The 134,096-nt window shown below is 27.7% G+C and overlaps 35 protein-coding genes across 36 annotated transcripts; 18 read left to right on the top strand and 17 right to left on the bottom strand.

The window, feature by feature from the left end:
* Positions 1 to 1,943: 1,943 nt before the first annotated feature.
* OCT59_029783 (uncharacterized protein) lies at positions 1,944 to 2,724 on the bottom strand (the record flags this gene model as incomplete). Its single annotated transcript, XM_066146203.1, has 6 exons — positions 1,944 to 2,041; positions 2,113 to 2,181; positions 2,255 to 2,317; positions 2,389 to 2,448; positions 2,524 to 2,555; positions 2,633 to 2,724. 6 exons carry the CDS (start codon positions 2,722 to 2,724, stop codon positions 1,944 to 1,946), a joined length of 414 nt encoding a protein of 137 aa, XP_065994873.1.
* A 1,974-nt stretch (positions 2,725 to 4,698) lies between these two features.
* On the bottom strand, positions 4,699 to 5,476 carry OCT59_029782 (uncharacterized protein). Its single transcript, XM_025332120.2, has 3 exons — positions 5,404 to 5,476; positions 5,215 to 5,326; positions 4,699 to 5,115 (listed from the first exon to the last, which is right to left on the bottom strand). The coding sequence occupies exons 1-3, from the start codon at positions 5,460 to 5,462 to the stop codon at positions 4,729 to 4,731; spliced, it is 558 nt and encodes a 185-aa protein (XP_025176849.1). The 5' UTR covers positions 5,463 to 5,476; the 3' UTR covers positions 4,699 to 4,728.
* Positions 5,477 to 5,748: 272 nt separating this feature from the next.
* OCT59_029781 (uncharacterized protein) lies at positions 5,749 to 7,098 on the top strand (the record flags this gene model as incomplete). Its single annotated transcript, XM_025318142.2, has 4 exons — positions 5,749 to 6,040; positions 6,101 to 6,259; positions 6,346 to 6,848; positions 6,946 to 7,098. The coding sequence occupies exons 1-4, from the start codon at positions 5,947 to 5,949 to the stop codon at positions 7,096 to 7,098; spliced, it is 909 nt and encodes a 302-aa protein (XP_025176850.1). The 5' UTR covers positions 5,749 to 5,946.
* Positions 7,099 to 9,063: 1,965 nt separating this feature from the next.
* OCT59_029780 (uncharacterized protein) lies at positions 9,064 to 10,221 on the top strand (the record flags this gene model as incomplete). Its single annotated transcript, XM_066146202.1, has 8 exons — positions 9,064 to 9,118; positions 9,437 to 9,448; positions 9,520 to 9,561; positions 9,637 to 9,705; positions 9,776 to 9,835; positions 9,924 to 9,992; positions 10,065 to 10,133; positions 10,211 to 10,221. The coding sequence occupies 8 exons, from the start codon at positions 9,064 to 9,066 to the stop codon at positions 10,219 to 10,221; spliced, it is 387 nt and encodes a 128-aa protein (XP_065994872.1).
* A 4,303-nt stretch (positions 10,222 to 14,524) lies between these two features.
* OCT59_029779 (uncharacterized protein) lies at positions 14,525 to 15,845 on the top strand (the record flags this gene model as incomplete). Its single annotated transcript, XM_066146201.1, has 9 exons — positions 14,525 to 14,604; positions 14,671 to 14,810; positions 14,900 to 14,911; positions 14,979 to 15,020; positions 15,102 to 15,170; positions 15,241 to 15,300; positions 15,373 to 15,441; positions 15,514 to 15,582; positions 15,661 to 15,845. 9 exons carry the CDS (start codon positions 14,525 to 14,527, stop codon positions 15,669 to 15,671), a joined length of 552 nt encoding a protein of 183 aa, XP_065994871.1. The 3' UTR covers positions 15,672 to 15,845.
* A 7,515-nt stretch (positions 15,846 to 23,360) lies between these two features.
* OCT59_029778 (uncharacterized protein) lies at positions 23,361 to 23,765 on the top strand (the record flags this gene model as incomplete). The annotated part of the gene is made up of 1 exon (XM_066146200.1): positions 23,361 to 23,765. One exon carries the CDS (start codon positions 23,361 to 23,363, stop codon positions 23,763 to 23,765), a length of 405 nt encoding a protein of 134 aa, XP_065994870.1.
* An 11,534-nt stretch (positions 23,766 to 35,299) lies between these two features.
* On the top strand, positions 35,300 to 35,659 carry OCT59_029777 (uncharacterized protein; the record flags this gene model as incomplete). The annotated part of the gene is made up of 1 exon (XM_066146199.1): positions 35,300 to 35,659. One exon carries the CDS (start codon positions 35,300 to 35,302, stop codon positions 35,657 to 35,659), a length of 360 nt encoding a protein of 119 aa, XP_065994869.1.
* A 632-nt stretch (positions 35,660 to 36,291) lies between these two features.
* On the bottom strand, positions 36,292 to 36,959 carry OCT59_029776 (uncharacterized protein; the record flags this gene model as incomplete). Its single annotated transcript, XM_066146198.1, has 3 exons — positions 36,292 to 36,533; positions 36,595 to 36,738; positions 36,917 to 36,959. 3 exons carry the CDS (start codon positions 36,957 to 36,959, stop codon positions 36,292 to 36,294), a joined length of 429 nt encoding a protein of 142 aa, XP_065994868.1.
* A 1,034-nt stretch (positions 36,960 to 37,993) lies between these two features.
* Positions 37,994 to 38,309, bottom strand: OCT59_029775 (uncharacterized protein; the record flags this gene model as incomplete). Its single annotated transcript, XM_025326283.1, has 2 exons — positions 37,994 to 38,036; positions 38,104 to 38,309. 2 exons carry the CDS (start codon positions 38,307 to 38,309, stop codon positions 37,994 to 37,996), a joined length of 249 nt encoding a protein of 82 aa, XP_025176856.1.
* A 3,225-nt stretch (positions 38,310 to 41,534) lies between these two features.
* On the top strand, positions 41,535 to 42,356 carry OCT59_029774 (uncharacterized protein; the record flags this gene model as incomplete). The annotated part of the gene is made up of 6 exons (XM_066146196.1): positions 41,535 to 41,775; positions 41,859 to 41,870; positions 41,941 to 41,994; positions 42,078 to 42,110; positions 42,195 to 42,248; positions 42,322 to 42,356. The coding sequence occupies 6 exons, from the start codon at positions 41,535 to 41,537 to the stop codon at positions 42,354 to 42,356; spliced, it is 429 nt and encodes a 142-aa protein (XP_065994867.1).
* Positions 42,357 to 42,927: 571 nt separating this feature from the next.
* Positions 42,928 to 44,345, bottom strand: OCT59_029773 (uncharacterized protein; the record flags this gene model as incomplete). The annotated part of the gene is made up of 3 exons (XM_025318144.2): positions 42,928 to 43,782; positions 43,870 to 44,184; positions 44,289 to 44,345. The coding sequence occupies 3 exons, from the start codon at positions 44,343 to 44,345 to the stop codon at positions 43,117 to 43,119; spliced, it is 1,038 nt and encodes a 345-aa protein (XP_025176857.1). The 3' UTR covers positions 42,928 to 43,116.
* Positions 44,346 to 47,602: 3,257 nt separating this feature from the next.
* Positions 47,603 to 50,204, top strand: OCT59_029772 (translation termination factor eRF1; the record flags this gene model as incomplete). The annotated part of the gene is made up of 10 exons (XM_025308895.2): positions 47,603 to 47,697; positions 47,780 to 47,811; positions 47,913 to 48,056; positions 48,138 to 48,416; positions 48,537 to 48,649; positions 48,720 to 48,863; positions 48,935 to 49,151; positions 49,223 to 49,504; positions 49,580 to 49,690; positions 49,769 to 50,204. The coding sequence occupies 9 exons, from the start codon at positions 47,603 to 47,605 to the stop codon at positions 49,582 to 49,584; spliced, it is 1,311 nt and encodes a 436-aa protein (XP_025176858.1). The 3' UTR covers positions 49,585 to 49,690; positions 49,769 to 50,204.
* A 2,790-nt stretch (positions 50,205 to 52,994) lies between these two features.
* Positions 52,995 to 57,699, top strand: OCT59_029771 (uncharacterized protein; the record flags this gene model as incomplete). The annotated part of the gene is made up of 6 exons (XM_025318145.2): positions 52,995 to 53,735; positions 53,821 to 54,023; positions 54,191 to 54,509; positions 54,596 to 54,724; positions 54,813 to 56,503; positions 56,601 to 57,699. 6 exons carry the CDS (start codon positions 52,995 to 52,997, stop codon positions 57,178 to 57,180), a joined length of 3,663 nt encoding a protein of 1,220 aa, XP_025176859.2. The 3' UTR covers positions 57,181 to 57,699.
* A 114-nt stretch (positions 57,700 to 57,813) lies between these two features.
* Positions 57,814 to 59,613, top strand: OCT59_029770 (uncharacterized protein). Of its 2 annotated transcripts, none has more exons than XM_025326284.2 (7): positions 57,814 to 58,131; positions 58,227 to 58,332; positions 58,415 to 58,478; positions 58,561 to 58,787; positions 58,868 to 58,926; positions 59,044 to 59,244; positions 59,454 to 59,613. In XM_025326284.2, the coding sequence occupies exons 1-6, from the start codon at positions 58,025 to 58,027 to the stop codon at positions 59,159 to 59,161; spliced, it is 681 nt and encodes a 226-aa protein (XP_025176860.1). In that variant the 5' UTR covers positions 57,814 to 58,024; the 3' UTR covers positions 59,162 to 59,244; positions 59,454 to 59,613. The 2 variants fall into 2 exon arrangements, with proteins under 2 accessions (XP_025176860.1, XP_065994866.1); XM_066146176.1 differs by having other exon boundaries at positions 58,229 to 58,332; positions 59,454 to 59,512.
* Positions 59,375 to 61,809, bottom strand: OCT59_029769 (uncharacterized protein). Its single transcript, XM_025318146.2, has 6 exons — positions 61,446 to 61,809; positions 60,824 to 61,005; positions 60,674 to 60,754; positions 60,533 to 60,606; positions 60,021 to 60,454; positions 59,375 to 59,945 (listed from the first exon to the last, which is right to left on the bottom strand). Exons 1-6 carry the CDS (start codon positions 61,724 to 61,726, stop codon positions 59,705 to 59,707), a joined length of 1,293 nt encoding a protein of 430 aa, XP_025176861.1. The 5' UTR covers positions 61,727 to 61,809; the 3' UTR covers positions 59,375 to 59,704.
* A 280-nt stretch (positions 61,810 to 62,089) lies between these two features.
* On the bottom strand, positions 62,090 to 63,197 carry OCT59_029768 (uncharacterized protein). Its single transcript, XM_025318147.2, has 7 exons — positions 63,116 to 63,197; positions 63,010 to 63,050; positions 62,872 to 62,929; positions 62,748 to 62,785; positions 62,619 to 62,672; positions 62,470 to 62,542; positions 62,090 to 62,392 (listed from the first exon to the last, which is right to left on the bottom strand). The coding sequence occupies exons 1-7, from the start codon at positions 63,158 to 63,160 to the stop codon at positions 62,201 to 62,203; spliced, it is 501 nt and encodes a 166-aa protein (XP_025176862.1). The 5' UTR covers positions 63,161 to 63,197; the 3' UTR covers positions 62,090 to 62,200.
* Positions 63,198 to 63,412: 215 nt separating this feature from the next.
* On the top strand, positions 63,413 to 65,765 carry OCT59_029767 (uncharacterized protein). Its single transcript, XM_025318148.2, has 2 exons — positions 63,413 to 63,427; positions 63,517 to 65,765. The coding sequence occupies exons 1-2, from the start codon at positions 63,425 to 63,427 to the stop codon at positions 65,428 to 65,430; spliced, it is 1,917 nt and encodes a 638-aa protein (XP_025176863.2). The 5' UTR covers positions 63,413 to 63,424; the 3' UTR covers positions 65,431 to 65,765.
* On the bottom strand, positions 65,723 to 67,254 carry OCT59_029766 (uncharacterized protein). The gene is made up of 3 exons (XM_066146149.1): positions 67,082 to 67,254; positions 66,552 to 67,004; positions 65,723 to 66,479 (listed from the first exon to the last, which is right to left on the bottom strand). Exons 1-3 carry the CDS (start codon positions 67,113 to 67,115, stop codon positions 65,947 to 65,949), a joined length of 1,020 nt encoding a protein of 339 aa, XP_065994865.1. The 5' UTR covers positions 67,116 to 67,254; the 3' UTR covers positions 65,723 to 65,946.
* Positions 67,255 to 67,908: 654 nt separating this feature from the next.
* Positions 67,909 to 68,465, top strand: OCT59_029765 (uncharacterized protein). Its single transcript, XM_066146142.1, has 3 exons — positions 67,909 to 67,983; positions 68,059 to 68,157; positions 68,257 to 68,465. The coding sequence occupies exons 1-3, from the start codon at positions 67,944 to 67,946 to the stop codon at positions 68,382 to 68,384; spliced, it is 267 nt and encodes an 88-aa protein (XP_065994864.1). The 5' UTR covers positions 67,909 to 67,943; the 3' UTR covers positions 68,385 to 68,465.
* A 2,543-nt stretch (positions 68,466 to 71,008) lies between these two features.
* On the top strand, positions 71,009 to 73,362 carry OCT59_029764 (uncharacterized protein; the record flags this gene model as incomplete). The annotated part of the gene is made up of 4 exons (XM_025309340.2): positions 71,009 to 71,387; positions 71,473 to 71,719; positions 71,800 to 72,545; positions 72,635 to 73,362. The coding sequence occupies 4 exons, from the start codon at positions 71,009 to 71,011 to the stop codon at positions 72,898 to 72,900; spliced, it is 1,638 nt and encodes a 545-aa protein (XP_025176866.1). The 3' UTR covers positions 72,901 to 73,362.
* Positions 73,075 to 76,933, bottom strand: OCT59_029763 (uncharacterized protein; the record flags this gene model as incomplete). Its single annotated transcript, XM_066146127.1, has 14 exons — positions 73,075 to 73,706; positions 73,792 to 74,199; positions 74,276 to 74,317; positions 74,401 to 74,522; positions 74,584 to 74,628; positions 74,704 to 74,748; positions 74,820 to 75,001; positions 75,075 to 75,194; positions 75,269 to 75,387; positions 75,464 to 75,532; positions 75,606 to 75,671; positions 75,942 to 76,046; positions 76,208 to 76,326; positions 76,696 to 76,933. 14 exons carry the CDS (start codon positions 76,931 to 76,933, stop codon positions 73,374 to 73,376), a joined length of 2,013 nt encoding a protein of 670 aa, XP_065994863.1. The 3' UTR covers positions 73,075 to 73,373.
* A 426-nt stretch (positions 76,934 to 77,359) lies between these two features.
* OCT59_029762 (uncharacterized protein) lies at positions 77,360 to 78,770 on the bottom strand. Its single transcript, XM_025318152.2, has 2 exons — positions 78,261 to 78,770; positions 77,360 to 78,178 (listed from the first exon to the last, which is right to left on the bottom strand). Exons 1-2 carry the CDS (start codon positions 78,729 to 78,731, stop codon positions 78,077 to 78,079), a joined length of 573 nt encoding a protein of 190 aa, XP_025176868.1. The 5' UTR covers positions 78,732 to 78,770; the 3' UTR covers positions 77,360 to 78,076.
* A 100-nt stretch (positions 78,771 to 78,870) lies between these two features.
* On the top strand, positions 78,871 to 80,721 carry OCT59_029761 (uncharacterized protein; the record flags this gene model as incomplete). The annotated part of the gene is made up of 10 exons (XM_025318153.2): positions 78,871 to 79,228; positions 79,304 to 79,349; positions 79,418 to 79,512; positions 79,586 to 79,653; positions 79,733 to 79,873; positions 79,949 to 79,980; positions 80,049 to 80,112; positions 80,241 to 80,278; positions 80,346 to 80,422; positions 80,495 to 80,721. 10 exons carry the CDS (start codon positions 78,871 to 78,873, stop codon positions 80,557 to 80,559), a joined length of 984 nt encoding a protein of 327 aa, XP_025176869.2. The 3' UTR covers positions 80,560 to 80,721.
* OCT59_029760 (uncharacterized protein) lies at positions 80,576 to 82,380 on the bottom strand. Its single transcript, XM_066146113.1, has 2 exons — positions 81,302 to 82,380; positions 80,576 to 81,218 (listed from the first exon to the last, which is right to left on the bottom strand). Exons 1-2 carry the CDS (start codon positions 81,908 to 81,910, stop codon positions 80,712 to 80,714), a joined length of 1,116 nt encoding a protein of 371 aa, XP_065994862.1. The 5' UTR covers positions 81,911 to 82,380; the 3' UTR covers positions 80,576 to 80,711.
* A 127-nt stretch (positions 82,381 to 82,507) lies between these two features.
* Positions 82,508 to 84,373, top strand: OCT59_029759 (uncharacterized protein). The gene is made up of 9 exons (XM_025318155.2): positions 82,508 to 82,678; positions 82,746 to 82,811; positions 82,917 to 83,011; positions 83,111 to 83,261; positions 83,321 to 83,737; positions 83,803 to 83,838; positions 83,910 to 83,943; positions 84,039 to 84,106; positions 84,184 to 84,373. Exons 1-9 carry the CDS (start codon positions 82,517 to 82,519, stop codon positions 84,199 to 84,201), a joined length of 1,047 nt encoding a protein of 348 aa, XP_025176871.1. The 5' UTR covers positions 82,508 to 82,516; the 3' UTR covers positions 84,202 to 84,373.
* On the bottom strand, positions 84,330 to 85,816 carry OCT59_029758 (uncharacterized protein). The gene is made up of 3 exons (XM_066146099.1): positions 85,622 to 85,816; positions 84,816 to 85,539; positions 84,330 to 84,738 (listed from the first exon to the last, which is right to left on the bottom strand). The coding sequence occupies exons 1-3, from the start codon at positions 85,706 to 85,708 to the stop codon at positions 84,581 to 84,583; spliced, it is 969 nt and encodes a 322-aa protein (XP_065994861.1). The 5' UTR covers positions 85,709 to 85,816; the 3' UTR covers positions 84,330 to 84,580.
* Positions 85,817 to 87,415: 1,599 nt separating this feature from the next.
* OCT59_029757 (uncharacterized protein) lies at positions 87,416 to 88,291 on the bottom strand. Its single transcript, XM_025318157.2, has 4 exons — positions 88,153 to 88,291; positions 88,019 to 88,088; positions 87,802 to 87,943; positions 87,416 to 87,737 (listed from the first exon to the last, which is right to left on the bottom strand). Exons 1-4 carry the CDS (start codon positions 88,221 to 88,223, stop codon positions 87,565 to 87,567), a joined length of 456 nt encoding a protein of 151 aa, XP_025176873.1. The 5' UTR covers positions 88,224 to 88,291; the 3' UTR covers positions 87,416 to 87,564.
* Positions 88,292 to 90,798: 2,507 nt separating this feature from the next.
* Positions 90,799 to 93,029, top strand: OCT59_029756 (uncharacterized protein). Its single transcript, XM_025318159.2, has 9 exons — positions 90,799 to 90,902; positions 90,981 to 91,059; positions 91,155 to 91,213; positions 91,293 to 91,684; positions 91,766 to 91,885; positions 91,955 to 92,483; positions 92,562 to 92,596; positions 92,692 to 92,772; positions 92,862 to 93,029. Exons 1-9 carry the CDS (start codon positions 90,866 to 90,868, stop codon positions 92,895 to 92,897), a joined length of 1,368 nt encoding a protein of 455 aa, XP_025176875.1. The 5' UTR covers positions 90,799 to 90,865; the 3' UTR covers positions 92,898 to 93,029.
* A 98-nt stretch (positions 93,030 to 93,127) lies between these two features.
* On the bottom strand, positions 93,128 to 94,473 carry OCT59_029755 (uncharacterized protein). The gene is made up of 4 exons (XM_066146076.1): positions 94,285 to 94,473; positions 93,999 to 94,205; positions 93,331 to 93,916; positions 93,128 to 93,132 (listed from the first exon to the last, which is right to left on the bottom strand). The coding sequence occupies exons 1-3, from the start codon at positions 94,400 to 94,402 to the stop codon at positions 93,417 to 93,419; spliced, it is 825 nt and encodes a 274-aa protein (XP_065994860.1). The 5' UTR covers positions 94,403 to 94,473; the 3' UTR covers positions 93,128 to 93,132; positions 93,331 to 93,416.
* Positions 94,474 to 98,084: 3,611 nt separating this feature from the next.
* On the top strand, positions 98,085 to 99,976 carry OCT59_029754 (uncharacterized protein). Its single transcript, XM_025318161.2, has 4 exons — positions 98,085 to 98,318; positions 98,482 to 98,793; positions 98,862 to 99,285; positions 99,379 to 99,976. The coding sequence occupies exons 1-4, from the start codon at positions 98,169 to 98,171 to the stop codon at positions 99,735 to 99,737; spliced, it is 1,245 nt and encodes a 414-aa protein (XP_025176877.1). The 5' UTR covers positions 98,085 to 98,168; the 3' UTR covers positions 99,738 to 99,976.
* Positions 99,977 to 103,298: 3,322 nt separating this feature from the next.
* Positions 103,299 to 103,864, top strand: OCT59_029753 (uncharacterized protein). The gene is made up of 3 exons (XM_025318162.2): positions 103,299 to 103,420; positions 103,495 to 103,625; positions 103,695 to 103,864. Exons 1-3 carry the CDS (start codon positions 103,333 to 103,335, stop codon positions 103,740 to 103,742), a joined length of 267 nt encoding a protein of 88 aa, XP_025176878.1. The 5' UTR covers positions 103,299 to 103,332; the 3' UTR covers positions 103,743 to 103,864.
* Positions 103,643 to 104,552, bottom strand: OCT59_029752 (uncharacterized protein). Its single transcript, XM_025326285.2, has 5 exons — positions 104,478 to 104,552; positions 104,337 to 104,395; positions 104,122 to 104,277; positions 103,873 to 104,057; positions 103,643 to 103,808 (listed from the first exon to the last, which is right to left on the bottom strand). Exons 1-5 carry the CDS (start codon positions 104,538 to 104,540, stop codon positions 103,777 to 103,779), a joined length of 495 nt encoding a protein of 164 aa, XP_025176879.1. The 5' UTR covers positions 104,541 to 104,552; the 3' UTR covers positions 103,643 to 103,776.
* A 64-nt stretch (positions 104,553 to 104,616) lies between these two features.
* Positions 104,617 to 105,560, top strand: OCT59_029751 (uncharacterized protein). Its single transcript, XM_025318163.2, has 4 exons — positions 104,617 to 104,781; positions 104,846 to 104,911; positions 104,977 to 105,079; positions 105,154 to 105,560. Exons 1-4 carry the CDS (start codon positions 104,683 to 104,685, stop codon positions 105,213 to 105,215), a joined length of 330 nt encoding a protein of 109 aa, XP_025176880.1. The 5' UTR covers positions 104,617 to 104,682; the 3' UTR covers positions 105,216 to 105,560.
* Positions 105,131 to 108,811, bottom strand: OCT59_029750 (uncharacterized protein). Its single transcript, XM_066146045.1, has 18 exons — positions 108,326 to 108,811; positions 107,968 to 108,250; positions 107,866 to 107,879; positions 107,657 to 107,798; positions 107,414 to 107,553; positions 107,254 to 107,354; positions 106,992 to 107,178; positions 106,886 to 106,921; positions 106,701 to 106,812; positions 106,589 to 106,636; positions 106,491 to 106,502; positions 106,375 to 106,426; positions 106,221 to 106,301; positions 106,072 to 106,139; positions 105,925 to 106,004; positions 105,750 to 105,853; positions 105,602 to 105,686; positions 105,131 to 105,521 (listed from the first exon to the last, which is right to left on the bottom strand). Exons 1-18 carry the CDS (start codon positions 108,693 to 108,695, stop codon positions 105,397 to 105,399), a joined length of 2,040 nt encoding a protein of 679 aa, XP_065994859.1. The 5' UTR covers positions 108,696 to 108,811; the 3' UTR covers positions 105,131 to 105,396.
* A 17,598-nt stretch (positions 108,812 to 126,409) lies between these two features.
* On the bottom strand, positions 126,410 to 126,703 carry OCT59_029749 (uncharacterized protein; the record flags this gene model as incomplete). The annotated part of the gene is made up of 1 exon (XM_025310929.2): positions 126,410 to 126,703. One exon carries the CDS (start codon positions 126,701 to 126,703, stop codon positions 126,410 to 126,412), a length of 294 nt encoding a protein of 97 aa, XP_025176882.2.
* Between the last annotated feature and the right edge of the window lie 7,393 nt (positions 126,704 to 134,096).

Below are 134,096 nucleotides of genomic sequence, written 5' to 3'. Positions count from 1 at the left end.
GTATGAATTCGGTAGATAAGTTTTTAACTCATGTTAATGTTAAAAATGTTCATTTTTATGCACTAAATAATTAAAATAAATACTATACAAAAAAAAAATTATTAGAATATAAGATTATTTAAAGTGCAAAAATTACCAATAGTTTTATCCGAAAAAAAATCATCATTTAATTGAAACGTTGAACGTCAAAGTCGGCTTTAAAAGAACTTTTTTCAAGTATTTCAAGTATATACGAATATTTTTATCTACAATTATTTCTTGGTAGGGCGTAATCATTACGTAAATTTACTGATTCAATTGAAAAATTGAAAATAAGAATAATAAGGAATCACTGATCGGATTGCATCATCTTAATCAAATTTTATTTCTCACATAGAAAGAAAGGTTACAAAATCTTTTTTCTCGAAAAAGAAAACAATACCAATTTATTATTAATACTAGTTTCTTGTGATAATATATTTTATTACAAAATATTTCATTAATTTAAAGCATTACATTAGATTTATTTTAAGCAGATATTAATTTTATACTCTAATTTATTAGAAGACGGATAATCTTTGATAATTTTTTTTTGGGGAGTAACAAATTTATCAAATCTGGCTGAGAAAATTGAACTATGGATCAGTTTCAATTTTTCGAAATCACGATCTTAATTTTCTTGACGTCAGCATATGTATTGCTCATATTTGATTACATGATGACTTAATGTATCCAATTAAAATTCTTTGATTATAGATCTTTATTTTTTTGATAGTTTTCTCTTTTAATCTTTTGGTTGTCAATTAAATTGAACATGATAAATTATAAATTGAAATCCGGAGAGTTGTAGTCGTCTCACTTGAGACTTTAAGTTAATTCACGATTAAATTATTCAAATTATTTGAAAATATGCAAATAAATTCAAATAATAATATATAATGTTGATGAATCGATAGTATAATTTATTAATTTATCCAATATGCAACTATCATGAAAAGGTAAATTTGGTTAGAGAAAAAAATAATAACGAAGAAAATTTCACAAGGATGAACAAATATAAGTAAAGAACTAATTCGTTCTAGGTTCGCGTGAAAAAAAGAATTTTACCATTCATATAATCGAAGAATTGTTATGTATAACATAATATTGTTCAATCAATTAATTAGTAAAATTGTATTTACTTGTTTATAAACTAGTACTGACGATGAAGTTTAATTTGTTTAATTTGTTTTTATTTGTTCTACTGTAAAAAAAGAAAAATTTAATATATCCGCCTATTTAAATAAAATAATTCTGAACAGGTTTATTTTTTTCACGTTTGACCAAAGCTGCTAATATCAAAATAATATTTAAGTGATAGACATAATTAGACATTTAACATGATTGAACATTATTTATTTCACAAACTTAAAATTCAGTGATATTATAGAATAACGTTATAGACTTAATAAATTATTGGAAGCCTAATTCAATTATTAGTATTTACCAAATTCGATAATGTGAATAAACTAATGATTTGACGTGATTTTTTATGAATAAAATTAAAGTACTAAACAAACAATGAATTATACTGAATCAATATTAATAATTTGTTAGTCTTATACGAATAAAATTCTTCTAAATTAAACAGATTATTCCCGCTTATTATGTGTTTTACGTATTATATGGCCTGATTCCCAAATCAACTTTAATATTGATCTTTAACACTTTTCAGATTATAATCATCAGATGTAACGTAACACATTTTTTACAAATAATAACATGATGATACTTCTTATTCATAAATGAATTATTCAAATTACAAACTAAGAGATTTATTGTTACTCTATTCTTAGTGTTTAAATAAATAATTCAGAATATACTATAAATAATAAATAGAATCTTGAGATTTAATAAAATAATTTAGAATCCATCTGTATTGAAAAAACAGTTACTGTATTATAAGTAATTCTAAATAATAAATTTTAAACATAATTATTTAAATTATAATTACCATCAGGAATTACTAATTCATCCTGTTCTTCCGAATGAAGATTTGGATTATTATAGATTTCATTTTCGTCTATAAAAAATAAAATAAAATAATTAGAAACTGATTATAAAAAATATTATTATTAAATAATAATCATATACCATCAATATAATCAAAATTATGCTTCTTTACTTGTTGTATGATTTCTTTTTTATAATCATTTTGAACATCTATAAAATATTTATCATTCAAAAAAAAAGACTCGATTTTATAATTAATCATAATTGGAATGATTTTACTTACTATTACTATTTGAATAATTTATCTGTATAATTTCAGTCACTTCAGATAATTCTTTGTTATCGTCTGATTTTTAAAAAATAATAAATTCTTTCAAAAAAGTAAAACTTTAAAATTCATAATTAAAAATTATTTACCTTCAATTATGTTAATTGATTTTGATGCGTTATCATTATTTTTGTTAATAAAATTATCAACTATATGAAATAATTAGTTGAATTATTATTAAAGTTATTTTATTTTTTAAAAAAAAAATATTTTATAATACTTACTATTATAAGGAATGTTATAATTATAGGTTTTACTGTGAAATGCTTTATAATTATATTAGTTGAATACTTAAATTAAATTAAATATAAATAATAATAATAGATAATGTACCTTCTTGTTCTTCTGTTTAATTTAAACAAATGGTAATTTAAAAACAATGTTAGTATCTTTGAAAATATAATACAAGATATATGTCTATTCATACCTTCAGTTGCATTTTTTGGTTCGGGTAGATTTTTAAATTGATAAACTTTACTTGTAAATAATCTGCTACTTGTATTGTTGTTTTCAAAATTACTTATTTCATTTATTTTTGGAGCAGTATTTGCTTTTGATTTAGATAATACGATTTTTTCAAATAATTTTTTAACTATACTCTTATTTTTTTTTAATTCATTTTGATAATTTAATCTATTCATTTCTCCTATTTTGTCATCAAGAGTATCAATATCGGGCCTTTTTGTTGGATCAGCATCCCAACATTGTTCCATTAATTCTTTATATTCTAAAGGAGTTCCTAGTACTATTTTTGGTCTCATTCCATTTATTATTTTTAGCGCAAGTTCACAATCATTTTCAAAATTAATAAAAGGTGATTGTCCTGATGAAATTTCCCACATAAGCATGCCAATACTATAAATATCAGATGCAAAAGTAGTTTGTTTCCCACAAATAACTTCTGGTGCAATATAAGGAAGATTTCCATATATACTATTTAATGGTTTATCGGCTGGTCCACAAAATCCAAAATCACTAATTTCGAATATCTGAGATATAGTAGCAAATAATATATTTCCAGAATGCAAATCTCTATGAATTGCATTTTCTTGATGAACGGAAAAAAGTGCAAAAGTAATAATATGAATTATTTGAATTCTTTCCTTCCATATAAGTTTATTATGATTTTGTTGTAAATATTCTCTTAAATTTATATCCATATGTTGCATTACAAGCATATAGTTTCCATCCGATGGGTTTTTTGTTATACCATAGCATTGAACAACTTGACCACATTTGCTACTTATAGATAAATGAGATTTACACTATAAAAAATAATGGATATTATCATATAGATTATTTTATTTTCAAATAATTTTAAATTACATACCTCTTCAAACCAACTTCTATTAGCTCTTTCAACATTTTCTAACTTTTTGAGTATTACTCTTTTCCTTCCAAATCTTTCTAATTGTTTTGCTTTTGAATCCCATTCATCATAACGTCCATCAGTCCAAACTGCCGTATAAATTTCAGAGCATCCACCTCTAGTTAAATAATTGATATTTTGTAAATTATTATATGGGATCCATTCTACTATCCTATCTGGGTTAATTGTTTCCATTTGACATTGTTGTATTAAATTATCAATATCATTATTTCCAGATGTCCAATTTGAAAAATTTGATTTTAAATAATTTCGAACACAATGTTCACAGTATAACGTAGCTAAACATTCATCATGACAGTTTTCACAAATTCTTTTTGTTCCTTCATTATAAAGAAGTTTATAATAATCAGAATCTTTATTTAACCTTTTTATTGCATATGATTTTTCATTTTTTGTAAGAGATTTATCAGCAAGAACAGTTTTTTTTTTAAATTCGTATTGTTTATCTAGGGTATTTTGAATATTATAATCTGTTAATGAATATGCTTTATTCATTACATTACTGACTAATTCTTTTCGAATTTCAGTCATGATGAACTTTAAAAAAATTTAATTAAAAAAAAAATTATAATGATTTAAAAAGAATGGGTGGAGTAAATCATTTCGTTATTGTATTGTATAGACAAATATGTCGTGTAACATCAAAAATGTTCGTTCATTGAACAAATATTATTTATTGATTGTACTGTACCACAAAAGTGCTAATTTATTTTTTTTGAAATAGAAGTTGATAGAATAATTTTATATTATCCACGCCTTAAAACATATTTTATAATTTTTCATACGTGAAACACTCAAATGTTCAAATTTAAAACGTCATCTATAACCAAATGAGTTTTATAATCCATATCATTGTCAAAATTAATCATAATTTAATTGCTAAATTTTTACTTCAAAATCAAACAATTCAAAATATCACTTTAGAAAATAATTGTTGGAAACGCTTGTTTTACCTTCAAAATTGTAGGTTTAGAGTTTTATAATTAATTGAACGAAATCAAAAAATTTTCTCATCACATTAAAAAAGTTTATCAAAAGTTTAATTTATTATTAAATCACAATTTAATATTTTAGATAACAAATTTCCATGAACAAGAATTCCTTCAATAAAAATTTTCTCATCTTCTAAATTAATATTTTTTAAATCATTATTTATATCATAATTCTTAATATTTATACATATACAATGATTTATTCCAGTAAATTCATCATCAATTATTTTATCTATAAATACTAATTTACCAGTATATAAATTATATAAAAAAATACTTGAACTAAGTAAATCATGTTTTAATATATTCGGTAATTTACGATTTTTGTTGTTGAATTTTAAAAGGAAAGTTTGTGTTAAAGGATTATATGATGAAAAATTTATTGTATATGATGATTGTACGAAGAATGGAATTCCATTATATATTGATATGATCTAAAAAATAAAAAAGAAAATTATTCATTTTTTTTTAAAAAAAAAATTATTTCATAAAAAAAGATTGTAATTGTAAGATATTAAAAAAAAATTACATACACGACATTTTAATTTATTTTCGTAAAAAGATTTAATTTCATCAATGAAAACGATTGGAATAATTTGATTCCATCGCTTACATATTATTCTTAAATTTAAAAATTGCTTTATGCTTTTTAAATAAAAATTAATTTTCGATAAATACCATAAGTAAAATATAAGAAGAAAAAAAAAATTTGAATTAATTACCTGGATTCATAAAACAATTTAGTAAATATGCCAATTAAAAGTTCATTTGGTAATGACATTGTGACATAAAATCGAAAGTTTAAAAGAAAATCAAAAAAAAAAAAAATCAATTTTGATTGAGGCGTTTAGACGTCATCATTACCACCTTCTTATATCACAGATCGACATAACACAGTTATTTATTCCATTTATTTACATTATCTGTTATTGTATGACCCTAAATGATTGGTCACACGTTTATGATACTAAATAAATAAGCCCCTTGTAATTATTTAAACCAAAATTATATTAAGTATGGTCAGCGGATCCTTTATAAACCTTTTATAAAAAATTGACCTTTTTTTATCGTAAATTTACTTTGTAATCTTAATAATTCATTAGATTTCGTTACGAATTTTATTATAAAAAACAAAAAAATATTTTATAACGTTAATTCTTTGAGGTAAAATTTTTCTTTTTTCGAAATTTTTTTCATGTTGATTTTTTTATATTTTTCATAATTTTCACGTTTTTAAGCGTTGGATTATCAAGGGGTGGTTGATCATGATATTACCACAAAATAAAAATTTATATCCTACATGTCGTATTTGTCGCAGTGATGAACCAAATTCTTTTATTGCCCCTTGTAAATGTAAAGGTAAATAACGATTATTTTTTTTTTAAAAAAAAAAAATTTAATATATTTTATTTATTGAAGGTACGGTAAAGTATGTTCATAGAACTTGTTTGATGCAGTGGAGAAAAAGATTAGTGTCGAATGGGTCAAATAGAAGGGAATTAGATACATGCACTCTTTGTAATTTCCGTTATATCGTTAAACAAAATTCAAAATTCGGAAATGTTATGACTCGACTAGGTAATTGTTCAAAAATATTATCTCTATTATCATGTATTTTTTTTTAAAAAAAAAATATTTATATTTATTTTATTCCATTTAATTAGATATTCGATTTATTATAACTTGTATAATAATTTTAATTATGTTATTACCGAGTGGATATATAATGAAATTAATTATTTCGTTAACGTCAAAATTATATTTGCGTGATGTTGAAATAAATAATGTTCTGGTTTGTTCTACATTAACTAAATCATCAACAATAATATTAAAAGATTTTTATAATTCATTAATTACAACTATATCGGATAAAGATTTTTGGATCAAAGTTATGTGTAATGATACAATACAGCATCTTTGTTTAGGTTTATTTTTTCTTGGGTCTGTTAGTAATATTGTTACCGCTTATTTTGTTATAGATGAATTATTAGATTTATTTCATCAACAACAATTACAGCAACAACAACATCAACAACAACAACAACAATTCTTACATGATAATTTTGAATATCTAAATAAGAAATTTATTTTATGGGGTTGTTGTGCAGTGGTAACTTCACTTTGGTTTCATTATAGTTTATCGTCACTCAAAGTGACTACAAATCAGGTATTATATATATATATACATATATGTATATTTTTTTTTATATATTTCTTTAAAAAATAATAAAATTTAATATTACTTTTTTATCTTTTTATTTTAGGAAGAATTTCCATTATTGATATTAAGATGGGTTACAATAAGTATGGCTGTACTTGATTTTGGTTTAAGAAGAATTTTTTGGCAATTAAGCAAAATTAATTTTGATGATGGCGAAGTTTTATCTATACAAAAAATTGATTTTAATGAATTATAATAATTTATATTGATTATAGGTGGTAATGATTATTTTAAAATTTTGAACGTTTTTTTTTTTTTTTGATTTAAAAAAAAAGTTGTATTAGTATGTAAAGTATTAGTATGTAAATTTTAAAGCGTGAAAAAAAAAACACTTTATGTGATTTCTATGAACAATTTTATTTTTAAAACGTGAATAGACTTAAATTATATAGTTTTTTTTATTTCTACATTAAAAATAAATAGAAATAAATTTCTTACCAAATTATAAATCGAATTTTCTTATAAAAAACGTTATTAATCACTTTTTTTTTTATTTTGTGAGCGATTCAGTCAGTCAATGAGCAATAACTGAATATTAGTATAAATAAAAATATACGCTATAATTTTATTGCAAAAAAAATTCTACGATACGTTGAGAAATTGTTATCGAACGGTTTACATTCTTGTACTGATTTCGTTCACACGCTACCTAAAATAACGACACAAATTAATTAGAATTATGTTGGCCGCTCCAGCGAAGAAATTTTGATTTTTTTAGACTAATTTACCTCCGTGAAACATTAAAATGAATATTATTTATATTTTTTGACACCCATTAAATCTTTTCCTACCGGGTAGTAAATGACGATCCATCCTCATGTGAGTTACATAACATATTTGTTTTTATAAATAATGGAATGTTTGAATTATAAAATTTCCGCCGCTCTTTTTCCTCATTAAATTTTACAAGCTAACGTTATTATTTTTAAAAAAAAAATTGTTCATCATGACTTCTATTCGAAACGACATAGTTTTTACTGCGTACAATAGAGCATATGCATTAACAGATTATAATATTCAAAATACTATAGATAAACAATGCGAATTTAGGAAAAAAACTGTTCTTGCTGACAAATCTCTTACAAAAAATGAAAAATCATATGCAATAAAACAGTTAAATAAAGATTCTGATTATTATAAACTTCTTTATAATGAAGGAACAAAAAGAATTTGTGAAAATTGTCATGATGAATGTTTAGCTACGTTATTTTGTGAACATTGTGTTCGAAATTATTTAAAATCGAATTTTTCAAATTGGACATCTGGAAATAATGATATTGATAATTTAATACAACAATGTCAAATGGAAACAATTGAACCAGATAGGATAGTAGAATGGATTCCATATAATAATTTACAAAATATTAATTATTTAACTAAAGGTGGATGCTCTGAAATTTATACGGCAAGTTGGATTGATGGAAGTTATGATGAATGGGATTCAAAAGAAAAACAACTAAAAAGATTTGGAAGGCAAAAAGTAATACTCAAAAAGTTAGAAAATGTTGAAAGTGCTAATAGAAGTTGGTTTGAAGAGGTATGTAATTTAAAATTATTTGAAAATGATGATTCAAAATTCTTTTATATTAATATGCATTAATTTTAATAGGGTAAATCTCATTTATCTATAAGTAACAAATATGCTCAAGTTGTTGAATGTTATGGTTTAACAAAAAATCCATCGAATGAAAATTATATGCTTGTAATTAGTCGTTTGGATATAAATTTAAGAGAATATTTACAACAAAATCATAATAAACTTAAATGGAAAGAAAGAATTCAAATAATTAATGTTATTGTTGATGCACTTCATCAAATCCATCGAGAAAATGCAATTCATAGAGATTTACATTCCGGAAACATATTATTTAGTCAATTGATTCAACAGTTCCGAATCAGTGATTTTGGATTTTGTGGACCAGCTGATAAACCATTAAATAGTATATATGGAAATCTTCCTTATATAGCTCCCGAAGTTATTGTAAAAATGGAGTATTCTTTTGCGTCTGATGTCTATAGTATTGGTATGCTTATGTGGGAAATCTCATCCGGACAACCACCTTTTATTAATTTTGAAAATGATTATTATCTTGCAATGAATATAATAAATGGAATGAGGCCAAAAATAGTACCGGGAACTCCTTTAGAATATGAAGAATTAATGGAACAATGTTGGGATGCTGATCCAACAAAAAGACCTGATATTGATACTCTAGGTGATAAAATAGATGAAATGAATAGATTAAATTTTCAAAATGAATTAAAAAAAAATAAAAGCATAATTAAAAAATTAATTGAAAAAACTAGATTATCTAAACCAAAAACAAATACTATTTCAAAAATAAGTGAAATAAATAATTTTGAAAATAACAATACAAGTAGCAGATTATTTACAAGTAAAGTTTATCAATTTAAAAATCTACCTGAACCAAAAAATGCAACTGAAGGTATGAGAAGACACAAATATACATTATGTTTTGCATATTACTAACAATCTAACATTAATTTTAAATATCTTTTAAACTAATAAACAGAAGAACAAGAAGGTATCTATTATAATTATTTTAGTTATACTGAGTTAAATTTAAAGTATTTGACTAACATAATAATTATAAAGCATTTCATAGTAAACCTTATAGCTATAATATCCCTTATAATAGTAAGTATTTTATTGAAATATTTTTAAATTCGATAATACTAATAACTGTTTTGGTTTATTAATTAATCCATTTAGTTGATGATTTTAATGACAAGGATGTTAGTAAAACATCTAGTACATCAAAATCAAGTAATATAATTAAAGGTGAACAATTACTATTAATTTTAAAGTTATATTCTTTGAAAAAAATTGTTAACTTTTTATTAATGATTAGATGACGATAAAAAATTATCTGAAGTATTTGAAAATATGCAAATAAATTCAAATAATAATTGTAAGTAAAATCATACTAATTACGATTAAATATACAAATTGTAATTTTAATAATATTGTAATTTTAATAATAACAATAATTTTTATAGATATTCAAAATGATAATAAAATAGAAATTATACAGCAAGTAAATAAGCACAACATTGATTATATTGATGGTATATGATTTATAAAATAATAAAATCTTGTAATCAATTTAATCAATTTCTAATTATTTTATTTTTTTATAGATGAAGATGCAATATATAATAATCCAAATCTTCATTCAGAAGAACAAGATGAATTGGAAATTCCTGATGGTAATTATAATATGTTTTATATTTAAAGAGTTAATGTTTAGACTCTTTTACAATTAATGAACTAATTTTTTTTTTAGATGGATTCTAAATTACTTTACAAATTTTTTTCAACGATTATATTTTACAATTATTATTCATATTTTTCTTATTCAGAATTATTTAAACACTAAGAATAGAGTAATAACTAGTAAGTCTCTTAGTTTGTAATTTGAATAATTCATTTTTTAACACTGAATAAATTATATTATTATTATTATTGAAATTTGTTTATTATGAATTAAAAATCAAATTTAATGTTATTTAATCAGTTCATATAAATATTACTGTATGTTAGAATACTATATAAATTCCTGGATATACAGTTATAATTTTGCCGACTTATTAATACAGAAAAATTATGTTATTACCGAGTGGATATATAATGAAATTAATTATTTCGTTAACGTCAAAATTATATTTGCGTGATGTTGAAATAAATAATGTTCTGGTTTGTTCTACATTAACTAAATCATCAACAATAATATTAATAGAGGTTGGAACCGACCAAAAAAACCTTAATCGATTAATAATCGATTAATATTAAAATATTAAAAAATTTTTTTTTTTGACCGCAGATTGCACCAAATTGTTTTTGATCATACATTTAGTTATAGGAAAGTCTTGTTTATTATTATTATCATTAAAAAATTAATACAAATTCTTCCAAGTTCGGAGAACACGTGACCAAAAATTCACAGCTCTGGGCCGCATTAGATAATTTGACCAGAATTATGGGTTGATAATTTTAATCGATTAACCGTCTTAGTCGATTAATTAATCGATTAACCTTAATCGATTCCAAACTCTAAATATTAAAAGATTTTTATAATTCATCAATTACAATTGTATCGGACAAAGATTTTATGAATTATTAGATTTATTTCATCAATAACAATTACAGCAACAACAGAAACAACAACAATTCTTACATGATAATAATTTTGAAATTCTAAATAAGAAATTTATTTATGGGGTGTTCAGTGGTAAAGGGATGGCGTTACCACCGATTTGTGCGGGTCGAAAGGAAATTTGTGAGGGTTAATTTACAGGATTCGGTCAACAATAGACGACAATCAGAGTAAATCGTAAGAAATTGGCAGGGTTCGGCAACAATTAGCAATAAAACTATAAACAGTGTATTTTTTATCGAATGTGTAACAATCGAAAATAAATTGACAATAAAAACAATAACGAAATTTATAAAAATTGGAGTGATCAGCGGGTTCTTTATTAACAAATACAAAAGAATTCACAATATTACTGCCTCTGCCGGCACTCTGTAATATTCCCAAGGTACTATCTAAGTGTTAATAACCGAAAAATCACTGCCCCTGAAACCCCTGCGAAAACTCTTCCCTTAAATATTGCTCGAAATTTGGGACGATTAGTTCTTTGGCCAACTCGCCCATTGTCCGACTCGTCCAAAGTACGACTCGTCTTCCGGTCAAATCGTACGAATCGCCCATCACAGCCATAATTGGTTCTCGCTAAGCCATACGCCACATTATACTATTTTTTTTTTATTCTTAATTTATTTATTGCGCAGTACAATTTATAAGCTTTCGAAGCAAATCATAGTATAAAATACTACCTACTAACTCCATATCAATTATGGATGTATTAACAAAAGCTAATACTAAAAACTAATCTAAGCACTAAAAACAAATAAACTATTTAAAAAACAATAATATTACAAATTATACAGATCTGGTCTATGAGTATACCTCACGTTTCATTATATGGCATATTAATAACTAAGCTATGATTACTAACTATATTTTCTATTATAATTTCTTTTTCTTTTTTTGATTTTTTTAACATTTTGTTGATTTTTTTTATTATTGTTATTTACGCCACATTATACTATAAACTACATTATAAATAATAGACTATACTAATATGATATAAACTATATAAAATAATATATTTCCCGGCTAGAAATGACGTAATTTAAATTTTAGGATTTATGTCATCATCCATTTTAGGAAATGCAAAATTCCGGCCAGAATTATATTAACTATAAGTGTCTAAAAATGGAAATGTGTAACATCATGGTCTTAACCCCTCTCCCCCTTTGAAAATGACGTCTTTCTGGCCATCCCCTAACTACACTTTGTTTCATTATAGTTTATCGTCACTCAAAATGACTACAAATCAGGTTATTTTATATAAATATAAATTTTTTATACATATATTTCTTTAAAAATAATAAAATTTAATATTACTTTTTATCTTTTTATTTAGGAAGAATTTCCATTATTGATATTAAGATGGGTTACAATAAGTATGGCTGTACTTGATTTTGGTTTAAGAAGAATTTTTTGGCAATTAAGCAAAATTAATTTTGATGATGGCGAAGTTTTATCTATACAAAAAATTGATTTTAATGAATTATAATAATTTATTATTGATTATAGGTGGTAATGATTATTTTAAAATTTTGAACGTTTTTTTTTTTTTGATTTTAAAAAAAAGTTGTATTAGTATGTAAAGTATTAGTATGTAAATTTTAAAGCGTGAAAAAAAAACACTTTATGTGATTTCTATGAACAATTTTATTTTTAAAACGTGAATAGACTTAAATTATATAGTTTTTTTATTTCTACATTAAAAAATAAATAGAAATAAATTTCTTACCAAATTATAAATCGAATTTTCTTATAAAAAACGTTATTAATCACTTTTTTTTTTTGATTTTGTGAGCGATTCAGTCAGTCAATGATCAATAATTTGTATGAATAAAAATATACGCTATAATTTTATTGCATAAAAAATTCTACGATACGTTGAGAAATTGTTATCGAACGGTTTACATTCTTGTACTGATTTCGTTCACACGCTACCTAAAATAAAGACACAAATTAATTAGAATTATGTTGGCCGTTCCAGCGAAGAAATTTTGATTTTTTTAGACTAATTTACCTCCGTGAAACATTAAAATGAATATTATTTATATTTTTTGACACCCATTAAATCTTTTCCTACCGGGTAGTAAATGACGATCCATCCTCATGTGAGTTACATAACATATTTGTTTTTATAAATAATGGAATGTTTGAATTATAAAATTTCCGCCGCTCTTTTTCCTCATTAAATTTTACAAGCTAACGTTATTATTTTCTAAAAAATTGTTCATCATGACTTCTATTCGAAACGACATAGTTTTTACTGCGTACAATAGAGCATATTCATTAATAGATTATAATATCCAAAATACCTTAGACAAACAATTTGAATTTACGAAAAAAACTATTCTTGCTGATAAATCTCTTACAAAAAATGAAAAATCATATGCAATAAAAGAGTTAAATAAAGATTTTGATTATTATAAACTTTTTGAAAATGAAGGAACAAAAAGAATTTGTGAAAATTGTCATGATGAATGTTTAGCTACGTTATACTGTGAACATTGTGTTCGAAATTATTTAAAATCGAATTTTTCAAATTGGACATCTGGAAATAATGATATTGATAATTTAATACAGCAATGTCAAATAGAAACACTTAATCTAAATAAAATAGTAGAATGGATTCCATATAATAATTTACAAAATATTAATTATTTAACTAAAGGTGGATGCTCTGAAATTTATACGGCAGATTGGATTGATGGAAGTTATGATGAATGGGATTCAAAAGAAAAACAACTAAAAAGATTTGGAAGGCAAAAAGTAATACTCAAAAAGTTAGAAAATGTTGAAAGTGCTAATAGAAGTTGGTTTGAAGAGGTATGTAATTTAAAATTATTTGAAAATGATGATTCAAAATTCTTTTATATTAATATGCATTAACTTTCATAGGGTAAATCTCATTTATCTATAAGTAACAAATATTCACAAGTTGTTGAATGTTATGGTTTAACAAAAAATCCATCAAATGAAAATTATATGCTTGTAATGTGTCGTTTTGGTATAAATTTAAGAGAATATTTACAACAAAATCATAATAAACTTACATGGAAAGAAAGAATTCAAATAATTAAATCTATTACTAATGCACTTTGTCAAATCCGTCGAGAAAATGCAATTCATAGAGATTTACATTCCGGAAACATATTATTTGGTCAATTTGTTCAACAGTTCCGAATCAGTGATTTTGGATTTTGTGGACCAGCTGATAAACCATTAAATAGTATATATGGAAATCTTCCTTATATAGCTCCCGAAGTTATTGTAAAAATGGAGTATTCTTTTGCGTCTGATGTCTATAGTATTGGTATGCTTATGTGGGAAATCTCATCCGGACAACCACCTTTTATTAATTTTGAAAATGATTATTATCTTGCAATGAATATAATAAATGGAATGAGGCCAAAAATAGTACCAGGAACTCCTTTAGAATATAAAAAATTAATGGAACAATGTTGGGATGCTGATTCAACAAAAAGGCCTGATATTAATACTCTTGTTAATAAAATAGTTGAAATGAATAGGTTAAATTATCAAAATGAATTAAAAAAAAATAAAAGCATAATTGAAAAATTAATTGAAAAAACTAGATTATCTAAACCAAAAGCAAATACTATTTCAAAAGTAAATGAAATAGATAATTTTGAAAATAGCAATACAAGTAGCAGATTATTTACAAGTAAAGTTTATCAATTTAAAAATCTACCTGAACCAAAAAATGCAACTGAAGGTATGAGAAGACACAAATATACATTATGTTTTGCATATTACAAACAATCTAACATTAATTTTAAATATCTCATTTGAACTAATAAACAGAAGAACAAGAGGGTATATATTATTATTATTTTATACTGAGTTAAATTTAAAGTATTTGGCTAACATAATGATTATAAAGCATTTCATAGTAAACCTTATAGCTATAATATCCCTTATAATAGTAAGTATTTTATTGAAATATTTTTAAATTCGATAACGATAATACTAATAACCGTTTTGGTTTATTAATTAATCCATTTAGTTGATGATTTTAATGACAAGGATGTTAGTAAAACATCTAATACATCAAAATCAAGTAATATAATTAAAGGTGAACAATTACTATTAATTTTAAAGTTATATTCTTTGAAAAAAATTGTTAACTTTTTATTAATGATTAGATGACGATAAAAAATTATCTGAAGTATTTGAAGATATGCAAATAAATTCAAATAATAATTGTAAGTAAAATCATACTAATTACGATTAAATATACAAATTGTAATTTTAATAATAATAATTAATTTTTATAGATATTCAAAATGATAATAAAATAAAAATTATACAGCAAGTAAATAAGCATAACATTGATTATATTGATGGTATATGATTTATAAAATAATAAAATCTTGTAATCAATTTAATCAATTTCTAATTATTTTATTTTTTTATAGATGAAGATGCAATATATAATAATCCAAATCTTCATTCAGAAGAACAAGATGAATTGGAAATTCTTGATGGTAATTATAATATGTTTTATATTTAAAGAGTTTAGACTCTTTTACGAATAATGAACTAATTTTTTTTTTTTTAAATAGATGGATTCTAAATTACTTTACAAATTTTTTTCAACAATTATATTTTACAATTATTATTCATATTTTTCTTATCCAGAATTATTTAAACACTAAGAATAGAGTAGATTATTAGTTTGTAATTTGAATAATTCATTTTTTAACACTGAATAAATTATATTATTATTTTATTATTATTGATATCTGTTTATTATGAATTAATGTTATTTAATTGGTTCGTATAAATATTACATTAAAATATATAAAATTCCTGGATATACAGTTATAATTTTGTCGATTTATTAATACAGGTTCCAGAAGTTCTTATTGTGATATTGTCGTTCCTGTAATCCTGTAATGACCATCCGTAAGTTTGCATGAAAAGTCATGGAGGACATGGACACATATAATGAAGGATTAGAGAATAGAACCGCCAAGTGGGCTGTTAATAAATATAAACTGCTTTAATTATTATAGTATGAGATATACACTTTCCCAATATATACTTCTGTTAATCTTTTGCATTAAAAAGAATGTACAGTATATTCTCCCCAACAAGAAATTTTTAATACTTATTCATTGCTAAAAATAATAAAAATATCAGTAATTTTATATTGATTCATTATCCTCATTATTCGCAGAATAACACGTAAAAAGACTTTTAATTGTAAATATACAATGTAAAATTTAAGTTTCTCTCTAACTTGGCAATTTCAGTTATTATTATTATTATTATTTGCTAATTACTTTTTTTATTCATAGAATTGTGCCAAAGATTTTTATTAGTTTGTTATATTATTGAATTTGATAAATATTAACAGTACATTTTATTTTAAATTATTATTAAATTAATAATTGCTATGTTATTTTTAAACTTATTAAATTTGTAATAATATTCTCTAATGTCACAGATAACATATTTAAATTTTACATTACAATTCAATATTAATAAATTATATTCGCATTGCGTAATTATGATATTATATTCATTTATATATTATGATAATAAGATTTAGCATATCATCACTCAAAGTAACAACAAGATATTTTTTTTATTATACATTTTTGATTTCCATTATGAAAATAAAGATGGCCTACAATAAATACAGAAATATTTTTGGCGGTTAAACAAGATTTGCGTGGCTTAAATTTGAAAATTTTTATTTAAAAGTTCATGAATTCATTTGCGAATTTTTTTTTTCAGATCAGGTTAAGTCAGGTTATATCGGCAAATTATCTGTTTGGTTGACCAAAAAAAAAAATATGGTTTATTTCATATATTTTTATTAAATATAAAAAACATCGTAAAACATTTTTTTTTTAATATAAAAACATTTTTACAACATTTTTATTAAAATATTGAAAAAACGTTACAAAACGTTTGTTTTTTTAATATAATATTTGGAAAAAAATGTTTTTGCAGTATTTTTGTTAAAGCATTAATGTGAAACATTTTTTAATATAATATTATGAAAAAAATGTTTCGTTGAGTTTGAAATAACTGGTCATTTGTGTCTGAGTCATTTGAATCAAATTTAGTCGACATTATGTATATTGATTACAAATAAACCTGTTAATGCAATACTCAACTTTCTCTAGAATTCTACTTTCTTAAACGCAAAATTCGGCTTTAATTGCTCTATGCAAAATAAATTTACAGAAGAAATGAATGAAAATATGGATAAGAATAATCTGGAACCGTGTAGAAAAATTTAGAAAGAATGATTGATGAAGCAGTTGATATGATTGAACAAGAAATTTTAATAGTTTCATTTATTTTATTTTCTTGTTTGTTCTTGAAGTAGAAAAAAAATTGGGTTGTGATAGAGTGCTATTGGTAGGAAGAAGAAGTTTTAAAAAATAAGTTCAAGAAAGATGAAATGGAATTTATTTCGCAATTGGAAATGTTCTTGTAATATGTCAATATGACTTTGAAGATTTGAATTGTTGCTAGAATTAAAAGCAATGAGTAATTGTAAATTCACAAAGGCGAAAGGACAAGGTGCATAAGTTGCAAGGCAACAACTTAATACCATCCCCAAATATCGAAAGCTAAAAGAGCTTTCTACTGAGTAATTCTTTGATCATATGAAATTTCAAGTAAAAATTGTTGAAACTAATTTAATCAAATTGAAAAATCATTATTTATCCCTATCTCTACCTTAATAAACCCACACTTGAAGCTCGGTTTAGTCTTGCCAAGTATTTATTTTCCTTAGATCCCACAAGATGGTATTTAATAATATGACTGTATTAACGAGTTATGATTAATAATTAATGACTTGGTCTCTTTATTTACTCCAAATATTCCACTATGTGAATTCTTATTCAAGGAGGACCTGTAATAGTTTATTGCTTACAATGCTTAACGCCTAGCTTTAATTGATTTTAATACTAAAATTTGATACTTTATTTTCCTCGATAGCTAAAATAAATAAGGTTTTTAATTCGTTATTTTGTAAATACCCATAATAACATGAAGATTTAAATAAGACAGGAAATCAAAGTATATAGTATTTTTTTTTACTGTTTAAATTATATTCTTTATCTATTTTTAGAATAAATATTTTAGTAAACCAAATATTTGCCTGACTCTCATGGCTACATCATTAACTCACAGGTTGGAGATTTATTGTAGTTTAAAAATAGTCAGTAAAAATTTATACGAATAAGAATTAAGAAATTCATTTTATACTCTCAATAATTTAAGTTCTAAATTATTTATCATTTTAAATATAAAAAAATATTTTTCCCTTTATTGCTTTAACAGAAAACCTTTTATTTAATGGAATAATTAATAAATCGACATAAAACTTGTTAAATAGGAATAATCTCGTACAGAAGCTTCTTGATATGTTTGCTATAACGATCACCCTATAAAAAATTTTATCCGTTATTTCTGTAAAAACTGAGCCTTTCACAGATCCATTTATGGAAAATGTAAATAATTCGATAAATTCCGTGATATAAGGTTATTAATTCCAGAAATATGAGCCTTTTACGAAAAAAAGATGGAATGGATTGGCTTTTTTTACAGGGTCAAACCGTAATTAAAAATGTTTCGTATTCCTATTAAAATAGCTAACGTTGCTCAACATTATAAAAATACTTTCACATTAAGATTATTGGTTTATTTCTCATAATAATTAATAACATGATGTTAAACGGTTTCACAAAATGTTTTAAAAAAATGTTTAATTGATATAAATTATATCAATTTTTTAATATTACGATTATTTTATTATTTTGTATGTATTGATTTTTTTTTACTCATTAAAACTTACATTGTTCGATTGTAAATTTTAGAAAAAAATAATAGAAGAACTTTAATTATCTTTCCAAGTGGAGCGAAGGGCGAACATAAATTTAATCTTGCATATATGAGTGATTTATATTTTGAATTAATTATTAATGTAACATTCATTCCACTTTGAAGCAAAATTTTTCTTTTAATTTTTTTACCATAAACTAAATTATTCTGACCGACATTCTGATATGTCATTATCGAAGGGCAAATTAAATAGATAGATAAAATCTAATGATTATTTATTATTTTTTTTATCTGCCGATCTATGGTACAAATATGAGACAAAAAAAACTAAAATTTTATTTTTTAAGAAAAATTTGTTCAACTCCCATAAGCATTATTTTCCATAATGTACAAGTATATTATAAAAAACCATATTCCAAAAACTGTAAAATGTGTTATATTGCTCAATCTATATAAAAATTATTAAAATTATATACCCTTTATTACTGATGAGATAATTAATTTTATTTGTATATAAATGGATCAAATAAATAATCAAGTCTCGCGAATCTCTGACGGAAAATAAAAGAGAATGAATGGTCAAAATTCCATTGATCAAAGTTGGTTGAAAGTTGTGAAAATTAGGTTCTCCTATAATGACAGATCTAAAATTGACCATTTTATTCTTAGGTACATAAAAGTAAGCAAGCCCAGATATGATTATTCTAAGAAGACGTATAACATACAGTATATTCAATTTTTTTTTTTTTATAAAGTAGAATTCTTTGACAAGTTTTTAAACCGAAATGGCTTAAAATCTCTTATTGATATAATAAATAATTTAATTATTATGTATGCATTGACACCAATGCAAATTCTTATAGAATATAATCAGGTTCTGATTTAATAAAGTAGAAAAACAAAGTAATCAAAGTATGCGTCTTTTTTTCGTCTTAAATAATTTTTTATCTAATTAAATTTCTTTTTATTAGATGATAGTTTAGTAAAGCAATATTAGTGAATATTTGCAGACCTGCCATGGCTATGATTATTAAATTAGCCACAGTGGATAAAAATTCTGCAACTTCAATGATTAAATTATATGGTATTGATGTATTACATGATGCAATAGTAAAGCAACCAACAAATTTCAATGTCTTTCATCTGCTGATTATGTCTTTTGCTTGAATAGTTGATGTTTAATCAATGCTTTAATAAGACATATTATGGATTATCATTGGGAATCTTTTATGATAATTAAGCTATAAGTTAGAAAAGCTGTCACGGTATGTATGAAGTAGCTATAAGCAATCAAAGTTTTTATCTTGATCTTCTTCAACGCTGTTTGAATTCTTAATCTACTCTAGTTATTAATGAACGGAGTACATGGAAATGAATTATCAAAGCAATTGTTAGAATTTCAATCCTTCTTTACATGACAAGTATATCGATAGAAAAGGTCACAAGTATCATTACATATTCCATCACATTTGGAAGAATTATGGACAGAACAAATCTACCTAAAGAAGATGGTAAAGACGAAAAATTGGATTCGCAGCTAAAGTACAAAAAATGGAAAATTCAACGAGTCAGATAATTAAGACTTGAAAATACATAATCATCCTGTAGAATGAAGATGTCTTATTTGCAAAAACATTAGAACTATCATGTGATTATTGGGATGTTAGTACTGAATGTAAGTAATATAGATATATTACTAATTCTTTACATAATTTATATCTTTCTCTAATATATATTTTTTTCTATTTCCTTTGATACAACATCGATATCATTTTAACCTTTATTATTGGAATTTGAAAAAATTCATTATATAACAGTCAAATCATTTTCAGCTATGGAAGTGACGGCTAATGATTTGCATTAAGAGACGAGGTGACAAAACAATTATATGACAAAACAATTATATGAATTTGAAAAAGATATGTTGGAAGTTGAATATAAACTTATTAGAGATGGACAATTAATCAAAGATTATTTTGATTTTAATTTATTACAAGATATTAAATATTATACATATATAATATATATATATATATACCATAGGAATTTATGTAGTAGATTATATACAGAATCATAAAAATTTATAAAAATTCAAATGGAGATTTATAGATTAAGTCCGAATTTAAAATTTCTACATTACAATAGTATCAAATATTTAAGTGATTTGTTTTTTTTTTAAAAAAAAATTGAATGATTTTTTTTATTAAAATGTTATCTTTTGATTTTAGTTGATTTATCTAATAACTTTATTTTTAATACTAATATAATGACAGGACTTTTACCACATACTGGAATCACCACCCAAAGCAATAATATTTTTAATCTCAGTGATAAATGATTATCTAGTTTATTTGTAATTAGTATCTCTAGTAAACCATTAATTAGAAAAAAGAAAAAAAATAAATGCGTGATATATAATGTTCTTAGAATAATTTTCAAATTAGTTATTTACCAAATATTATTCCTTTTAAAGTTGAAATTTCTTTATTCTACCAGTGATTGTAAATCTCTGCATTTACCTATTATCTGTTATTAGAAAGAAAAAATTATTAATAATGTGCTAAATTTTTATTTAATGGTAAAGAAGACATAGCCAATTCCTCCTTTAGAATTAGCAGACTTTACTAATAACAAAGTAGGATGTTGTCTGCTTGAGTTGGTTATCAAGTGAACAAAAAGAAAAAGAAAAAAGAAAGAAAAAAAAAGAAGAAAAAAAGGAATAAAAAAAATAAAAATAAAAATAAAAATAAAAATAAAATAAAATAAAAAGAAAAAGCAGGTAATTCTCCTAAGTCAACCTTGTGAACTCCCCGACTCAATTGAGTAATCCGTTCTAGATTTTCCTAGGAGTTACCCAATTTGCTCACCCTTACCCAACCCAAGCAAATAAATCCAGTACCCTCCTAAGTAAAATTTGTGAACTCCCTAATTTTGGCTTAGGAAGTTACTCACTTTGCAAATAAAAAAATACACACCTCTTTTAAAGTCTCCTGAACACATCTAGAAAACTAGTAATGCTAGAGTATGAACCTTCACCAAGGGTTTTACCTAATTCAAAATCTTTCACACCTTTCTTTTTTATGGAAGGATATGACTATTATCACTATTACTTCTGGAGGAAAAGTTGGGAGGTGGTTGAGAACGTTGCCCAACTGGAGTACGTCTAAGATAAAGATAGTATAATAAATATTTAATATTAGCTTTGCTGAAAATATCGTTAAAAATTTGTCTTGACCCGCACGGACTTCGCTAAGAAGTGCAAGAAGAAAAATTGAGGGCACTTTCGTCTTACCTTAGCTTGAATGAGGTGACGACAATAAGCTTTTCAAGCATTACATGACAGAGATCTGCTTCCTATTACTCCTATTGTACATTACAACTAGGTAGCTTGGAAGCCATGACTCATGTTCGGACTCTAGGACATTTTGGAAAGAATGTTCTGAAAAGAGGGAGTATTTTTTTTTTTTTTAGAGAAAACTGATGGTATAAAGTAAAAAAGTGCGACTCGCGACGCGACTCGTGAGTAAAAAATGATCGTATCTCATGTGATTTGTGATTCTGCAATTGATGATGTGCTTGTTAATCGCGCCTATCGATATTATTGGGAATAGTGTGGGAATACAGTGATCAAAAATCATTGTACTACATCACTTGTTGTGTTAAAGATCGGCAAAATAACGATTTTGACGATTTTTTATTATTTTATATATATATTTTGATTTAGAATCATTTAAACACTAAGAATAGAGACTCTTAGTTTGTAATTTAAATAATTTCATTTTATTAACACTTTAAATAAATTATTATATTATTATACAATTGATTATTCGTAAAAATTTATTAGCGAGTAACGAGTAATACCTTAAATTGAGAACCAAAATTAAAAGTCGTTCAAATTCACAAAGATCTTAAATTTAGACGAAATACGAATAGCAATAATGAATTAAATGTCATTAAGTCATATCTCGATATCATTTTTTTTCATATCTAATCATAAGAAGTGAAAATTATTCTTGAAATATAATATAATAATTTTAAATATATATACCATGTTAACAGACCTAATCGTTACCTATTATTAATTTTCATGAAGCAGTTATTAGGAGGACATGGCCAATTACCCCTACGTCCCAACCAAATCAGAATAGCTCTAGGATTATCTACCGTTGGGCCTTTACCCTACTTCATTAATTACTTGATTGAACAATTGTGAACTGAAGCCTTAGCACAACAAGACCATCATAACGGACTAACAACGAATTTTTCACCTCCCAAGAGCTTCCACTCTATTATACCAACTCACCCTACTACTAATGGACGGATTAAAGAGTGGATCATCATAAACACAAATCAAACATCAGTTATTGGAAAAATCCTGAAGAAAACATCCTGCACATCATTCTTGTTCCAACATTGGATTACTATAGATAGTTCGGACTTAATCGTTAAATGCATGGGTTGTGATACTTTCGGCCGATCTAGGGACATTTTAACAGAGACATGCATCAAACGCGGCCAGCATTGCAAAGCTACTGTATTAAAAGTAGAAGTACTTACGAAGAAAATTGATGGCGCTTCTTACAGGATTGTCACACCGATAGACCTATTTAGAAGGCGTACTTTAACTTTACCTTCGGTATTCCCAGATGAACAAAGACTTGTCCCGGTTGATATTCCTGCATTGGATCACAGTTTAATTGCGAAATTGATCAAAACCCCAGTGCTCGTTGACGAATTATCCCGTATTAATATTGTTTTGCAAAAGATGGCAACTGAGTGTTTTCACTTTTATACTGATGGCTCGTTAGATCTCAATTGCAGAAATGAAGAAGGTGAAGTTGTGATGGGCGCAGGATAGATAGTCAAAGATCAAGATGTCTCCTTTTCTTGTGGCATCAAATACCATCCTTCTTCCACGCGTCCGGAACTTCTGGCTATTATGACTGCCTTGTTAGCGATACCTAGCAACACCGAATTAACTATATATACCGACAGTCAAGCAGCAATTGATGGAATTAATCGTATCTCCGACGCTCTTAATAAGAGGAAGAAAGCTTTTGAAACTTAATAATTATGTTATTTTATTTACGATTTACGATCTCATTATAACTAAATCTTTAAAGCTCAATTTAATTAAAGTACGTGAACATTCAGGAGATTATTGGAACGACATGGCAGACGAAATTGCAAAGAATGAGAGGGAAATAGCGGGTAGTATTAATAATAGAATTTTAGACATTAGATCTCTATGTAGTCTTAGCACAATTTCTCCCGGTCTGGTTTAACATAGGTATAGACAGACATATTAGGTCGTTTACTAGATTTGTGGCAGAATCTTTAGAAGAAGTGCAATGGTCGTTTAACAAACAATGGCGATCTTACTTTGAGGAGGACTTTTCATCTACAGGATGGCATTGGTCTTCACATTGGCAAAACTTTAATAGTATTAACAAAGAACGGTGCACTTCTTTCTCTACTAACGAAAAACTTGTACATTTGTCAAGTGCTCGAATAACCTCTTACCTACCATTGAAAACAACCTCAGAATACGTAACGATCTATAAGACCTCGTAAAATGTCCTATGTGCTCTCAGGTGGACGAAGATTTACCACACATCGTCGAATGTCCAGGTCATGAATAGGGGTTTATACAGATCGAACTAGAAATAACAAGCAAAATTTTGAAATTTATTGAGAAATTCACCTCTTCGAAAAAATTACGTCATGGGCAATTGGAAAAGATCATCTTTGAATATAAGGACGAAGCCTTCCCTCAACTAAAGAAACGAAACCGTCTAGAACTCATACAAGGCCTAATCTCGGACACAATTGTAACAAAACTTAGACGATACGTTTCTAGGAAAATGTCCAACGAAATCGCCGTTCGAATCATACAGCATTTCCACAACGCATTCAAGAAGCACGTATGGATTCCACGATGTACGGAATTGAATACTTGCGAGGCAAACTTAGGCATTAGTAAAAAAGATAAGATGATCACCGTTAGGCGTCACCCGTTTTCGGATATCACACAGCAGAATTCGCAACATGTGTCCGTCGCTCATGAAAAGAAGGAATCCTACGAGAAATGATGGCTCGCTGCAAACACAACATTCTCTCGCACCTAAAATATCTATTAACAAAGAATCCGATGAAATTAACGATAAACCGATCGCAGTTTAGTAGGTCCCATGATCATCCTTGCAAAGAAAACAGGGGCTTTGGCTAAGAAAACTTATTACACATATGTTTACCTGTTTAGCATAATAGATCATTCGACAGTGCACGCGTGGAGTATTTTAATAATATTACGAGCGAGCGGTTTATGAATTAATAATATTAGCCTAATTAGTAGTTTATTAATTTTTATTATGTATTACTTTAATTATTTTAATAAATTCGTAAATGTGCTATGATTAAAAATATATATATTATACCATGAACTTTAGCATTATACAAATATAGTATGTACTGTGTATAGTGTATACACAGTAAAATATGATTATAAAGAATTAATTTAAGGATTTTAATTTTTTTTTTAAAAAAAAGATCATTTTTAGATGTAATTATAACTATTTGATTTTTCTCAGTAATGACAAAAATGAACTACAAATTAAGAGACTTGCTAGTTGTTACCTTATTCTTAGTGTTAAAATACTTCTAAATAAGACGTAAATAAAGATTGTAAAGTATATTGACCAATAATTGTGATATTATTTATGTATAGGACCACGACGTTACCTTTGAGCTAGTAAGCTTACTAATAATTAATTTCGAAGTCAGCTACGTTTCTAGCAATCATAAATACGTAAGAATTTTTAACAATATGTTATATATATGTGTGTAAAAAAAAATATGTAATATAGTAAATATAATAAATCAAAAATCTGTAAAATTTATTAACAAAAATAAATATTTTCGCAGAATTTTAAAATAAAATTAAATATATCGATTAGAAATTTATATTAGACAAATTTTTATTATTCTCGTATTAACGACTATATAGTTCTAATTATGTGTTGTTTTCCACGGTCACGTGCTAGGATGATTTGAATCTATTTTTAGAAGCGAGGCGTTATCCGTTCCCGATAAGATAAATCGATACGAAAAAAATTCAGAATTCATGTTCTGAAAAAATTTACTTCTGGACAATTCCCAATGACCACTGGAACCTCAATCATGAAAAGGCAAATACAGTATATAGGAAATAATTTCTTTCAAATATTTTATTTTTATTAAATACCTCTAGAAGTGAAGTTTCAGCATCTACTAAAGTAGTCCCTAACAGATTTTATATATGATTTCTTTGGAATCTGCCGTGACATGAAAAAGGACATATTGTATATTCTCAAGGAGTTTTCCTGCTAAACTGAAGTAACCTTAGTTGTTAGTATTTCATTTATTTCATTTATGGGATATTATGTGTTGGCAGAAAATGTGTGTAGTGTGTGATTGAAAGACCTTCAAAAATGGCAAGGCGCCAATTATAGGCAGATAACAATTTCAATAACGGGAATTAACTGTCTTGTTGTTAGGTTCAACTTAAGCAATTAACTGTGGCTATAAGAGTATCAGTCTTTTCATATTTAGATGATTCTTTATTATAATTTATAATATGGAAAAGAATTTCCAATTTCATCCCATGCAAAAAGAATTTACAGAAAGAGATTAAGAAAAACGTGGATAATAATGATTATTTATCCGTGTAGGGAAAATTGGAGTTACAAATCAATAATCTAAATAATATATGATATGGCAGAACAATCTTAGCTTGTTTAGAAGTGGTCTTGAGCCAATAGAAACATAGTAGATTTATAGATTTTATCTCATTGTTTGTTGTTTAAAGTTTGGTCGTGTAGTCGTGTAGTATAGCTTAAAGAGATTTGTACACGTTAAAAATAATGACTGACATAATATTTGAGAAATATAGTAGCAGCAATATGGGATTATATCCCAGGCTTAACTAAATTTATTTAACAATAATAATAATAATTAGAAAAATTATATTATCATTTTTATAGGTATTAATTTATTAGTATGAAAACGAAAATATAAATGATTTATATAATATAAAAATAAATAAATTTTCATAGTCTGACTATTGCAATAGTACTAATATGAAATAATCAAATGATTATGCGATAGTATATTTGTATATTTTGTATTGAAAATTTTACAATGACTCATAACAGCACTACAGCACTGCGCCTTTAATGTCAACATAGTAACATAAGTTACTGATGTTACTGATCAATCTTATCTATATTTGTCATCACGTCGCGTAACATTTTAAGAATTTCGGATTAGTTATCTTTATACAGGTCGTGTAGACAATTTTTATGTGTCGGTAAAAAATTTCTCTGTCCGTCACTCTCTACCCTGATGTCTCGCAGTATCTGAAGGACGCCTACTCCTGAAAAATCTGACAAGGACGGATGAAAGGGAAAAGCCGTTCAATACTAAAGTGGCTAAAAAATGGCTCAGGAATTATCGTACTGCGCTATGAACAGATTTTATTCAGATTCCGATATGCTGGTATAATAACAATTAGTAACGGATTTTAAAAATTGCATAAACGGTCTGATATTATTTATATTTACCTTACTATTTTGATTAATAATCAGAATAATCAGAATATATCAATAGTAAAAATATAAATGATTATGCAATATTGACATAACAGCCGTAACACTACATCATAGTAAAAATGTAAAATAATAAATCGCGTCCAGGTTACATAATTTATAAAAATTGTACAACAATAAAACATATAAAATGACCTTATTTCCTTTTTTTTCAAGAAAAATTTTACAACACAATAAACACAAAAACCATCAAAGAAAATATACTAAAAATTCTTGCGAAATCAGATATTATACTTATACACGAACTTAAAACCCACTCTCCAGTATAGTGTCCTTTGATAGTCCATATGAACAATATGAACAAAAGGCTAATAATAATGTTGTTTCCGAGTTCTAAACTCTCCTAACAAAAAAAAAGATGACGGGGACGATCCATACTGTATGGGTTGGGAGTGCGGAAGTGTGTGGGTTTGAGAGTGTTTGGTGTTTTATCTTTTTTTCGTCATCTTTTTTTTAAGTCTATTTTCTCTCTGTCTAGTTCTTCTCTTTTTTAGGTCTTCTTTTAAGCCCCTTTTCTTTACGTCTTCCCTTAGGTATGTGGGTTGTGAGTGTGAGTGTGGGTTGAGAGTGTGTGGGTTTGGGAGTGTGGAAGTGTGGGTTGTGGGTTTGTGTTTTATCTTATTTTTTTTGTCTCTTTTTTTTAGGTCTATCTTCTCTGGTCAAGCCACAGGATTAGTTGGCGAAAAAAAGAAGTAATGAAATAAGATCTTCACCAAAATAGAAAGTCAAGTAGAACAAAAGTAAGGAATCTGAGGTCTTAAATTCACAAGTGAGTGTCTGTTATTTTTATCTGTTCACTGGATGCCTTCAATTATAGGATACACGGGTAGTACCTCTGAGGTCAATCACAAACATGATAGTATCCGGTGAGGCCTACAGCGTTTAGTGAGGAGAAATAGGGATTACCATTATTTTCGAACGCCTTTTACCATTAATTTCGCCGAACACCCCTATGCTGAGGATATTATCTCCACGTGCTTTATCCTAATAATTGTTGGCTATTCGGATGATTCGAATCGGATAAGATTCGAATCTGATTTTGATAATAATGCTTACTTGCTTAACCAAGTGTACATAGGTTAACCATTTTTTCTCTTTCAGTTTTCCGCCTACATATATAGAGCAGACCATAAAGGATATAGAATGGAGGGCTAGTTTTGGGGTCTCACATGGGAAGAATTATTTTTGTCATAACCTAAGATATTGTGGTGCGGCGTTTTATAGTAAGGATTCTATAAGGTATCATGTGTGTGGGGATAAATATACACTTAATAAAAATAGAAGATAATATAATAGATATAGAGTTTGTTATTTCTTATTCGATTTTTTTTTATTTTCGTATGTTGTATTTTTACTGTGATTTGTTTATTTTTTATGTTATATATTTGGTTCATACATTTATTTTTGTTGCTAAAAATTTAAAAAGTAGAATATATTAATTTAGAATTTTTGAATAAAGTGGGAAAGGGGAATATCATTAAGTTAATTCTGTCAGTCTCAGTGACTTTGTATGACTTATTAAAGAATAAATTATGGGAAGATAAATTAAACAGTTATATTACTAAAGATTGATCTAAACCTAAAAAGGTGAAAGAACGAAAATAATAGTAAAAAAAAAGTCTAAGTGACGAAATAAATAATAATGATATATTTATACATACTGTACATATGTATATATCTGATAAAATCTTCATGGATACATGTCCGCGATACCTTAAACTAAATATTTGATTCTTTATATTCTTTATTCTATAATTTTTTAAAAAAAGGCATTCGTAACAACGTATTTTGTAATTCATTGTTTGTTTTGTTATTTAATTTCATTTATAAAAGATTACACCAAAAAATTATTTTTATGTATATTTGATTGGATTGAGGAGTTGAGTTTCCAATAAATTTTTGAATAATTTTTTATTCAAATTGATTTTTTACATTTCTTAATGCGAAAAATAATAACGGATTTAACCTTATTTTGACGCTAGCACCGTTAATTTGTATAGTACAAATCACCTCGTGCAATATAAATTGACGGTATGTCTCATCGTGTAGTTATTGTTATTATTATTCATTTAAAATTTTTCTAGTTCCCAATCTGAACTTGACGTTAAAACTAATTGGAATCAGCAGTACTCAACGTAAACGATAGCAAGAATGAAAATATCTCTTAGATTACAATCAAGAAATAATTGTGTCGATTTGATTGAACTCATTGATAACCCAGAAGTTCTTGTAAAAAAGTTTGAAGTTGAGAAACTAGAGATAATAAGGAGGACAATGGAAACCAATAAATTAGAGAAAGAATACCGATATGTCCACGAATGAAATTTTGTCGCTAGTGTTATCTTGAACGTATTGTGACGCGGATGGCCTCCACAATATATCGTAAGATAAACGTGGGATAGTTCCAAGGGTAATCAATTTCTACTTTTAATTATTATCGTACGTAATACTTCCCGCCTTTATGATGGATAGTTGTAAAATTGGAGAACATTGGTACCTTAATTTAGCAATTTTTAATACTGATTTTAAAAAGTATACATTTTCTAATTTTATATTAGATCAACGTTAGACAAACCATAATAACTTATTAACTATGGGTGGTAACATTGCTTAAAATTTAAATGTTATTATCTAAACGTATTACTGTCGAATAGGAATGTTAAAGTACAGTGTGTTTTATATTATTGATTTAAAAATTATTATATGAAGTGAAATAGTTAAATAAAGATACTAAGAAACGAAAGTTCATATAAAAGTAAAAAATATAAAGAAACCAAAATCAATGTTGTTTCTTTTCAAGTTCTTTTTTGTCAGAAATCCCTTTGTCTCCTCACTCCAATAATCCCTTAGCGACCATAAAATACTCAATAAGTCTTCCCATTCAAACATATAACCATAGCAGTCCATATAATAAGTTATACAATTGAAAGCATGAAAGAATTCTTTTTAAGCATCTTAAAGATAATGTTTATTATTACATTTAATATATTTCTATTTTATTGAATCATTTAATATTATGATTAGTTATAAATTTCTTAATTTTAATTTAAAAGAGTTCATTATTAATATTGATTAAGTTCTTCTATTGCTACTAATTTCATAATTCTGGTTGGAAGTCGGAACGGATCTCAATTTTTGATCATCTGAAAAAAATCATTACATCAAAATTAAGTGCTGTACTTGTAAAGTGTAGATGTTATTTTTTAATGTCCAAAATCAATAGTATCCTATGATCTAATGGTCGCAGGAAAATAAAATTTAGTTCATTGGATTCGTCTCAATGAGATGAATCCATTTTTAATTATTATATTAATACGGCAATTTATAAATCATTATTTATATCATTTTGGAATAGTGGTTTTTTTATTTACAGGCTATTTATGTGTTCATTGGAATCTATTGAAACTCCAAATTCGAGAATTTGTGTATCGTTATACAGTAGTGTATTGTAAGATTGGAAGCTACTTGGAAACTTCTATTCTTCCAATTCCAATAGAATTTCCAATACCATAGATTTGTATATATACATATTATATAGAATTGGATAAAAAATTATTGATATAGATTGGAATAGGAAGTATTGAAAGGTTTCAATTCCAATAGTCATTAGAAGCTTCTAATACACATTACTGTCACTATCCAGTTGTTATAAAAGGTTGAATACAGTATTTAGTTTATCATTAATTATTTCATCGTATTTCGTAATTAGTTTATACAAGTTAATAAAAGATGGTTACGGTACGGTACAATTTACAGACAGCCATTTTACTGTCATGAAATCATTTTCCCGACTTCCTTTTTACAAATTACCGAGTATATAGTAAACATGTAGTGTATGGTTAAACATCACATATAAACAAGTCACGTGATACTACGTGGTACACAATAGATCGGTCTAGGCCTTTCCTCGTTTGGTAATAAACAATGGTACGCGCCATAACACTACAAGATATAAATCCATACACTCATGTTTTATCGTAACACCCAAAATTACCTAACTTCGTTTCACCAAAATGATATAGCATACCAATTTTACATTTTTTATTCCCTTATTCTTCGGTAGCACCTGTTTCTTATTATATATTATTAAAACCCAATTTTCTAATGAACTCTTCGCACATGTCACTAAAATGGCCAATGAACTAAATTACCCGGTTTGTCGTTTCACCGAATATTTATAATTCATCAGTCTCACTCCTTGCTGCGCCTTGATTACAAATTATTTATTCGTGTGATAATTATTCTCTTGATTTTTTAAGGAAATTTCTCGTACCATTTACAATTTACTGTTTTTAAAAAAATGGTAGGCTTATTTACTTTCAATTGTAATAATAATAAAAAAAATTCTTATTCAATAATAGTTGTTTCATATGATAAATAATTACCCTTTTTTGTTTTTTATTGATTAGTAAACGATAGGATACTTTCAAAAAACTATCATAATGTCATTACTATGTCGATCATGTCAGTAAATGGATATCGGCAAAATAGTGAAAATGGTTTCGGAAGAATGTAATGGCTTGTGTGAATTACCTTGAAGTATTAGAATCGGAATTTTTATTCTCATCCATCCGTATCTTGATGTCTAATTGAGTTTCTGTGTTGTTTGTGCTAAACAAATCGGGCGTGATGTTTGTCGGTGAAATGGTAAATCGGTAAAGTGAAGCCGATTTATCTTATGTCAGTGAAACAGGTGTCGGTAAATGGGTAATATGTTTATAGAATTATTCAAAGAACGAACATCGTGATAATAACATCATTCATGAATTAAGTTCCTATTTATACAGGAAGAAATTTCAAAAAAAAAAAACATTTCAACTTTTATTATGGCTCTTGCTGCATGTGCTAGAGCATACAAATTAACAGACCTTAATATTCACAATACTATTGACAAACAAAATCAATTTTTACAAAAAACTATTCTTGCTGATAAATCTCTCACAAAAAAAGAAAAATTAGCCGCAATAAATTTGATAAAAGTAGATTATGACTATTATAAAATTCTTTTAAATGAAGGAACAAGAAGAATTTGTGAAAATTGTTCTGATGAATGTTTAGCTACATTATATTGTGAACATTGTGTTAGAAATTATTTAAAAGCCAATTTCTCAAATTGGACATCTGGAAATAATGATATTGATGATTTAATACAACAATGTCAAATGGAAACAATTAAACCAGATAGTATAATAGAATGGATCCCATATAATAAATTAAAAAATATTAATTTTTTAACTAAAGGTGGATACTCTAAAATTTATACAGCAGGTTTGATAGATGGACGTTATGATACATGGGATTCAAAAGGAAAACAATTAAAAAGATTTGGAGACCAAAAAGTGGTACTCAAAAAGTTAGAGAATATTGAAAGCGCCAATAGAAGTTGGTTTGAAGAGGTATGTAATTAGGAAATATTGAAAAAAAGGTGATTCAAAAATAATTATATAATAATATTTATTAATATTTATAGTGTAAATCTCATTTATCTATAAGTAACAAAGTTATGAAAGTTGTTCTATGTTTTGGTTTAACACAAGATCCAATAGACGGAAATTATATGCTTGTAATGCGTCATTTGGATATGGATTTAAAAGATTACTTGCAACAAAATTATAATAAACTTACATGGAAAGAAAAAATTCAAATTATTTTTGATATTATTCATGCAGTTTGTGATCTCCATAAGGAGAATGTAATTCATAGAGACTTGCATTCTAGAAATATATTATTTGATCAATTGATTCAAAAGTTCCGAATTAGCGATCTTGCATTTTGTGGACCTCCTAATAAACCTTTAAATAGTATATATGGAAATCTTCCTTATATTGCACCTGAACTCTTGTGTGGAAAAGAAACTACTTTTGCGTCTGACATATACAGTGTTGGTATGCTTATGTGGGAAATTTCATCCGGACAACCACCTTTTATTTGTAAACATAATTACGATCTTGCAATAGAGATAGTAAATGGAATAAGGCCAAAAATAGTACCAGGAACTCCTTTAAAATATAAAGAGTTAATGGAAAAATGTTGGGATGCTGATCCAACAAAAAGGCCTGATATTAAAACTCTTGTGAAAGAAATAAATAATATTAATTATTATCTAAACAATGAAGAACAACAGCTAATAAGTTATGATTTACAACCGGATAGAAATTTTGATATAAATTCTAGTTCTATTAATTCCCTTTTTTTAAGTAGTAGAGTTTATAGTTTTAAAGATTTGCCAGAATCAAGAAATGCAACAAAAGGTAAGAAATTAATTTAAATCTTATTAATTTTAAAACATTGTTTTAATTCAATCTGTATCATTATTAATTCAACAGAAGAACAAGAAGGTAATTAATTATTCTGAAATTTTTCAAGTATTAAATCTAAATTAATTTAAGTTACTTTTTTTTTCTATAGCTTATCATAGTATACAAATTGACTTTGACTTACGAGATGGATTGATTACTGATAAGAATAACAATTTTGAATTTTTTTAGAATTTATATATTGTATATAATAAATAACTTATGTTTAATTTAACGTATAAAAAGTTGATAGCAAATCTAAAAGAAATTACTTTAATGGTTGGTAATAGGTCGTTTAATCTATGAATAATCAATAAATAATAAAATTTTTTTTTTGTATAAATTAGATGATGAAAAAGAATTAGTTGTTAATTATAAAAAAGTTAAGTTGAATCATAAAGGTAATAATTATTTTTAAAATTTATAAGTCGAATATTTAGTATATGCAAAAAATAATATCTTAAAAAAATCTAGGCGATGATAATCTTAATTCAGAACAGGGTGAATTGAAAATTTCTGATGGTAAAGATTTTAATTTTATTAGAATTTAATGTTAACTTTATTGTTAATAATTTATTTTGTTTTAGATAAGATGGATCTTAACTACTTATTAAATTAAAAATTATTATAACATTCTATTTAAGTATATATAAAATTTCTTAGTTTGGAAAATAATAAACATACATTTTATTTGGCCAATTAGATTATATTACTACGGAATATATGGTTTATTTGACGCAATAAATTTATTTAATGAATTATTAGACTACAAATATTTAAAGTTCAAAAGTTATCGTTATATAATAAATAATTGTTCCAGTATTGTTCACAACGAAGTACAGTATAAAAACTTTAGGAATATTCTAACTACTATTACTATTACATTGTTCATGGATTTTTACTAATAAAAATAAATAAATAAATAATTTAAAAAATACGTTCAATAAAATATATATTAATGGAATTTATTTAAATTAAACCTAATAAGTATTATAATTTTTTTAAAAAATTATACAATATTTTTATAATAAAAAAAAATAAAATAAAAATACATTACGAAAATCTTTATAAAAATATAATATCTAATATAAATTACCTTTGTTTCTTTTAGGTTAAACTTTAAACTGACGTAGTATTTTTTCTAATTTTTTAATTATTTTTTTATTTTATTTCTTTTATTAACACTAATCAAAAGACTATTTTGCTATTTTTAATATAATATCATTTTTTTTCAATATATTAATTTTTTAATAATAATAATAATAAATAAGATTTCCTATAGCTAAATGTATAATCAAAAACAATTTGGTGCAATCTGCGGTCAAAAAAAAAAAAAATTTTAATATTTTTGATTAATCGATTATTAATCGATTAGGGCTCTTGGTTAATCGATTATTAATCGGTTAAGGTTTTTTTGGTCGGTTCTAACCTCTACAATTAATACATGGAATATGGTCAGTGCAGAATTTATAGGCTTGAAAGATCATATCTTAAGCCATTATGTTTCAAATTTCTCAGAAAAGGAACGCGAAAAGTTCTGGAATGGGATTACTATAGTATTTTCTCAAATTTTGCAACCGATGACAGATCTAGTTCGAATTGTTCCTCAACAATCAAGTTCACCACAAAATGTCCAGCAACCAGTTGCTCCGCAACTACCTCCCCAAGTAGAACAGCAACCTATACAAATGAACCAGTTGATGGGACCAGATATTTCATGGCCAAATCCTATGGAAATCAATTTCATCCAAAAAATTATACCGAATGATGTAGCCACGCCAATTGCTCAGTCATCTCAAAAGGCCTTATAAAATTACTGGGTGCAGAAATCGATAAAAATAAGAAGCCTCCTGTTAAGTGGCGAAGGATGATAATAGTTGTATAATTTCTGAGGATTTTCCAGTAATGGACGATGATAAACCCTGAATATTGTTGGGAACGCCTTGGCTTGATCGTGCTGGATTGGAACTTATTGCTAAAGCGGGAATTTAAGTTATTGCACAAAGGAAAGGTAATTACTGTACCTCTTTCGGTTCATAAGTCCCAGAGAGAAATATTTAAGCCGGAAGTCAACTGCAAGTCGTCTGATATACTACTAAAAAAAAACTAACTGACCGGACATGTCAATATTGCTCTAAAGAATTCCAGTACCCTTGTAGGTTAAAACGTCATCAAAAAAATGGCCAATGTCCAGCCAATGTTCGACCAGTGGAAGAACAGTATATGTCCAGTGTACGACCAGTGGATGAACAGATTGAACAGTGTATGACCAATGTACTGTACGACCAATGGACGAACAGTGTACGACTAAAATATCTAAGATCAAACTGGAATGATCGAACTATGTACACATGACATTTTTTTCGGATGTTTGGATCATCTTTGGCATCATATCCACAAATCACGCGCATCCTTTTCATAAAAGCTAGTTGGTTCAATAGTATCATCTATTATAGGCAATTATTGTTTGGTCCTTGGCAAAAATAATATCATCCAATAACTTAATAGTTTTTTTAGCGGATGAGAGACTTTTTTTCAAATCATTCTTATCCTTCTTGGCCTGAAAAACAGCTGAGGATAATTTTCCAACTTCTCTATCTTTCTCAACCATAGCTTTTTCTAATGTAGAGATGCGAGATTTGTATTGCTTCTCTAACTCGGCAGAGCGAGGTCTTCTAGCTGATGCTTAAATGAATGTCGTCTGTTTTATATCTATCAATATCTATCATACATTTATTATATTCACTCTCTAGGCGAAGCTTAAGTGCATCATATTCATCTTTTAGACGCTTACGTTTCTCACCAATCTGAGCCTCAATAGTAATCTTAATATTATTCTCCTTTTGTTTTAGCAAAGCCTCACGCTCCTCCAATCGCTTCTCAAATCCATCTAATCGCTAGAACCATCGGAGGCGGTATTTGCTTCAATCTTAATCTACTGGCAATTTTTTTTTATTATAGTATCTATTAACCTCTCTAGTAAGCAACTCCTCGATATCTGGACGAATTCCCCTAGCTTGTTCTTCAGACAGTGGCTTGTTTTTGCGGGTTGTAAGACGCAAACATACATCCTTTTTCATGGATTGGGTAGTTGCTTAAACAAGTCCTCATAGTGTTCATTGAAATGTGGAGTCCTTGATTGGCTGACCATATGTTCGATTATAGGTAAGTAATATAGACTTGAAAATTCCTGGAAAAAAATATTCTAAGAAGCCCGGGAAGTTCATATTGTCCCAGAAGTTTGGGTATTCCATATGTTTTCCGGTAAAACTTTCCGCCTATAATTGGCTAAAAATTTGCCGAAGCCTAGGTTCTGGGAAAAATTACCAAGATTATTCTTAGAAAATTATGTTACCTTTTATGGAAGCAAGGATTTTTTCCCATCTCTTGCACTTGCGCCTTCAGATTCTCGATCTCATTGCGCAATTTATTATTTGCACCAATCCGCCTATTATGATTTTCTATATCTCGCATGAATTTTTCAAAACCCTGTAAAAAATCTGATCCGTGTTTTATCTTTCCATGCTTTTCTGTGAATGTATCATTTTCATGGAATTAATAACCTCAAATCATGGAAATTTTCATCTCGCTAACACAGATATCCGTGAATGTATCATTTTCACGGAATTTTTACGGAAGACACAGAGAAATAATGGAAATATTCGGATAAAAATTTTTTATAGGGAAAGTTTTTCAGCAGATGCTGATACAATACTTTAAGTACGTTCATAACCCGGCGATTGTTTTCTTCCTCGTGATCACAGGTGATACTATCAGTTTTTGAGCGAAGTATAAAATTTGCAACATTCCCAGAGTGCTGGTCGGCTTTTGTAAAAGGAAAGTAATCTGTGGGTTAGTAGTGGGCGCAATAAATTTATTTTTGACCCAGAGACAGACTATGCGCGGTAACCATTATTTATTCCAATGCTATTACACACAACTTTGCACTCCTACACCCATATATGTAAAAAAAATAAATGCCCGAACTATGGGCGAAACTTTATTGATATTTATGTATGCAGAGTACAGATACAAAAAAACCAGCCTCTTCGAAGCTAGAGTAAAAATATAATTCGATTCGAGATAACAAACGCCATATGGTCTGGGACGCAGTTTAATAATTTCTTAGAGTAGAGCATCTCCTTCTACCTATTACTCGGATTACTCGGAGGCTGGGTGCTTAGCTCCCTAAAATAAGCAAAAAGATGAATAACCCATTATCTATGCAAAAAAAAGCGATTAACGGCATACTTACATGTGAAATTGAGTATCTTTATAATAATCCTGCTTCTTTTTAATTTTTTCTGCTGCGGAATTTGCCGCATTTTCCGCACGTAGTTGTCGGGTAAGATTGCTTGGATTGCTTGGATTGCTTGGTCTTCTCGGATTTCTTGGATTTCTTGGATTTCTTGAATTGCTCGAATTGCTCGAATTGCTTGGATTTGAGTTGCGGGAAGTCATAGTAATATGATAACTCGAATAAAATCTGCAGAACAAATGAAGAGATGGAACTTAAATATGTTTTACGAACACAATCTACGGCCATCTTTGGCGCTATAAGAATTTGTCGCACAGATTTGATTATGGGACTGTCTTTTACCATACATGATACATTGATACAGTAACCGGAATTAAAAAATTGACCATAACACCATGACGATCTCACCAAATTATATGTGAAAATATGTGAAATAGCTTATTTGAAAGATGGAAACTCATAGATTTCATAGTAATAAATTAATATGGAATTTATTTCAGTAATTTTTCTATAATTAAGCTTATAATTAATTATATTTTTTTTATTTAAATATTTTTTATAACTATTTTAGAGCAAATTTATATTTTTTTGCATAAAATGCTTTATATTGTTAAAGAACTTTTTTTTATTCGCATTTCCCCCATTTATCTTAATTAATTAAATTCAAGAAATTTCTAGTGAATTTGCATCATTTTAATTTATGAATTTCATGTCAAATTTTTCTTTAAAATCAACGTTTGTAGTTAATTTTCTCAAAAAGTAAAAAGCACTAGAGTCCTAAATGATGTTAAAATGTAGCCTCAATATTCAAGTTTATTTTATATATTAAATGATAAAATTGGTTTTGGTACGAAATCTCGAAAATCATTTGCACGACTAACACAAGACCGACAACAAAATCTCGACAATCCAAAATCCCGATAAGTCAAAATCCCGACAAATCATTACACCGACAAGTTGATTATCCCGGCAATTTTAGAACAAATTATAAAATTTACCACATTTAAACTAAATATTACATATTGCAACAAATTATTTTATTATAACTATTTTTTTTTACGAAATCTCGAAAATCATTTGAACGATATAATGACTTGTCGGGAGTTTGGATTGTCGAGATTTTGATTGTCGAGATTTTGAATTGTCGAGATTTTGTTGTCGATCTTGTGTTAGTTAGTCGTGCAAGTGGCTGTCGAGATTTTGATCGGATACCTTTTTACTATATGCCGAAATTGTGTATCATAAATGTTTCTTTACCACAAATTTTTTGATATTTATGTTTCGGCATTATTCTTAACAATAAATATTTGAGTATTTTAAATTAAATCTAATCCACCAATATTTCATAAACGTAATTTAATTTTCTGTTATATTTTTAGCTCTGAAATAAATAATTATTGCAAAAGATAATGTAAGTGTTTATAACTTCAAAGGATATCAAAAATAATCAAATACGTTTAATAAAAAAAAATCTAAAAAATGGGTTGCTTCAATTAAAAATGAACCTAAAAATCAAAATTCATACAAAAAAAATCTACTTTCCTTTCGAAAAGAAAACATACGCCATTTATTATTTATTTTTTTATCATTTTTGAAGAATATTGGTTTTTTATTTTGTGTTTATTGGAATCTACTGAAACAATAGACAACGTTTAGAAAATAAAATTTGTCAAATTTGTATACCGTTATACAGTGAAATGTACTGCGTGTATTTGCATACATGCATTTGTGTAGAAAATTATTGGTATACTGTATATTGATTGGAAAGTTTCAATTCCAATAAAAGTCATATTTTGTTATTTGAAAAAAAAAGTGTTTCAAGTATTTAAGTTTAAATAATTTCTTCTTTATCATCGTATTTCGCTTTAGTTCATCCGTTTATTCCGGATTCCGGATATCCGAAGGATAATCGGATCGGATAAAAACAAATTTATGTATTATTGATGGACAACGTCTGAATGATGCGTTATCGTCCATTATTATTCAATTATCTGAGAAATCCAATCCAGTATTATCCGTTATCCAAAAAATCCGATTTTTTTGGCGGATATCCGTAATCCGACGGATGGCGGTTTAACGGATTGGAACACTATAACCGATGGGCAAACTATGATACAGAATCATAGTGCTAATCATCTGCAATAAAAGATTTCTTTATAATTCCCCGAATTTCAAAGAACTAAGTGTTCTCTTTATACAGGATAGAAATTTCTAAAAAAAAGATACTTATTTTCCAGTTATTTTCAAACTTTTATTATGGCTCTTGCCGCATGTATTAGAGCACACAAATTAATAGATTTTAATACTCACAATACTATTGAAAAACAAAATCACTTTTTACAAAAAACTATTCTTGCTGATAAATCCCTCACAAAAAAAGAAAAATCAGTCGCAATAAATTTGATAAAAAAATATTATGATTGTTGTAAAGTTCTTAATAATATAGGAACAAAAAGAATTTGTGAAAATTGTTATGATGAATGTTTAGCTATGTCATATTGTGAACATTGTATTCGAAATTATTTAAAAACCAATTTTTCAAACTGGACATCTGGAAATAATGATATTGATAATTTAATACAACAATGTCAAATGGAAACACCTACACCAAATGGGATAGTAGAATGGATCCCACATAATAATTTACAAGATATTAAATATTTAACTAAAGGTGGTTTCTCTGAAATTTATACAGCATATTGGATTGATGGACAGTATGATGAATGGGTTTCAAAAGAAAAGCGAATAAAAAGACGGGGAAAACAGAAAGTAGTACTTAAAAAGTTAAAAAATATTGAAAGTGCTAATAGAACTTGGTTTGAGGAGGTATGTAATTTATAAGTATGCAAAAAGATGGTTAAAATTATTTTTAATAATATTCATTAACTTTTTAGGGTAAATTTCACTTATCTATAAATAACAAATCTGAGAATATTGTTTTAACAAAAGATCCATCAGACGGAAATTATATGCTTGTAATACATCGTTTGGATATGGATTTAAAAAGTTATTTGCAACAAAGTTATAATAAACTTACCTGGAAAGAAAAAATTTACATTATTAAAGCTATTATCGATGCAATTTATATTATCCACGAAGAAAATGCAATTCATAGAGACTTGCATTCTGGAAATGTATTATTTAGTCATTCTAGTCAATTAGTCCTAGTCAGTGACTTTGGATTTTGTGGGCCTTCTAATAAACAGCCAAATAGTATATATGGAAATCTTCCTTATATAGCACCTGAAGTTGTGTCTAAAATGGAATATTCTTTTGCGTCTGACATATATAGTATTGGTATGCTTATGTGGGAAATTTCATCCGGACAACCACCTTTTATTTGTAAACATAATTATGATCTTGCAATAAAGATAATAAATGGAATGACAAAAATAATACAAGGAACTCCTTTAGAATATAAAGAATTAATGGAAAGATGTTGGGATGCTGATCCAACAAAAAGACCTGATATTACCACTCTTAGGAAAGAAATTCGTAAGATTCATTCTTATTATCTAAACAATGAAGAACAACAGATAATAAGTAATGATTTACAATCAAATACAAGGTTTAATATAACTTCCAGTTCTATTAATTCTTTTTTTGAAAATATTAGTAGTAGAGTATATAGTTTTAAAGATTTGCCAGAACCAAGAAATGCAACAAAAGGTAAGAAATTAAGTATTGATTATTATAAATCTTAATTTTAAAACATTATTTTAATTTAACTTGTTTTATTTATTATCTAATAGAAGAACAAGAAGGTAATTAATTACTCTGAAATTTCTCAATTATTAAAAAATTAAATTGATTTAAATTACTTTTTTTTTATAGCTTTATATTATAGTATACAATTTAACTTTGATTTACAAGATGGATTGATTACTGGTAAGATTAACAATTTGAATTTCTTTGAAATTTATATACTGTATATAATAAATAACTCATGTTTAATTTAACGTATAAAAAAGTTGATAGCAAACCTAAAAGAAATTATTTTAATGGTTGGTATAGATAAGTCGCTATTGTAAAAATTAATTGTCCGTGAAAACCCAATAAATAATAAAATTTTTTTTTGTATAAACTAGATGATGAAAAAGAATTAGCTTTTAATTATAAAAAAGTTAAGTTTAATAATAAAGGTAATAATTATTTTAAAATTTTATAAGTTGAATATTTAATATATGCAAAAAAATAATATCTTAAAATATTTAGGTGACGATGAAAATCTTAATACAAAAACAAGATGAATTGAAAATTTCTGATGGTAAGATTTTAATTATTAGAATTTAATTTAATGTTAACTTTATTATTAATAATTTATTTTGTTTTAAATAAGATGGACCTTAATTACTTATTAAATTAAAAATTGTTATAATATTCTAGTATTTAAATATATATATCAAATTTCTTAGTTTGAAATTTATATCATTCATTTTTAAATTAATTTCTATTTATTAAATTTGTTTATTATAATATAAACAAATCATACACTTTATATTACTGTAATACTGTACAGAAATATATGGTTAAAGAAACTGTTTATTTGACACAATAAATTTTTTGAATGAAATTTCGTATTTGAATTAGACTACAAATTATTTAAAGTTCAAAAGTTATCGTTATATAATAATTAATTGTTCCAACGAAGTACATTACAGTATGTCAAAAGATCGCAGTACAGTATAAAAATTTTAAGAATATTCTAACTACTATTATTATTACATTGTTCATGGATTTTTTTAAGTCAAGACTAATAAAAATAAAATAATAATAAATTCTTTTTTATATACATTTTTTAAAAAATACGTTCAATAAAATATATATAAATGGAATTTATTTAAACTAAAACCTAATAAATATTTATAATTTTTAAAAATGAATATATATTATACAATATTTTTATAATAAAAAAAAAAATAAATAAAATAAAAATACATTATGGAAATTTTCAAAAAAAAAAAGATAATATCTAATTATCTTTGGTTTTTTTAGGTTAACGGTTAAACTTTAAACTTGAGTTTCATTATTTTCCGCTTCGCCGGTATTGTCTTTCTTCTTTTCCTTCTTTGAACAAATAACCCAAGCTTCGCCATCCAATTTATTAGAACTATTTCTCACATTTTCACCGCCATCTCTTCCATTTCCACCACAATTATAAAATATAATATCCTTTCTTTTTTCAATATCCAAATGAGTAATTACATAAGAAATCAAAATGTATAATAAATTTTTATAAGTCAATCCAATAATACTATGATCCCTACTTAGTAATAAAATTTTATCTGGTTTCTCATCCAATGAAGATGAAAGCCACATTAACATAAATGTTAAAAACGTTAAAGCTAATGACCAATATATTGTAGATAAATTTATTGGACGTTTCGCTGCTACAATAGTCGTCGTTGTCGTCGTTGTCGTAGTTGTATTGTTCTCATCGCTAATAGCTGATTTACTCGATGGAACGTTAGCAATTGTGCAACGTCTTCGATTCTTTGCTAGGTATGAAATACGTGCTACTAAGTAAAACATTATCACGAATCCAAAAATAATCGTCGTCCATATTCTATAGTAATTTGTGCCAAATATCAAATCACAATATCTTGATGGAAGAAATTTATTAAGGTTGGTCGGTCTCAAGTTCATTTGAGGTATAGCGAGTACCAATTCCGGAACCTAAACAATTAAGTCACGTGTTAATTAAATTATTTGCCGCAGCGGCGCAGCCGTATTAAAATGATGTAATCATCTTGTAATACTTACAACAAGTGAAGTTTGTATTAAGAGAAACGCAATACCCAACCAAAGATCTTTTTTTTCGGATGACAGTCGATAAATACTCCATAACAAAAAAGAGAATAAAGATATATGAAATAAATGGTATCCAATTAAGTACAAATACCCTAATGCTTTACAAGGACCAGGTGTTACGTCCGACGGAGTCATAAAATATCCAAGAGAAAGTAAAAATCTCCAAAGATTTCCGTAGTTGCAAATAATTCGAAGCATGTCTGATACTTTTCCATAATTTCGCGTGAAATATTTTCTTATGGAAATGATTAAGTTGTGGAATGCTATCTAAAGAAGGAAGAAATTTGGAGAGAGAATTTGAGGAATTTATAAAAATTCGTAAAAGGGAAACAAAGAAAAGTATGAATAATATAATTTAATTAATGACCTACCATAGAGCCAAGACCAAGTAAAAATACTATAAAATAATTTTCAACGTTCTCCTCCATCTTTCCGAATAACTAATTAATTAATTCAACAAAAAAGAAATATTATAAAATAAAATATGATGAAATATTATAAAATCTCACGAACGTGTGAAATAGAAGACAACTATTGAAACAGATTATTGTTCTTTTTATATTCATCATTTGAAGAAAAAAAAATAATACATTTTTGACGGAATCGTGCATACAATGAAATGAACTGAAAAAAAAATCATTTACTCAAACTAGGACTTGATTACGAAATATTTATTTTTAAAAAATACTTGATTCTAAAATCTGTTTATTTGATTGTTGATCATTTTCTATATTATATACATATATACAATAAATTCTATTTTTGATAACATATTGTTATAAATATTGTAAATATGTACTTTTGCAGCTAAAAAAAACAAAATTATGATATTGATAATCCAATTCTAAATAAGGGAAAAAAAATCCATTTCAAAAGAATTATGTTTAATTCCGGCCAAGAAAATTTTTTTTTGCCAAGTCAAACACGAATAAATGATTGCTAAAATTAATTTTTCTGTGTAATTATTTACCTGGTTAGCATAAAGAAAATGATGCACCAAGAAGATCAAACAAAAACGAGTTATTATTCAGGTTATTAACAATGAAATATTAATGCATGATGCAGCAAGAATTCAAAGTTCTAAGAAAAATATATTTAATTATAGTTCGGAGTTATAAAAAGCCTTGCGTTATTATTCGCTTTATATGAAACCATTAAAGAACCTAATTGTAATATTATTTATATTAACCACTCGGTAAAACGCACGATTGCACATTTCAAATTTTTCCATTATTAACATTTACAATAATTTTTTTTTGATACTTACACAGTCTTTCCAGTTGGGTAGCTGAAAAAAGAATAAATCATTTTTGCTCACGGATTTATGAAAAACCCGAACATCAATAACATGAGACTATGATAAATTCTATGTATGGAATTAAAATAATAAATCCATGTTTGTTCTATTCTATGATAGATCACATGAATTTTTTCATATTGTGACCCTAATTATTTGGTGTACAAACCTTTCCAATATAGAATAATGGCATTTCATTATGAAACTTCTCATTCTAATCCTCGCGATAAGAAAAAGTTCGAAATATCTCCTTAAAACTTTCACGTTTCATGATTTTGACACAAGTGTGATCACAGTATGCAAGATTGAATAGATCTTATTGCGGGTTTGGCGTTATAAAGATTTGTCATAATATGCATTCGCATGCTTTAACTATTAATAAAGAGTTATCATGTGCAATACTCTGCATAATTCTTTCTAAATTCCAACAATTTCTCGGATTATAATTATCATAAATTGAACTTTTATTTCTTTCTTTCCCTACTCATTTTGATATATCTTCCGTTTGGTTATTTTGAATCTTGAATTGCCCGAAGATGAATTGCACGTGAACCTTTAAAACAGTAACCATAAAGAAATTAGACATACTATACTGTAGGAGGAATTTATATAATTCCGGCTGATTTATACCTTTTAGATATGCGTACGTCGTTTTTTTAGTAATAACTAATAAGGTTATATGAAAAAATTAATTCTAACGTTATTTTTTAAACAAAAAAGAAAACTTATTATCATCCAAAATAAAACACATATTGTTATTTTACATTATTAATGTTTAATATAAACATTTTCACAATCGTAAACAATCCAAATGATAATACACTGTACCTTATTAAGATAATTTCTAAACAAATTGAGATATAATTCTACGGGCGATATGCTGTTATTGTTGTTTCTATAACAGCTGCTGTTGTTTGCCCGTTGCTGTTGTTGCTGTTGCTGTTGGTGCTGTTGTTGCTGTCGTTGTTGCTGTCGTTGTTGCTGTCGTTGCAGCAGCAGCTGCTACTGCTGGGTTTCTATTTTTCGGATCGATATCTTTTAGGTTGATTCAATTTTCGTTGAAATATTGGTGTTTTTAGTCGATGTTTAATATTGATTCGTGCATTATTCCCCACGCTATTGACATGTTTTAACATTAATAAAATAAAATCGGCCTTTTTAATGATGCAAAAAGGTGTAAGTTGATTTTATGTGACGCAATTTATGTTAAAAGTGTAAGTTGATTTTATGTGACGCAATATATGTTAAAAGGTCTTAGTTGATTTTATGTGCCGCAATTTATGTTAAAGGAGAAGCGGAAAATTGCAATTACGTGAAGTTAAAAGTGGTTGTGGCGGTTTTCATCCGGTGTGAATTTCACTAGGGCTACAAGTTGGGCATAATTCTTATAAATTCCTGGAATACAGTTCTACAAATTTTGAATTTTTTAATTATAAATTCGCTATAAAGGGTATTTTAATTAGTGCTGGCACGAATTAGAATTTCTATATGGGACATAAAATTCGCTATAGAAGGGTGAACTACAATGATATCTTAATGTTGGCTGAAATCAAAGTTTGTTTAAAGCTGAGTTTCATAATCTTTTTCGGTCAAAATCATCACGTGAAAATATTCGTTTTTATCCGGGTCGAGAGAAAGCTGATCATAATAGCAACGATAAATTTAGAATCTTATGAACCCACAAACATAAATTTTGATTAAATCAACATCTACGCTATCCGATACTATCTTAGCTGCTAGATGAAATAATGAACCGTTTCATTACGCTGAATTTGGGGAAATAAAAATAAAGAATATAATCACCAAAAAGAAGTAATGGTTTTGTTCCGGAGTCAGCATTACCAAAATTGGATTGGACATTCTTCAATTATTTCTGACTTCTGAAACTACATCCATTTTTTTTTTTGAATCTAACTCGAGTAATTCTTTAATGCGGGCCGAAAACCTTCGATTCATATTCTCATAGCATTGAAAATCACGTGATTAAACGAGTTACTTAATTTTAAGCAAGTTTGTTTTTTTTTCCCTTGTTTTTTTTTCGAATTGGTAAATTTTTGCTCCAGCAGAGTTCACGCCGCGAATATATAGCATATATAGGAAGACTCATACCGCAGCTAACGGAGGACATATGTCATATATGTCAAATATGTCATATTTACATCATGATTGGCCGTATTAGGAACGCCGCAGTTAACTGAGTCACCGAGTCACGTAATTCCAAATATTCTATAAATATCTAGATTAGAAGATCCCCATAACAATAAAAATTTTTTTTTTTCGTTTTAGCCGAGGATTCTTATTTGGAAAGCCCCCATCCAGTACAACAAGAAAAATTTTTCTTGCTTCTGAGAGAATTTTTAGGCTACAACACTTCACTATAGAGTAGAAATGAGTCAAGCGGCAGCAGCAGCGGACGCAACTGATAGGAACGTAGAAATATGGAAAGTTAAAAAATTGATCAAAAGTTTGGAAGCTGCTAGAGGGTATACTATAAAGTTATACTTAAAATAGTCTTTATAAATTATTTTCAAATTCAACTAAAATGTTTTTATAACCATTTCCTAGGAATGGTACTTCTATGATCTCTCTCATCATTCGTATGTTATTTATAATATATATTCTGATAATATTTTTTGTGATTTTCACGATTTAATTTCTTAATAATAATTACTTTTTGTTTTCAATTAATTTTTTATAGCACCCAAAGATCAAATTTCCCGAATTGCTAAAATGTTGGCAGATGAATACGGTACAGCTTCCAACATTAAATCTCGTGTAAATCGTTTATCTGTGTTGGCTGCGATCACCTCAACACAACAGAGATTGAAATTATACACAAAAGGTAAACATGCAGTCACGCATAAATGAACCTTTGAGTTTATTATAACGTTAAATTAATTAAATTTCTTTATGATTCAAAAAGTTCCGACCAATGGTCTCGTAGTTTACTGCGGTACAATTGTTACTGAAGAAGGAAAGGAAAAAAAGGTTAACATTGATTTTGAACCTTTTAAACCTATCAATACTTCTTTGTATCTATGTGATAATAAGTTTCACACGGAAGCTTTATCCGAATTGCTCGAATCGGATAACAAATTTGGATTTATTGTTATGGATGGTAATGGGGCCTTGTTTGGTACCTTGAGTGGTAACACGAGAGAAGTCATTCATAAATTTGCTGTCGAACTACCAAAGAAACACGGTACGATTAATATCACTTTTTCTTTATTCTATATCACGATTCCTTAAAAAGGAAAGTTGGAGTCGCCAAAAACTTTAATTTATATGATTGAATTAACTTCATAAATATCTCATATAACAGGTAGAGGTGGTCAATCCGCTTTACGTTTTGCACGTCTCCGTGAAGAAAAGCGACACAACTATGTTCGAAAAGTCGCAGAATTAGCAGTTCAGTTCTATATCACTAATGATAAGGTATATAGGTGATCCTTTCAAATGATCTGTACGAAGCTGTCCAGTAATTTTAATCATATAATGTTTTTAGGTTAACGTCACCGGTCTGATTCTTGCCGGTTCTGCTGATTTTAAGACTGAATTATCTCAATCAGACATGTTTGATAATCGTCTCCAAACCAAGGTTATCAAACTAGTGGATGTTTCTTATGGAGGTGAAAATGGTTTTAATCAGGTATGTATAAACTTTCGAATGATTTATTTATTTATTTTTTGTTAGGTTTCTAATTTTTATCATTATTATAGGCCATTGAACTTGCTGCTGAGAGTTTAGCTAATGTCAAATTCATTCAAGAAAAAAAACTCATCCAAAAATATTTTGATGAGATTTCTCAAGATACTGGTAAATATTGCTTTGGTGTTGATGATACTTTAAAAGGCTTGGAATTGGGTGCTGTAGAAACTCTGATCGTTTGGGAAAATTTGGATACTACTCGTTATGTTTTAAAGAATTCTGCTGGTTGTAAGTATTAATAGTTTATTATCTTAAGGGTTAATTCTGAATTTATGTTAACATTTTTAATTTTTTGACAGCTGAAGTCGTTGTCCACATGACTAAAGAACAAGAAAAGGATCGAGCTCTTTACACCGATAAAGAAACAGGCTCGGAAATGGAAGTAGTTGACAGGACGCCACTTTTGGAGTGGTTCGCAGATCATTACAAAGATTTTGGTGCCAATTTGGAATTTGTTACTAATCGTTCTCAAGAAGGTTCTCAATTTGTTAAGGGCTTTGGTGGCATTGGCGGTTTACTCCGTTATAAGGTCGATTTTGATACATTAAACTACGACAGTGAAGAAGACGGTTTTTATTCTGGTAAGTTATGAAAATTATTAGAAGAAATTTATATTAAATTTAACCTTTACTTATTAATTTGATTTCTATTATTAGATTGACAATATACTCTTGATCATCCAAAAAGAGGCGTAGAGGGGACAGCGGTCGGCTGCGTCCCGGCCGTGGGGGGTGTGATACATGGAGATGCTGTCGTTTGCAAATAAGGTACTATTCCTTTATATTCTTTATTTATAATAAATCATTCGGAATAAATCATATTTATAATTATTATTATTATTTTAGATAATTGGGAACGGATTAAACGAATATTTGTTAGCGAAAAAAAACAACCCCCCAAAAAAAATTGGTTTTGGATTCGGCCATTTGTTAAGATGAAGTGCTCCTTGAATGGTATTTAAGATGAAAAGTCCTTGTTAACCCCTCATATATTTTGTTGCTTGGGAAAGGCTTTAAATGATTGATTATATTATGATTAATTTTCTTTATAATCATGAATCAGCATAATATTTTATATATAGCCAATTTAATGCCCAATGGCTCATTTTTTGAGATCAGCAAAAATTATCGTCTCTTTTGGAATTGATCATATCATTTAACTTCTAACTATTATATTTTGATTACTTTTTTTTATTAATGTTTTTCTATCCTATTCTATTTTTTTTTCTTTAAACTTTATTATTTTGATTTTAATAAAATTAATTTTTTTGGGGTGGTCACTAATTCTATTTGCTATTAAAGTAAACTTTCGAAGTAATCGAAATAACAGAAATAATCACGTGTATCTTGGCAAACCTGGTAACGATCAGGTTAATTGCTATATCAGGATACTTATTATGAAACTAATCAATATTATTTAATAAAATTAAAATTAGCCAAGTTTAGCCAAGTTAGCCGGTATGTGTACAATGTACACTTTTTTTTAACCATTTTTTTTTTCTATTTTAGATTGTAATGAGATAATATTAATATTATTGTAAATTAAGAATAAATTTATTCGTTTTTTTTTTGTTATATTAATTTAGGAAATTATAAATAACTCCTATTTTCAACTGGTTTTACTATTGAAACACTTTAAAAAAAAGCCTTTTTTGAATATGATATAATCGTTTCAATCAATGTTACATAATGCATAAATATTGTACTTTGTTTCCGCGTAAATTTTTACGCCATTTTTGCCAATAAAGTAACGGATAAACGAATTTCTGGATAACCTGAAATTTTAACATCTTTAAGTTTCGTATATTATAATTTTTAAACTTTAAATCCAAGAGCCAAGAACGTTCCGAAACTTGAGAAACTTTGTTTTTATAATTTCAAACTAATTTATAAAAAGTTAGATTAATAAAAGAAAGGTGTACCAATTAAAAATACCCCAGTACATATAAATATAGTTTAGATTGTTTTTTCTAGGGGGAGTACTTTTTAATGTACATAATAAATGATCATGAATATTTGATTGATTCGCGATTAAAAATCCATTAATAATTTAATAGAATATCATTATATAAAATTCTCTATTTCTTACAAAAAAACATACCAAATTAAGAATTCATAATAACCTATAAAAATGAAATTAGCATATATATCATACAAAAAAAAAGTAATTGGTTGATATATGCAAGATTCACATGCTTTACTATCTGTTATACGTTGTACTGAATTTTTAATTAAAAATCATGTCATGGAAAGATTGGGAATTTTGTGGGATTGCAAAAAAGATCTCAATCAAACTTTATAAAAGCATTTACAATTTTTATTTTTCAGGGGTTGTTCAAACAATGTAAATAACAAGGTTCGATTATAAAACTTTAAGTCTTAAAATCATAATGTATTAAATCTTATGATCATTTATTTATTTTTCTAGAATAAAAAAAAGGAAAACAATATTAAAAATATTAAATAAAGTTTTAATTTAATCTCAACTTTAATTCGTTAGGTCAATTTTTTTATATGAAAAAATAAAATAAAATAAAATAAAATAATTATATGAAATAGAATAATTGATTATAATTCGATATAATTCGATATCAAATCAAAAATTTTTATTTTTCTTTCATTTATTATTTTAATTGGTTCATAACATTTATTGGTTCATAACATTTTAATATTTTATTGGGTCATAATGGTTTAAAACGTTTAATTAGTCTTCGCGGATCAATAAGGATCAGTTTTTTGTGTTACCTCTGATTTGGTAAAGACGGAATGGATTCCTGTTTTTCTATAACGATTTAAGTAAGTTTTTTTTTATTCAATTTTCCTAAATTAGTTTAAACTTTTTTTCGCATGATCTTTCCGTTTTGATTTCTCAAGAAAGTTTCATTGAAAAATAGAAACATTCGAAATCGAATTATTCTTTTTTTATATTGAATGACGACATTTATAGGAAAAATATCTTTAATATTGTTCTTTAATGAAAATGAAAGAGAAAACAATGGACATTTACAAAGTAAACTTTCATCAATTTACATCAATTACAAGTAAACTTTCATAAAACTTTAATTACATATAACAGATATTATTTATTATTATCACCCATAAATTCAAATCTTGGAAACCATGCCACAAATTCAAAGCCACATTCAAGAAAAAAAAACCTTTATTTTTTTTTGGTATTATTCGACATTTATAGAATAATTTAAATTTTTTAGGTAAAAAAGAAGTACGAATAATAATATGAAATTAAAGACGAAAATGGACATTTCAAAATAATTTAATTAATTATTGTAATATTATGATTTAGATTATTTCATTGGTGATTCATCAATTATTTTAAAAAGGTAAATGATTTCTTTAAAATATATATTTTCTTTTTCTTTTTTTCTTTTTTTCTTTTTGTTTTTTTATTGAAATAAAGAAAAAGAGGTAAATCCCTTAATGTGATAAAATAGAATCTACATTATTTTTTTTCATTTCATTATGAAATTTTTTTGTTTATTCTTTCTCTTAAAATATGATGACACATTTGACATATTGGTGATATAATATGATAATTATCTTATGTGTGTAAGTTTAGTTAGTTTAAAAATGTTTAAAAATGTACAAACTAATGATTGTAAGAGTTTGTAACGTGCTTACTAAATAAATAAATAATAAATAATATATCTTATTAATTAATTAAATTAAGCATTGTATGCTCGGATATTACTAAATTAAGATTAGCTTTGTTCATAGTAAATTATGTACGTGTTTATAAATTCCAAATCAAACAATCTATAAAAAAAAAAAAATTTTTTTTTTTTTAGGGTACAAGTATAAATACGTGCTTTTTTTATTATCCCTTTTTTTTTCTTTCCCTAACTTCTTTTATTTTTAAACATTTCAACTCTCCCCCTATCTTTTATGTAAATTATATTTTTGACAAAAAAAAAAAATTTATTTATTATATTGTCAAATAAAAAATAGAACAATATTTATTCTTTTCAACAAAAATATCAAAAAAAAAGGAGACATTTTTTTTAATCCTCCATATAATATTTCAACATTTCGATAAGTTTTCTTCGGGTTCAATATGTTTGTAATAATAGAAAAACTTTTAGATGTGTCGGTTCGTCGATCATCTCGAAATCCTATAGAAATGATCGTTTTTTTCCTAATAATAGCATCATTTGCTTATGCTTCATTGTTTCGTTCGTTAATTGAATCAGATTATTTTAATGAAACTCCTACTATTAATAGTGATCTAACAAAAGTTATATTATATCCAGGTTCAAAAGATTTTATTTTATTAACTGAGAATGATTTAATATCTGATTATCCTAAAATTCAATTAAAACAAATTATTATTCAATTGGATAATATTTCATTAAAAGATAATAATCAATTAATTGATAAAGTTCAAAATTTTAAAGAATTTATTGAAAAAGAAATAAATGAAATTATTATTTTAGATAAAAAAAATGATAATAATAATAATTATTATTATTATAATAATAATATTTTATGTTTAAAAGATCATGATGATAATCATTCAAAATGTTTTGAAAATAATAATAATACTTCATTGGAATTTTTAAATTATGGACTTAATAATAATAATTCTTCTTCTTCTCATTTGATTTTAAATTATGCTTTGGAATTTAATAATTATCCTTTTACTTCAAGTTCTTGGGATGATAAAGTTTCTGGATTAAATTTTGATCAATTCGTTTCTACTGGTCAAAAAAATCCCGCTCCTGCTGAAAAAGGTTCTTTTGTTTGGTTGGCTTTTGCTGCTGGTAGTTTGGTTCTTAAAATTCGTGAATTGATTCAGGTTTGTTTTTTATATTTTTATCATTGTTATATTATTATACCATTATGATTTTTTTTTTACCATTATCTTTTTTTTTTTTTTTTAGAATGCGGAAACAATCGATATTTTGGTTATATTGGCAGGTTGGATATTGATGCATCTTACATTCGTGGCTCATTTCATTAATATGCAAAAAATTGGTTCTCGATTCCTTGCAATGTGTGTTTTGGCAAATGGTTTCTTTGCTTTCATGTCGGCTTTATTAACAATTAATTTATTCGGTGTAACTGTAAGTCCAATCTTATTAAGGTAAGATATCATTTACACTATATCCTATATATGGGGGCGGTGTAATGCCGAATTGGTATTGGTGTAATGTGCCGTAATATTTCGGAATGGCTAGAACCTAATAACCTAATTCACCCTCATGTATAACTGTATCCTCATTATTTATTCCCTATTATTTTTTTTTTTAGTGAAGCGATCCCTTTCTTGATAATAACTGTCGGATTTGAAAAACCTTTTGTTTTAACAAAAGCTATTTTTAAAGCAAAAAATTTTCCTGTTGATAAGAATGAAAAGAAATCATCTGAAGGTGTCATTATTATGGGTGTTACACAGAAAGCTCCTTTAATAGTACGAAATTATTTTATTGAAATTGGTGTCTTATTTATTGGTGCTATGTCTGGTGTGAATGGATTACAAGAATTTTGTTTCTTGGCAGCTTTCATATTACTTTATGATTGTTTATTCCTTTTCACTTTTTATACTGCCATTTTAACACTCAAACTTGAGGTAAAAAAAAAATATTTAATTTATTTAATTTATGTTTTTTTTAACGCGTATCTATACTAATATAATCTTATATAATCTTACCTTAGTTGGATGAATTAAAAAATAATCCTAATAATGATATTCATAATATTTTTAATGCACTTCGTGATAATCCTGTTGAAATTGAAGATGCAAAAAAAGATAATCCAATGATCGCGAGACTTAAACTTTTAATCGTAAGTTTTTTTTAAATTATATCCTCTTATTTTTTTTTTCAAATTTTTTTTTTAAAAAAAATTATCGATTCTTTTTTTTTTTATCTAGATTGCCGGTTTCCTTATCATGCATGTGATGAATTTTTGTACAACTTTACACACAAGTGATCATGCTGTTTCAACAACTACTTCCAAAGTAAATGTTCATAATACTGAAATTACTCAAATATTAAATAATTTACTTGATAATCATCATAATGGATCTCAATCTAATTTACCACTTATTGTTGATATATCTTCACCAATAATCTTTAGAGTAGTTAAAAGTATTAATACAAATCCTATCCTTGTACAAGCTTTTTATAAGAGTTTTGATATTTTATTTAATTTATGGTCTTTTTATGTTCAAGATCCTGTTCTTTCAAAATGGATATCTTTAGGTTTGATAGTTTCTATATTCTTGAACGTTTACCTTTTAAATGCTCATAAACAACCAAAATCTATTTTGGAACGTGTTGGTATAGAATCAAAAATATTATCTAATGAAGATGAAACTCTTGTCCCAAAAATTAATAATAATGTTCTACCTCAAAAAGAATCTTCTGATATCATAAAAGAAGTTGAAATTGAAAAACAATCAATTAATAATAAAGAATCAACTGAATCAATAACTGAATCAATAACTGAATCAATAACTGAAAAAATTACCCCAATTAAGACTATTAATGAGAAAGAAATTAAGAATATTATTATTAAGGATGAGAAAGAAATTAGATCCATTGAAACATGTTCTGAAATACTTAAATCAACCAAATCAGATGAAGGTCCTTCAGCTTTAACAGATGAAGAAATCATTCTTTTGGTTAATAATGGAAAAATTGCTCCTTATGCATTGGAAAAAGTTCTTGGAAATATGGAAAGAGCCGTAAAAATAAGAAGGGCTTTGATATCACGTGCTTCCATCACAAAAACTTTGGAAACCTCAGCATTACCAATGGAAAATTATGATTATTCAAAAGTAATGGGAACTTGTTGTGAAAATGTTATTGGATATATGCAGATTCCAGTTGGTGTTGCAGGTCCTTTAAATATTGATGGTGAATTAATTCATATTCCAATGGCTACAACTGAAGGTTGTTTGGTGGCTTCTACAGCACGTGGATGTAAAGCAATTAATGCAGGTGGTGGTGCAACTACTGTTATTACAAAAGATGGAATGACACGTGGTCCTTGTGTTGAATTTCCAAATATTAAGAGAGCAAATGAAGCTAAAACTTGGTTAGATAATGAAGGAAATTCTATTATTAAACAAGCATTTGATTCAACTTCAAGATTTGCAAAATTAAAAAATATTAAAGCTACTTTAGCAGGAAAATTACTTTTTATTAGATTTTCAACAACTACAGGTGATGCTATGGGAATGAATATGATATCAAAAGGATGTGAAAAATCATTATCCATTATGTCAGAATATTTTCATGATATGCAAATCATATCATTATCAGGAAATTATTGTACTGATAAAAAATCTGCTGCTATAAATTGGATTGAAGGTCGTGGTAAATCCGTTGTAGCAGAATCAATTATACCCGGTGATGTTGTACAAAAAGTTCTTAAAACAAGTGTTGAATCATTAGTTGAATTAAATATTTCGAAAAATTTCATAGGTTCTGCTATGGCAGGTTCCCTTGGTGGTTTTAATGCTCATGCTGCTAATATTTTAACCGCTATTTATATAGCTACTGGTCAAGATCCCGCTCAAAATGTTGAAAGTTCAAGTTGTATAACTATAATGAAAGCGTAAGTATATAAAGTATATATATCAAAATCTTTATATGAAATTTTTATCAGACATTTAATACTAAAACTTTTTATTTATTTATTTATTTTTTTTTAGTGTTAATGATGGAAAAGATTTACATTTAACATGTACTATGCCATCAATTGAAGTAGGAACAATAGGAGGAGGAACAATATTAGATGCACAAGGTTCAATGTTAGAAATGTTAGGAGTACGTGGAGCTCACCCAAAAACTCCTGGAACAAATGCACAAAAATTAGCTAGAATAATTTGTGCAGCTGTTATGGCAGGAGAATTAAGTTTATGTGCCGCTTTAGCTGCGGGTCATTTGGTTAAATCTCATATGCAACATAATAGAGCAAATCATAAAGAACATCGAGTAAATCAACATAGCCAATTTCATCCCGTACAAATGCCTCATCATAATATTAATGGTCATCATTCACATAATCATAGTCATAGTAGTCATAGTAGTCATAATAATCATCATCTTCATAATCATCATAAAAATCATAATAATAATGAGAATCATAATAATAATGAGGATCATAATAATAATGAGATTCATAATAATAACGAGAATCATAACACAACAACAACATCATCATCATTATCAACGATAACTTCATCATGTACATCTGAAGCTTCAATACCGGGATCATGTATTAAATCATAAAAATATTTATTTTGTATTTTAGTTTGTTTTATTTAAAAAAAAAATATTATGTAAACTAGGTTATAAAAAAAAACAAAAATTATTTTTTTTTAAAAAAAATAATAAAATAAAAAAAAAGGAATTATATTATATTTATATATTTAAAATACATTATTTAAAATTTTTCATGTAGTTCATTTCTTGATCTTAAAATTTAATTGGTATTGATGATAATCCCTCATGAAAAGAACGCGATGATTTCTCATTCTTGGTATTACGAGAGCCTTTGCACGTTACAAATCGATGAATGTGTAAACATTCCTCTTATTCTGTCGGAATAGTATGTCATTACCACCTAGGGTCGTATGTAGATGAAACGGTAATTTTTCAGTGCCTTGCCTTAGAAATCCAATTGCACAAGTAATCGATTCACGGTGGAAAGATTATAAAGATGCAGTAGATGCAGTAGACGCGAGCATCAGTGATCTGAGCCAGAGAACAGATGAATAGATGAATAGATGAATATATTATCATTTGGTTAACTCTGAATATTTTCGTAAATTGTGGTTTTATTAGTAGTAGGTCGTTTAAAATGTGTCACATGATTTGCGCAGATTGGCAGTTATCAGATCGAAAAAAATTGTTCTGATCTTAAATTAGATTTAATTTTCACATCTTTTAAAAATTTTATTTGAAATATAAAAAAAAAAGTTCAATTCAAACTAAACAAGAAACTATTTGGTTATGAACCAACCAATTTAAAAAGTATCTTTTATTACCTCTATTACTTAATTACTAATTCATATAATTCATAATCATTATCAAAAAATAAAATAAAATAAAATAAAATAATTAATTAAAATAAATGGATAATTTAACAAGATTAACAGGAGGAAGCAAAATATATGCAAAAAAACGGAAACATAGAATTGAACAAGTACCAGAAATTGTATTTGACGAAACAGCTAGACGGTAAAATTTTATATTACACTTTTTTTTTCTTAAAAATATATATATATATATTTATTTATTTTAACAATTAATTACTTTTTTTTTTTTATTTATAGAGATTTCTTAACCGGTTTTCATAAACGAAAGTTAGAAAGAAAGGCAAAAGCAAAAGAAAATGCTTTACAATTTTCTAAACAGGAAAAGGCAAAAGCAAGAAAAGCTGTACGTAAATTAATATATATTTATAATTGCTAAAATTTTTTGATCTATTTATCTAATTAATTTTAATATCTGATTTTTTTAGGCAAAAGAATCTCTAAAAGCGCAAGTAACTGAGAGATTAGCTAAACTTCAAGAAGCTATTAACAGTATGTAGTAAAATTGAATTTTTAAAAAATATCTATCTTAATACATGTTTAAAAAAATATTTAATCTTTTATATTTAAAAAGGAAGAAATGGAACAATAATTGAACAAACTGATGATAAAGAAAGTGAAAAGGAAGAAGAAGAAGAAACTAATGACAATGATGACGAAAAAAATAATCAAGAATCTAATGTTATACAAAAAGAATTTAGGTCTGATGATAATACAAAGACTACAGTTACAATAATAGAAGATCTTGATACCTCGAATATTTTCGAAAATGTTTCGAAAAAACCGAGAATTGAAGAAATAGTAAAATACATATATATTATTAAAAAAAAATGGTGGTTGTAAATATCTTGAATGAAAATTTAATTTTTTTTTTATTCTAGGATCATAATAAAGAAACTTCACCGGTTCTAGCCAAAAATTTAGAACAGAAATCTACAAGGTAAATTTAATATTCGTTATATTCTTTTTTGTTTTTAAACTAAGATTAGTGAATTTCTATACAAAGCATTAATATACTACCCAACCCAACATCCCCTAAATTTTATAATTATTTTAGTGTAAATAAGAACTCTAAAAAAGGGAGTAAGAAAAAATATCAACCAAGAAATAAAACGCGTCGCTCCAAAACAAAAAAAATTATTCGTTCAAAATCTAAACGAAATAAAAGGAATTAGAAGATTTAGAAAATTGTAATATTGCCAAATATTAAAGCGGCCATGTATTAGATAGATATTTCTATTTCTATTTATTATTATTGGTAAGTAAAAAGAATTACTTTTAGAATTTTTGAATATATTTTTATTTAATGATGAGAGTTTTTACGTATTCTGAATTATTATCATGCGGATTTAACGTAAAAACGATATATAGGGATTCCTCGTTTCTGATTACATATAAAAATTTCGTTTATTTTCTTTCTTATTTATAAATAATAACTAATCCATTTTTTTAAATATACTTATACAGATGTAGAGTGACCAAGTAAATAAATTAAGAAAACTTTACAACTAGCATAAATAATATCCTAACAAACTATATATGAATTTGAATAAAATAATAAAATAATAAAATAGTAATAATAATAAAGTATTCTAAAGGTTATTTACTAAGACCCTAGTTATTTACTAAAACCCTTTACTAAAAAAACCCTTTATTATATATACCCTTTATTTTTTTAAAGAAACGAAAAATAAAAAAAAAACACAGAACCGACATTTTTATTCTTCTCCTGTTGCATCATCATCACCTGCAGTCTCTTTTTCAATTGGTTCAATTGTAGCCCTTTCTTCCTGAATCTTATGCTTATAATAAGGATGAAATTCATTCCAAGGTAACAAAAAGCTGAAACGAGGATCATCTATATGCTTTTCACGAACTTTAGCTTCAAGTGATTGTCCATTCTTTGCAACGTATGCGGACATTTTGTCAATAATAACTTTGAGATCTGGAGGCGGCACTCTATCATTATAAAAACAATTTATAGTTTTAATAAAAATAAATAATTTATCTTTCAATAATATTCATATTACTCACACAACGGGGCCAAAAGGCTGAGGCGGTCGTGAAGGTCTGGAAGCTGTATTATGTGTTGAGCTGTTCGCATTCGATTTAAAAGTTTCTACTTTGGTTCCTTCTAATTTTATTTTTTTCTCATCTTCAGTAAAATCATCTGTTGACTTATTTCCTTCAGACCTACCATTAGCAGAGTCATTTTCGTTTTCACCATTTTCTTCATTGCTAGACGAATCCTCTCCATCATCATTTCCTCCATAAGCAAAGAGTCCAGTTTGTAGCAATAAACGTACATGTTTATAATATGGATATAATGGATCGTCTTTGTTTAAAAAAGAGAAGCTTGGATTGTTGGATTGCTTAGCTTGAATAATGATCTCCATTTGAGGATCCGTACTGGAATTAATAAATTTGGCAGTACGTTCAATGATCTCATCAATCCGATTATCAGAAGGCTGATATAAATGAAGTTCATACACAATAAGATTACTTAAAATAAATACTGGTCACATCCTGCAAAATATTTTCTTTACCGTGATCATTCCATTAGGTGCAGAAAATTTTGGTGCATAGTCGGGTTTTGTCACTAGTATAGTCTCTTCCTCTTCTATAAATATATTTATATCTATTAATATATGTCTTTACGTAATATAACTAAAAAATTCTAATTATACCATAAGGTAAGTTTTCATCCGAATAGTCATAACTATACAGCCTATCTTCTTCCTGCATTTTTTTACGTTTCCTTTTGTTTTCTGCAAATAATAAATTAATAAAGAATTACTAAATAAATCTTTATAATTAAATTAATTATATATTCATACCAATATAGCTGTCTCTCTCTTCTTCGGACATGCTATACAAATCTTCAAACTCTGAATCTAAATCAACCCATCTTTCTTCATCACAGAGTTTCTCTTGTTCAACATCTTCTGGCCTTCTTATCATTTTATAAGCAACTTTTTTGAATTGATCACGTTCATCAAGCAGGTTTCTTACATCGTATCTGTGAACAAACGCGTAATATATGCGTTTGAGGATAAAATCTTAAGATTAGCTAATAGTTTTTGATAACTATTTGACCTTTGATAGGCCAAAGAGATATATATATTATTTTTCCTTGGGTTTCCTCGTTGTTCGTATATACCATAAAAATATGCTATGAGAGAAACCGTCTCTAATTCCTCCGTTGATGTTTTGTGTTGGAAAAACACTTTTCTAATTTGTATACTTAATTAAATATACTTCGTTACATCAGCAGTAATTTATTTGAAGAGAAACTTATTTAATTAATACCTTTAACTCTAAAAATAGTTAGTTATAAAAAGTACAATAAACAACATAGATAGATATCGTAGTCGGCAAAAGAAGCCCAAATATGAGAAATTTTTAAGTTATAAAGGCAATAATGAAACCGACTCTCGTAATGATATGAAGAAAGCTCACCTGTCTAATAATATTTTATTCTCATTTTCCCCCCTCCAAGGTATTAATAGCTCCCCTTTATTAACTTTTTGAGACATTTCGTTATCACGAAAAGTTTTCGCTTCATAACCGAATACCAATAAGTCTGTATAATCTTGAGAGTTTGTTCGTTGTTTTTTACGCGGATGTTTATTTCTTCGTGACTTATTAAATTTGGTAGACGACGAAGACTCTGACCAATTATTTGAAGGTCTTTGTTCTGATTGAGAAGGTTCCGGTAAAAGCGTCTCACTGAAAAACATATTTGAAAGAGAAATGTTTAAACTAAAAACAAAAACAATCTCATTTCGATTCACTTATTTATATGATTATATCCATTATCAATGAAATAAATTAGCCACGAATTTTTTCACAATCATTGTTACTAATTCGGATAACATTTACCCAATAAAAAGCGTGTATTTTTTCTGAAAGGAAATTTCCGAAACCTTTGCGTGACAAATAATATATAAAACAAGTCTATAACTCTCCTTATTTGATTAAAACAGATATGTAAATCATTGATCCGCAATATGTCACGCGGTCACGCCATTATTTTAGCACTTTCGGAAATTTCAAATTTCCTTCAGATTATCATAAATATCGGCACGTGGCTGTAGAACGTCAAATGTTTAACATTAACTTTAATCGCATCACCCACATCGATCTAGAGTAATTTCTTTTATTTTTATTTGTTTTACATACAATAAAATTTTTTTCTGAGAAATTTTTTATAATTATTCTTTTTCAATGAAAGCCTTATTCTTTTTATGCCAAGATTCAATTGAATTATTAGGATATTCATCAAATAAATCAGCTTCCTCAGAGCTAGGAACATGAGCCCAATTAGCTTTATAATTCAACATGATACAATTGGGCCGTTTTGGTTCAGGAAGTGGAGTATCAATCGCTGAAGCGAATGGATAACACTACCATTTTTTTTTTAAAAAAAAAAAATTAAGAAAAATTTACAAAAAAACAATAATTGGAATGAAATTTTATTCACCCATTCAGACCATTCTAAATCATAACACCATAACATACATCCGCATTCACCGCAGAAATATCTCTTGTTTCCACTATTAAATTTATGCAAATAATATATTTTAAAAAATAGATTAATTGATTAAATTTTAGATATAAAAGATATCTTGCCATAATTCCTGTTGATTCTTAGGTAATGATTTATCCTTAATTGCTTGATAGAATCTAAAATGCAATTGTAAGAACGCCATTAGGGTCTTTTTGTTAAAAAAAAAAAATATTAATGATAAGTAAACTTACTTCGTATGTTCCATACCCTCAACTTTCAATGTATCATACTTTTTTATAAATTTATATAATAAAATTATTTTAGTAAATTTTTAAAATAAAGAAATAATGATGATAATCTCAATTCAACACGTGCCTGTCCCATTATATTAATAACGTATCCACCACCACCACCAATTTTACGACAAATTGAGCTATTTAAAATAAAAAATTTTTTTTTTTTCATTATTAAGAACGTAATAAAAAACATTTTTAAATATGAAACATAACAAACCAATAGCATCGCATAAAAGGTACTGGAGTGTGTGATTTGACCTATTTATTAATTAAATTGTTAGATTTTTTCCGCATCGCGTAGATTTTTGTATTTATTATATTACCGTAAACTTGACTTTTTCGCAATGACAAGATCCTTGAAGCTCCATTTCTGTAGTATCGTGAGAAAAGCTTGCCACATTTCTATATATTAAATTTGATTGTGTACCTTACAAGATCTGTGACGTATAGATTATCAATTTAAATTTTCTCCGTAACAAAAAAATCAATTAAATCGTTCTCACGCCAAGTTTATGCAGTATGGCTGATTTTAGCCCGTTCACATGACGCATATTTCGTGAAGTGTTACAAAGTATTGATCATTTATAAATACGCTCGATTTTCAATAATCATCATCAAACACACATTGAAAAATGGTAATTATTTACGTGTACATGTTAATCCTTACATCTTCAACATCTGATTGATCTTCATTTTTTATTTTTTTTTTTCCTCCTTTATATAGGGAGGAATTGGAGTCATAGATATTGGAAGTAACGGTATCAGATTTGGTTTAGTATCAAGTTTGACTCGACACTTACCAGTTGCTTACGAAGAACGTTCTCCAATATCATTATTCAAGGCACAACATACTAATTCAGAATCTGATGAACGTACAAACATTTCTGAAGAAGTTATTGTCGACGTTGAAAATACTTTGAATCGATTTAAGCAAATATCTCAAAGTTATCAAATCAATCTGTCTGATGTACATGTAACTGCTACAGAAGCGACCCGTACTGCGCCTAACTCTGATGACTTTATCGAAAGAATAAAAAAGTCTACAGGATGGGGAGTTGAAAAGTTAGAAAAAGAGATGGAAGCTAAAATATCTGGAATGGGTGTTGTTGCTACTTATTATGGTGTTGAAGGATTAGTAATGGATATGGGTGGAGGATCTGTTGAATTGAATTATGTGATTCACCGACCTCGTGAGGCAAAACAAGAAATTTCAATGTCAATGAAACCAATTAATCTTCCTTATGGAGCCGCGGCTTTAACAAGACGATTGGAAAAACTTGGTACTCCTAAGGAACGAGAAGGTTTATTCACAGAAATTGTAGAGAATTTGAAAGAAGACTTCAAAAAGTTAAACGCACCGGATAATCTTAAGGGAAAAGACGGTTCTTTTACTATTTATATGAATGGAGGTGGATTTAAATCTTTGGGATATCTAAGCATGTCAGAAACCGAATTTACAAACAAACACACAAATCAAAAATCTGGTTATCCTATTCCCATAATCAATGGTTATAGTACATCTGCAGAAGAACTTCTTAAAATTGCTAAAAGAATCGCTCCAAGTCATGATGCTAACGTTGCTGAACCTTCAGAAGTTAAGGATCCTTTCCCAAATGGCAATCCTTTCCGTGTTAGTAAAAGACGTGCAAAACTTCTTCCCGCAAGTGCTTTTCTTTTTGAAGCAATTATGGAAGTATTCAAAGCTCGATATGTTTATTTTTGTGAAGGTGGTGTTCGACATGGATATTGTTTCAATATTCTGCCAAAGTCAGAATGGTCTGTTGATCCTCTTGGATCTTTTATAAAATCTCATCCACTTCAACCTAAAAATTTGAAAGCAACGCACCACGAACAATTATTAAAAAATATTAAAAAAGCCATCCCACCTGTTGCTTACGAAATTCTTGATTCGGATATTACAATGTGTAATAAGCCGAAGAGACTTGAACGTCTTTTACCTAATTTAATTTATCTCGCATATTGGTCAATGCATTTTGGAAAAGAAGCTCGACCTATCACAGCATTTCAGTTATCACTTGCCGGGGGTCCACTTGCTAATGCGCCTGGCCTTACGCATACTGATAGAGCCATTATAGCTTGGTGTTTAATGTATCGGTATCATGAAGATGGAAGTGGTTCTAAAAGTGGTGGTGTTGAAAAAGATGTAAGCATGATGGCACCTATTATATTTGATAGCGTGAAAAAATTGATTCCGGGTGGAAAAGACGGAAGAAAAATTTGTGAAATTGTTGGAAAATTAATTGGGTTTGCTATATTGTGCTACCCAGTTAATGTTTTTGATAAATCGGGCATATTAAATATATTTAAATCTGATCCAAAAAATACGGAAGAACAACTGAATATATTTGAATCGAATGAAGAAGAAGATGATTTTGTCGAAGAATGTGTTATTGATGATAAAGTCACACCTATTAAGAAAACAAAGAAGAAACACACTATATTACTAACTTTATCGGATCAGCCTAAAATTAATTTTGTTAACAATTCAATCATTAAAGGGGCCAGCGAGAAATTAGAAAAAAAATATACATTGGGAGGAAAAGAAAAAGAAGGAAAAAAGCATGCAGCAAATACAACAGAAATTCATATTCAGATAAAACAAAAAATTTTAACTTGAAATCCAATCTTAGTTTCTATTACTAATTTGTATATAATTTTTTTTTTTTATGAATATATAAAATATTTATTTAATTCTTTTTATATTTCTTTCGATCTCTGTTTGCGTTACTTAGATCATTAAAATAAAATTTGAACCGCTTCTAACAGGTGTGGAATTGATTAAAGTTATCATTCCACGTATTATGAAGCGAATATTAAAAGAAAGCGAGATGTCCTTTTGTATCACACGCAGGCAGTATTTATTCAGAATTTTGAGTGATTCTGTTACCGACAAAGGGATACATACTTTTTTAAATAAATAAATTGACCCATGCTTAGTGGAAATTTTTATTTAAAAATATAATGTAAAAGATTATACGAATACAGTATTTATTAAATGAAAGCAATAAATTAAATAATTAAATGTAAAAATAATGCAAGAAAGAATATTAAATGTCCCAACTTTTAAACTACAAACGTATTATTACAAGAATAAACAATATGTTATACGTGTTCTGAAAAACATAATTTTGAATTAGAATTCATTCATTTTCTTCTGAACTTCTGCATTTTCTTTTGTTTTGTCAGCTTCATCTTTCTCTTCTGTACCTCTTGCGACTAAGTCATCATTTTTAATCAATTTACCAAGTTTCTGTTTAAAGATACCAACAGCTTTACTTATAGTAGCATTAATTCTATCTCTCTTAGTTATTCTAGGACCAGAATTTTGACTTTCAGGATGTACAGCGGTAGTTTTGCCTGGAGGGGTCATCTCTCCTTTAGCTCCCTCAGATTGTTTATGAACAGAACGATCAGCACCTTCAGCTTCAGGCTTATATGGTGAAGGAAGTGGTTGATTACCAAGAGGTTTAATACCTAAATCCACTCGTTCATCTTTGGGTTTTTGTTGTTCCTGTTTATCAGCTATTTGTTCTTTTCCTTTTTGTTCATTATAATCTCCATTAAAATCAAATGTTTTTTGGTCATCAGATTTTTGTGAAGTGTCTTTAAGTTCGCCAGATTCTTGATAAAATGGGTGAGGTGGGGAATCAGGTCCAATTCCTAACACTAAAAAAAGGAATTAAAGATAAAAAATTAATGTATAATTCTCATTATAAATTATTTCTTTGATATACTTACAAATAGTAGGGTTTATACCAATACCACCTAAAGCAGATGAGCCTTTATTTGTTGTTGCTTTTGTGAAATTATTATCATCAGTTGGCTCCACTGAAGAATTAGGCTCAAATTTAAGTGGGAAGGATTTTGCGATTTTTTCTTTATTTTCTAACTCTTTATTGTCTTTACTTTCTTTACTTTCTTTATTTTCTGAGACTTTATTTTCTGCCTTTTTCTCTACGTCATTTTCTGTGTTGGTTTTTACGACGTTTTTTGCCTTGTTTTCTATATCATCATCTGTCTTGTTTTCTATGTCGTTTTTTGCGGTCTTGTTTTCTACATCCTTATTTTCTGCGTTTACGACGTCTTTGTTTTCTGCCTTATCTACTGTGGTATCATTTTCTGCATTGTTTTCTATGTTGCTATTTTCCAAGTCTCCTAATGTATTCTCATGTTGTGGGGTGACTGGATAACCTAAAAAAGAGGATGTAAAAATGTAAGCTGATAATAAATAAAGGAAGTGTGACGCAGTTTGTTAAATATTTACATACCACCGGGAATGAATTCTTCAACTTGTGATGACATCTTTTTCTCGTTTTTGTATGTTTAAATTTTTTGTTGTTTAAATGTATTGATTTATTGTTTATGTTAAATTGTTGAATTTTTACATTTCGCGTTCCCTTTATAAATTTTTTTTCTCGAGCTAATTACTTTAAATTACCTCAGAATGATCACATAATATGAAATTCGTAGGATCGATCATATTTATTAAAACTAACTTAATTTAGAATTTATATTTAGTATTGACATCATAATGTAATTGCATCATATCATGTGGTTACAAAAAAAGTAAAAAAGTGAGCAAATAATTACATATTCGTATTCAGTTGAAGTATCATTAAAATTGACGTAATTTGTATAGAATGTACAGGCTGATACGATCGCATATTATATTTGTAAAAGTATAGTTAGTACGGTGTAATCATATCATACAATACAATATATGCAATTCTCATTATCGTCGCACCTGATTTTTCCTCTACTATTTTAGAACGTATTAGGTTAATATTGTTTGGGTAAATTTTATTGAATTTTTACCTATAGATCAAAAGCTGATAATTAAAGCTTTACAAGTCGAACTTTTATAACTACTTTATTTATAAAGAATTTTCATTACGTGCTACCTAGGACTAAGTCATCCTTTTAGAAAAAGATCAGCCAAGTTTTAGATGTGTGGGAACAATTGAGAAGATAATTACCATGTGAATAAAGATTTTTAAATCTAAATCAGGATGGATATTCTTGTGTAAAATTGCGTGTGCAGATATTTTAATATAAATGCAAAATTGTCTGTTAAACTCCCGTTGTTTTTGTTTTTAAAGAGTAAATTTGATAACATTTCTACATAAAAGTATGGTGCTTCCCGTTGTTTTAGCTGTTGGTGGTATTAGTGGTATGTTTTTATTTATTTATTTTTTTTTATAAAAAAAATCTTTACTGACAGTTTATTTTCTTATAAAAATCTTAGCGTTAGGAGTCTTTTCACTAGTAGGTATAGGATCCTTAATTTTAGGAACCTCAATCGTAGGAGCGGCAATCGTAGGAGTCATTACACTAGTAATAACAGGTATAGGCGCCTTAATTTTAGGAATCTCAATCGTAGGAACCATTTTAGGAGTCTCTTCAATAGTAATAACAACCTCAATTGTGGGTATCGCAATTATAGGAGTCATAATTTTAGGAACCTCGATCGTAGGAACCATTTCATCGATTTTCTTTGCCAGATGGTTATTTGAAAAGTTTATTGAACAAATTTATATTAAGAAATTAGGAATGCATTTACAAATGTATTGATATAATATTTATTAAACTATATTCAGTATAAAAAAATTTGTAAATCAAAATTTTTAATAAATTGATTAATCAAAGATGGATAAAAAGGATTTACGCTCGCTTTTCTTTAAATGTCATTATAATGAATTACGGTATGGTATATCTGATGTCTGATCCGATATAGTTTAAATACAAGTTTATCATTGTTAAAAACGCCACTTGTTATCTGTTATTATTTAAAACAAAAACAAAAGGGTTATAAGATACAAAATTAGAATGTAACTTCTAAATAAAGAAATGCACTAATATTTATATAAACCTAGTTTTTTGGATTTCATTTGAAATCAGCTTCTAATTCGAACAATAGATTTATTTTTTTTTACCAATAACCTATTGTTATTGTTGTTATTGTGTACAATATTTGTCTTGATTTGTTAGTTTCCCTATAAAAAGAGATGTTCGGAAATTGCAGCGAGGATGTCCTATAATACGTCCGGAAAAATGTCTAAAATGCCGGAAAATGTACCAAAATGTGAAAGATTTTGGACATTTCAATATCCAGACGACATATCCAGAATCCAGACATATCTGGAAAATGAGGACAATTTCAAGACAAATTCGGAAATCCCCTTTTCATATTGTAGAGTTTATTTCTCAATTCTTTTTTTTTTAAAAAAAAAAAGTTGTCAATTAGACGAATTTTTTTTATAGGACTCTTTCTTTTAATTTTTATTATAGGAACCTATCGGCATTTATTACTAAATAATAGAATGCGTTTTGAATGCGTTTTACTTAGTGATTCCGAATTACCGATTTATCCCATCGGTATTATGTATACACCGATGGATTTTTTTGTAAATTACTCCACCGGTATAAAAAAAGTACCGTATAACGGGGGCCACAGTACCCCGGGTATGATAAAGATTTCAGAAGTTTTGACCTTATACCTCCCACCATTGCGTGAGTTTTTATTATTAGTAGATACATGTATGTATAAAACTTATAATAATTGGGTATTTATCATGCATGCGTAATACCTGGGTATTATTGAATAATAAAATCGGTAGAAAATAGAGTTGGGTACTGTGCATAGGGCGGTATAAAAAAGTATAAAGTCCATCGGTGTTTACGTCGTACACAATGAGGGCTGGGTATCTAATATATACACCGGTGAATATTTCAATTATTCATTGATAGCCATTAATAATTAAAGCAATAAACCAACACTGTTTAAATTGTTAAATCAAACTAAAATTTACAGTAGATGCTTTTTTATTATTTTTGAGTATTATAATTTTTCAAACAATTTGAAACGCATCTTATATATTTTATATATAAAAATTAACTAATTTTATGTGTAGATTTTTTTAAACTATTATTTAAACTTTATTATGTCTTTTTTAAATATATATTCTTTAATTATTGCATTTATTTACATTTATTTATATCCTGTATTGTTTTCTAAATTTATTCTTTTTAGCATTTTTGCTTGCTCGGATTTTTATCTACCGGAAATAACGGTAAAAATATCAGTCGAAAACCGATATTCCATCCAATAAAAAAGAATATAATCGGATCAACGTTCTCCCTTTCACTTGATTAATAATACATATTATTTTTTTTAAAATAAAATTTATTAAGTTGTTCACGTGGAATACAATAATAAAATTACATACTATTTAAGGTCTAAACAATTTTGAAACACAACTTTCCCAAATATCGACACGAGATTGACATTGTGAGGACATAAATGCTATTGTGTTCCCGATATCTTTCCTCTTCGGTTTAAATCAACTTACATTGTAAATGTGCCTTATCTAAAGTAATCATTTTTAACATTGACTTTTAACTGCTTTAGAAATCATTCAAAATATCATGTAATCTTGAGAAATCTTTGAAATGAAAAATCGATCAATTTTTAATGGAGGAAAGCTTTCAAAAGGAAATAGTGCAAGATAATCTATTCTCAAAATAGGTTTTTTTCATATGAAGAATATATATAAAAAAGAACTTTCCGGGCTATGTAGCATAACTTTGATTCGTATCTTTAAAAATTTTAAGCACTTAACCTTTTACTTAAAGAATGTATTCGTCAAAATCGTCGATCCCAATTCTAAAGTAAAACTTTCTCATATCTTGATAAACTTCTGTTACGCGTTAATTTGATTGGCGCCACAAAATTAGAATAATTTACACAAATTCGGCAATTTTACTTATAAAAAGTATTAAAGAATGATGAAATCCTTACAAATTTTTTTAAAAAAAATTAAATAATTTTAAATCATTTTGTGAGAAAAAAAAAGTCGTCTTTTTTTTTTAATTTAATACAAAATCCTTAAAATATATATTATGAGAAAAAAATTTACATAATTTTTTTTTTAATAATTTGTAAACGCGTACCGGGTAAAATCGATCCGGAAGTATTACATACATTACCAATCAAAGTTTCTTTAAAATCCCTCTCACTTTTAAACAGTTTACACAAAATATTTAGTATTACTGGGTAGGATAAGCTCAGTTTAACCGAAAAATAATTTATAAGCAAGAGTAAAAGAAAAAGAAAGATCACCGTCTATAAAATCACTCTATTTTTTCTTTTCCCCCCGTTTTTCATAATTATTTTTTCATTACAAAAAAAAAAAATTATGGCTACGCATTCAAAGTCTGATGAACTTGAACCACTTTTATCACCAACTTCCCCAACTTCCCCAACTTCCCCAACTCCTCCAACTCTTAGAAAAAAAGAAACCCAAAAAGTATGGTATAAAACAGCTTCAGCTTATTGGCTATTACCATCATTTATGCTAATAGCTATAATAAATGGATTAGGCATAACCGTAAAAATACAATTTTATTTAAGGGCTGTATGTTATGATTATTATTCAAACAAAAGTCAATTCATTTCTACTTCTTTTTTACTTAACCCAATTAATGATTACCCTGATGAATGGTGTAATAATGCTGATGTGCAAGCCATGACTTCTCGATTTCTCTTGATTTTGGATTTATGTTCTGCTGTTCCAGGTAAATAATCAAATAATTTTAATTTTTTTCCAAAAATGGAAATAAATTAATTTTAACTAAATTTTTTTTTTTTTTACTTGTTTAGCGATATTTGTTCTTGCACCTCTTGGATTATTATCAGACATAAAAGGACGTAAAATATGTTTATTAATAGCAGTCGCAGGATCAATATTGACCACATTAAATATATTATTGGTCGGAAACTATATAGATACGTTTGGAATATACTTTTTATTAGTAGGTGCATTATTTGATGGAATTACTGGCGGATTATTATCATTAATCTCGGCAAGTTACGCATATGCGACTGATTGTACCTCTCCAACACAAAGGTATTTTTTTTTTATTTTTGTCATCACGTTATTTGCTGCGGCAAGAAAAATTTTAATCTTTCGTTTTTTATTGTCAATAGGAGTGTGATATTTGGATGGATGCAAGGAGCATTTTTTGCAGGATTTATAGGACCAACGATAGGAGGATGGATAATAGAATTAACAGATAATTTACTTTCAGTATTTTATGTAATGATCGCGGTATATATTATGACATTTTTTTATTTTCTTTTTATTTTACCTGAATCTTTAACAAAAGAAAAATTATCGGAAAATTTAAAACGTCAACAAGAATCAAATTCAACATTTGATAGGAATCAATTATTTAAATCATGGATAATTTATAGTATTATAAAACCTTTAACTATATTATTTGAAAAAAATAATAGAAATAATAATAATAATGATGATTTTTTTACAAAATATTCATTATTAATATTAGCTTCTATTAATACTTTATTAACAACTGCTATAATGGGTATACAGGCTATATTTTTATTATATGTAACTTTGGTATTTAAATGGTCATTAGTTGATCAAGGTTATTATTTTATTATACTTGGTGTTTCAAGAGTAATAGTTTTATTTATCTTATTCCCTTTATTAATATCAAATATCAAAAAGAATATTTTTTTAAATAATATAAAAAATAATGTTCAAATTAATATTGATAATAATAATGATGATGAACCAATTCCTATTGAGGATAATGAAGAAAAACATTTAAGAAAATATGAAGTTTGGATTCTTAGATTTGCATTATTTATTGATGTGCTTGCTTATGCCGGGTATGGTTTAGCAACTTCCAGTTCTATGTTCGTCGTAGGTAAGTAACTTTAAGATTTTTTTTTCTATACATTTTTTTTTATAGTTTTAAATTTCATCTTTCTAAATTTCTTTTTTTTCTTTATATAGCGTCAGTAATAGCTTCATTAGGTAGTGTTTCTGGTTCGGTAATAAAATCACTACAAACAAATTTAGTAGCTCCATCTCAAATAGGTCAATTATTAGGCGCATTATGTGTATTAGATTCAATCGGTCGTATAATTTCCCCTGTTGTATTTAATGCTTTATATTCTATATTGGTTGTAACTTCTCCTCATTTAATTTGGTATGGTGTAACTTTTCTAATAGCAGCTGCTTTTTTATTATCTTTCGGTATAGTTCCAAAGTACAACTAAGGATATTATTATATTTTTATTTATTATTTTTTTATTTTTTTCTGTAAAATATCTTATGAAAACGTATATACGTATGTTATACTCTTTAACTATGATATCAGTAAATTCCAGAATTTAAGTAGGATAAAAAATTTTCGCATTTACATTTTAATTGTAAATTATAAAGCAATGCATTTAAACATTAAGATATTTTATAGATATTGTTTTTATTTTATTACCTTTGTAGTATTCTAACAAATTTAAACTAAACCCATTTCACTTCCTTTCTTATTATACCTACATAAAATTTAAACCTCTTAAAAATGAAAAAAAACCTCTTATGCCTTTCCTTTTCAGAAAAAAAGCAAATGAAAAAAAAAGCTATTTACATTATATAAAAGAAATTTTATATGAATTAGCTAGAATAAACCTGAGGGGGATAAAAAAAAAAATAAAATTCAATGCTATAATGACATTTGACAAATTTTTGTTGTTTACGGTTGTTGAGATTGTTGGGGTTGTTGAGATTGTTGGGGTTGTTGGGGTGATGTTTGATTTGATGACTGAGGTGAAGAAACATAATGATTTATAAATGATGTTAATTGTTGTTGAGATTGAATTGGTTGCTGTTGTGTTGGTAATGATTCATAGGGATTTGAATAAGATGTAACTTGTTGAAAAGGTTGTTGCTGAGAAATTAAAGGATATTGAAAACCAACGTGTTGTTGGTTATTAATGTTATTATAAGGAGTGTATTGATTAGTGCCAACATATTGTTGCTGCTGTTGTAACAAAGCAGAATTCGCTTCAATTTGTTGTTTTTGAACCTATTTAAAAAAAAGATAATGAGTATGTTTATTATTATTCATTATGAAATTTATTAGTATTAAAATGTATCATAAATTTACGTACCAATAAAGCCAACAATTCATTAACGCGAATCGAGTTAGATTTTTGAATGTTATTATTATTATTCTTATCTGAAGTAATAGCTTGTGAAGTTTGAAGGTTTTGACCAGCACTAATCTCATTAACAATCGCATTTAAAAATGCGGGATTCACAACAGGATTAACACCTGGAGTAATTCCCAACGCATTATTATTATAAACCGTATTACCTAATACAGGATTCACTGTATTACAATTGATTGAAGGTGTAAACGTTGCGTGATTATGCATTTGTGATATTCCAACAAGTCCTGGAAACAACGGCCCATTTGACTGTGGAGCTTGAGTCTGAACTTGTATTTGAGCCTGTGCCTGTGCCTGTGCTTGTGCGGTAACTTGAGCTAATTGTGTAGCCGCGATCATAGAAATCATCTAACGTGTAGATGCAAAAATAAATATAATTTACATAATTTAAGATTCGCAAAAAAAAAAAATCTATTCTACAAACCTGTTGAACCTTATTAGCTTGTTCCAAACGTTCCGTTTCCGACTTAATTACACGATTAATAATTAAAAAATAAACGAATATAAAAATTATTATAAAAGGCTGGTTTAAATATTTTAAATATTTACCAATGGTCCAAAATCGATCATATTTTTGTTTTCGGCCTTCATGTGAGCGAATTGAGTTTGAGATATAACCCGTTGATTTGGTGGCGAAGAATTTTGTGAGGATTGTGGTGAAGGAAATGCCGCTAAAAAAACATTATGAATTAATTTCAAACTAATATTGTTTGAATATTTACTCAAATTTACCTCCATTATATCCATTTTCAGGCGAATATTCGTTAACATCTCGGGCTATTTCAATTAGAAGCAAAGCATTTCAACAACAAAAAAATTAGAAAATTAAAAATAATTCAATTTTTTATTTACCACATGGGTATCCATTTTCAGGGTAACATTGATTCATTTCACCAGCTAATAAATAATATATAAATATATACATGAATTTTTGATACTGATCACAAATTTATAATTTCACTACTTACTTAAAAGTTGTGGACTCAATCGATTAAGAAAATCTTCAACTTCAGTTGGTCTATTGATAAAATTTTCATCGGCATGTTCGTGAAACGGAATTCTTTCGAATTTATTAACATCTGTAGGGCGATTAATTGCCAATTCGTTTCCTCTTATTGAGAGACGATTTATTATATTTCCCGCTCTTTGTCTTGAGAATAAAAATTATGTAAATATAACTTTTTTTTGGCTTTGAAATAAATTAGTTATTAGGAAATACTTACTTCGCGGATACATCCCAAGCAAATTTACAATCAAAATATCCTCCATTATATTCTGCATTTAAAGTTGCATCATGAGCGCGTATACATGCTCGACTATCCCAGAATTCTACAAACCTTTGACTACATATTCGCATCAATTAATAATTATCCCAAATAGATATAAATAAATATATGTATAATAATAAAACATTTACTTTGGATGAGTACGATATTCTCTAACAATTTTGACTTCACCAAATTGAGAAAAATGACTTATTAATGCATCATTATCAAGTGGAACTTTTCCCTCTTTTAGTGTTATAAAAAGTGTACCCTAAAACGTTTATAGAACAGGAATTACTAAATTTTAAGTTCAAAAAAAAAAAATTTATAATTAATCTAGTAATTACCTGATTCTTATCCCTATCACAATAAATTAATTCTTCATTCTCTTTTGGTAATGAATAATGTACATCAATCTGAAAATTCGATCAGCGAAGGTTAATAAATGTGTTAAAATAGTGATTAAGTTAATATATTGATTTGATTTACCTTGCGACCTCCAAATTCATAGTTCTGCATCTCTACCTTTGCTTTCTCGGCAGCTCGAATATCATACTGACAAGTATAAGAAAATAAAATGATAATTGTAAAAATAAAATGATTGACGCGTCTCAAATAATATAATGATGGGAGAATCGAAATTAGATATCAAAAAAATGCTTTTTAAGTCTTAATCATGTAACTTATGTAAATTAAACGCGTCAAATTGATCAAGCTACATAAATTCTCGTTTACTCATTTTAGTAATTATCAATCAAAAAAGGAAAAGAAAAAGCAAAAGAAATTTAATAAAATAAAAGATAGTAGCAAATGCTGATGGCTTACAAAACTAAGAAATAACATTCCTCTCTTCTCAATTATATCAAAGATATCTCTTATCTCTCCATACTCTTCAAATTTCGACCGAACAAGTTCAGTTTTAGTACCATACTATATAATTTGAAACAAAAAGCAAAGAACATTATGTAAATCCCAATGAACAAATAGCGAGTAATTAGGATAAATTACGTATCATCTTGTTTAACCAGATGTTCAGAAATTAAATTTACGTTTTATCTTTTTTTTAATGATCATTTAGTTAATGACTATACCTGAATATTTCTAATGAACAAGGTTCGACAAGGACGTTCAAGCGCAAGACGCGCTTCAAGAAAAGCGGGATCATTTTTATTAATTTTAACATTAGTGTCTTGGCCACCATGTTCATTACCTAACAATAAATAATTAATGATAAAGATAAGAGAGAAAAAAAAATAATAATAGTTCAATTTAATTATTTACGAAGATATAATGAATTTGTAAAATAATTCTGCAAACTTAAAAAATTAAAATTAAAAAGGAATTATCTTTCTTTAAATAAAAAAAAATCTCATTTTATTAAATGAAATATAATACAAATATCAAGTATATCACAAATAAATTAACAATTCATACAATAAAAAAAAAAGGTTGAAGTTCAAAAAAACGCGCGAGATGAAATTAAATATGTGGCTGATAACATATTATTGGACCAATCGACTTATTCTTTGGCCTATAATATTTAAAAATTTGGATGAAAAAATTTAAAATAAAAATTTACCGTTTATAAGAAGGTCAAACATATTTGGAGCTGGAGGTGGCTCGAAAGTTTTAGTCTCGTCCCAAAAAGGACTTGGAGGTTGAAGACCGCGAAATTGTGGATTTCTATCAAAGGGTATATTTCCACTCGGAACTCTTAAACTTTTCCCGCGACCACGTCCTTTACATTTAATGACATTAACGTTACTAAGGGGTTTTCGTTCAGGGTAAGGATTATGACGTTCTTTGAGACGATCCATTAAGATAAATTTCTTATTAAGAAATAATCGTATATATAATCAAAGAAACAACTTTTTTTTTTTACAAAATATAATAATTGCTCGAGTTAAAGGAGGATTTTTTTTAAAGTTTCGTTATGAACTCCTTTTATAATAGTAATTATTTATGTACATTAACCTTCCACAAACTTACGCGACTGCTTGAAAGGTTAACGCGAATAATTACACAATTCATAAAGGAAATCCGTCACTCATACTTTGCACATAAGCACGAGTTTCATAAAGTGGCTTAGATAAAAGATAAGTAGTCTATATCAAGACTATCATAGAATGTCAAATTACTTAGAGAGGACTAATGGTATTCATTTTTGTTAGGGGTTGTTTCTATATTTAATCACGTCCCAACTTAACGTAACCCGTGATTGTAATCTGTCTTGATACATAATACAAATTTCGGAGAATTTTATTTATTGCTTTGTAATATTACTAGTCCTTTAACAAACAAATAAATAATAGGCTTTTCTAAAAAAAAAAATGAATGATTTCCATAAAAGATGCAATCTAATTATCACATGGGATTTACCGTTTTAAAGTGATGTTGAAAATAATTTTCTTGACGAGGAATCTCGAATGTAAAAAAAAAAGTAAATCAAATTATTATACATTGCATTTAAATAGAATTCACAACGAATCTCGAATGTAAAGTACGTTGCAATTGAATGCATTGTTCGACTTTATTATTAACTACTTTTTCATAATTTATTAATTGAGATAAAACTTTTAGTTAAATACACTTTTTTTCATTAGTTATTAAATAATCCTTAACTAAAATATAAAGGGTTAAGAGTTTGATGTGGAAATTAATGTAAAAAACTGTGTGTTAAATCAGTAAATATATAATATATTGACATGAATTTAATAATTCATAGATTAATAATTATTTTCTAACGAATAAAATATTTAAAATTAAATAAATAATTTTTAGAATTAAATTTTTTACATTACCTGAAATTATTTATATAATAATAAAATTGATCTGAAAATCAGATGTCAAATTAATATTTAACTGTTATAAAAATGGTTATAATAAAAAATTTGATTATTAATTCCCTAAAAAGTCTTTTATTTTTCCAAAATTTCATTCGCCTTCGACGACAAATAATTCTAATGCGGGGAAGCTTGATCATTTGAATTTGACGGAAGATCAGACGGCTGATCTTTAGGCCAAACTCCATCTCTTTGCCATCCACTTACCAATATCTTTATCTGTTAGGAAATCAATAAATAGATAAATACATAAATAGAAAATATATACGTCAAATGCGCATAATAACTATTTACAACATACCACATAAGGCAATGGAACTGGCTTTGCCAACTTTTTCTTTTCATGAATCAACGAATCGTATATTGAATGATAATTATTTGGTGTAATATTAGCTAATGCAGGGTTATCACGGTTGGACGAAGATTCTGGATTGCTATTGTTTCCTCTAATCCACAGTTCCCGTCTTTTATTCCATAGCTCTAATCCATATTCTCCACTTGAACCATTACTACTATCAACATCATTCTTCTCTGGAGCTATTGTTGAAGAAATATGAGAGTTATAAAAAGAACTTGACATTTGTTGCGTTGTGGTAAACGGTTGGTGTTCAATATGTTGTGAATTGTGTACACTATTATGATTAGTAATAGCGTTAGAAAGTCCGTTATTAAATTGAGGATTTGAATTTACATTAAAATCATTATTTTGAAAAGTGGAAATATCGTCCATTTCCTTTGTACGTGTAAGAGTAGTAAACGATTGTTCAGCCATTTATTACGTGTTATGGGCTTATATTAAGAATGCTTCTCCAAATATATATCTAACGGAAAATTGTTAATTGCTAGGTAATACAGGTAAATACAATGAATCCTAATTGGTCGATCTGGCATAAATTTAATAAATTTACGTAATGAAAAATGCTGTTTCTCCACAACTTGCTTTACAGATGATCGACATTAGATCTACGATATATAAAGCTTATGCTCGATGCATAGTTAAACGAACTTCCGCCATGATTTTGCAAAAATCAAGTGTTTTTAAAAACTTTTTTAATTTAACCTTAGCTACGCTTGCAAAAAATAAAAGTGCTCATGGTTCGATTCGACTATTAAGTTCTATTTCTGAAAATAAGTCGGAAACAGACAATAAGGATAAAAAGAGTTCAATATTTCAAGAAATACTTTATGGAAACCCACAAATCAAGGAAGAAGATAGTCAAGCTCATTCAAAGTTAATAGCGCGCGGAAAATATGTTCACGAAATACAAAGTATATATTTATCTTCAAAATAAAGATTTGCATAAAAATAAATTTAACCTAGCTCTGTCTTTTCTTATGGAATAGAACATAAAATAAAACCTGATTGCGTAGAAGATTATATTAAACTTATGTAAGTTAAAATCAGATCACTTATTTTTTAAACTTTAAATAATCACTTATTTATTGTTTAATATAAAGCTCCGAGCATTATCCTCGCATTGCCAATAATCCGAAAAATTCGGTCCATTTGTGCGGTAGTTGGCAAACAGAAATTGGGGACCTTGATAGTTTTTGTGAGTTTTGGTGATTTATTATTATTATTGAAGACTCTTTAATGAGTATAAATTAATATTTTATCGATCACAGTTCATATCTGGGAATATCAAGGATATACTGGCTATCATGAAACTCTCAACCAATTAAAGAATGATCAAGTTTGTGCTTTTGTTATTTATTATTTAATTATAAAAAATAATCGGAATGTATTTTAACTTTAATGTCTTACATTCCTAGTATTATCAAAATTTTGTTAAAAAATTGCGTCCCATGCTTCAAAATCGGAAAAGCCAAATTTGCCTGGAATTTGCCTTCTGGGCAACAAGTCCCCCAGCTGCTCTTGGAGGAATCTACGAATTAAGGTCTTACAGACTCAAGGTACGACTAATAGACTCCCTTATTTTATAAATTCTCTTATAAACTTGAAATATTCACACATTTATTATATACCAGCCCGGCAGATTATTGGAATGGGAAAATCACTGGTAATTAAAATCTAGACCGCTTCAAAGTCACGTGAATTAGTGTCTAATGTTGTTGCGTATTATTACAGGAAAAGAGGACTTGAGTGTCGTAAACAATTTTGTGAACCCGTCGGGGCATGGTTTTGTCAATTGGTGTGCTATTAAAATACTTTTTTTGTGAATGAACGCTGGTATGCTTTAATTAGTACTAACAACTATATTCAAATTTTTTAAATTTATTACGAACATATATACTGTACACCAACTAACTTAACTAATAGGGGGAATTAAATTTTGTACATCATATGTGGCAATATCCGTAAGTTTAACAAAGCAATACACGAATCTTTTCAAAGAATATTTATAAATATAATATCTATTTTTAGCGACCTTGAAAGTCGTAAGATAACTCGTGAACAAGCATGGAATGTAGACGGATGGGCCGACACTGTTTTTAAAACGGGTATTTAGATATATTAAATTGCTAAATTTAATGTTCTTGTATATTCATTGACTTATTTATCTTTTCTGACAGTGCGATTGGTCCGAAAAATGGAATCAAACGTTTTGGTTCCTCTTCCATTTAGTCCACTTAGATAACATGCGTTAATAATTTAGGATAATACTAGAGGATAATTAAATTTATTTATTTATTTATTTATATGAATATTATTATAATAATACGCTTTTATTTATTCTAGACCGAAAATTCCTTTTTCAATAAATAATTCTTTGATTCCTGCATTGTTAACTTAAGCATTATCCAAACCTTGACTCTCATCGTCTACAGTTGATACATCGCCATCATTTCCATCACTCAGAGTTCCACTTTTTCTCAATCCAATTTGTCTTGCTAATCCTTCTCTTCGTTTTCTTTCTCTTCTTTCTTCCTTATTTTCCCACGTTTTTCCAATCTCTTTAGTGCATTTTGTAATTCCATCTTCGCCACTTCCAATTCCAGTGAAGAGATGATCCTCCAATTTTTTATATAATTCCTTCATCCTCCTCGAATTTTCATCAAATTTCTGGTTACTCAACGTGACTAGTAAATACAAATAAGACAAATCTACAAAAAGATATAATTTATGATTTGTGGAATCCAAACGTGCGATAGGGGTATCTAATTTAAGAGAGCTTCGAATTACAACCATGTGTCTTTTTGCAGTTGTCAAAAGACCAGATTCACGATAACCAGTATCAATGGCCGAAGTGAGCAAATTCTTGGCAGCATCCAATGTTCTTGCTTCTACATGTAGGATCTGAATAAATAACAATTTACAAGTTAAATAAAAAAAAATATAACAAGTTAAACAATAAACTGATAGAAAATTAATTTACTAACCATAGGTTCAAATTTGAAATAAACGATTCTATTATCATCTTGTAACGCGTTATAAGGGTCACTATCTTGGTCTGTTAACAATATTACGTTATCACAATCGGCACCAAAAATATTTTTCAATAAGAATTCATTCAATTTTTCCTTGTTGTTCTCTTTTGGTAAATCAATGTGTGAATGAGTAACATATAACCATCTTCCACCACCTTTCATCGAATGTCTGACATCATTCTCATTTACTTCTAATTCATCTTCATCTTTAACATTATCAATTTCTTCATTAACGTCATTATGATAATTATTAGCATTTTCAGTTTTATTCTTATTAGAACTATTAAGGAATCTCTTTATTCCTTTACCAGCACAATAAATTGAAACTCTTCCAGAACAACTACTAGTTGTAACATAATCATCATGCCTATTTAATAATTCAATTAAAGGTATAATTGCTTCATCAACAGATCCTTTTGGAGATTTATCTATCCTAGAATTAGTATCTGAAGAATTTAAAGAGGATAGAATTTGTTGTTTTCGAGTGTGAAATCCAGGATGCGTTGAATGATATGTTGGAAGACGTCTTGTAGTCGTGGGTTGAAAACTATAAGAAGACATTATTTTTAATTATTGAATAACTTTCTCACAATAATATGTAATTCCTGAAAAAACTTTCTTATAGTTATTTGTAATTCTTAAAAAATTGTCCATAGAAAGTGAATTTGGTATTAATAATAAAAACACAAGTAATTCTTTATTCTTTTTTATAACCTAAATAATATTCACTAATCTCTTTAAACTAAAAAAATAAAAAATAAAAGAGGTAGAATAAAAAAGGTATAATTTGAGGGGGAAAAAAGAGAATTTGGGAATTTTTTAAAGTTATTTGTTCCAATGACAACGATTTTTTATTGTTTTGATTGGTAAAATTAATCTTATCAACTGTGTAAATCATGTTTTAATGGCGTGTGAACTCATTTTACGTGAAAGTAAAAAAAAAAAACTTGAAATAGTCGTTATTATTTCTCAATGTGAGACTTGTGAGACTTGTGAGACTTGTGAGACCTTACCAAAGAACAGAGGTTGCCAAATTTATTATCATTATGGATTAAACTTTTGTTGCCCATCATCAGATAAAATCAACCAATCAGAATTCAAATTGTACTTTAAAAAAAAAAGTTCTGATAAGCCTGTTATAGATTTTTATACAAATATAACACAATTATGAGTACTTATTTCGAATTTTCAGAACCTTCTTCTCAAGATATTTCACAAGACTCTAGAGTTCCAAGTCAGCATAAACTTATGGATATTTCTGAAGATAATGAGTATTACGAAGACGAGATAGAGGACTCGGCAATTTTAGACGGAGGAGACGAAGAAGAGGTAAATTTTTTTTTTAGGGTTTCATACTTATATTCTTTATAATTAATGTTTTATCTTTCATTAATAGGAAGGGGATGCTTGGGATGATAGTGCGTTGATAGCTGCTTGGGATATCGCTGTGAAAGAATATCAGGTAACTAATCGAATTGAACTTGAATTATCTCATTCCTAATTTCGCATTTACGGCTTACAGAACTCTTATGATATTAGTAAATAATGTTTTCATTTATCATTGTAGGATTTTCATAGTATCAAAGTAAATAAAACTAATACGAAAGGCAATAAACTTTCCAATACAATACCCACTTCTTCTTCAATTAACAAAGTGATAGAGTAAGAATAAGAATAAAAAATATCAATGTTTCGAATATAAACTGGATATTAAATAACTAACTAACAGTATATCTTATTACCTTATTATTTCAATTTTAGAACAGAAGAATCAGTCAATGTAGGCAAGGAAGATAATTCTTCTACGTTCGATATAAATGAAGGTGCTTCCACATCCATGAAAACTTCAGTCAAAGAACAAAAACAAAATGTACAAAAACCACCTGAACAAAAAATCAAAGAAACGGGACAGGTAAAATTTATTTATTTTTTTTATCACTTAAAAAGGAATAACTCTTAATTTTAATAAAGATCAAACCTCAAACTGCTACCGGTTCAACTTCAAGCGGTCAAGACACCTCTTATCAATCTCGACCCATGAGAACGACTGCAGCATACTCTTCTTACGCTCATAATTTTCCAGGATATTATTCATATCCACCTCCATCAGCAACATCCTCAACTGCGCCTATACCACCACATCCTTTTGGTGAACAGTTTAAGGGAACTATGGACACCCAAGAAGATCAAGGAGAAAGTCAGCTACCTCCAACAGAAGAAGACACAACAAGCTATTCTAATGCAAATGCTCATGATTCATATTACAATGGAGAACATTATTCTGCTTACGGGTTCTCCAATTATTATCCACCTCCACCCCCACCCCCACCTCCTGCTCCGGGTCCGGGTCCACAACCACCTCCACATTTTTATCCATCGATGCATAGTGTAAGTATGTATTATTTTATTTAAATTATTTTTATTAGAAATATTAAAGTTTCTTTTTTAATTAGGATCCTAATCACGCGTTTCCCGGGTTGAGGCCAAAGGTTAATATATTAAATTAATGTTCTTATTTATGTATTTGATTCGGGTGCTCAAATATGTTAATTTTTTATAGTCATCAAATATGGCCCCTCCAATGTCTGGGTTTGGTAAAGTATTAATATAAATATTAATAGAAACTGTTTTTAGAAATCATTTCACCTTTTTTCTAAAAAAAAATTATTATATATACTAAATGTTTTAGACGATGAAGCACTTACTAACTTAATAATGGCATGGTATTATTCTGGATATTATACTGGACTTTATCATGTAGGCTATTTTAGAATGCTTTTTTTTTTGATAAAATAAATAAATACCAATTTTTTTCCATCTATTTTGCAAAATAGGGACGAAAAGGAAGGTAAAATTGGAAAAAATGTTCAAGGTAAGATATATTGTATAGATAATATTCTAATTCACAATTATAGCGAAGAAAAAAGATTTTAGTAAAATAATTAGTTGTAAATTAAATATAAGATACAAATGAAAATAATTAAAAAAAAGTATTATTTTAATAAATAACTTTATTATTTAACTAGAAACAGTAATATTTAGAAGTAGAAACATTATTAAATAAATTAATTTAATGGATTACATATTCTTAATAGTAATTATACGTATTTGATTGGGGGTAATTTGTTTAAATTATTTAAATTATTTTGTCTTTCTAAAGAGTAAGAAATAATATACAAGGGAAAAAATCGAAAAAAATAATTAATCAATAAATAAATAAAATCTACTAAATCATGCAGAAGCGAGAGCTAAAGGAGAAGAAGAGATAGCACCACTACTATTTGAAGTAGAAATCTGAATATTCTTTTTTTTAGAATTAGAAACAGCTCTATTTAAGATCCAATCAAGATAATCATCAATGACCGAATATCTTTCGTCTTCATGATGCACTACAAAATAGAAATTTAGTTTAGAAAAGCAGTTACTTATGTTAACCAACATTTTATGAACTTTTTTTTTTACATACTTTCATGATAAAAACCAGACCATTCTCGCCAAGTTTTTTCTTGAGAAGGAATTTTATCAAAGAATTCTTTTGCAGCATTAATATCATTAATTCCATCACTAGTACCAAAGCAAATATAGGTAGGTAATGTAATATTTTTATATTTTTCCCTTAAAACTGATCTAATACCGTAGTTAATATCTGCAAGACCACGTAAAGAACCAATACGATGAATTAATTCATCGTTTTGATATCTTTCAATTTCTTTTGGATTTCTAGAAATATATTTTTTATCCAAGGACATCACGGGAACAGTCAAATTAGGTATAACTTTTGATAAAGCATTTGCTAAAGTTACAGCAGATTTCGGTACTCTTGCTTGAGGAGCCAATGCAATTAAAGGAGAAGATAAAACGATACCAGCTAGATTATCTTTTTCCGGGCCATCAGAAGCATAATTAGCAGCAAGACCACCACCCATACTATGACCAAATAAAAATTGAGGAATATTTTGACGCCTATTAGCAAGAAGAAATCCTGTAATATCTCCAGTAACAATCTTCCAACCACCAGTATGACCAGGATTCTTATTACGAACGGCAGTTTTACCAAATCCACGTTGATCAAAGCCGAGAACTTCAACACCTTTTAAAGCGAATCTCTCAAATACATGATTGAAACGATTAACGTGGTCACCGAAACCATGTAAAAATACAACAGTTGCGATCGGAGGGTCAATGACAGACTAATTCGATAATCAAAAAAAGAAAGAGATGAGAAAAAGATTCGAAAGTTAATAATTATGAATCATATGTATGATATTTTACCATCCATTTTTTTGTATAGATTTCAACACCATCTGGTCTAGAGGTCCATTCTTCAATCACATTAACAGAATTAGAATTAGACGACATTTTTTTTTCAATCAATGAGAAAAAAATATGTTAATATGTCAATAAATTTTTTTTTTTTTTCAAATAAAAAAAGATTGATTAATTAATAATAATATTAATTTAAAGATTGGAGTAAGTAAAGAAAAAAATTGGAAATATTTATAGTAAATTTTTAATTTAATTACTTAATGACGATCGACTCGTCTTTCACATGGTTAAATAAAATTGTGGATATGTATACATAATGGATAAATTGATATAATTTTTTTTTTTGTTTAACCGATTTACATATTAGATAAAATATAGAATTGTACAAATTAAGTAATAAATTAATTATAAATACTACAAATAAGAGTTTAAAAAACTTAAAATCACATGATTGATATGCGAGAGTCTGATATCTAATGTGAGAATTTACCCCTTATATTCGTTTTGTTGACTCTATTAATTTTGAATAATTGTGAAAATGTGGCGTTTATTATAAACTTGTTTTCTATATAAAAGAATTTAACAATCATCAATTAATCTACTCTATAAAAAGTATTGTGATGAAATAAATTATGGTAAAGAATCAAAATAATTTTTAATTCGGGATTTTAAAGTCGGGGTCTAAAAATCTGATATTTATTTTTAAAGCTAGATTAACTTTTTAAAGCTTGGTTAACTATTACAAAAACAAAGAAAAAATATATTAAAAATGGATTGTTGTTGTTGGGATGATGTTTCAAAAACAAGGGTTAAAAAAATGTAAATTTTAACATTTAAAGATCCTTAAGATACTCATAAATAAATAGAAACTTAAAATTCGATATCATCTGATATACTGTACGTCTAATATTAAATAATTAAAATGAACGGATATAATTACCAATTAAATATGTTACCTCCTTTAATTCTTAGATCTGTGAAAAGATAACTTTTTGACAAGTAAAAATCGATTTCTTTAGTATATATAATATATCGGTTAAAATTGTTGCCGATTTTTTTTTTTTGACATGCTCTTTGTTTATACTATATATTTAAGTAAAAAAGTCGATCCTTAATTTATATAAAATTCTATATGATGAAATGATATTCTGATTTCTGATATACCAAAAATACCAATCAAATATTCCATAATTATTAAAAGATTTGAATAGGGGAAAGTTCAACATACAAATTAATCATTAGATTATTTAAAGATTACCGACCGAATATTATAATAATATATACATACATACAATAATACATTATATACTCTTAAAAAAAAAATATAAAAAATATTAAATGAAAATTCTATTAAAAATTAAAAAGTTTTTAAACCAATTTCTTTGCAAAAATTCTTAAGTTCAAAAGTTATTATTTTCATATTTGTGTCAAATGATAAAACATGTTTTTTAGCTTTAAAAGATACATAAATTCCTCTACACGGATAAAGAATGAAAATATTGAATAATCAACGAAAGAAATTGATGACATTTCTTCAATTATAGGCTTCTACTTTATTTTCTTTAAGCAATTCATTGAAAATATTTCCAGAATGAAGGATATATTCTAATCTTCTGTTGCAGGTCCCCCTGAGTCACGATTGTCGGGAATCGGGATAATGGTCTAAAATCGGGAATACGCTACGGGAGTATAGTCTAAATTCAAAGTAAAAAGTAAATGGGCCGAATTTTTCAAAATTTATGATTTTAGTGGCGCAGTATAACTATTAAAAGAAGACACCAAGACAGTAAAAAATATTTATGGATTATTTGCAATTTTAATATTTTAATATTACTTTATTTAATCAAGGAATAATTATATGTACAAGTAAATAAATAAAATATACATATGTGTGTGTGTTTATATTTATAATAACAATAAAAAAATTTTCTAAAATGTTTTTTATCATATTAAGGTTTGATCGCATTCACAGTTTCATGATTATCAAAACTCTCACTTGTTTGATTATGTTCATCAATATATTTAAATATTATTCTACCAATTAATGCTGCAAGAGCAATCCAAAAAAACACAGTGCAAGTAATAAAGAAAATACAAACAAGTGAAATTAAAAGAAAGAATCCTATAAATAAAATTTTGTTAATAAAAAAATTAAGTATTGAAATAAAAATCAAATAAGAACATACCATAAATACTAAGGAATAAAAGCCATAAGAATAATCCAATACCAATTGCACCACCTAATGTTACAAAAGTGGTGAATAATGAGAATACAACGAAACATAATACGGGTAAAATTGCAAAAATGAAAAATATTGCAATGAAAAGCTAAAAAAAAAAACGAATTATCAATATCTTTATTTTAATAAGAAATTTTATAATATGTATATTTTTATTACTTACCCCAATAAAAGGATAGTCTTTTGCAAAAGCTTGATATTTATGAAAGCATTGTTCCGCGTGATTTATAAATCTATATAAAATTGGAAAATATTAATATAATTTTTTCGTTATTCTCATAAAATCTTCTTATTTACCTTCCGGTTTTTACTTTAATCTCATCTCCTAAGTTTTTAATTAGATGTTCTTGTGTCATATTACTGCTCATTAAGATAGAATAAAGAAAACGGTCTATAAAATATCAATTTTTTTTTTCTTGGGAAAGAAAAATGGTTATCACAAAAAAAGTAAACAATATTTGAATTTAAAAAAAATATACACTGCGTGTCATGCCGATTATTTAATTACGTAATTGGATTAACATCTGATACGTAAAAGTACGTAAAGGAAATTTAATTATGAAACACATAAAATCAAAACAACATGAAATTCACACGTTATCAAATTTCTTTGCTAACTTTTTTAGGATTTTCATCGAAAAATATGGATATAAAAGTAATTAAACAATCTAAACTATTTTATATGTGAAAAAAGTCCGAGATTTGATGCACAGTAATCTTATCATGCATAAAAAATTATATATATATCACGTGATTATCAAAGAGAATATTAATTTCTGTAGTCCTACGAGGCGAGGGAAGGCGGCACTCTTTAGTTAAGGGACTTAAAGGATTATAGAAACTGAGTGTTTTAATAGGGTTTACTACTTTTTAGATTAGTTACTCTTTCTGTAAAATAAATAAATAAATTTGCACTTTGTTGGGAATCTAAGATTAAAAATAATATTGGATTTAAAAAATGATATCAAGATAAAAAAAAAAAAATACTGTTATTTTATTTAATTTAAATATATTTTTTATCTTCCCTTTTTTACCCTTATCCATAGTGAATTAAATGCATTACAGCGTTCGTTTTTTTGTGCACTCCTTAACTTTTTAGCAATCATTATCCAAGTCTTTGAAAAATAAGCTTCTCCTATATATGTTACCAAATCTATTGGCTCCGAATGGTTTATGCTTGGCATTTGAAAATATTCCTAATAGGGTCGTCTTGCGGCCATGTGATACGTCATATGATACCAACGATGCTAGATTTGAAAAGGAGTGCCAGCAACTGACAGAAAATCTTTTAATGATATCGGCCTTGCTGAAATCTGTCTATAAATCTATTCCTCAACTGCTAATAATACCAATAATAACTTCATAAATATCTAAAGTAGATGAATTACTTACCGGGAAGTCCAGAAGCTTTGCATACTATGTTAATATGTTTAACAGATATAAATAAAAAGTGAGATTGGCAGATTTTCCAATAATGATAAAAACCAGTTCAAAAAAATTTTTAATGTTAAAAAATAATTTTACTAGAACAAATTCTTGTTATTACAGGATTCCATTCACTATTATGTAATAATACTTGGATATAGTGAAAATTTGAACTACTAAGAAACCGGCTTTCAGAAGATTCGAACGAAATAAAGTTTTTTTTTTAAAAAAAAAACTTTATTAAACTTCTACAGATACTTTATTTGATTAACCCATATCAGTAACCTATTAAAAAATTCACAAAATATTGCGATTGGAATAAAGAATCCCACAATGCAAACTATTGAAGAGTCAATAAAAATTGTAAAATATTCCTGTCTTCATCAAATAAATGAAATCGACACCGAACATACTCGTACTGATGAACAAAATCCAAATAATTAATCCGATAAAAAGCCACAATATGGGCATAATCGCGAAAATAACACATATCGCAATGATACGAATGATAAACTAAAAAGAATATATATATATATACACATAATTTGTTAATAGATTTAGATTTAAAGATGATTTGATATGAAAAAAAGAAAAATTACCTTAATTAAAGGGTGATTTCTCAATAATCTTCTTGAAATGCTATAGTGAATAAATTAAATTGATTTAATATTAAAAATGTTATAAAAAAAAACAATTTTATTAATTTCATTTAGAACTCAAAAGGTACTTTATAGTCCTATCACCCCAATTTTGAATCAATTGTAGCATATTTTTTTATTATTTAGCTTAAAAGACAAATGGTTATAAGGAAGAGGTTTAAAAGAGCTTGTATTTATAGTGCGCATTATTTATAGCGTCGTTCTTTACATGACAAACTATATCGGATTTTATCTATATCCGAGTTAAAAACAAAAACTATATAGCTTAAAAAAGTTCGATCTACACAGCATTTGTTTTTAAAATATGGAAACCAATCAAAGAAAGATGGTGCTTTATTGTTAACAATATTATATACATGTAAATACGCTGTTATTGTTGCATCAAATAATGGATAAATACTATAAATATTTTATTTGTATTTTTATTAGGATACTAAAATATTTTCTGTAAAAGACCTGTTCGATTAAATGATACAGATTAAACTATTTTTTGATCAATTTAAGTTTCAGTATATTCTTTGCCAAAGTTTTTTTTTTGGTTGTCCCACCTGAACTATCCTCAGCTTTCGTACTAATAATATCTTTTAAAGTTTAGGTTCAACATTAATTCTGATTCAATTCTGAATGTAAGCATTTCAACTTACAAATAAATATCTTTCTTAAAAGATTTTTCCTTTGGAATTCGTCCTATACTTGAATTATAGATGTCATTAGTACGTCCATTATAAAATTATCACGTTGATGAATTGATGATCAATCTCGCGCGCCTACTACAGATCACATGCCAATTTTTTCAATTTTTTGTAGGTGGTTTCTGTTTATCATAATACGTGGAAATTAAAAAAAGTTTATTTTTATTATTACAATTTCGTAATTTAGATCAGATTGTCTGGAATTTTTTTTTTTAAAATAAATAAAAGTTTAATATGAGTACTGGATCACGGGGCTCAAATATTGTCTTTGGTAAATATTTTTTATATATAAAGTTAGTGATGACTTTTCAAACGATTAACATTGTGTTATTTTTCTTTTTCATTTTAGTTGGAAATATTCCTTATGAACTCACCGAAGATCAGTTAACGGAAGTTTTTAAAGAAGTTGGACCCGTATTATCTTTTCGGTTTGTTTTACATAAAGTTTTTACTTTATATTAGTTAATAAATAAAAATTATAAAAAATTTTTTTAATTGTTATTTATCTTAATTATTTATCTAGTCTTGTTTTCGATCGAGATACAGGAAGACCTCGAGGATATGGTTTTTGTGAATATCATGGTATGTAAATTCGATTTTTTGATCGATTTTTTATAATTCTTATAATTAATAAATATTATTATATAATTAATTTTGAAAGATACTGAGACTGCAGCAAGTGCTGTACGTAATTTGAATAATGTTGAAGTTGGCGGGAGACAATTAAGAGTTGATTATGCTGATGGTGATCCAGCAGCTTCTTCTTCATCAGCTTCACAGGGCGAAAGAACGAATAATGAACAACAACAACAGCAGCAGCAACAACAGCAACAACAACAACAACAGCAGCAGCAGCAGCAGCAACGACAACCGCAGCCACAACCACAGCCACAACCACAACCCCCACCACCATCACGACAAACACCACCTCCTCAAATTGTTTCACCACCATCAACTACAGCACAACAGCAACAACAAACGATAGAAAATATGTCACAAGCTGAAAATTCAATGAATCAAGCTCAACTTCTTGAGATTTTGTCAACAATGAAGGTAAAAATTTTCATTCAAAGGACCTTTTTTTTTTAAAAAAAAAATCAATAAGCTAATAATGAAATGTACCTTAAAAAATAGTTATACATTCAAACTCATTATGAACAAGCTCGTATACTATTAACGCAAAATCCTCAATTATCATATTCATTATTTCAAATAATGGTACAATTAAATCTTATTGATCCATCAATATTACCGGTACGTATATAAGCCTTTTTTCTTTTATGTTTTAAAAAAGAATGCTAATCTTGCTTTATCTTTCTTAAGAGTTTATTGGCCCAAACCGCGCCGCAGCAACAAAATCAACCCGCACCGGTACAAAATACTAATCAAGTAGTTAATTTTGGACCTCCAAACGTTACTCCAAACGTTCCTCCAGCTCCCGTAGTACCACAACATCAACCTCAACCACAACATCAACCTCAACCACAACATCAACAACAACATCAACAACAACATCAACAACAACATCAACAACAACATCAACAACAACATCAACAACAACATCAACAACAACATCAACAACATCAGCAACAACAGCAGCAACCACCACCAATGTATGGAATGCCACCACAACCGCAACCAATGATGCAGCAACCCATGCAACAACAACCGATTCAACCTTCTCCCATACAACCACCACCAATGCAGCAACAACCACCACCCATACAGCAATCAATTCCTCAACCCTTACAACAAGCAATACAACCACCAATGGGTATGCCAACCGGAATGCTATCGGTTATGGGCAATACAGGAACTCAAACATCATATGTTGGTGGAAATGTAAACTTAAGTAAAAATTATATCTTTATATATTCAAATAGATTAGAAGTTTGTTTAAATTTTTGCTGATAAGTTTTTTTTTATATAGACGATTTACAGATACAGGAAGCAAGCCAAAAGCAGGTTTGTACATTAGAAGATACAATAAGACTAATCATATTCATAAAAGAGATATTTATTGATCGATTTATTTAACACCACTTTCTTATTCGGTTTAGCTTCTTTTGCAAGTGCTTAATCTTCCACAACAGCAAATTGACTCACTATCACCTGAACAACGTAATAGTTTAATTGCACTGGTATGTTGATGATAAATTAATTATTCAATTTATTTAATTTATTAATCGTAAATAATAATATATACAAAATTTTTGTATTATTATAATAGAAAAATCAACTTTTACTTCAAACGAGGCAGACGTAAGTGGAAAAAATAATAATAATGGGTATTAAGGGTTATTTAAAAAGGGCAATTATAGAATATAGAATTTATTTAATTGTAATTTTGGTGTAATTTATAAAAAAAAAAAATATTTTATAATTTAACAAGTTTCTTAATAACACTATATAGTAGTTATACATCTGAACTTTTTTGGTATACAGGATTTATGAACTTTTGGAATAATTAGAAAATGCGCTAGCGCTAATTTGTTATACACGTAGATTCTGGTTTACTTATAATTGTTCCTTTTTTCGATACTCATGCCCTTCATAATATTATCATTTTTAATGAAAACATTTGGAAAATTGTTTTAAAGTAAATTGGCTTACCTGAAAATATTATATTATTAATTATCTATGAACAATAATTTTAAAATGAGAGTATGAGACATCAAATAAGTATTATGAGTATACATAAAAAGATGCATCAAAATTTACACGATAAATTTATTATATAAAGGTTAACAATATAACAAAATAATAATACATATATAATAATTATTTAATCATATCTAAGTCCAATACCAAATCCAATAATAAAACTTGCGTCGGTTTGAAAGTTTTTACTTAGAAATGTTACAATATTACGTAAAATCAATTTAAAATCATTAGCAGTAACTTTACCATCTTTATCTAAATCTAATACTTTTTGATAATTTTCTTCAAATTTATTCCAATGAATTTTAATATAACCTTGATGTTCTAATATTTGTAATAATACAAATACGGCACCTACTAAAAATGCCGCAGTTTTCGATATTTTTTTAACAAAATAACCTGATGCAAATCCCATTGAAGCACCAAAACTTATTTGTGAAAGATCAAATAAACCAGTTAATGAAAAAGGTCGTTCATCATCATCAGGTGAAGATATAACATTTTCTTTCTTTGAAGTCGTAGTTGTTTGAGATTCAGTGATAGAAGATTGTGAAGGAAATAAAGTTACTTCAGGAGTTGATTCAACCGATTCAACCGTTTCAACCGTTTGAGTGATTTTCTCCTCTAAAATAAAAAATCGATCCATTATTTTTTAATAAACAAACAAATAAATATTATATATTGTATTGTTTATTCATTTTCTTACCTGTACAATAAATGACTTTTCCAAGATAATAAGAAGCAGACAAACTAATAGATAACAAAAATCCACCAGATAAATTAGTTGGAACAACTGAACTTCCTTTATTATTTGGAAAACTTGAAGAATATTGATGATGTCCTAAATCAGTTATTTTTTGCTTTTGACCTAAAGTTACAGCTATAGTTGAGTTTTTTCTGAATGATAAATTTTCTAAAGAAGAAAGGGAAAAGAGTTTATTAGAAAAGAAAAGAAAGAAAAAAGAAAAAAAAAATCGATAAATATTACTCACGACAAGTTCTTGCAACACCAAACTTTGTATTGGTTGAAGCGCGCAAGAAATTAATTGACGTCCTAGAACCAAAAGAAATACGTAAAGTTCCAATTAAGCTAACAGGTATTTGACTCATTCTGTAATAAGTAGTTTCTTATAAAAAAAAATTTTTCAATGAAAAATTTGAGAATTTAGATTGTTATCTACATTTTTTAAGTTTGGTTGGATTTTCCACGATAGTTGCATTTACAATCCGTGCGCGATTTTCCTATTTTGGAAGGCAAAATGAATTATTTAATCCCTGACGCAAAGATTACCCGAAAAAGTATCTAATGGATCGCCGATCAGATAGGTCTGTGCAGTACATATCTAAATTTACAAGTTCGGGAAAAGACATTATGTTAGTTTTTTTCGATTCTCCTTTTGAGCTGATCCGCAAGTAAAATATAGTGTATAAAAAAAATGGTTATCACCACCTATAGCGACATTGTCTAAAAATTTTTATTTATATTGCGTAATCTATTTTTTATAGTATATTTACTATATTATGCCAAAAAAAAATTTTTTTTTGCTATACTCCGTGGAACTAGTCTGAAATTCTCATAATATCTCATTATTTTATAAAATAAACCAAGAAATGTGCATTAAGTTGCCCTTTCTTTACAAAATTTTGAAACTACATAATATTACTATTACTCATAACGTGATAGCTACTATATAAATCAACAAATATAGAGATACTTGAAAATTTTAGGTTGACATTTATTTGAATTTGTCTTATCAAGATAAATCCAATAAGCTATTTATTAAATTATATCATTTTTCAATTTTTAAATGTTTAAGAAAACTAAAAACTGATTTTTTTAATTTATTTATTATGTAACCTGTAACCTAATCTGATTCATTAATTACTTTACTAATTTTAAAATTTTAGATAATATTTATTTTTTTTCAATATACTGAATTTTTTAATAATACATTAGAAAATTTTATTATTAGAATAAATCTTAAATTTAAAAAAAATGTTATAATAGGATCCCAGAAATCTAATATATAGTATCATAAAGTACTTTTAGCTAAAATCACTTTTTTTAACTAAAACTCAAAAAAAATTGGCTTTTGCAATCCTTTTAACATCTAATAATATGAATTTTTTTTTAAATTGTAAAGCTCAATTAAAGTTACAAAATAAAAAGTTCATTAAAATTGAATTACAAAAATAAAACAAATTGCTAAAAATGTAATTTATAATTTACTTTAAAGATTTTTAGGATTTTATTAAACTTAATTTAAAATCATTAATATTTAATAATCAAATTTTTAGTAAATATATCTTTATTTTAAAAAAAATTATTATTTACAAAAAATTATAATAAAAAACATTAAAAAATCAAAGTTTTATGATATTTTTAATTATACTCAAAATATTTTACTCAAATTTTAATAAAATGATAAATATCAATAATAATAATATTAATTCATTAAGTATTTTCTCAAACTCCTTACAATATTTTTTGGTTTACTATCTGTTAACTATTAACTAATAATTCTTTATTATTTTCACTATCCTCTAATAAAATATCTTTTTCAATTTGTTTTTCTAATAATAATTTCTTTAAAATAACATAATTTTAATTAATTAGATTGAAATTTTATATTAATTCAATTATAATTGGATTTAAGTTTAAATTTAATTACATTTTTTGCAAAATCAGATCAGTAAATTTGGATTTAATATCAGTTATCAATTGATAATAAAATATATACTGATTTATTGTTCAGTTAATAATAAATACTTTTTTTTTTTTAATTATCTATTAAGAAAAAATATTGTGAAATATTTTTTTAATAATTATTGTTCAATAGTATAAGTTTTTTATTTGTTTTTGTAACTTAAAATATATTTAAATTTTTATTTAAAATAAATATCAATTTTAATTTGCTATATACCCAAAATATACCTATTAATTGTATTTTGATCAGATACTTAAATTATACTTAAATATAAAAAAAATACATTTATTTTATACTTAAATTTTAATTCTTATAATGTATTTAAATTTTTTAAGTATATTTTAAGTATATAAACTTATATTATATTTAAGTATATTATAGCTGATAAGAATATTTTAATAAATTTTAATTTAAGTATATTTACAGTAAGTATAATTTATCTCGTCAAAATATAAGTATATTAGAAGTATATTTTAAGGTATAAGTATATTATAAGTACTGTACATCATTAGGGTGTGCAACATCAGTCTAATCACAAATATAGTGCAACTATTATAGTAAACATTATTATTAAGAATTTTTTTGTCGATCATTTGTCAACTATCGATCATTTTATAATTTATTAATATTTTAGAATCTTAGATTTAAATCATTTAAAAGAGAATTTTAGATTTAAATTTTTCTATTTAAAATTATAATATTGGTTAATTTACAAATATAATGCATTACTAGAGTGATCATTACTATAGATTTTTATTAATATATAATAAATTACTAGTAAAACTAAATTACCTATAACTTTATATGCATGTTTAACTCTACATTTTTGGCAACTGTTTATGATATTAAAATCAAACATACACAAACTAATAGAGCCAGATAGATTTCTTAAGTACATATAAATTTAAGTGTAAAAATCACGTTGTAATATTTCACAGCAGTGTAAACTTTATTTTTTTATTTTATTGTTCAAAAACTGGCTCTATTTTATTAAAATACGACATTTAAAAATTCCAAAAAAGTAGTTTTTGGAGGCTAATATCTACTTACTACAATGCCAACAGATCCTATTTCATGTCTCAAAGAGTAAAACACTGTTACTTAAAGAATGCATAATACAGAGTGAATTTTTAGCTGAAACTTTCTTAAAATAATGTACTATAGCAGTATAGCCTATTGATACTATTTAAATGTTGTAAATCATTTAAAATAATTCAAAGCTTAGTAAACTTCTTTCAATTTAATGATCAATAAAATGATCAACAAAAAAAATTCCTCAATAGGGCCTACAATATAATGGTTTCACTAGCATAGCGGACATTTCTATTTTATCACAATTTTGACGATCATTTAATGATCATTTAAGTTTATATTATATAATATAAATGTCGTTATTTATAATTATTGAAAGATTCTACATAATAATATATGTTCAAACTTTACAAACAACTTAATTATAGTTTTGATTTGCTGTATATTAAATTTTATAAAAGCGTTTGTTTATGAAGTTTCATGGCATTTTATTTATTAAATTTCGTAACATTATTTTATTGAAAACTCTATTAATACAAAACCTGTCTTATGGGTCTGGTTACTGTCTTATTTTAGCCATAGTTTGTATATAATATAAGGAATATTTGTGCAAAATTTTAAGTTTTGCCAGTGCATATTCATCTTTGCCAACCAATTTTTGTCTGATGATCCTAAATTATCACATATGAATATTGTACTGTAACAAATAAAAAAATTATACTAATAATTATATAATTCAAAATTTACAATAAACATTATGTTTTAGCTTGAATTTCATTGTATTTTATCATGCTATTTTTTAATAAAAATCTGCACTTTTGCAAGAAGTTTTAAAATTTGGATTATGTGATTGACAAATGATTGGCAAGGTGATATAAGGATGTCCGCTATGCTGGTTTCACTATGTTTGTGATTAGGCCGATATCGCACACCCCAGTACATCATGCATAGAATTTCCCGCCTAGCTGAATGGCTGATGATCACATTATTAAGCTGCTAATTTCTGATTGGTTCATAACTGTATATAATCAGGATGAAATTTAAGATGCCTTGTAAATAGAAATGAATGAGTCACATGATAAATAAGAAAAAAAATTTTTTACGAAGCATTGTTTTGAAATATTCCTGTCGAAAAAATGCTTTCTTCCGCTTCGAAACGAATTTGTTTATCAATACGCAGCCGAATATTATTACCACGTGCAGCGACAATTTATCCTGCTATCTTTCAACAGACATTATTTCAGTCCACGTTAACCAATAATGCAAAGCAGCTTGCTGACATTGACGTAAGTCCTTAGTTCGCAACGCGGCGTTGTTGGTTTGTTCTTACACACTGTTGAAAAGTGTTACAACAAATCTTTGTAACGTAACTAAACAAAATATGCACAATGATTTGATTTTTTTTTAAAAAAAATAAAATAAGAAGTAACTTATCCCTGTTATAAATAGCACGGTAAAATTCGAATTCAACGTTCCGAAAACCTAAAATCTCTTGTTCCTATTAAGGACCTCATATTCGGAAGAACATTTGCGGATCATATGTTAGAAATCGAATGGAATGCAAATCAAGGATGGCTTGATCCAATCATTAAACCTTATGGAAAAATTTCTTTAGAACCTAGTGCCATGGTGTTCCATTATTCTTTCGAATGCTTTGAAGGTTTAAAGGCTTACAAGGACAAGGACGGTAACATAAGATTATTTAGACCAGATATGAATATGAAGAGATTTAAAAAGTCAGCCACAAGACTCACATTACCCGTGAGTTTAAATAATGAACGTTTTAAAATCTTTATCTCTTTGATTTCTCACTCTTTTAAATATTTCAGGATTTCAATGGAGATGAATTATTAAAATGCCTAAAAAAACTTATTCGTCTTGATGAACGTTGGATCCCTGCTGAAAGGGGCTACTCACTATACATTCGTCCAGCTATTATTGGAACTCAAGAATCATTAGGGGTTGGTGCAACTACTCGTGCTCTTCTTTTCATTATTTGTTCCCCTGTAGGCCCATATTATAAGACAGGTTTCGATGCCGTTCGGTTACTAGCTACAACTGATAAGGTTAGAGCTTGGCCTGGCGGTACTGGAGACGCGAAGATTGGCGGGAATTATGCACCTTGTGTTCAAACACAAATTGAAGCTGCTAAGAGAGGATATCATCAAAATTTGTGGTTATTTGGCGCTGAAGATGAAATAACTGAGGTTGGCACAATGAATTGTTTTGTTCTTTTAAAAAATGAACAGGGTGGTAAAGTATAATTCTTGTTCCTTTTCACGTTAATTGATTATCTAGTTCTCTAATATAATTTATGTTTCATTATGAATTTCAACTTAAATGTAGAAACCGAACTTGTTACGCCCCCGTTAAACGGAACTATACTTGCAGGAGTGACTCGCGATTCTATATTGAGCCTTGCACGTTCATGGAATGAATTTAAAGTTTCTGAGCGTAAGATAACAATGCTTGAAGTTGTGAAAGCTCAAGAAGAAGGTCGTTTATTAGAGATGTTTGGTGCGGGAACTGCATGTATAGTAAGTCCCATTAAAGAGATCCATTATCATGGACGTGATTTTAGTATCCCATTAGATCCAAACGACCCCTCTAGTAACGCAGGACCTGCTACTAAAAGATTTGCTGATGTACTAGTGGGAATACAATACGGAGAAATTCCACATGAATGGTCCGTGGTCGTACCTTAAAAACATTATTTAATTTTAATTTGGTAATTTCATTGGAAAAGACGTAATGACATCTTGAATAATTGAATAATTACTTTATATATTAATACTTGATATTCTATGTTATAATTTTAAAACTTTAAAACGACATTTGGACCTGACTTTTAAAGAACCTTGATTTAGCAGAACTAATTGTGTGTTATTAAATTCATTAAATTCATTAAATCAAATCATAAATAAACTTGATGCTTTTACTTATTACTTTTAATGTTTATGTATAAAAAATTTGCTAGCCAATATTGTAATCATTGTAAAATACCCTTGAAATTGAATTTAACATGAATAAACAGAGTTAGTCATATCATATCCCATACACCAAAACTTGACTTTCCATTAACAATTTGGGTAAGATGTTCCTTGCCCCGATCCATCTCCACCTTGCATGAATTGCACCAAAAAATTTTTAGAACCATCCAGTTTGCCATTGATTTGTCTGCAATGCCCACATGTCTTAGAAGTATACTCCTTATGATCTTACAATACTTGTACTCTCTTGACTTATGCAAACCATTCAAAATCTGAAATGTGACCAGATTAGCATTGTGTGGGCTATTCTCAATTGGATTTTTCTTTTATTCTTGAGCACTATATGTAATGTTTCAACTTTCAAATTTAGGTAGCAAATTATCTCATAATTCTATAATCATTGGTCCAACTGGTAATGGCATTTATTTATCAAATTATGGATTCATTATATGATTTGTTTAATTAACTAAAAAGAAAAAAAATCATAATAATGTAACATAAAATTTTCTTTTATAGTGGGATCTTTAAAAAGTTATATGTAAACCTTACTTTAAGTCATAAGGTGACCTATCTTAATAGTAGACAGGTCCTATTTTAACCCTTAAAATAATTAAAATAGTCAAACTTAATTTGATTTTAACTTCTTAAAAGTTGAAATAGTTGAATTAAATATTGAATGATTATTTACAATTATTGAAATTTAATAATAAAAGTAAATTATATTAATAGCATCAATATTGACCATTTTATTCTTACTTATAGGCCAGTGTAAAAAGATTCATATATCAGACATTGTATCAATAAAAAAAATTTTACTATATACTGTAATTTTATTTTTTGATTATTTAATTATTATTAGTATATATTAGAAAAGATACAATATAAATATTATATTATATTACGTGATTATAATCAGAACTACTATAAGCATCAAATTCTTTATCCATTAATTGTATATTTTCATTAGACTCAACATATCCGCCGATCTGTAAAATTAGCTAAAATTAAGATTTTTGTAAAAATTTATTCATTTAACAAGAATTGTGTTCCACATATGTGCTACATGTTCAGATGATTTGAATTTATCAGAAAATAAAAAATTTTTTTTTAAATTATATTTAAAAATAATGATAATAACTGCTTCTTTCTTCAATCACTTTTCAATCACTTTTCAATCACTTTTTCGTTAAATGAGTTAAAAAAGTTTGTAAATATATAAAGTGGTTATTTTTAAACAATAAGTAAAAGAAAAAATAAATAAATATTTTTTATTTATAAGAAAAATGATTTTTTATTTATTTTTAACTTTAGTTCCTCTCTTTTTTTCTGTAAAATATATATTGAATTAAAATATAAACTATGATATAGGATTTTTGAAAGTTTTTTTTTTATTTTTTATTAAACTAATTTTATACTAATTGTCTTCTATTTTTTGATATTTATTTTAATAGTTTTATTCAATTAAAACGTTAAATAACGAATAATTATTGTTAAATAAGGCAACAATTATTCAAGATCTCTTGTGAAAATAATTTTTTGGTGAGAAAATGTAACTTTAAAAATTTATTTATATTGGGTTTTATGCAATTTACATGTTCATTGATATCTCAGCATCCATATATGCTAATCAAATAATTTTATATTCATTTAAAAGGTGGGAACGTACTCTATCTTAGTAATTAAAGATCATTCAGATTTCAGATTGAATCACTAGATGTAGAGATATTAACGATCAAAGTTAAAAATTAAAAATAATTATACTGAATGCATTTACTCAACAACCAGTGATTCAATTCATGTAATTTTAGATTCATTAGATAGGCCTTTGTTTTCTCTTTCAAATGAATATATACGTCAAGTTATTTAAAATTTTATTACAATAATTTTATTTTGATTTTTTAAATTTTATTGATGTTATATTAAAAAAAATAAAAAATCATATAATGATCAATTTTATTCACATCAGCTGATATTGATCTATTATTTTTGTATACCTGGTGATTTGTACTTACGCAATAAAGTTGGTTTTTTTGATGCAAAAGCCAAATTCTAGAAATTAGTGCATATGAAATATTCTTTAGTGTTTTTAAATACACTTCTCTAAAGCCTAATTATAACTTTAAAAGAAATTTTATTTCTAACAGATAAAAGGTTTAAGTGTAGATCTGACTCATCTGAGTGCACAACTTTACCCTTTAAAATTAGCATGTCTGAAATGTGTGCCAGGTTGATGTCACAATGTGATATAGTGATTTTTCCAAAAAAATTAAATTACAATTTTTTTATTTAAAATAAAACCTTTAAATTTTTACATTAGATGTATTTTTGTCCGCTCTGCAAATTTACTTAGATAATAAATAGGTGGTTTAGAAAGCCATTTTTGAGTTATTTAACAAAAACTGTTTTTTCAACAAATCTAATTTTGGAAATGATCAGCAAAGACGATAAAATTGGTTGTTATATACTAAAGTCAAAATTTATTTCCAAAACTTCCTTCCATTTATAAGTGAATTTTATAAAACAGATGAAAATACATCTAATGCATAAATTTGAAAGAGAGTTCATCCAAGTAATATGTAAGCAGTGATTACTTAGACAGGACAATTGGCTTACCATTGCTTCAATCTCAGAACAGAGGATACCATAACTCTCTGTTAAAATGTGCAGCCTAACTGTATACACCAATACGCCATGATGCAGTCTACACTAATCCTATAACTCCACTTCAATGATATGGTATATTCGTATGCAGTAAAATTCAGTGCAGATTCTGTGATCAACCAGAATTGAACCTGCATCCTCACCATAATCAGGCTTTATGAGGAGACTCACGGACCAATCAATGAGCCAAGGATGATCAACCCTTTTTAATCTTATAAAATTATAAAACTCAAAATTTATTAAAATTATATGTAAAAATCATTTTTCTCAAAAACTAAACTATCTAAGTAACAACATTTTTAAACTTAGAAAATCTTTTTTTTCCTCATAAAATTGCATATAAAAATACTGTATAAATAAATAATCTCACTAAAGAATCTTATAAAAAAATGTCATTAAAAATATTTTTTAAAAAAAAGGTTTAAAGTAAACTACTGTATAATATCTATAAACTGATATTCAGAATTCAGGATCTTCACAAAATAGCTATACCGGTAAAATTGATTCCACAATGGGCAGAATTATATTCTATATTAAGTAATGCCAGCCCTGTCTCAGAGTAATGCGTCGGGTTAGCCAAACCAACCCTTTGGTTTTAACAATTTATAAATATTTAATTTTGTAATTCCGATTTTTTTTTCTTAGCAAAATGTCAGCTGGAATTTCAAAAGAACACCTGGAACAAACATTAAAAGAGAAACTTTCGGCGGACCATGTAGAAGTTATTGATACTTCTGGTTAGCATACAATAAATTAAAATTTATTTAATGTCTTATTATAACATTATTAAATGAGAATTTTTTTAAAAAAGGTGGGTGTGGACAAAATTATGATGTAGTTATTGTTTCTTCAGTATTTGAAGGTAAAACTCTTTTGCAAAAACATCGATTAGTAAATGATGCTGCAAAAGCCGAGATTTCACAATTACATGCTTTTTCACAGGTAAGAATAATGGATTGTAATTTGAACATTTTAGTTTAAATTTGAAACTAAATTTTATTTTCTTAAAAGAAAACTTACACACCAGCACAATGGGCCGAACTAACAAATAAAAAATGACCAAATAAATAAGAAATAGCGATTCTGCAATTTTTTATGTTATATTGTATATTGGCCAATAAGTTCCTAAAATATAAATAAAAATTATTAGATGTTTTTTTTTCAAATTTTTTAAAAATAAATTTAAAACCTGGTTGTGTTTCAACAACATCCTCAGATTTCTTCCATTTATATGAAGGACGTCCTGGAGTAGGTGGCAACTTCTCATGAGAATATAACGCTGGCCCAAAAGCAATTGCTTCCGTCAATGATAAATCTTCTGGAATAGTTGTCACCTGAGTTGATTCGTTAGATCCTCCTTCTCCTGCTGAAATACTAATTCATATAATTAGGAATCAATCTCATATTACAATAATTTTAATGAAACAAATCAATAAACCTTTTCAAATTTGATACAGCGATGAGTTTTGCAACATCATTTTGAGTATACACTGCTAAACGAGGAAAATTACGTCTAGCGTCTCGACCAAAATAATAATTTTGTGCTAAGTCAGAATGCTTGGTCAACGGATGTACATAGGTTTTTGGTTGTGATCTAAAAAATTAAATTTTCAGTTCTTGCATGTGTAATTTATGAAACATTTGAATATTTACCCAGGAGCAGGTGTACGATAGGTTCCTGTAATTGGAACACCTGTATTTGATTCCGGATTCTTTCAGAATAGTATCGAAATATACAATTATATACTCCTTTCGTTTATTTCTCGAGAAATATTATTTCTAACTGGAACTTACCACAGTTAATAGTCTACGAATCTTTTCAAAAAAACTATTAGCTGCTGGTCTTGTATATGACATAATTAAAAAAAAAAAAGCGATAATTTTACTCGGCTAATAGTATAAGACTAAATGGTATTACGTATATCATCAATTTGCATGTGCATTTGTTCAAAAACGCGACTTAAAATTTTTTTCGCTCATAAAATATATTTGTAATAAAATGAATAATAAAACGGAACCTTCTTCACCAAGAATCAACTTTTCACTTCTTTCAAAGTATCGTGGTCAAACTGTTCGTTGTATCGGGCGTGTTTTAAATGTAATACTTATTTAAAAAATACACATAACTGAGACTTTATTAACTAGTTTTTTTTTATTCCTAGACAACAAAAACCGATGCGACATTGGAAACGTGTGACCGGGGACAAGTTACAGTTCATTTGGAACCGGTATATTATCGAATATTTTGGTTTATTAAAGACTAAACAGCTTACTGAAGTTTTCTTTACCAAAGGATACTACATTAATGCCATTTTCAAACGTTGAAGTTGTTGGACGCGTTACCACCGAATTAGGTATTAAAGTGTATGTTACATATGACATAAATGATGACTTTGGTGAGTAGTTCAAAGTTTAATTATTTTTAATTCGAATTATTATCGTATATTAATTCTAACCAGAATCTCAAAAGACTTCGACTTTTATAATTCTTTGGTGAAGTTGTCGCAAAATTATCCAAATCTATTTTCCTGAATATTATTATCGGTTTACATTGTTTATCAAATAAAAAAAGAAAGATAATAATGTAATACTTATAGTATTGACATATTAATTGTTCTTATTGTGAATATTACATCCATCTAAATTTAGATCCCCTGTCAACTTTTTATAAATAGTTATTACAAGTCCACATTATTTTTTACATATATATTATTTAATTATTCCTCTCTTCATTCGAGGAATTTGCAGGCCCGCCATTCACCAATATTTGATTTATATGAGAAAACATGTCATTGTGTAAATGTACAAGCATATCTTGAACTGGCATATTATTTAAATCTAAACATAAAAAATCCGCGTTAATAAGGTTAGTATGATAAACCATAAAAATGAAAAATGAAAGCAAAATTGCGAAATACCCTCAATTTTGCTACATGTTCCATGTTCTCTCTTAATTTTCTTTTCCCAAAATGGATGATTTGCCGGCAACAGCACATTAGCGTTCTATAAGATATAAAATTAAATAAATTTATTTCTTCTGAAGCTAAATAGTTTATTCTGACTTACGCTTTGATACCAAGTTGAAAGATCCGTCCTTTTGGATACAGAAGGAACTTCGTTTGGTCCAGGTATCATGATTGTGCATACAACTTTTTCCATGATACTATAGTCTAATTAGAGAATTATAACGAATCATCAAATAAGCTCTAAAACTAAGTTTGAGAATAATTAAGAAAGGTACCTCTCTCATTAATAAGTCCTGCTAAACTTCGACAGCCACGACCAGCACCTATTAAAATAACTTTCTTTGGATTTGTTGCTCTATAAAATAATTTAGATTTTTTGTGATTTCTTTATTCTTATAACAAAGATCTAAAATTTTACTCACTCTATGAGATTGTCCCATAAGAATATTAATAAGTCTTTCAAGTCTTGATTTTCATTTTTTGGTTGATTCTATACGGCCAATTGAAAAAAAAAAAAATTTCAAAATTTGAAATAAGAAAACCGATTAGAATGATTAGGATTAAAACTTACAACTACCGGAGGTACATCAACGTCAATGATCCCGTGATTGTTGCCCAATATTGTCTCAATATATAAATAGACCGTGTCTATCTATTAATATAATTATTTTAAAACTAATGCTTATAATTATCGCAATTTAACCGAATAAAATATTATTAATTACCATATACGAATTTGAAACATTGATTGAATTCGACGTGGCACGAGTATCAGCCCTAAAAAACAATTATTTACTAAATATTTAAATATTAAGAATACAGCACAGAAATAATAAATTACCTGAAATCCGCCCTGGGAGAAAAAACAATTTATATAAATTACGAAAATTAATATTTAATCAAAACATAATTGCAATAATAAGAAATATAATAACTTACATATCATGAACGAAAAAAAATACTACTTCTTTACGAAACAAATCTCCGCTACACAGATAATTTGAATACATAAATAGTTCATAATTAATATTATGATTTAAATTTTGCTTACCTGCAACAAGCCAAATTTGTGAATCGCTGTCCTAACTTGCCATCGGATAATGGTACTGGAATTAATTTATATTTTGAATATAAATTTCTTGTCCTGTACATTTTAAGCATCTCTATATCAATTGTTGAATAAACGTTAACGAATGGGATTTTTTCGGGAATTTAGCCGAAAGCATAATTCATTACCTGCCATATCTACAAGAAGTTGTCCAGGTAACCGATCTGAGATAATAAAATGAATGAGTCAGTGAAAATTCTCCGGGAATTCTCGGATAATTTACAGCAGTATTACCTTCGGTAGCATAATATACCGGAGCAAGACAATTCCAATATTTCGATTGTGTACGAATTACTTGGTGAATTGTCTCCAAACAATCTTGGTTGGGATTTATTGGACCTAATTTACTTGGTGGCTCCCCAAGCAAAACTTTTACACAAGCAAGAGCAGATTTTGATATAGAGTCAAGATTATATCCTCCCTATTATTTAAAACATTAATTTAAAATATCGCGTATAAAACGCAAATTCACGTTCTAAATTTACGCGTAATTTACCTCTAAGGCCAAAATAAGTTTGCCGTTAGCCAGAGTCTTCAACATATGAGTCATGTGACCGAATCCACTCGGTGTCACGTGATTTTCGCCAATAGGATCGCCTAGATAGTAACATATTTAATAGTGGACCTTTAATGACGCGACTAAAAATATTATTTACCTTCGGCAGCATCAAAACCTGCTGAAACAATTACAATATCTGGTGAAAATTCGTAAGCTATGGGCATTACTACTTTATTGAACGCGAATATATAATCACTATCAGTCATCCCCGCACGGGGCCACGGTATATTTATCGTTCTTTATAAGATATTTGGATAATGAAAGAAAGTATTCTTTTCAGTTTTGGTATTTGGGAGATCGAAAAAAATTGAACCAGATACATTTACTAAAAGTTACTGACTTGCCTTTGGCCTCACCTCCACCTATTGCTGTATAGTTAGCTAATGCCTTATCACCAGGATAAAAATGACCATTCTCATATCGATGTATCGAACAATATACAACATTAGGGTCGTTATAAAAAGCCTTTTGCGTACCATTACCTAAAAAACAAATCATAAATACGTTTTATGTAATATTTACGAATTATTATTAATTTGTAAATCATACCGTGATGAATATCCCTTAATTATCAAATTGAAATTACCAAATATAGAAAGAAACGTGATTAGTTTGAATTAAAAAAAATTGGCACTATAAAAATTACCTTACCAATCAAGTATGAAGACTTTTTCTACATTGTAATGTTTTCTTAAACATTGGGTCGCAACTGCCACATTATTAAAAATACAAAATCCCATTGGCTCGTTAATTTCCGCATGATGACCCGGAGGGCGAACATTTGCAAAACCGTTCGTAACAGTTCCATCAACAACAGCTTTGCATAATTCGATTACACCACCACATGACAATCTTGCACAAAATGCTGTCTCGTTATTAAGGTAAATAGAATTATATTCATCGGCATTTTTTATTAATTCATTATCACTCATATCTAGATTTGTAACATAAATTTGTTAATTAGGAGATAATAAAAAATTAAACATTGATAAAAAAAGTTTATATTTACGCGCAGTCTTTGTAACAAAGTCCCAGTGGTCCTCAGTATGTACAAGGCAGGCCTCCTCGGCCGAAACTTCACGAGCTTTTATTAAAACCATTTTGTTTAAGCAACCAGTATTTTTTATTTTTTCCTGAATAACGGTAATCCTCTTTGGATCTTCAGGGTGGTGTTCGTCTTCATGAATATTTCCATGGTAACGCATCCTTCTATCATAAACTATCCCCGTTTTAGGCTCTGAAAAAGTGTTCAAAAGAGAATTTGAAGACTCTCCATTTGTATAGTTTACTCTGTTTCGTGACCCCTTAGTGACTGGTAATTTACGAGGTTCTATAAGTACATAAGGCTTTCCGTCTGTTCCATCGATATCCATATCCATTTTTAATTTCTTTAAAGTTTTTTTTTGATAGAACACGGATTTTAGAAAGGTAAACAAAAAAAAAAAATAGTATATAAAATAATAATAATAAATGAAATGTATATAGTATTTAAAAATTAAGAAAATTATCAGTTATAACTTTTTTTCATAATTAAAACCATTTAAGTTTTGATTATATAAAAGGGCTTGTATTACTCTGTAATTCCCTTTTTTGGTAATTCTGGGTTTACAAAACATTTTTTTATTCAAGTTCCTTCACAAAAGAAAATATGGTAAAGATGAAAAAATTGATTTTAATATCAAAAATATGAAGTATATTGATAGTATCCAATATTATAGTATGTGTTTTTAAAAAAAAGTTCAATTAGCATACTAATAAACCAGTATGATCAAATCTTATCAAAGAAACATATTTTTTATTTGATGCAAATAAATTATTTAAAAATTAGATTATATATTTTTAATATTACCTTTTTATTAAGAAATTTAAAATATGTAATATATCTAAATGCTTTATATACTTTTAAATTATTTTTATATTAAGTAAATTTATTTTAATAATAATTTGATTTACTATTTTATAATATATTTGTAAAGTAAAATACTTTATATTTATATAATTTTAAATAAGTTATATTTATAAATAAAATTTATTATTTTTACTATATTTAATAAAAACTATTTTTATAATTTTGAAATTAACTTATATTATTAAAATAATTATAATAATTTATATAGTCAAATTTTTATATAATTGCTTTTTCAATTCTGCTAAAATCAGTGATTGTAAATATAGTTTATATAATTTGGCTGAAATTAAATTTTAATTATTTTAATTGAAATATAAAAAAATAAATATAATAATAAGTATTAGGTAATTTTACTTTAATAATTACAACTATTGTTAAATTTTCATTTATAAAAATAATTAGTAATAATAAAATTAGTTGTATATAATATATAGAAAGTAAAATTAGTTTTATTTTTTATTAAAATTTATATTATAATACAAATTTAATCATAATTGCTAATTATTATAAATAATAGTAAAGTTATATTAAACTCTTTCCGGTTAATTCTATGCCCACATTTTAAATATTTAGAAAATTTTACAAAGTGATTTTTTGTCACTGAATTACTTGAAAAACATATATTTTTTCTTATAAAAATAAAACTTTTGACCCTTTATTTATAATATTTATAAAAAATCCTGGATTTTTTAAAAAAATATTGACTCTTTTACTTTGAATATAAATTTTCAGTAATAATATTAGATTCGCTAAAATAAACATATGCTATTTTGTATAATATATAGGCAGAATAATAACAAAATAGAAGATTAAACAGTATGAATAAGTCTAGTACAAAATTCTGATACACATAATCCTGACACATATAATTTCAACTATTAAAATTCTGAAATAAAAAAATCCTGATTAACATAAAATCCTGACTAGTGCAAAATCCTAAATTTTTTTACAAAATTATCTTTATATCAACTTGCAAAATTTTAGTAAAGATGTTAATGCTATATGTTTAACTTTGTAAAATATTAGTATTTAATTGAAATATTTAATTTTATAAAAATATATTACTATAAATTTTAGAGTGAATTTATTTATCGCAACCTGCGTTACAACGTACTATCCTTCCTTTTTTGTAAATTGTTTATGTCAATCTTTAGTTTATACACCGCACCCCCCTTAAAATGGCAAATGATAAACATAAAAATATATATAAATTTGTAACGCAGGATGCGGTAAATACATTATTTCTAAATTTTATTATATATAAAATTAATTTGCAATATTAAAGTAATATAAAATAAAAATAATCAATATCCAAATCTAAATCATTAGTAAGAAAATAACAATAAAAAGTTATGTACAATTTTGCAGAAAAAATCTATTGATGAATAGTTTTTTCTATCATTAATAATTGTCATTATTCTTTTTTTTCTATTAACTAATATCTTTTTTGTTGATGGCTTTTTTTCATTACAAATAATACATTTAATTTAAAATTTAACATTCTGTTGTTCTTTTTGTAACTTCTAAATTATTATATAAACACTAATATGACTTTTACTAACTAAAATATTTCAACATTTATTCCAGGCTTTTACTATTGGTAGAACTTCTGTTTCAATTTAATTATATATTAATTACAACTTTAAAAAAATAAAGGAGCTTCACAAATAGTACTACCATTTCTAAAATACTAATATATCTTTCTATACACATAGTTTTCTTTAAGTTACAACTTTATTTGCTTTTAGAAGCATTTCAAGTTTAATGTATTAAATACTTCTAAAATTACATTAAATGGTAAGAATATTAAAACAAACAAATAATGCAGCATTAAATTAAACTGTTATCATTACTATATTTAGTAGAAAGTTTATATAATTGTATTTTTTGCTAACCTGATTATTTTAAGTAAAAAAAAACATCCTTTATTATAATTATTAGAAAATACATAATGTAATGCATTTATTAATACTTGTTCAAAATCAGGTATAACTACTGATAGTTATAAGTCAATACTATTTTTTGCTGCAAAATCAATCAATTTTTCAAATAAGCATTTATATATTTCTTGTAACTTTACTAGTTGTTAATAAATAAACAAGTGAAAGAACTCTTGAATTTTCTTTACCAATAGGTATATATATGCTATATAACTGATAGAATATTACTAGAACTGTATTAAAAGTCCCATCCATTATTAAAAATAGAATTTGAAATAAATGTTGAATATTTGTTCTTGTTATAAATAGTAAAATCTGATTTTTACCAAATATAAAATTTTTTACTAAAAAAGAATTTCCTTTTAAAGTTTTGCTAAAAAAATCTGAAATATTAATTTCTTTATGAGTCTATGGTTGTGAAGGTATTTTTAATTTTCTAATACATTTAATTCTTACAAATTTGCATAAAGAGCAATAGTAAATGGTATATAAGAATGATACTCTTAAGACTATACATGAAGTTGAAATTAAAGCCCAAAAGTAGAAATATTTCGACTTGAGAAGGTCAAAAGTCAAAATTAAAGTCGAAATGGTCGAAATTACATCATAGTCATGTGATTTTTATAATTATAATTTAATATAAAATTTTAAACGTGAATAACTCCGTCAATATTGATGCTACAGATATGATATACATATCATTAGAATCCTCTCGATGAGCTGAATCCAACCGCGTAACGATCATAAAAATCGAATCACTGGACGCGGAGTTCGTTAACTTTGAATTTTAAAATTATTGTTTACTATAAAAATTATAAGACTATTTAATACCAAATTTTAAACGTGAATAACTCCGTCAATATTAACGCTACAAATATGAAATACATATCATTGGAATCCTCTCGATGAGCTGAATCCAACCGCGTAACGATCATAAAAATCGAATCACTGGATGCGGAGATCGTTAACTTTGAATTTTAAAATTATTGTTTACTATAAAAATTATAAGACTATTTAATACCAAATTTTAAACGTGAATAACTCCGTCAATATTAATGCTACAAATATGAAATACATATCATTGGAATCCTTTCGATGAGCTGAATCCAACCGCGTAACGATCATAAAAATCGAATCACTGGATGCGGAGATCGTTAACTTTGAATTTTAAAATTATTGTTTACTATAAAAATTATAAGACTATTTAATACCAAATTTTAAACGTGAATAACTCCGTCAATATTAATGCTACAAATATGAAATACATATCATTGGAATCCTTTCGATGAGCTGAATCCAACCGCGTAACGATCATAAAAATCGAATCACTGGATGCGGAGATCGTTAACTTTGAATTTTAAAATTATTGTTTACTATAAAAATTATAAGACTATTTAATACCAAATTTTAAACGTGAATAACTCCGTCAATATTAATGCTACAAATATGAAATACATATCATTGGAATCCTCTCTATGAGCTAAATCCAACCGCGTAAAGATCATAAAAATCGAATCACTGGATGCGGAGTTCGTTAACTTTGAATTTTAATATTATTGTTTACTATAAAATCATATGACTATGACATAATTTTGACTATTTCAACTTTTGGAGGGGCTCAAGTTGAAATCATTTCGACCATTTCGACCATTTTGGAGGTCAAAATTAACCAATTTTGGTTTCATGTATACTTAAGACATCTTTGCAGTAATATCTTTGATAATTTGTGCAGATTTGTTTCTTATTTCACAAGATTTTTGTTTAATTTGAGTAACAGTTTTGCAACCTTTACATTACTAACTTAATAAGATGAGTAGTAATATTCAGTAAAGTTTTTAAAGTAATGTAAGCTATTAAGTAAAATTATTGTTATTCAGCCTCTACAATTTTCCTTACAATACCAATAATAAGTATTATTTCACATTTTATCTTTTACCATTAAATAATTATAAATATTTATTTTATTATTTTTTTTTGTTATAATATAATTTCACATATTTCATTTATTTTAATAGGTTTTTATAACCAATATATAGAATAGAAAAATAAGTTTCTTGATTAAAAATGAGTAAACATTTGTAATATTAAAGATACGTTAGTGTCCCACATATACAATTTTAAATAACTCGTATAGACATGCATAACATAAATAATATAGTTAAAGTATTATAAAAATTAGTATAGAACAAATTTTATCATATAAAAAATTGATTCATAACTCGATTTGACTCAACTTGTGAGAAACACTAAGATACGTAAAATATTTATTATTAATATATTTACAAAAAAACAACTTTTAATACTAATATAGCAATTAGGGCTCTGATCAGTTCAGTACAGTTTTTGCCAAAATTGAAACTGAACTGAATTGATCAGTAATGGTATTGCTAATTACTGAAACTGATCAGTTATTAGTTTCAGTAATCATAAATACCGTTACTGACCAGTAATTACCGAAAACTGAACTGATTTACCAATTTATTATCAGTTCAGTTTAAAAACGTTTCACAACATTTTTATTAAATTATCAAAAAAATGTTACAAACCATTTTTTTAAATAAATTAATTGCCGATTCGCATGAGTGCGGCTGTTCGATATATCACACACTTGATTGGCTGATCTATGTAATTACGGCAATTTTTTTTTTAAAAAAAAAAATTCTTTTTTTTTTATTCTTGGAAATGGAGACGAGTAAGTGTCTCCAAAATTTTTTTGTTTTTTTTATGTAAGAACGTTTATTAATGTTTTTAACTTCTTTTTTTTTATAGATTTTGACCAGAACTTGGAAATGGAGATCGGTGAGAATTTTTAAAGGAAAAAGCAAGTTTTTTTTAGGATTTCTTATATAAGAATGTTTATTAACGTTCTTTTACTTTTTTCTTTTTGTAGATTTCAGCCTGAGAACTTGAAAATGAAGATCAATAAATGTTTTTAAAGGGGAAAGCAGGAGGAGGTTTTTTTGGTTTTTTTTATGTAAGAACGTTTATTAACATTTTTAACTTCTTTTTTTTGTAAATTTTAGCTGCAACTTGGAAATGCAGACTAGTGAGTATTTGGAAAAGTAGGAGTTTTTTTTGTTTTCTTTATGTAAAAATGTTTATTAACATTCTTTTACTTTTTTTTTTGTAGATTTTGGCCTAGAGACTGGTGGTGAGTATTTTCAAAGGGTGAAGTGGATTTTTAATTTTTCTTTATGTAAAAACGTTTATTAACGTTCTTTTATTTCTATTTTTTTTGTAGATTTCAGCCTGGAACTCAAATGGGGACCGGTGAGTATTTTTAAAAAAGGGAAGTTGGGGTTTATTTATTTTATTTATGCAAGAATATTTATTAACGTTCTTTTACTACTTTTTTTGTAGATTTTAGCCCAGAATTCGGAAATAGAGACCGGTGGTGAGTAGAGCTCCGAACAGGTCAGCCAAATTCAGGTAACCTGACCTGACCTGACCTGAAATTCAGGTCAGGTATGAGATTTTTAAAAAAAATTCAGGTCAGGTATGAAGATTGACCTGACCTGATTGACCTGTTAACCTGAAACTATTGATTCTACTATATAATAAAAGTGAGTTGCAGTATTGCGATTCACTTTTTTATATTGATTTTATATAATAAAAGTGAGTTGCAGTATTGCGATTCACTTTTTTATATAGATTCTATATAAAAAAAGTGAGTTGCGGTATTGCGATTCACTTTTTTATATTGATTTTGTATAAAAAAAGTGAGTTGCGGTATTGCGATTCACTTTTTTATATAGATTTTATATAATAAAAGTGAGTTGCGATATTGCGATTCACTTTTTTATATTAATTCTATATAAAAAAAGTGAATCGCAATACCGCAACTCACTTTTTTTATACAAAATCAATATAAAAAAGTGAATTGCAGTATTGGGATTCACTTTTTTATATGATTTTAATATAAAAATGTTGAATCGCAATATTTCGAGAAAAAACGTTGCGAAAACGTTTTTTCATAATATTATATTAAAAAAATGTTTCGTAACGTTTTTTTTTTGATATTTCAATAATAATGTTGCGAAAACATTTTTTTCATAATGTTATATTAAAAAAACGTTTTGCAATATTTTTTTTCAATATTTTAATAAAAAACGTTGCAAAAACGTTTTTTTTCATAATATTATATTAAAAAAAAAGTTTTGTACCATTTTTTTTCAATACTTTAATAAAAATAGTCCTGAAAATTTTCAGGTTTTAGGTCAGGTCAGGTCAAACAGACAACCTGATATAACCTGACCTGACCTGACCTGAAAAAAAATTTCAGGTCAGGTTTATCAATTAACCTGACCTGACCTGACCCATTCGGAGCTCTAGTGGTAAGTATTTTCAAAGGGAAAGCGAATTTTTTATGTAAGAACGTTTATTAATGTTCATTTCTATTTTTTTGTAGATTTTGGCCCAGAATTAAAATGGGAACCAGTGAGTATTTTTAAAAAGAGAAAATAGAAGTTTTTTTAATTTATTTATGCAAGAACGTTTATTAACATTTTTTTACTACTTTTTTTTGTAGATTTTAACCTGGAATCCAGAAATAGAGACCGGCGGTAAGTATTTTCAAAGGGAAAAAGCAGATTTTTTAATTTTTCTTTATATAAGAATGTTTATTAATGTTCTTTTATTTTTATTTTTTTTGTAGATTTTAGTCCAGAACTCAAATGGTACCGGTGAGTATTTTTAAAAAAAGGAAGTAGAGGTTTTTTTATTTTATTTATGCAAGAACGTTTATTAACGTTTTTTTACTACTTTTTTTTGTAGATTTTAGCCCAGAATTCAGAAATAGAGACCGATGGTGAGTATTTTCAAAGGGGAAAGCAGATTTTTTATGTAAGAACATTTATTAACGTTCTTTTACTTTTTTTTGTAGGTCTAATCAAATTTTAATAAAATTTTAATTTAATACTAATAAAAAATGGCTTTAATATATTAAAACTATCATAAACAAATTACTTGTTAAATAAACTATTTATAAATAAATTACATTTATAAAAATAAATTGCCTGTCAAAATACATTCGCATCGTTAAAAATTCAGCAAATCAGTTTGGTAAATTTACTGAAATGATCAGTAAAATCTACTGAAACTGATCGGTAAAATCTACTGAAATAATCAGTAAAATTTACTGAAACTGATACTGAAAGTATCAGTTTGGTAATTCAGTTCAGTAAATCGCAAAACCGATACTGAAATTGAAATTACTGAAACTGATCGGTAAATTTACCAAAAGGTTCGGTTCAGTAAATCAGAATACCAAAATCGTTCTGATACCGAAACTGATCAGTTCAATTCGGTAATTACTGAAACTGATCAGAGCACTAATAGAAATATTTATTCTTTTGTGCTTCAAATATGTGGCTGATTGTTGTACTTTAATAACTATTAAATGTATTAGTAATCTTTTATGAACATAATATATGTAAATTAAGAAAGTAATATAAGGCTAAAATATTAAATTTTAGGATTTTATAAATTTTAGGATTTTATAACTGTTAGAATTTTGTACTAGTTGGAATTTTTCTATTTCAGGATTTTGATAGTTAGAATTATATCCCTATGAAAAAAGTCTGTGTGATTTTTGTTGAAAAATCATTCAATTAAATTCACTACGATTTCTGTATATTTGGCCATACAATAATTGTGCTAAAAATTGCAATAAATCACACAATTATTGCATGGCAATTCATTCAATAATTATCCTATTTTTGACCTGAATTTATACAATTATTGTGTAATTTTTGAGCCAAATTTTAGGCCATATTTTAGGAATTATAGGTTAAATTTTATAGTAATAACAGGCAATTTATAAAGTGAAATTATGAATTTTTATTAACTTAAAATATAAAAAATATACACAATATTTCATAAATAAAATACTAAATTTGATATAATCATAAATATAAAAATTTGTAAGAAAATAAAATAAAATAAAGTATGTTAGTAACATGAAAGTAAATTAGTAGTATTAAAAAAGAAAGTAAATTATTAGTGTAAGTAAATTATTAGTATTAAATAAAAAAGTATGAAGTTAGTAAAGAAAGCAAATTAGTAGTGTTAAAAAGTAAATTATTAGTGTTAGTAATAAAAAAGTATGAAGTTAGTGAAGAAAGCAAATTAGTAGTGTTAAAAAATAAATTATTAGTGTTAGTAATAAAAAAAAAGTATGAAGTTAGTAAAGAAAGCAAGTTAGTAACATTAAAATGTAAAAAGTTAGGAAAATAAAAAAATAAAGAATACAAGTTTTTCTTACCTGATATTTTAAAAGAAAGTTGAAGAAAAGTTAAAGGTTAAAAAAACATAAACAAAAACATTTCGCGTCATCATATTTATTTTGACGATCAGATCACATGATCAACATATATAATTTTAAGAATTGATTTTTACCGCATAATTCTGGCCAAATTATAATTTCAGTTAGAACTAATTGTGTAACCTAATAAAAAGTTTTTGACTTTTTTTTAGTTACAAGATGATACAAAAATTTCACTAATGGGTCTGAAAGATATCCGTTTATAAGCAATTATAATTTGATACATTTTAATTATTATTAGAATTTTAGCATTATGCAAAATTTTAGGCCTAATTCTAAAATTAAACAGATCAATACAATAGTTGCTTTTTTAAAACCTTACTGCATAAATCACTTTACTTAGGAAAATTTATTTGTAATGGTTAAAAGTGGTCTATTTGACTCTAAAAGTGGTCAAATGTAACCATACAGGTAAGATGGAAAGTAGTATAATAGGATTACCCAAAAATTGCTTTTCGTATTCTAAATTTAAGTCTATTTTCAAGTTGTACAATAATCACAATTTTATTGTACAAAAATTGAATGTTTTCTGTATCCTAAATTTAAGTCTATTTTTAAGTTGTACAATACAGTCAACTCCCTCTATAGTTATTCCTGTTATAGTCACATTCTACTATATAGTCACACCAGTTGAATGTTCAAAACACTTCTTTATTATTAAAATCCATCCTATATAGTCACAATCTATCTATAGTCACTATCACACCTATTCTCAAAAATCTTATATTAAAAAGAACCATTTATAATCACAGTTATATAAAGAATATATTAAATAACTTGGCATCTAATAATCGTACAAAGTTGTATCATAGTTATTAGAATCGTCTCACTGAGACGAATCGAATGGGCGGTAGCTTTTATCCTTTTCTTTGCTAGTATTTACGGCCAGACCACCCATTGCCTCTTATGAGACTAATCTGGCGGGTCTGTGTCCCTATCATCTTCAATGGGTAACCATTAAACTGAAAGACTTAATTCCTCAGGTAACAGCACCACTATAGAAGACATCCCCTATTGGGCCATTTTAGGCTGATCTGAAGCTAAGACACGCCGCCTACTCATCCTATACCCATTGTACGATACTGATACTCAATTTATTTTACGACCTTTAGAGAGCATCTACTTTCATGGAGGACTTTCGACAGGTAACATCAACCATCTAGTACCCTTCCATACCACCATTTTAGGTACTAAGCCTCACTCAAAGGCCACTACAGCCCGCGATTACCCAGCACCGATAAGACAGTTGTTTACCCAAGTGGTATACTTTAGTAGCGACCACTCGACAGGAAGTAGCAGGCATCTGTCCAGGATTACCCTTGTTGCGTATCAACCTCCAGGATCACCAACCAGACTCCAAGGAGAGGGACCGAACCCTATAACCATGCTACCTGTTCTGCGCACAAACACTTTGGTTGGTCTAAGACCTAACAGAAGGTCAAACTACCACTAAGACATTGCACCCTCAGCTTTACCATCTAGGACGACCATCTAGCCATTACTGACCCCAAGCTGGTATCTGAGAAACGACCACCCGACAGGAAGTCCCCCAAGGCGTATAGTAGCCGACCTCAGCGACAGGACTGCGCACATACCAATGGCCTCATAGGGAACGTTAGAAGGACACCACGACCCTTACTTGAAATGCGCGACCTAACCGTACACACTAATTCACCATGATGCAGTCCTGTTAACTACACTAATCCCTGTACCTTCGCGCTATTGGTTGTAGCGTCCGTAGTAAAATTCTTTTTATTTCCGTGATCATGGGAATCGAACCTGCGACCTCACGGCTACTCCAGGCTTAATGAGGGTCTCAGTGACTAACCACCGAGATAGGGTGACCAACCCTTAGTTTTATCCTTTTCTGCTGTGCAAACAGTCTTATGACTTTATTTTTATTTATATTTTAACATCGAAAATTTTAACGAACAATATTACAAAAATAAGAAAATAAACTAATAAAAATAAAAAGAGTAGCTTCACGACTCATACAAGTAAAGAAATCTAAACTAAAATAAATTTAAAGCAAAGAAAAACTAGACTATTATAGAATCGCATACCCCAACTTTACCCGAAGGCCAGTGTGAGCCAACTATCCAACATCCAAAAATCCAGTCCGTTACCAGAAAGAAATCCTAAGAAGTTGAACTGTTAAGCGGCGCAGAAAATCCAAGTGCGGGATCCATGCATCCACCCCGAATTATAGAAGAGGATATCCAAGAAATCCAGGAATCCTGAGAAACTGTCGCCAAAGAAGAGTTATTTGTATGTGGAGAAGAAACAATAGGAGAAGAATTCATAGATGGGCCACGTAATTTGGAAGCAGCCGAGATACCCTGCGACTCTTCCCAAGCATGGAAAAGAACATTCCGACACAGCCAAATTTCACCATACAATTCAACTTGGAAGTCATTAAGGAGAGGAGAAATAATCTTGTATATGACAGAGAGAGGAAAGTGTTGGTTTAAAAATGCTGTTAAATGCGCAGGCAACAATCCTCTAGTAAGCCAAAGACAGGACAAAGAAGGAGTATCATAGTTCCAACATTTTAAAGCAGAGAATTCAGTTTGGAAAGTAATATCCAGAGGTTTCAGAGATGAAAACGAAGATAAACAGGAATCTCTGAATTTAATAATTTCAGAACGATGTGTCAAACACGGATTTAAATCTGGAAGAATATATAGACAAGTCTAAAGGTGATTCAAATCTTCAGGAGCTGAGTTGCATTGTGGACAAAGCCAATCGGGAGAATATAAATAAGGCTTGCGTTGTTGAAGAGTAGTTAAGGTAGGCAACATATCCAAAAGGAGTTTGATACGGAAGATCCAGAATTCAGGACGACCATTCTTATGCGAAGCAAAACCTTTAATTTGAGAAAGGCAAAAATAGATACCAGCCCAATCAAAAAGTGAAGGAGAACCAAGAGCAGTAAAACGTGCCAATGAACAGAAAGATAAAAGAGCACGAGCATCAGCTATAGAGCGGAGGAAATGATGAATATTCATGTCAATAGGCAAAGAATTAAATAATAACAAGCACGAAGCATAACAAAATGCCAGAGGTGAAATATTAGGTGGGAAAGACGAATGAACATCTTTTGCCAATGAATCCACTTGCATATTATAGATGTCATCGCCATGAGCAGGGACTTTAATCAAATCAACCTTAAGGTCACGATCCATAATAAGATGTCGAATAGAAAGCCAAAGGAGATAATTATGTTCACGAAGCAACTTCGGTGAGAAGGGAACATCAACAAAACGTTTCCACAGGTGAGATAAGCTGACTACAATCAGTATGAATGGAGATTGAAGAGCCACGGAAAGAGCGTTTAGTCCTAATACAACAGCATAGATTTCAGAACGTAAGGCTGAAGGAAGACATGAAAAAAGTTGCAAAGATGAAGATTCAAGAATAAGTCCATCATCATCAAGGGCAAGCCAAGCAGAGGTCATGGAAGCAAGTGAAGAGTCCGTAGTAACATGAAAAGAACCATCAGTATATAGAGATTGCACGGAAAGTGGTAAAACAACATCGTCAGTCTTATCCTTAAAGGAAGAAGAGAGAGCGGAAAAAGTAGATAAAGACGGTTTTGACAAATGAGCAAGAGCCAGAGAAGTAACATAACTCCATGAAGTAGATAAAGTAATCGGAAGGTAAGCCGCAAAGACTTTGGCATTTCTGGTAGGATAGCCTACGGTTTCTGATAAGATTACATTAAAAAAACACTTCTCGCTATTACAGCGTTGCTTAATTGCAGATTTCTTGGATAAGGCATGGATATTAAAGGAACATCCAGGACAAGGATTGTAAGATCATTCATCAGCGGAAGAAGATACAGGAAGCCAATGAGACATGATAGCAGAATCTTGTTTCTTGTAGGTGATACAAACACGGCCCACAGATAAAGTTTGGGTAGCAGAATTAAAATTAATAGCCCATTGAGGATAAAAAGAATAATCTTTAACAGTAGGATCTAATAAACAAGGAGAAGCTAAAGTAAAAGAAGAATTAATAAAATATAAAGGCAACAATAAAGAAGAAAAAGGAGAAGAAAGAAAATTATTTTTAATAAAATTGAACCAAGTTGGAATTCGTCCTTTACGACCAACGATACCAAGGTATCGAAGGTCAAGCCAATTCATAAGATATCGTCCACAAGGGGAAACCAATTGAGCAAGGACAAAGAGATTCAAATTTTTCCAAAGTTTCTAAGCAGTCTGAAAAATCGAATGCGGTAAGATGGATCAGAGTGGCGAAGCTGGTTGCAAGTCCTGCCTCGGAGGTCGGAAAGAGAGGGACCACGTAATATTCAATCGCGAAGAAAACAATAATGAATTAAATAAAGTATGCGTCTGTAAAGAAACGACTTGTGACCATGGTTCTAAGTCAATAGTAGTTGGGCAACTTTCAGCACCCAAATATCCTTGAAGATAGGAGATAGCATAAAGGGCAAAATCTTTGAAATCAGGGTGAATGAAAATTTTTTTCCAAGATGCGATATGGGAAGAAAGAAATCGATAAAAAGCATTCTGAATCGAAAAAGGAAGTTTAAGAAATAACAAAGCCAACGGAGTAGTCGCAGCAAGTCCAGCTTTTCTTCGAAGTACTGAAAACATAGGTGTAACTATTGATTGAATAGTACTTTCAGAGAAGAGGGTAGTTTGAAGACGAAATTCCAATCGCGGAAGAAGGACAGCATTATAGAGATAGGCCACATGTTGAGCTAATAATTTCTTTGGGCCCAGAAGAGCAGCCATATCGTTGACCATGGAGCGCGCTTGTTTCAAAACAAAAGCGGAAGAGGCGGACAAGGAAAACCAAACTCCTAAGAAACGAAATGAAGTATTAAGAGATAAAGAGAAAAGGGAAAGAGAAGTATCGGAAACTAAAGAAGAAGGTAAAAGTTCAAAAATAATCTTTGAAGAAGGCAAAGAGGATAAAAGAAGAACATATTTTGCTGAATTAGCTTGAACATTATTTAAAGTATAAAATTCAGCAGTAATAGAAAGACGATCTTCTATTCCAGACTTTGAAGAGGCAATAAGTGTAGAATCATCCATAAACGTTAAATGTGAAATTGGTAAGGAATGTTGTTCAAATTCAAGTGGAGAATAATTTAGAAGAGCTGAAGATTTTAAAATAAAAGGATCTCGTGTTTCTTGATTCAAAACAGTAAGTAAGGGATCCAAATAAATAACCCAAAGAAGAGGGGAAATGATTTCTCCTTGATCGATACCAACACGTACTCGATAAGCAGCTGTATCGCCATGACAAGTAATTATCTTGTTATTACGTCGTGTAAAAAGATTCAAAATAAATCGCACCAAAAGCGCAGGGATATGTAATCTAACTAAAGCTAATTTAAGCATATTTAAATCCATAGAATCAAAAGCTTTAGAGATATCTTGAGAAACGATCCATAGTTCCTGATCATCAGTAGAGTCATATTTACGTTGATGAATAATTGCATCAAGCATCTTAATAGGGACATCCGTAGAACCACCAGGTAAACCAGCAAAATTACAACCTTGGAGAATTTTATTATCAGCAAGGATGTTGGAAAGACGATTCGTGACGACCTTAACTACACATTTTCGAACTGTTTCCAGAAGGGTAATAGGTCGAGTGTTCTTAAGTTGAGCATCAAAGTCATGAGGTTTAAGAATAGGATAAACCACGGCTTCTCGCCAGTCAGCAGAAATATCACCACGAGAAAGGCAAGTATTGGCAAGTAAAAGAGAAAAATCCAAGGCTTCACCGGACAAGTGTTTAATCATCTCATAAGAAATTTTTGAAGGGCCGGAAGCTTTGTTATTTGGCATGGAGGAAATCACAGCAGACCATTCTTGTAGAGAAATAGGTGCCAAAACAGGATCATATAATGAAGCAGACACATTTGTAAGAGGAGTGTAAGCTTGTTGCTAGAGCTCCGAATGGGTCAGGTTGGGTCGGGTAATTGACCTGACCTGACCCATTTCATTTTTTTTGGGTCGGGTCAAATGTCAACCTGATTATAAAAAGTTTTAACCTGACCCAACCCATGGGTTAGTATTTCAGATCGGGTCAGGTACACTACGGCCAATCTGTAAGTTAAAAATTATAACATATTTATATTTTTTTAATTGATTTTGTAATTTACACATCAAATAACATATATAAGAATTAAAATTCACATTTCACAGTTTGATTTTATTTGTCTTGTATTGGCTATTACATAATAATTAATAAATTTAAAAAAATAGAAAGAAATTACTAATCTAAATTAATGTTATAAAAGAAAAAATATGAATAGAAAATTTTCTGAAAGATTATAATTATAATAATTAATAAAATCTTAAAAAGTGATCAGCTCAGTTATCTCCATTTATTAATTTATCGAAGATATTTTATCCAATTTTTTAAGCACATGCACGTCTGAATAGTTTCTGGTTTCAAGCTAGAGCGTCTTTTTGTTATTAAATCAGATCCACCAGAAAATATTCGTTCAACTGGTACACTAGTCCCTATTATTAAAAATTATAAAAGTTAGAACTTAGAAAAAGTTAAATAAAAAATTCAAATAAATACTTACCTGGGATCGCTAAATAGTCTCGTGCCATCTTTGCCAGATGCGGATAAGTAGCTTCGTGTGCCTATAATAATATAGTTACATTTAGATTAATTTAAAGTATTAGATGCTAATAAATTAATTATAAAAAATTTACTTACTTTCCACCATTGTAGTGGATCCGTCTTAAAATTAACTGCAGGTTTACGAAGATACTCTTCTAATTCATCTTCATTAGAAGAATCATTATCATCACCCATTTCAAAAAGACTAAAAAAATTATTTGAATCAGTTTTCTGAGCTCTAAGATCATTATTAAATGAATCATCTTGATAATTTTCATTATACTGCTTCTTAATAATTTTTATTGCTTCATTAATATACTTTTCTTCCCATTCTTGTTGTTTATAATATTTTAGTTTTATTCTTGGATCCAGAACTAAAAAATGATAAAATGCATATAAATAAGTAATAATCTGAATTATCATCAAAAATATAAATATAAGATTTAAAAATTAATTTTTACTTGTTGCAATTGGGTATACAATTGATTCATCCGTCTTAGAATAGTATATTTGAAGTTTTTCGTATCCTTTTTTTATAGCAGATCTTAATTCCGGAATTGGGCAATAATGGTCTTTATTATTTTTATCAAGAAGATTTTCTAAATGATCAAGTAAAACATTATATATTGGAATGGAAGATGAAAGTGTAATAAATTTTGACTTTGACATTTCTTCAGTTGCTTTATAAAAAACCTAAATTTTAAATTAAAAATAAATAAAAAGAACCAATTGCAATAAAATTTAATAAAAAACCATTATCGCAAATACACGACATAATTCTTTTAATGTTTGCCATTCATTTGAGGAAATTGAAAATCCTTCCAATTCGGGTTCAATTCTAATTGTTTCGTCAAGAGGCTATAAAATTAAATAAAATTCAATAATTTATTACTATTTTATTAGTATTTATTAATGATTAAAAATTTTACTTACTTTTTGAAGTTGAAGAGCACGTTCTATCATTAAATACGTAGAATTCCAGCGAGTCTTGACGTCCAATATAAGATTTAAATCTTTAACAGTTGGATAAAGATCACATTGGCGTGAAAATCTGTCTCGACGCTGTGCTGAAGCCCGAATTTTAACTATAAGTTTTCTCAACTAATAATTATTTTATATTAGTTAGATTTTTATATAAATTATTTTTAATCATAATTTAATTTACCTTAGGGATTATGTCATTTGTTTTGTTATTTTTTTCTAAAAGTTCTTCTAAAATTATATTCTCATCTTGTGCTTCTCCAGCTCTAATGTGTTTTAATATCTCCTGAACTGTAAGGTTCATGATATACGCAATACACCTAACATGATTTTCTTTATGGTGAAAAGCAATATGATTTTCAACACAAGTTTGTTCAAGTGATTTTAAAAAAGTATTATTATTGGCCGCGTTATCTGCTGCAATTGCAAAAATCTAATGATAAATAGATTTATTATGTTTACTGACTTTTATTAATATATAATTAATTTATTTACAAAGTACAAACCTTAGTTAATATTTTTTTTTCCTTAAGACATGTTACGAACATATTTGCCATATTTTCACCCGAATGAGAACCTGAAAGATTTACAAAATCGATAAGAATATCTTTAATATTCCAATCAGCGTCAATATAATGACCCGTTATGCCGAGAAATCTAATGACATTTGGTGAAGTCCATGCGTCCAAAGCGAAGCTTATCTTTCCTGGAGTATTCTTTAATTAAAAATAGGTTAATTTTATTAAAAAATATTAATTTTAACTTTAAACATAAATTATTTACTAACTTGTAATATATTTTGTATATTAATATGGTAACTTTTATACAGTTTTAAGATATCACTTTTGATAGTATCCGCCGTTGGAATTTGTGCTTCTGCATTACAAATTTGTATTACATAGCGAAATTCAGGTGATTCAACAACTGTAAATGGCTGATCATCTGTAGCAATCCATTCGACAAGCTTTGCACGAAAAAGTTCATTAGAAAATTTCTATAAATAAATTATAATATCTTGTTTTTAGTAAAATTGAAAAAATTTTTTTCTAACATAACTCTTAAAAAAATCATAAAAAATTTATACTCACAATTTTTACATTATTGGCAGACTGTAAAAAATTCTTTATAATTTCTGCTTGTTGCGCAATAGAAGGATTAACTTTATTCGGATGTAATTTATTAAGATGACGGAGTAAGTTTCCTGTTGAACCACTGTCCATATTATATTTACCGTTTCTATCAAATTATCAAATTTAAAAATATTTTTTCAGTGATTTTGACTTTATTTTGTATATTTCATATTTTAAAAACTTTATTCATTTCTTATCCACAATATCGACATTTTGCCCATGAAGTACCTTTATTATCTACAAATCTGTCAAAATGTTTCCATACTATGCTTCCTTTTTCATCCTTTTCGTCTAACGTACTTAAGGCACTTGAAGTATCATCTTTATTTTCAAGCTGAGACCCTCCTTCTTGATGGTTTTCTAATTCGATTTCCTCATTATCAAGTATTTCTTCAGGCTCTTCCTCTTCATCCGTAATATTAATATAACGAGTTCGTTTTGAACGATGATTAAATTCAAATTCTTCATTATTGTTTTTTTGAGACATTTTATTTTCGTATGGTATTAAAATAAAAAAGAGATTTTGGATCTGATAATCCATCTTATTATATATATTTGGTAAAATATAGCAGATCACGGTAAAAACTCCTTTTTTTTATAATTTAAATAATAATTAAATAACGAAAAACAATTTTTAATTTTAATATAAATTATCAAAAGATGTAAAGGCAGTAAAGCCAATTTTTTTTTATATTTTCTAATAGACCTGGAATTTTATTTTTTAAGAAAACTTTTCAATTTGCTAACTGAAATGATTTATCAGATTATACTAATTGAATTTTACTAACGTAATTGATTTATACTGGCGTAATTATTTATACTAACGTATCTGACGCAATTTACTAATACACACTTTATTATTGATTCTTTATTTAAAATTTAAGTTAAATTTTACAACTTTAATTAATGTATTATATTACAATATAGTCAAATATTTAATGTTGAGATCTATATTTATTCAAATTTCCAGTTCCACAAGCTCTATCCGAAATTTACAAATGAAAAGATAAAGAACGTTGGTAAACGTTCTTATATATAAAAAGAACAATATCCTGCTTCCTCTCCCTTTACTACACCCATGAATTGCAGTCCAAAATCTACAAGAAAAAGTTAAAGAACATTAGTAACTGAAACGTTCTTATATATTAAAAACAATAATCCCGCTCCCACCCCTCCCACTCTCTTTAAAACCTTACCTAATATCTCGTCTTTAATTCCAAGTTCTAGTCCAAAACTTATAAAAGAAAGTTAAAGAACGTTAATAAACGTTCTTATATATAAAAAAGAAATATATCCCGCCTTTAAAGCCATACCTACTGAGTTGCAGTCCGAAATCTACAAAAAAAAAGTTATTAAAGAACGTTAGTAAACGCTCTTCATAAAAAAATTAAAAAGGTAAAAATATTCTTACCGAAAAAAAAATAAATTTAAAAATTATTTCAAATTAAATAATTTCGGTTTAAATAACCGAAAAAAAAGTTTATTTTAAAAAAAGAAAATAAATAAAATTTAAATAATTTCGGTTTAAATAACCGATAAAAAAATATTTTTTTTTAAATTTAAAAAAATAAAATTATTTTTACCGAAGAAAAATAAAATGAGATTAATAAAATTTATCGATCTCCATATTCAGTTTTTTAAAAATCATATGATCAGCCATAATTCCGTACTACCGTAATTAATGAATCAATTACGCTGAGAAGTATATATCAGATATTTTAGTTTCCATAAAATAAAATTTATATAGTGACCCAAATTTGACCTGGGTCATTCAAATCATTAACCCGACCTGATGATATCTTACTAATGTACTGACCCGACCTGAAAATTATGGGTCAACCCGATGGGTCACCCGACCCATCGGGTTAGATTCGGAGCTCTATTGATAGATTTAGCAGAAACTTCATCGGCAATTTCAGCAAGATCGACCGCTATAGTACCACGCGGAAGACCGGCAAGTAAAGCAACATGAGCGCGTCTTTCAGCGCGTTGTTCAGGTGAGAAAGTAGCGGGGCAGATACTCAAACAATGTTCTCCACAAAGGACGCCCCAGGTAGAGTCGAGGTTCTGTAAAGTACCAGTAGAGTCGAGGTTCTGTAAAGCACCAGTAGATTCAAAGGTAATGTATGCAGTACGATAAAGTTTAGATAAACGGGTATGGCAGCGAACAATATTGCCGTAACGGGAAAAGGTACCACGCAAAAGAGCGTCAGTTATAAAAAGAGGGATGTCGGTAACCACCAGGGTACGCGCGTGTTCATCTGCTTTAATAGCCTGGGGGTCATATGCATGGAAATGCAAGCCAAACAAAGAATCCATAGGGGAAACTACGGCTTTGACAAGATCTTCCTTTTTTTGGAAGTAAACGATGATCCTCTTCAAATCGTTGGATCCACTACACGTGGCACGACTACCATAAGAGGGAAACAAGGAAAGTTGTCGATCAACCGCGTCGCACGCGTTGCGGTTCAAAGCGAAGTGAGTCCAAAAACTCTCGACGTCATTAGGAGCAGCCGAGGCGTAAAAAAGTGTAGGTTGAGATTGTACTGCAGCTTGGGACGCGTCCGGGGAGGCAGCACGTTCTGGGAAGGAAACTGCGGGAGTAATATCAAGGCTTTTGCCTTTATCGTTGTTATTAGCAGGTGCATGTTGAGAAGCATCAAGAGAGGAGGTATCAGGTTGAGAAGGTATCTCAGCGGAAGTTGTCTCAACAGGGCCAGGAGGCGTGAGAGGTTTATCAACATTCATGACAGAGTCGTCAGCACTGACTCTGGTACGTTTGTTAGTAGAGGCGGTCAAAGGTGGAGTGTTTGATGAAGGACCAGACATAGAGGAACCTCACCAGAAACGGTGCCAGGTTGGAGATGAGAGGCGGACGTTTAGAAGTAGTATCTTTGTTAGACTTGTTATCTTTCTTTTTGTTATCTTTAGCCATTATGTAAAGTGTCGCAGTTATCTAAAATAAAGAAAATATAAAGAAAAAGTAATAAAAAACTTCGAAAAAAATTTTTTATTTTTTCATAAATATTGTCAAATGAGCAGAACGGGAGAGAGTTAGTTTTAGTTTTTAGTTTTATCCTTTTCTGATCACTGGCTGACGAGTTATCCAACAAAATGTTAAACATCGGCATTATAATATTTCTTGATTTACGTTTACTGCGCCATTTAACATTTTGCTAGATTTCTCGGTACCTAGTGATTGTAAAAAGACGATTTATAAGGGTTGGTCACCCTATCTTAAGTTGGTTACTATGAGACCCTCATTGCCCCGAATATGTTTTGAGGCGCGTTCGATTCCCATGACCACAGAAATAAAAAGAATTTTACTGTGAACGTTACAACCAATAGCGTGAAGGTACAGGGATTAACGTAGTTGAACTGCATCATGGTAAATTAGTGTGTATGGTTAGGCCGCACATTTCAACTAAGGGTCATGGTGTCCTTCTAACGTTCCCTATGAGGTCATTGGCATGTGCGCAGTCCTGTTCTTGAGGTCACTACTATACCTTGAGAGAAACTTCCTGTCCGGGTGGTCACTTCACGATACCGCTTGGAGTCAGTAATGGCTAGATGGTCATCCTAGATGGTAAAGCTGAGGGTGCAATGTCTTAGTGGTAGTTAGACCTTCTGTTAGGTCTTAGACCAACCAAGTTGTTCGTGCGCAGAATAGGTAGCATGGTTATAGGATTCGATTCCCTACTCTTTGGATCCTGGTTGGTGATTCCATACCCGCCATAAGGGTGATCCTGGACAGATGCCTGCTACTTCCTGTCCTAGTGGTCACTACAAAGTATACCACTTGGGGTAAACAACTGTACTATCGGTGCTAGGTAATCGCAGGCTGTAGTGGCCTTTGAGTGAAACCTCGTACCTAAAATGGTGGTATGGAAGGGTACTAGATGGTTGATGCTACCTGTCGAAAGTTCTCCATGAAAGTAGGTGCTCTCTAAAGGTTGTAAAATAAATTGAGTACCAGTATCATGCAATGGATTAAGGATGAGTAGGCGGCGTGTACCTAGCTTCAGATCAGCCTAAAATGGTCCGATGGGGGATGTCTTCAATAGTGGTGCTGTTGCCTGAGGAATTAAGTACTCAGTATAATGGTTAGTGCTCCTAACAGATCAGATCAGATCAGATTTTACTTAGATTCAATCTGATCTGAAATTAATTAAATCTGATCTGATCGATCTGATCTGAATCAGATCGGTTTAAATTTAATCTGAATCAGATCAGATTTAATTAGATTCAAATCTGATCTGATCTGATTCAAAACTGATTAAATCTGATCTGATTTGAATCTGATTTGAATCTGAATAAATATATTATAAATTCTAAAGCTATAATTTGTAAATATGTAATTCGGCCAGAATTATGCACTTAACTCTGGCAGGAATTATTGAATTTCCTAAAAAGGAAATTTAGGTTACACAAAATTCCAACTTGGTTCCTATAAAAATCGATTTTGTGTAACGGCTATCGCCAAAAAAGGAAATGATCGACATATCCGTTTTGGCTGGAGTTAAAATTTAGGAATTAATTCCAGCCGGCATTATGAATTCGGCTGAAATTATTAGTAAAATCTGAAATTTGAATCAAATCTGTCAGATTCAATCTGATCAGATTCAGATTTTGAATAAGCCTAATCTGAATCTGATCTGATCTGATCTGATTTGATCTGAAGCTAATCTGATTTGTTCAAATCAAATTTTTTTTGATCTGAATCTGAACTGCAGATTAAATTTATCTGATCTGATCAGATTTTTTTCGGAGCACTAATAATGGTTGCCCATGGAGATGATAGGACACAGACCCGAGATTAGTCTCATAAGAGGTAATGAGTGGTCTGGCCGTAAACACTAGCAAAGTAAAAGGACGATTTATAGCTCGTTGGCATCGCCTCATCGAGACGAATTGAATGGTGGTAAGCTCATCTCTCTGTGATCAATATTGACGGAGTTATTACTTAAAAACCATTTAATATTTTTTAATTTCTGAAATTGATCTAGTGATTGGATTTCGATGTATCTTATACCATTAGATTCGTCTCATCAAGACGAATCGAATGGTAGTAAGATCGTCTTTCTAGGATCAATATTGGCAGAGTTATTACACAAAAACCATTAATATTTTTTAATTTCAGAAATTAATCTAGTGATTGGATTTCGACGTATTATACCATTAGAACCATCTCATCAAGACGAATCGAATGGTGGTAAGATCATCTCTCTACGATTAATATTGGCGAAGTTACGATACAATAAAGTTTTAAGTATAATTCTGACTAAAATTATGTTAATTTTTGGCCGGAATTATGATATACAAATATAAGAAATTTTTTATATAGTCACATCTCTTTATAATCACCAAATATGGACTGTCCCAAATGTGTGACTATAAAGAGAGTTGACTGTATATAATGATTTACAAAGTTTATACATTATTATTGACAGATTCATTTTTGTCTTGCAGTCCGCAGAATTGGAATGGTTAATCTAATTAGTAATGGTTAAAAATCAAGAAATAATCAACATAAGACAATAGATAAGTTTACTACTAGCTCTATGCAGTATATTCTTCTATGTAATCTGACCTAGAGTTCCAAATAGATCAGGTCAGATCAGGTTAATTGATAAACCTGACCTGAAATTTTTTTTCAGGTCAGGTCAGGTCAGGTTATATCAGGTTGTCTGTTTGACCTGACCTGACCTGAAACCTGAAAAATTTCAGGACTATTTTTATTAAAGTATTGAAAAAAACAGTACAAAACTTTTTTTTTTAATATAATATTATGAAAAAAAACGTTTTTGCAATGTTTTTTACAAACCGTTTTTTTTAATATAACATTATGAAAAAAATATTTTCGCAATGTTATTATTGAAATATCAAAAAAAAAAAACATTATGGTGCGGCGCATCTATACTTATCAAATGAAAATTGGGTATTTTTAAACTTCAATAACTCATTAAAATTTTATGTTAAACTGAAAAAGTAAACTGATACAATTATAGATTAAAGGATTCTCGTTCATTCTATCGGATTTAATTTCCTCTAACTTTTATAGATTAAAAGTTATTAGCTTTTTAAGTTGGAGTATTTTTTATATAAGTCTATGTAAAATAGTGAAATTTCAGAATCAATTTTCCACGTGATTACGATTTGAGCCAATCAGGTAAATCTAATTTAATAAATCACGCAATGATCAATGGGGATGTTACCAAATAAGGCTAAACTATTACTTAATTTGGTAAAGATCGGCCTAAAATAAATTTTTGGACTGTTGATGAGTATAGATGCGCCGCACCATACAAACCATTTTTTTAATATAATATTATGAAAAAAACGTTCTCGCAACATTTTTTCTTAAAATATTACGATTCAACATTTTTATATTAAAATCATATAAAAAAGTGAATCCCAATACTGCAATTCGCTTTTTTTATATAGAATTAATATAAAAAAGTGAATCACAATATTGCAACTCACTTTTATTATATAGTAGAATCTATAGTTTCAGGTCAACAGGTCAATCAGGTCAGGTCAATCTTCATACTTGACCTAAATTTTTTTCAAAAATCTCATACCTGACCTGAATTTCAGGTCAGGTCAGGTCAGGTTACCTGAATTTGGCTGACCTGTTCAGAGCTCTAATCTGACCAATGGACTAAGTATATACATATATATGATAGGGCAACAGGTTTTATTACAGTAAAGAATATATGGGAGAATAGAATAATAGGTGTGTTTAATTACCTCAAACTTTGCGATTATTTGGATTTCGATGCTAAAGATCTGGGATGTCGATCAACAGCTCAGAGGATGTTTATTGAGCTACATGTAACTACTGTACTACATAATAATGCGTCATATGACAGGGTCTGTATAACTAATTATTTTTTTACAAATACCTATTTTTTCACACTTATCCTTATATATGGCCATTTAACCAATAACATTTTGCAAAAAACAGTATAAAACTTGAAAATGTCAATTATGTTACTCTGTCTTATCAAAGGAAATACACTCGTAAATACTTTTTCTGTTTATACTAGCTTGTTAGAGACCTTAAGAAGTCTATAAAGGCAGAAAATCTGTAAACTTTCACTAGTGTTGATGCCAAAGACATTCAGCTATAAAAGGTAGAAATTGGTGGCGATTACTTTGACGATCAGTTAAAGAATCTGCAATAACAAGCTGTTCGCAATAAATGAAATTGAAGACTACTGGATTGATAAGCCACCTAAAAAACATATTTATATCCTAGTCAAACTACCTGTCTTAATCATCACTTCAAGCCACGAACAGGAATTACTTGATGAACTCAGTGCATTATGTGCACTACTTAATAAGTTTGTGCATGGTACGTAAAATTCTGCCAAAAAATCTTTGAGACGTCTCATCCCAAAAAGTTTTACTAACCCAATTATCGTATTACAGCATTCGATGTTGTAGTTAGTCCGAAACAGATGAAGAGCTTCAAGTAGATCGTAAATATTAAACACGTGATCTTGATAGCCTTAAAGAATATATACATGGAATGCACAAAACGTCAGCACTCAACAATGATGGAGCGGAACTTAGCATGTTAAATGATGGCGAAAAATTCTCTCCTTGAAATGAAATGCTTCACGTATTCATGTTAAAGAACAACCTCAAGTTCACCATGTTTATTAAGATACCATCAAACCCATTATCAGATTAGTCATTCCCGAAGGTGTACCAGCTTTATGGTCTTGCAAGTCAGACGATTACTCATTATAAGTGTTTTCGCCTTTTATTTACAAGTATAAAGAACTGAAAAAGAATTCTTCTAAGACAATACTTAAATATCTTACTGCAGAACTGAATACCTGTTTCAAGACTATTTCAATCAGCAGGAATAA

Source organism: Rhizophagus irregularis, chromosome 9 (assembly GCF_026210795.1).
Source record: "Rhizophagus irregularis chromosome 9, complete sequence".
Taxonomy (NCBI): Eukaryota; Fungi; Glomeromycota; class Glomeromycetes; order Glomerales; family Glomeraceae; genus Rhizophagus; species Rhizophagus irregularis.
The sequence above is the reverse complement of the archived record's forward strand: the minus strand, read 5'-3'. Positions and strand labels throughout refer to the sequence as shown.

Coding starts and splice junctions, on each gene's coding strand:
- OCT59_029782 (XM_025332120.2), bottom strand. CDS start 5,462: ATGTCATTACCAAATGAACTTTTAATTGGCATATTTACTAAATTGTTT. Junction 5,327..5,403: donor AAATTGTTTTATGAATCCAG/GTAATTAATTCA, acceptor TTATTTAAAAAG/CATAAAGCAATTTTTAAATT. Junction 5,116..5,214: donor AAAATAAATTAAAATGTCGT/GTATGTAATTTT, acceptor TTTATTTTTTAG/ATCATATCAATATATAATGG.
- OCT59_029770 (XM_025326284.2), top strand. CDS start 58,025: ATGGATAATTTAACAAGATTAACAGGAGGAAGCAAAATATATGCAAAA. Junction 58,788..58,867: donor AACCGAGAATTGAAGAAATA/GTAAAATACATA, acceptor TTTTTATTCTAG/GATCATAATAAAGAAACTTC. Junction 58,927..59,043: donor TTAGAACAGAAATCTACAAG/GTAAATTTAATA, acceptor TAATTATTTTAG/TGTAAATAAGAACTCTAAAA.
- OCT59_029769 (XM_025318146.2), bottom strand. CDS start 61,726: ATGTTTTTCAGTGAGACGCTTTTACCGGAACCTTCTCAATCAGAACAA. Junction 61,006..61,445: donor AATAAAATATTATTAGACAG/GTGAGCTTTCTT, acceptor GTTTGTTCACAG/ATACGATGTAAGAAACCTGC. Junction 59,946..60,020: donor CAGCCTTTTGGCCCCGTTGT/GTGAGTAATATG, acceptor TTATAATGATAG/AGTGCCGCCTCCAGATCTCA.
- OCT59_029768 (XM_025318147.2), bottom strand. CDS start 63,160: ATGGAGCTTCAAGGATCTTGTCATTGCGAAAAAGTCAAGTTTACG. Junction 62,786..62,871: donor TTATTAATATAATGGGACAG/GCACGTGTTGAA, acceptor TTTATAAAAAAG/TATGATACATTGAAAGTTGA. Junction 62,543..62,618: donor AAGAATCAACAGGAATTATG/GCAAGATATCTT, acceptor TAAATTTAATAG/TGGAAACAAGAGATATTTCT.
- OCT59_029766 (XM_066146149.1), bottom strand. CDS start 67,115: ATGTCATCACAAGTTGAAGAATTCATTCCCGGTG. Junction 67,005..67,081: donor TGAAGAATTCATTCCCGGTG/GTATGTAAATAT, acceptor CCTCTTTTTTAG/GTTATCCAGTCACCCCACAA. Junction 66,480..66,551: donor TGGTATAAACCCTACTATTT/GTAAGTATATCA, acceptor TCCTTTTTTTAG/TGTTAGGAATTGGACCTGAT.
- OCT59_029765 (XM_066146142.1), top strand. CDS start 67,944: ATGGTGCTTCCCGTTGTTTTAGCTGTTGGTGGTATTAGTG. Junction 67,984..68,058: donor AGCTGTTGGTGGTATTAGTG/GTATGTTTTTAT, acceptor TAAAAATCTTAG/CGTTAGGAGTCTTTTCACTA. Junction 68,158..68,256: donor CATTACACTAGTAATAACAG/GTATAGGCGCCT, acceptor TCGCAATTATAG/GAGTCATAATTTTAGGAACC.
- OCT59_029762 (XM_025318152.2), bottom strand. CDS start 78,731: ATGGCTGAACAATCGTTTACTACTCTTACACGTACAAAGGAAATGGAC. Junction 78,179..78,260: donor CAGTTCCATTGCCTTATGTG/GTATGTTGTAAA, acceptor ATTTCCTAACAG/ATAAAGATATTGGTAAGTGG.
- OCT59_029760 (XM_066146113.1), bottom strand. CDS start 81,910: ATGTCTTCTTATAGTTTTCAACCCACGACTACAAGACGTCTTCCAACA. Junction 81,219..81,301: donor ATTTCAAATTTGAACCTATG/GTTAGTAAATTA, acceptor TTATTTATTCAG/ATCCTACATGTAGAAGCAAG.
- OCT59_029759 (XM_025318155.2), top strand. CDS start 82,517: ATGAGTACTTATTTCGAATTTTCAGAACCTTCTTCTCAAGATATTTCA. Junction 83,262..83,320: donor AAATCAAAGAAACGGGACAG/GTAAAATTTATT, acceptor ATTTTAATAAAG/ATCAAACCTCAAACTGCTAC. Junction 83,839..83,909: donor TTCCCGGGTTGAGGCCAAAG/GTTAATATATTA, acceptor AATTTTTTATAG/TCATCAAATATGGCCCCTCC.
- OCT59_029758 (XM_066146099.1), bottom strand. CDS start 85,708: ATGTCGTCTAATTCTAATTCTGTTAATGTGATTGAAGAATGGACCTCT. Junction 85,540..85,621: donor TCTATACAAAAAAATGGATG/GTAAAATATCAT, acceptor TTATCGAATTAG/TCTGTCATTGACCCTCCGAT. Junction 84,739..84,815: donor GTCTGGTTTTTATCATGAAA/GTATGTAAAAAA, acceptor TCTATTTTGTAG/TGCATCATGAAGACGAAAGA.
- OCT59_029757 (XM_025318157.2), bottom strand. CDS start 88,223: ATGAGCAGTAATATGACACAAGAACATCTAATTAAAAACTTAGGAGAT. Junction 87,944..88,018: donor AAGACTATCCTTTTATTGGG/GTAAGTAATAAA, acceptor TTTTTTTTTTAG/CTTTTCATTGCAATATTTTT. Junction 87,738..87,801: donor TTTATTCCTTAGTATTTATG/GTATGTTCTTAT, acceptor TTTTATTTATAG/GATTCTTTCTTTTAATTTCA.
- OCT59_029756 (XM_025318159.2), top strand. CDS start 90,866: ATGAGTACTGGATCACGGGGCTCAAATATTGTCTTTG. Junction 91,685..91,765: donor AGATTTTGTCAACAATGAAG/GTAAAAATTTTC, acceptor CTTAAAAAATAG/TTATACATTCAAACTCATTA. Junction 92,484..92,561: donor TGGTGGAAATGTAAACTTAA/GTAAAAATTATA, acceptor TTTTTTATATAG/ACGATTTACAGATACAGGAA.
- OCT59_029755 (XM_066146076.1), bottom strand. CDS start 94,402: ATGAGTCAAATACCTGTTAGCTTAATTGGAACTTTACGTATTTCTTTT. Junction 94,206..94,284: donor TGGTGTTGCAAGAACTTGTC/GTGAGTAATATT, acceptor TTTCTTCTTTAG/AAAATTTATCATTCAGAAAA. Junction 93,917..93,998: donor AAAAGTCATTTATTGTACAG/GTAAGAAAATGA, acceptor TTTTTATTTTAG/AGGAGAAAATCACTCAAACG.
- OCT59_029754 (XM_025318161.2), top strand. CDS start 98,169: ATGCTTTCTTCCGCTTCGAAACGAATTTGTTTATCAATACGCAGCCGA. Junction 98,319..98,481: donor AGCAGCTTGCTGACATTGAC/GTAAGTCCTTAG, acceptor TGTTATAAATAG/CACGGTAAAATTCGAATTCA. Junction 99,286..99,378: donor TTTAAAAAATGAACAGGGTG/GTAAAGTATAAT, acceptor ACTTAAATGTAG/AAACCGAACTTGTTACGCCC.
- OCT59_029753 (XM_025318162.2), top strand. CDS start 103,333: ATGTCAGCTGGAATTTCAAAAGAACACCTGGAACAAACATTAAAAGAG. Junction 103,421..103,494: donor AGAAGTTATTGATACTTCTG/GTTAGCATACAA, acceptor TTTTTAAAAAAG/GTGGGTGTGGACAAAATTAT. Junction 103,626..103,694: donor AATTACATGCTTTTTCACAG/GTAAGAATAATG, acceptor TTTTCTTAAAAG/AAAACTTACACACCAGCACA.
- OCT59_029752 (XM_025326285.2), bottom strand. CDS start 104,540: ATGTCATATACAAGACCAGCAGCTAATAGTTTTTTTGAAAAGATTCGT. Junction 104,396..104,477: donor TTCGTAGACTATTAACTGTG/GTAAGTTCCAGT, acceptor CTATTCTGAAAG/AATCCGGAATCAAATACAGG. Junction 103,809..103,872: donor TGTTGTTGAAACACAACCAG/GTTTTAAATTTA, acceptor TTTATATTTTAG/GAACTTATTGGCCAATATAC.
- OCT59_029751 (XM_025318163.2), top strand. CDS start 104,683: ATGAATAATAAAACGGAACCTTCTTCACCAAGAATCAACTTTTCACTT. Junction 104,782..104,845: donor GTATCGGGCGTGTTTTAAAT/GTAATACTTATT, acceptor TTTTATTCCTAG/ACAACAAAAACCGATGCGAC. Junction 105,080..105,153: donor TGACATAAATGATGACTTTG/GTGAGTAGTTCA, acceptor GAATCTCAAAAG/ACTTCGACTTTTATAATTCT.
- OCT59_029750 (XM_066146045.1), bottom strand. CDS start 108,695: ATGGATATGGATATCGATGGAACAGACGGAAAGCCTTATGTACTTATA. Junction 107,554..107,656: donor GGAGGTGAGGCCAAAGGCAA/GTCAGTAACTTT, acceptor TATCTTATAAAG/AACGATAAATATACCGTGGC. Junction 106,813..106,885: donor ACTTCTTGTAGATATGGCAG/GTAATGAATTAT, acceptor CAATTGATATAG/AGATGCTTAAAATGTACAGG.